This window comes from Xenopus tropicalis, chromosome 2, assembly GCF_000004195.4.
Source record: "Xenopus tropicalis strain Nigerian chromosome 2, UCB_Xtro_10.0, whole genome shotgun sequence".
Taxonomy (NCBI): Eukaryota; Metazoa; Chordata; class Amphibia; order Anura; family Pipidae; genus Xenopus; species Xenopus tropicalis.
The window spans coordinates 12,565,824-12,710,002 of record NC_030678.2 but is presented as its reverse complement, the minus strand read 5'-3'; the positions used below and the strand labels follow the sequence as shown (position 1 = coordinate 12,710,002).

Below are 144,179 nucleotides of genomic sequence, written 5' to 3'. Positions count from 1 at the left end.
AATAAGGGGTAATTATATCTTAGTTGGGATCAAGTACAGGTACTGTTTTATTATTACAGAGAAAAGGGAATCATTTAACCATGAAATAAACCCAATAGGGCTGTTCTGCCCCCAATAAGGGGTAATTATATCTTAGTTGGGATCAAGTACAGGTACTGTTTTATTATTACAGAGAAAAGGGAATCATTTAACCATGAAATAAACCCAATAGGGCTGTTCTGCCCCCAATAAGGGGTAATTATATCTTAGTTGGGATCAAGTACAGGTACTGTTTTATTATTACAGAGAAAAGGGAATCATTTAACCATTAAATAAACCCAATAGGGCTGTTCTGCCCCAATAAGGGGTAATTATATCTTAGTTGGGATCAAGTACAGGTACTGTTTTATTATTACAGAGAAAAGGGAATCATTTAACCATGAAATAAACCCAATAGGGCTGTTCTGCCCCCAATAAGGGGTAATTATATCTTAGTTGGGATCAAGTACAGGTACTGTTTTATTATTACAGAGAAAAGGGAATCATTTAACCATGAAATAAACCCAATAGGGCTGTTCTGCCCCCAATAAGGGGTAATTATATCTTAGTTGGGATCAAGTACAGGTACTGTTTTATTATTACAGAGAAAAAGCAAATCAGTTTTAAAATTCTGAACCATTTGATTAAAATGGAGTCTAAGGGAGACAGGCTTTCTGTAATTCGGAGCTTTCCGGATAACGGGTTTCCGGATAATGGATCCTATACCTGTACTGCAAGTCGCCCAGGGATCTCAGAGCCACAATAACTCACTGTGATTCAATGATGTGATATTTTTGCTATAATGCTAATGTTTACATTAATGCTCCCATGTAATCTCTATCCCACTCAGTGAATATAAGGCAAGAGCCAGCTCCTCTCTCCCTGGTCTCCTCTTAAATCTTAATTCTCCCAGCACCTCGCTCTGTGTGTATCTTTCCAGCAAGAGCAATTTGTAAGCCTTTTTATTTTATACCTTTCTAAATAAAGATTCTGAGCCAGAATAAACTTGGAGATTTAGATTTTTATAGTTACTGCTACGGTTAGAGGCCAAAACTGCACGAAATGCCAAGAAAAAAAAAAGAGAAAGCAGATTCTGTGACGGTACCACTGCAGGTACGGGCAGCCCCCATGATACTGCACTACAGCAAATACATAGAGCATACCCCCCAACTGTTCCGCTTTCCACGGGACAGTCCCGGTTTTTATAGCGCATCCCGCTGTCCCGGATAGTTTAATGAATGTCCCGCATTTCCGGGACATTCATTGAACTATCAAGCACAGCAGGATACGCTGGCTGTACCCGCGACGTCGGCTTTTTCTCCTGCTCTGCAACTTGTGCGGCGGTGAAAGGCCCTTTTATAAGGTTGCGCCCTGTGGTACGTGTGACGTCATACGCATGGGGCGCAACCTTATAAAAGGGCCTGTCGCTGCCGCATAAGGAGCAGAGCCGCAGAAAAAGAAGGAGCAGCTGTGTATGGCGGGGGTTACTGTGTAAGGGGGCGGGGGGCTACTGTGTACGGGGGGGCTACTATTTATGGGGCTACTGTCTGTGGGGGCGATTGGGGGCACTTACTATGGGGGCATTGTCTATGGGGGCTATTGGGGGCACTGTGTATGGGGGCTACTGTCTATGGGGTCAATTGGAGGCGCTTTCTATCGGGGGTACTGTCTATGGGGGCACTTTCTATGGGGGAACTGTGTATGGGGGGTACTGTCTATTGGGCCATTGGGGGCACTGTGTATGGGGGGGGCAAAACTGGTACATAGTTATAACTCACTTATAACTGACTGCCTTCTCTCTATATTTGTATTTTATATGTAGGAGTTGCTATATTGTTTTCCTTAGGTAGTACAGTATCAGGGTATAGTACATTTTGTGTCTGATCCCACCATTTCAACTATATAAAAGGAGTATTTTTTGGGAAAAAGGGTGTGTGGTAATTGGGGGCGTGGCCTGCGCGCAACAAATCTTTTTGTCGCTCTTTTAATTTTTAAAATGTTGGGAGGTATGATAGAGTACGACATTCCCACAGCAATGGGCTGATTGTAAAAAACAAACTTTTCATGTTATTGGCTGGGTGGTTTGATGTTGCTTCCACTAGCAGTGCCCAATGGCACATCCAACCAAGTGCATATTATATATATTATCCCCCATGAACTCCATTTTAAAAATGATTCCCTTTTCTCTGTAATAATAAAACAGTACCTGTACTTGATCCCAACTAAGATATAATTACCCCTTATTGGGGGCAGAACAGCCCTATTGGGTTTATTTAATGGTTAAATGATTCCCCTTTCTCTGTAATAATAAAACAGTACCTGTACTTGATCCCAACTAAGATATAATTACCCCTTATTGGGGGCAGAACAGCCCTATTGGGTTTATTTAATGGTTAAATGATTCCCCTTTCTCTGTAATAATAAAACAGTACCTGTACTTGATCCCAACTAAGATATAATTACCCCTTATTGGGGGCAGAACAGCCCTATTGGGTTTATTTAATGGTTAAATGATTCCCTTTTCTCTGTAATAATAAAACAGTACCTGTACTTGATCCCAACTAAGATATAATTACCCCTTATTGGGGCAGAACAGCCCTATTGGGTTTATTTCATGGTTAAATGATTCCCTTTTCTCTGTAATAATAAAACAGTACCTGTACTTGATCCCAACTAAGATATAATTACCCCTTATTGGGGGCAGAACAGCCCTATTGGGTTTATTTCATGGTTAAATGATTCCCTTTTCTCTGTAATAATAAAACAGTACCTGTACTTGATCCCAACTAAGATATAATTACCCCTTATTGGGGCAAAATAATCCTATTGTGTTATTGTCTAAATGTTTTCTTACAGCGGTGGATTTCTCACTGGGCCCAAGGCTGCCCTACGTTGGCCACCCCAGGATCGAACACAAGCGCATCCTTTTATCTCACATACGGAGCACTAGACCCCAGTGTTTGGATGTGAGCAAGGTTCAGGTGCGGCCGGGTGTTGCAACGCTTCTAAATTTGTGCCCCCTAAGGGCCAGGCCTTTGTAATCATGCCACAATCCGAGCCTGATTTCAGACTTAAGATTTGGAGATCCAAATTACAAAAAGATCCTTTATCTGGAAAACCCCAGGTCCTGAGCATTATGACATGACAGATATGGCCTAATGCATATATATCAAACACAAGGCCCGCGGGCCAAATCCCCCCTGGCTGTTTTATGTGGACCTTCGTGAGTGTGCCTGACCATCCAGCCTGATCAGTTTCCATTTTCCTCACATAGTAACTAAGACTAAGGGGTATATTTATCATACTGTGTAAAAAGTGGAGTGAAGCATTACCAGTAATGTTGCCCAAGGCATCCAATCAGTAATCAGATTTTAACAGTAGCAAAGCATCTGATTGGCTGCTATGAGCCACATCACCGGTAATGTCTTACTCCACTTTTTACACATTGTGATAAATATACCCCTTAGTATCTTACTTAGTATATTAATAAAACATTCGGGCCGCGACTTAGCCTGTGTTTTAGATTTCGGCCCTCTTATGTGACTGAGTGTGACACCCCTGGCCTAATGCATTTGGGGCACTAATGCTTAATACACATTAAGATTTGTCTCTCTCTAATGACTAATTTCAGTGTGATTCAACTAATCCATCAAATTATCGAATTCGGTTCAGCCAGGCACTTGGATTCGGCCAAATCCGAAACCTGCCGAAAAAGCCCAGATCTTGCCTAAATCCCCAACCGAATCCCGGATTTGATGCATCCCTACTTCCCACTACATGATGGATCCTTCACTTGGCCTACACTGTAGCGGGACAGGGGCAATTCAGGTTGATATGATAAACACAGGACCCTCCTTTTAAACCACACAAAGCTCTGCGTGACTTAATTTCTAGAACAAAATTCTCTTCTCTTGATAAGAAGTGAGCAAACCCCTTGAAGCCACGTAATCCTGGCTACTTAATCCTTTCCTAACAAATCCTTTCCAACAAACCCGCCCTTCTTTCAGTGCCTTGTTAATGATGTACTTGGTCAGTTTGGTTTGGGTTTATCGTTAATCATCACCATTACTATGGTTAAATATTAAACAGCTAAATTAAAGGCTACCAAAATAGCAGGTGGGGTGTAAGCAACACAATGCCCCTCTTTGTAATGCCTCCTTTACATTTTGGTCATCTTAAATAGACGTGTGGATTCCTTTGGGTGCTTTGGGTCACTTTCCTATTGTACATAACATCAAAATACAGCAGCATAAGAGCCCCTGGGGCCCCTAAGGGCCAAAAAGGTTGCACTCATGATCAACATCAAGGCTTTCTACTACAGGTATGGGATCCCTTATATGGAAAGACCATCTCCCATATACTCCATTATAAGCAAATAATTTAAATTTTTACAAATGATTTCAGTTTTCTCTGTAATAATAAAACAGTACCTGTACTTGATCCCAACTAAGATATAATTACCCCTTATTGGGGGCAGAACAGCCCTATTGGGTTTATTTCATGGTTAAATGATTCCCTTTTCTCTGTAATAATAAAACAGTACCTGTACTTGATCCCAACTAAGATATAATTACCCCTTATTGGGGGCAGAACAGCCCTATTGGGTTTATTTAATGGTTAAATGATTCCCTTTTCTCTGTAATAATAAAACAGAACCTGTACTTGATCCCAACTAAAATATAATTACCCCTTATTGGGGGCAGAACAGCCCTATTGGGTTTATTTAATGGTTAAATGATTCCCTTTTCTCTGTAATAATAAAACAGTTCCTGTACTTGATCCCAACTAAGATATAATTACCCCTTATTGGGGCAGAACAGCCCTATTGGGTTTATTTAATGGTTAAATGATTCCCTTTTCTCTGTAATAATAAAACAGTTCCTGTACTTGATCCCAACTAAGATATAATTACCCCTTATTGGGGGCAGAACAGCCCTATTGGGTTTATTTCATGGTTAAATGATTCCCTTTTCTCTGTAATAATAAAACAGTACCTGTACTTGATCCCAACTAAGATATAATTACCCCTTATTGGGGGCAGAACAGCCCTATTGGGTTTATTTAATGGTTAAATGATTCCCTTTTCTCTGTAATAATAAAACAGTACCTGTACTTGATCCCAACTAAGATATAATTACCCCTTATTGGGGCAGAACAGCCCTATTGGGTTTATTTCATGGTTAAATGATTCCCTTTTCTCTGTAATAATAAAACAGTACCTGTACTTGATCCCAACTAAGATATAATTACCCCTTATTGGGGGCAGAACAGCCCTATTGGGTTTATTTAATGGTTAAATGATTTTTGAGTAGACTTAAGGCATTCTACATAACAGGTCCCGTACCTGTATATCAATAGGAAAGGCTGGAAATCCTATCAGGCAAAGGCTACATTGGCTTGTGAATATTGTCTGTATGGGCCACAATCTGGATCTATTTTTTTTTTTTTCAGAATATATATCTACATATATTCATATAACTGTATCTGAACCCATGGCAAAGGGCGGTAGAATCAAATGCTCAGCACATCTACTGTCTATTTTATAGTGTTATTTCATTTTATACACAACCTTTAACGCTGGGGCCACATGGGTGAAGGTGCCAACAGTGGGTAGGCGACACCCATGATATCACTACGGATAATGATCCGAAGCCCTGACCATAGGGTGGCGCTGTAAGTCGACATACAGAAGTATCTGAGCAACCTGTGAGTGAATTTGCTATTGGTCTTTATTTTTTGTTATTTAGCTTTCTGTTTAGCAACTGTCCAGATTGGTATTTCAGCAGCTATCTGGTAGCTAGGGTTTTATTCACCCTAGCAACAGGCTGCGGTGTGAATTAGAGACTGGAATATGAATAGAAGAATAAGTAATAAAAAGTAACAATAACAATAAAACTGTAGCTTCTCAGAGCAACAGTTATTGGCTGCCGGGGTCAGTGACCCCCATTTGAAAGCTGGAAAGAGGCAGAAGAGTAAAGCAAATCATTTAAAAACTATATAAAAAAAGAAATAATGAAGACAAATTGCAAAGTTGATAGGAACATAACATCCTATAACACTAAAAGTTATCTTAAAGGTGAATGGCCGCTTTAATTACAGAGAGGTCAAAACAGCCCCCCCCCCCCAGCCCAATAAATAGTCAATGACAGCTTACAGCAGATCCTCAGGCATTTCCCATAATGCCCACCTTACATAAAGCCTGGAGTATTAAAGTCGTTTTGAATTAAGTTCCCCCCCATCTTCAGGGCAATTTTTCTAATTATATTTTATGTATATATAGAAATGATTTGATTGGCCCTTAATGAAGCCAAATAACTGTGTGCCTGCATCTGTGCCTGTGTGTGCCCGACTGGCATCCAGCAGCGCCGCGGGCCTCGCTCTCCAACGAGCCTATAACGATTTCTCTACAGTTATTGAATTACACAAAATGTTCTCATCCAGTCGGCGTAAAAGGAGTTGATGGACGAGGACAATAATGAAGGATAATGTCCCCCGACGTGAGATGTGGCGCGGAGTGATGCAACACAAGTGAGAGTGATGCAGTTGTACGTGCCGAATCCCCGGGCAGGCTCCATAAGCGTGACTAGTAAATGGATGGGCTAGTGAGCAGCATGTGTGCTCTGCATGAGCTCTATTGCTTCATGGATACTAAGGGCCAGGTATCCCACTGGCAGCGAGCTGGGGAGCTGGATCCTATCACATTAGCCCCTGTCAGGCACCTATCATGTGTGGCTTTATCAAACCCACAGTGCTGCGGCAGAGAATCCAGCTCTAATCCCACTTTGGTTCTGCTGTATCATTACACAAACTAAATGTCTCCTTTAAAATAGATCATCATAATCATCTTCTTATTGCTCCGCGGCAGCCATAATGCTGCATTAATCATACGCCCCAGGGGTATTTAAAGAATGCAGGAAAGACCCAGGTCTAAAACAGGGGTATGCAATGCTCAGCACTCCAGGTGTAGTATAACTACAAGCCTTTGCAGCCTTACATCAGATAAGGTTGGAATTGTGACCTGCTCTGGTTTAGTAACACTCAGCAACCAATAGGATATTTGCTTCCAAAAAAAATATCAGGAAATGTTATCTGCTGATTGGCTTCTATGGGTTACTAGACCTGAAAATACTTATAGGAAAACTATACCCCCAGAATGAATACGTAACCAACATTGGGGACCACGAATTGGGTTGCCCAGGGACCTGGGGTTTGCTGGATAAGGGATCTTTCCGTAATTTGTGTCTCCATATCTTAATTCTACAGAAAAAAACATTTAAACATCAATTAAACCCAACAGGATTGTTCTGCCCCCAATAAGGGGTAATTATATCTTAGTTGGGATCAAGTACAGGTACTGTTTTATTATTACAGAGAAAAGGGAATCATTTAACCATTAAATAAACCCAATAGGGCTGTTCTGCCCCCAATAAGGGGTAATTATATCTTAGTTGGGATCAAGTACAGGTACTGTTTTATTATTACAGAGAAAAGGGAATCATTTAACCATTAAATAAACCCAATAGGGCTGTTCTGCCCCCAATAAGGGGTAATTATATCTTAGTTGGGATCAAGTACAGGTACTGTTTTATTATTACAGAGAAAAGGGAATCATTTAACCATTAAATAAACCCAATAGGATTGTTCTGCCCCCAATAAGGGGTAATTATATCTTAGTTGGGATCAAGTACAGGTACTGTTTTATTATTACAGAGAAAAGGGAATAATTTAACCATGAAATAAACCCAATAGGGCTGTTCTGTCCCCAATAAGGGGTAATTATATCTTAGTTGGGATCAAGTACAGGTACTGTTTTATTATTACAGAGAAAAGGGAATCATTTAACCATTAAATAAACCCAATAGGATTGTTCTGCCCCCAATAAGGGGTAATTATATCTTAGTTGGGATCAGTTACTATTTTATTATTACAGAGAAAAATTTGAACTATTTGAACCCTACTGAGCCACAAATACAACCCACAGCGCCATCTAGTGTACGAGCCTGTACATTCTCTTAAGTTGAAGGTTTGCTTCTCCCTTTATTAACAGGATATATATTCATTTAAAAAATAAAATTTGTCGGTGAACGTTGTATAAAATACTTGAAAAAAGCTTTAGCTCCTGGATGTTGCTCTGTGCTGCAACCAAATACAATAGTATAAATCCAAAAAATGGGAAAAAAGCTTCAGCAGGTTTACTGCAAAACATTTATTGTGGGTAGTGGTAAGACGCACCCTACTTCATTTAGGAAGAGATGTAAATATATACTATGAAAGGTATAAAAATTCTGAGAGGGGTAATTATTTTGAAAAACATTTACTAACAATTAAAATGGGAATTAAATTATAGAAATATATCTAATCATTAAGATAACAATGTGGGGGCCGCGGTGGGGGTCCCTTGGGGGGGTGCGAGGACTATAAAGACACTCTGGACAAGAACTTTCTTTGGACTATCAAATGTGCTTCACGGTGGCTAGGGACTGGCACACCCTAGTAGCAGTGGCCACAACCTCTGGTTTCCGGGTCACTAATTGGGGTGGGGTCAAGGGTCTAATAATGGTGTATGTGATTGTTTTTGTTAACACTTACAATAAACCATTTTCCCTTTTGCGGTACTTACTGCTTCTGACCATTGTTTCCACACTATCTTTTGCTCGAAAATACAATGGATGTTCAGATATATCTATATACAGTCGAAGCTTGATCCTATGTCTGCATTGTTTCTTAGCTACCAGTCTAACCAGTAAAATACCAGCAAAGGCTGAGCCACCTCTGACCCACCCCAAAGCCCTCTCTCTGCTCCCCCAAACCCAGCCTACACAATTAAGGCAGTCCCCTTCCTGCCCAAGCCACTCCCCCAAAACATCACGGCTCCATACTGAAATGTCACAACTTCACCCCCTCTTCCCCGCCCCCCAGGTGACAGCCAGTAAGGGCTAAAGAATAAAGTGGCAACCCTATTCGAGGTCCCCAAGTGAAACCCTCATTTTACATCCGTGAATATTACATTCACAGAAAATTACAATTTCTGAATGTGTATATATATATATATACATTTCAATTGATAATGCGCACTCCTGTATTCTTTTAGTTCATTTATTGTTACATTATAAAGTTAAAAACATGATGTTTTTAACTTTATAATGTAACAATAAATGAACTAAAAGAATACAGGAGTGCGCATTATCAATTGAAATGAATACAAGTTACAACCAGATGCAGCACCCTGCAATCGAGGATGGAGTAAAAATGTTTCATGGGAGTGCGGACCGAATGGTATAATATATATATATATATATATACACATACACACATACTGTAAAAATGACCAGCAACACCGAGATCTCTTGTGAAAAAAATGTGTATTTTTAGAAACAGCATAAACAGCGGACGTTACACACACACACACACACATATATATATATATATATTTTTTTTTTTTTTTTTATACAAATCTCCAGTTTACATCACTGAATATTAATTTTTCCCAGAACTTACTCCATATTTCTGTGGTCTGATCGCCACCCCTGGGAGAACATAAAATTGTGGTTTGAAAATATATATATATGTGCCTGTATACATTTTTCCCTGGATTTGCCAAGCTCTATTACACCCTTGAACTATCTATTCCAATAGTGATATTTAATTTTTTTCTGAATAATTCATCATGAATTCATTTTTATTTACTGAGTTTTAACACTGGATCACCATTGGGGACTAACAATTTGGTAACTTTGGAAAAACCAGTACCAAACATGATTATGACCCCACTGGCACCTAGTCAGGGTGCTAGCAGGGTGCTGTTACATTTCATCCCCCCGTCACTCTTAGGGAGATTGGTACCTGCTGCGCGAGGAGGAGGATCTGGAAGTAATCTGGCGCTCAGTAAGCCTCATCATCACAGTGTTTATTGTAGGAAAGCTGCTGGGTCAAGAGCTAAGCCCTATGTGAGAGCAAATAGATCCACATATTGATACACCCACTGCATAAGAAAACAGGGAATTAATAGAAGAAAAACATATTCGGGCCTGAAGGGTGAAAAATGTATATTTGTTTTGCCTTTTCTCCCTGTGAATGAGCAATGCTGTTCCATAATATGTTTATCCAAGTGGCAGTTTGTGCAAAGCCCAGTGTTGGGCGGAACTGGCCTCTCATATATATGACACTGTTCACGTTGCAAATAAGCGATTCTACCATTTAAAATGTTATTCTTGAACCAACAAATGTATTTGTAGCTGTAATATTGGTGTGTAGGCGCCATCTCAGTGCCTTGTGCCTGAGTCTGAGCTTTCAGCCAGCGCTACACATTAGAACTGCTTTCAGCTAACCTATTGTTTCTCCTACTCCCATGTAACTGGAGGAGTCCCAAGCCAGACTTGGATTTCTTACTATTGAGTGCTATTCTGATACCTACTGGGAGCTATCTTGCTCCCTTCCCATTGTTCTGATGATCGGCTGCTGAGAGGGAGGAGGGGTATATCACTCCAACTTGCAGCACAGCAGTAAAGTGTGAATAAAGTTTATCAGAGCATAGGTCACATGGCTGTGGCACCCTGGGAAATGAACAATATGGGAATAAGGGAAAAACAGACTACAATGCAGGATTCTGCTGGAGAAGCTCTATTAACTGATGGGTTTTGAAAACATGTTTTCCCATGACAAGTACAGGTACTGTTTTATTATTACAGAGAAAAGGGAATAATTTAACCATTAAATAAACCCAATAGGGCTGTTCTGCCCCCAATAAGGGGTAATTATATCTTAGTTGGGATCAAGTACAGGTACTGTTTTATTATTACAGAGAAAAGGGAATAATTTAACCATTAAATAAACCCAATAGGGCTGTTCTGCCCCCAATAAGGGGTAATTATATCTTAGTTGGGATCAAGTACAGGTACTGTTTTATTATTACAGAGAAAAGGGAATCATTTAACCATTAAATAAACCCAATAGGGCTGTTCTGCCCCAATAAGGGGTAATTATATCTTAGTTGGGATCAAGTACAGGTACTGTTTTATTATTACAGAGAAAAAGGAAATCATTTTTAAAACTTAGAATTATTTGCTTATAATGGAGTCTATGGCAGATGGTCTTTCTGTAATCCTAAACTCTCTGGATAATATGTTTCTGCATAAGGGATTCCATACTTGTACTTGGGGTTGCCACCTGTCTGGCCAAACAATCTGTTTTTTCTCTGGGTTTAGACTGGCCCAACAGGGCTTAGCTTCCCAAAAGCAACCCAGGGCCTACTAAGCACGTGCAGTGCCACTGACACACAAAAGATCCAACTGATATGGACAAGTCTGAATCATGACTGTTATTGGGCTGCTGACCTTCTGGGCTGGTACAGTTCAATATATAAAATACAGCATTTCTAGCCAGATTCTGCTATAAACTAGTCAGGTGGCTCATCTGTCCGTTATACAGAATTCTATCCTCGTTTGGCAAATGGCTTCAAAGCCTTTTACAGACTTGTCTGTTCCAATGGCTCAATCTGAAGCAGCCGTGCCAGAATGTGAGGGAGTATCATTGGCATCTCTTTCATTTTTTTTTTTTCCGTGTTCTTATTACATTTATAAAAACAGACATCTGTATAAACACAATAAAAATGTGTTAATGAGAAATGTGAGTTTTTCTGACACCGGCCACAAAGGCCTCTGGTGATTCTCCCATTGCAGGTACAAAGCCCAGCAGAACCCGGCTATTCACAGTCTGGCACCCCATTATGGGGGGGTGGATAAAGGCTACGTTAGTTCACAATATGTAAAGCCTGTGTCCTTTCTTTATTAAATATCCAATATTATATACTGCTCCCACTGCAGAAATGGATGGATATCCAACATATTTCTACTGTATATGGAAACTCCTTATCCCTTTGAATTCCGCCTCCTCCAAAATCCATTTTAACCCCACCGGCTGTATGTTCAGTGCTAACACCAAGCTAGAGCAAGAGTCCAATAGGCTGGAGCAGATGGCACCTGTCAGAACATTTTATTGCCCCTAGCTCTGCATGAAGCGTACGGCAAGATGGCCAAAGAGGCTAAAGGATAAGTAAGCCTTTTATTTACCTATCTCCCTGCATGCAGATTTATTTTGTTTCGCTAATACAAGCAGCTGAACTGCAGCTCTTTTAGTTACTTCCTTGCCTAACATGAAGGTCCGCCTCCTTTTTCATTCTAATCACTCTTCTGTTCGACTACAAAGGCGTGCCTACTGGGCATGCTCACTGCCTCTGTTCCAATTAAAATCAATCAGGCATGTCCAGTAGGAACCTTTTTGAGGTCATCAAAGTTGGAGAGAGAAGGAAGTCTCAGAAAGCAAAAAGGGGCAGAGCTTCACGCTAGACAAGGAAGTCGGTAAAAGAGCTGCAGTTGAACTGGCTGTAAGAGAGAAACAAACTAAATCTGGATGTACGGAGAAAGGTATGTTATTATGGGGGCTGTACAGAGTCATTTAGAGAAAAATAAAAAAAAAATAAAATGAGGTTTCTGGCCACATCCACAAAACAGTTATGCCCAGTAATGCCTATACCACGCCCCCTTGCTCCACCACAGCCAAGGGAATAAAAACTGATGAGTATTTATGAAACTAGGAGAGTTGGCAGGTCTCCAGTACGGAGAAAGGGGCCATATTTAGGAAAATAGTGTCATGCTGTTTTTTAAGGGGCCGAGTCAATTTCTGAGATGTCAAACTCCAAGGACCAATATACAGAAGGTTTTTGCTCACGCCCCCAACATGGTCACACCCAGTTATGCTGACACCCCACCCCAAGCTCTGCCCTGGCCTTGGGCATACAAACAGATAACGTCCTATAAATCCGGGAGGGTTGACAGGTCTCCAACAGGCCTGGACCAGGAATCAAAGTAGGCCCTGGCATTCTCAGTAGACAGAGGCCCAAACAGCGCCCCCCCCAGCCCAATAAATAGTGACTGTCTATGGCATCTTACAGCAGCCCCTCTGGCATTTGCCAGAACCCACAGATTGCCAGTCTGGGCCTGGTCTCCAATAAGGAAAAATGGCTGGATTTGGTAAAATAGCATTATGGTTTTAAGTAATACACGCACAATTACAGAGACATCTGTAGGAGGGTTTTTGGCCGCATCCATGCCAGAGTCACACCCAGTTATGCCCATGGTGCACACCTTGCTCCACCCCTGCCAGGTGTATAAAAACACGTCAATCCCTAAAAATCCAGGTAGGGGGTCAGGTCCCTGCAATACTGATACACAAACAGTGTTGGACTGGGGTGCCAGGGGACCACCAGGGCTTCCGCCTTGGGGGACCCCAACTCACCATTCTATGGGTATCAGAAGTGAAGGCTGACCAAGTCATTCACTTGCCCTGATCCACCCCAGTCCAGAAAACCCAGAACAGCCAACCAGTGACTGGTCCTGTACAGTTGGGCCAACCAGTGACTGGTCCTGTACAGTTGGGCCAACCAGTGACTGGTCCTGTACAGTTGGGCCAACCAGTGCCTGGTTCTGTACAGTTGGGCCAACCAGTGCCTGGTCCTGTACAGTTAGGCCAACCAGTGTGGTCCTGTACAGTTGGGCCAACCAGTGACTGGTTCTGTACAGTTGGGCCAACCAGTGACTGGTCCCGTACAGTTGGGCCAACCAGTGACTGGTCCCGTACAGTTAGGCCAACCAGTGACTGGTCCCGTACAGTTAGGCCAACCAGTGCCTGGTCCCGTAAAGTTAGGCCAACCAGTGCCTGGTCCCGTACAGTTAGGACAACCAGTGACTGGTGCTGTACAGTTAGGCCAACCAGTGCCTGGTGCTGTACAGTTAGGCCAACCAGTGACTGGTCCCGTACAGTTAGGCCAACCAGTGACTGGTCCCGTACAGTTAGGCCAACCAGTGACTGGTCCCGTACAGTTAGGCCAACCAGTGCCTGGTCCCGTACAGTTAGGACAACCAGTGCCTGGTCCCGTACAGTTAGGACAACCAGTGACTGGTCCTGTACAGTTAGGCCAACCAGTGACTGGTCCTGTACAGTTAGGCCAACCAGTGACTGGTCCTGTACAGTTAGGCCAACCAGTGACTGGTCCTGTACAGTTAGGCCAACCAGTGACTGGTCCTGTACAGTTAGGCCAACCAGTGACTGGTCCTGTACAGTTAGGACAACCAGTGTCTGGTCCTGTACAGTTAGAACAATGAAAGCCAGCTTCTGATTGGTGCCTCTAGGTTTACTAGGCCCTGGGTCAGTGACACCCATCTGACAACCCATCTGGGCCAACCAGTGCCTGGTGCTGTACAGTTAGGCCAACCAGTGCCTGGTGCTGTACAGTTAGGCCAACCAGTGACTGGTCCTGTACAGTTAGGCCAACCAGTGACTGGTCCTGTACAGTTAGGACAACCAGTGACTGGTGCTGTACAGTTAGGCCAACCAGTGACTGGTCCTGTACAGTTAGGCCAACCAGTGACTGGTCCTGTACAGTTAGGCCAACCAGTGACTGGTCCTGTACAGTTAGGCCAACCAGTGACTGGTCCTGTACAGTTAGGACAACCAGTGTCTGGTCCTGTACAGTTAGAACAATGAAAGCCAGCTTCTGATTGGTGCCTCTAGATTTACTAGGCCCTGAGTCAGTGACACCCATCTTACAGCTGAAAAAAGGAATCCACCCCAGAACAGCCAATCAATGTCTAGCTTCGACTGTTCCTGTACAGTTAGGACAATGAAAGCCAGCTTCTGATTGGTGCCTCTAGGCCTTGGTTTTTCTGCAGCCAAACAAGCACACAAGGGGTTACAAGTTCCCATTCGCCTTTATTTTTTTTCCCTAGGAAAGTGTTCTAACCGTCTAGCCATCTGTTCGCAGGTTTAAGAGGAATTTCGTAGCCAATTCCTTTCCTCGCTAAGAACCTTTCACTTGCGGTATTAGGTTTAGCCTTTCCCCATCCTGTTCTACAGGTTCACTTTTCATGGGGAGCAGTTATGGGTCTCCTTAGGCCTTAACTCGCTTAACAATTATTTTATTTTACAACGTTCCTTGGTAGCCAGGAAAGGCCCCGTTACAAGGGGACTGGGAATCGCCAAAGTGGAAGAAAAACTTTCTCAGATGATTTGCTACACAATAAATTTCCTTGGTAGACTTTAAACTGGACAAACGTTAATCAAGGCTTTAATGGGCTCGGGGAAACCCTAACGGGGCCACGCTTTCCTGCCTGCGCGCTACAGAAGGGTAACAAATCACATGGCGTGGAAAAAAAGAGCGCGGCGCGGCGTTCTGTAAGGGATTGTGTCATTCTCAGGCGAATGTAAATCTCCCACATTTACTCAAACCGAAGTTTAAGGGTCTAATTTATATAAAAATAACCAAACACAATACAGATAAGACGTACGGAAATATTAGAAAAAGTGTTTATTTAATAAAATGCGAGTAAAACAGGGAGTTTGTGCTTCTGTTATACATAATGCTTGGGACATGGGGTTTTATGGATAAGGGGTCTTTCTGTAATTTGGATCTCCATACCTTAAGTCTACTAAATATTCATTTAAACATGAAATAAACCCAATAGGATTGTTCTGCCCCCAATAAGGGGTAATTATATCTTAGTTGGGATCAAGTACAGGTACTGTTTTATTATTACAGAGAAAAGGGAATCATTTAACCATGAAATAAACCCAATAGGGCTGTTCTGCCCCCAATAAGGGGTAATTATATCTTAGTTGGGATCAAGTACAGGTACTGTTTTATTATTACAGAGAAAAGGGAATCATTTAACCATGAAATAAACCCAATAGGGCTGTTCTGCCCCCAATAAGGGGTAATTATATCTTAGTTGGGATCAAGTACAGGTACTGTTTTATTATTACAGAGAAAAGGGAATCATTTAACCATTAAATAAACCCAATAGGGCTGTTCTGCCCCCAATAAGGGGTAATTATATCTTAGTTGGGATCAAGTACAGGTACTGTTTTATTATTACAGAGAAAAAGGGAATTAATATTGTTTGGTTATAATGGGAGATGGCCTTTCCGTAATTTGGAACGTTCTGGAAAATGGATCTCTACCTATACCATAGCCATTTCTTATTAGTTGTAATACAGTACAGCTATTAACACCAGATCCCCAAGGTACCCTCAAACATTGGGGGTCTAAACCCAAACCACAGACTGAGTGGCACTTTTGCAATTTGCATTCATTTTAGATTTTTAGCACCTTCAGAGATATTTGGATTTTTACCCCCATATGTAATAAAAGGCACTAAGTTTGCCCAGGAGCAGTAACCCATAGCAACCAATAAGATGTTTGCTTTTAAACAGGTGACCAGTAAATGCTACCTGCTGATTGGTTGCTATGGGTTATTGCCCCTGGGCAAACTTAGTGCATTTTATTACATAACCCCATAAGACTGCTAATAGTAGGCTTTTGGTTTAACTGAGGTTGGCAACACAAGGGTTAAATGAATTCGGGGCGCATCAGTCAGTTTGAGACGCTGCGAATATCTCAGAATTCACCATAAGGGGGAGCTCAACTTTACGTTAACTTTTAGCTTAATATTGGTCTTTTTTTTGGTATACTTTTTAAATTATTTGCCTTCTTCTGACTCTTTGCAGCTTTCAAATGGGGGTCACTGACCCCGGCAGCTAAAACCTATTGCTCTGTGAGGCTTCAGTTTTATTGTTACCTTTTCTTACTTACCCTTCTATTCAGACCCTCTCCTATTCATACTCCATTCTCTCATTAAAACCACAGTTTGGTTGCTAGGGTAATTTCAACCCTAGCAACTAAATAGGTGCTGATTCCAAACTGGAGAGTTGCTGAACACAAAGCTACATAATTCAAAAAACCACAAGTAATGAAAAAAATGAAGACCAAATGCAAACTGACCCAGGCTAGCACTCTTTAAAATTACCTTATACTTTGATGTAAAGTGATACTGATATGAAAAACTACTTTTCAAATTATTAATGTACATTAAAAGTTCCCTTTGGATTATGTTGGTAGTTTCTCACGGTTAGGGCTGCTTGTGTAAGTAATTGTTACTTGGAGTCCCTAAACCTGACTGTTTTGCCAACCTGACTGTCCCATCTCAGCCTGACAGTTACAGCTTCTAATGCTAACGGCCTACTGCTGCACAAATATGGCCGCCCCTCATAGAGGAACATGGGGGATCAGATAGGGAATGTAAACGCCTCAGGCAAATACTTTTATTAGGGCCTAGGGCCAAACAATCAAATTACATAAGTGGCGTTGCACCAAGAACTGCATCAATAAACTGATGCAGTCCTTGATCCGATGGAAAATCAAACCTGAAGGACCTGAATCGGCAACTAAAATCTGCCTGTGTATGGCCACCTTAACCCTTTATTTCTCTTTCAACAAGGCAGCCATTGCCCTGAGGTACGTATACACTAACCATTTCCTCTTCCTCTGAAAATAAGGAGTACCGTTCCCTGTATATACTATAACTGCAGGACACACAAACCCCTAATCCCTGAGGTACCCCACTTAGGAGTATTCTCTAAATATATATATATTATGCTGCCTTCCAACATATCATTTCTGAGTCCTAAAAAATGAGGCCTGTCTTAGTGAAACCTTTTAAAATGCTTTATGCAAACAGATATATTTATTATTTCTTCATTATCCATCCCAGTATGGTGGCGGCAAACAGTTCCCAGTTACCGTTGAATTGAGAATTGCCATGCTAAGATGTTCCAGAACCTTACTGGTTTGTAAAACTATCGTCAGGCAAATTTTTTTGAATTATTTAGAAGCGCTGGAAGCTGCTACAGGGCACCAGGAGATGGCAGTCTGATGGTTTGGTTCTAGGTATTTAGCATTCCAAGGCAGATCATTCCTTGTAAGGAGAGCAAACAAGTGACTAACGGAGATTTACACAAGGAATTCTGGGAACTAATCCTAAAGAGCTCCAAGAAAATTCTATTTACATGAGTTTACCCTATAGGCTAAAGCTCACACACTGGGTATAAAGCAGAAGCCAGGATAATAGCTGATCAGCTGATTCCCAACTACAGACCGGTTTCGCCTTTCTTGGGGTTCATCATAAATAGGATATTTTTTGCTTGAAACTCATTGGGATCCTTGTGTTTATTTGTATATGTATGAGGCAGTCTCATCAACCCTTTGGATTTATCTAAGAGAGATTTCTAATTGTCAGTTTGCCCTGCAGGGAGAGAGTCAAAACATTACAAAACCACCCTCCACGCATCTCTTGAAAATGCAAACTTCTGGCATTTTGACAGAATGTATAAATATCAGCTAACAATACTATCAACACAATAGAAACTTTGTCTCATTCCACAAAATCATGTGTAAATGTAACAATGAAATTCAATGCAGTGACAAGATGTAACTGCAACATAATTAAATAATCACTAGATATCACTGCAATATAATAAAATGACCACTAGATATCACTGCAATATAATAAAATGACCACTAAACATAACAGCAATATAATGAAATGACCACTAGATATCACTGCAATATAATAAAATGACCACTAAACATAACAGCAATATAATGAAATGACCACTAGATGTCACTGCAGTATAATGAAATGACCACTAGATGTCACTGCAATATAATATTATGACCACTTGTAGTTCCTGCAGTAGAAAGAACTAGTCACCAAAGTGACACACAGGCAACAGGAAGCCCAATATCATTTCATGAACTCAGAATAATAAGACGACAAAAATTCACCAAAAGAATAAATGGTCCATTACTGTCAACTGCCCCTCACGCGGCAAGCAGTATCAGGCAATGAGCCCTCAGCCTGAGCAGAAGTCATCGGCAGCAGCGCAGCCTTACCTGTTCAGCAGTGAGTAAATAAACAGGAGTGAGAGCTGGAGGTGAGGCCAAGTCACAATCCAGGCCAAGGCTGATGAGGATCTGGGTCAGGACGGCGTATCTCAGGGGGTTGCTTTTCTTAAGTGACTCAAAGGTCCCTGTGTCGTCCTCACTGACAGACTCTGGAGAGGCTTCAAGTTTTACCTGCAACAAATAATATTTAAAAGACACACTTATAGAGCTACTTACATGCAAGAAAAAGAAAATCATAAATTTATATACATATATTTACAAAGATAGAAAGCGTGCCTGTCCAGACTACACTATTTTTACATAGAGAAAAATCACCATTTTCTACATACCCTATCTGTCTGCATTGCCTTCAAGGTACTGGGAGTAATACCCTCTGCCAATGACAAACACTGATGACACAAAATGCAAATGCAGGGGCATAACTGTAGAACAAAGAACACCCCACAAATGCTGGGGGGGGGGGGGGGGGGGGGGAGGTCGATGAAGGTGTTCCTGAAGATTCTGGATCATTTTGTGCCCCTTTTGCACTGTGTTTGGACTTAAGTGTTGCATACTTTGGGCTGTGGTGATGAAGCCCTCGGGCTTCAAAATAATTCTAAAGTGAGCCTGGCATTATTAGAGGGGTAGCTGGTGATAAGTTTCCCTATGCCTATCTGTACAAGCAAAGCATTTCTTTGTAAAATAAAATGAATATTATATGGTTCACAGCACTCTTCTGAGCACTTTTGCAATGTACATTATTTTTTCATTCTAATTTTCAAGGTATTTTCACAGCCAATATATTTCGAAAATCACAGTGCCATGTGTTGTTCATTTAAGTTTGTGGGAAAGGGAACATCTTGTAATGTCTCTATGCTTTGAACTTACCAGAGTAAAGTCAGATGAGTTCCCTTAGGACTGGACTGGCAATCTGTGGATTCTGGCATATGCCAAAGGGGCTGCTGTAAGATGCCCAGACAATAGTGATGTGCGGGTTGAAAAAGATTCAACCCTAACCCGCTCTCTAGCTACCCACACTTGACCGAGCCGGCAGATCTGCGCCCATTTATATAACCATGCCCGTCCTGCCCTGTCTCTGACTTATGGAGAGGGCGGGGTGGGGCAGACGCACAACTATAAATAGACGCTGCCAGAGGCGGGAGAGAAACTTCAGAGCAACATCACAAGAGGTTCATTTTCTCACAATCGTATAATTTTCAGCCAACAGTAGCCAAAATGAACAGCAGGTGGCGCTGCATTCACATGAGATAAACACAAGAGCATTTATAAATACAAGGAAGAGAAAAGCAGTACCTGGCAAAGAACAGCTTCCCCGCCATTATCACCATAGGTCTGGTGAACCAGAATCAAGTCTTTGTCGTCGTTGTTTAAATACCCCCACCCTGACACTTGCGGTGATGCTTCACTAGAAAGTTCCGCAAATACTTTCCCGCTGGCCACCAAGTCCAAACTGACCGGGTCACAGTTGGGTCTCCCGAAAACCAGAGCCTGGACAGACCCCTGCAGTTGGCTTTTGCTCGTTACCGATACACTGCCGAAGGCGAAGGAGGAGGAGGAGGAAAGTCCCAAAATCTTTCCACCTTTGGACAAATAACTCAAGAACTGCTCTTCAATGTGATTTGAGACTGGATGGTCGGAGGCCACCACCAATAACAAGCAGTTATCTGTCCACGGAGCTTTCAGAACCTGATCATCAGGAAGAGGATAAATGACATACCTAGAGGAATCGAAACACTGTAGGAGAACAGACTTGATTTCTTGGAATTGGCCGCCGGTTTCAGGGCCGCAGTATATAAGGACGTTGGGTGGTTTCCCCGACACGTTAAGGCTGCCGTGGTTCTGTAATTCACTGCCTTCTAAGCTGCTGAAATCCTCGGGGAGGTCAGGAATGTTCTCTTCAGAGGCACAGCGCACGGACTCTATGGTGCGGTTCTCCAGTTCCAAGCACTCGTGGCAACTTGACAGATGGAGATGACGGTGGGCTTCCAGCTCCTCGCCTTTATCAGTGGCGGCACTGCTCTCAGCCGTTCCCATATTTTCCTGTCCAACTGAGGGAGCCAAATGCGGTTCAGTTCTGCTCTTAGAGGTTCTGAGATTTGTCTCCTCTGTTTCTTGGGCCTTCAGAGCCGACTCCTTTAGATATACAGCTACGGATACAAAACACAGAACTTCTGAAGCGTGTGCCCACCATAGGGGAATATTAGTACAGCACACATGCACCTCTGCAACATTTTATAGGGACACCGATACATTTGACTACACAAGGATCCAGTTTAATTGAGAACTCCACCCAAACACAACTTAAGCTTTTTGAAACATCATTTTAAGCAATTTTGCAATATACAATCTACAATATACGTGATTTTTAATGTTATAATATGGTTTGGATCAGTCTGGAATGTTTTAGTCCCTCCTCCCCTGCCAGGATTTCAAATGATGCAGAAAGAGAAGAACTGTTTTGCAGATGGATTTCAGCATATAAAATGCTATTTATTTGTAGTTTTTGAAGGAACAGATTAAAGTGATAGGGATATTAGGGGTTTCTGTGTTGTGTGGGGCTCTTTAACAAATTTTGGTTTTGAAGCCGGAGTTCCCCTTTAATGGGGATGACACTTTTTTTTCAGAATGCCTTTTATTTTAAAATTACTCTAAACAGAAAAACACACCTTTCTCCCTGCATGTAGATGTATGTTGCTTTTCTATTACAAGCAGCTGAACTGCAGCTCTTTTACTGACTTCCTTGTCTAGCTTGAAGCTCCACCCCCTTGAGCCCGCCTCTCTCCAACCATAAAGACTTCAAAAGGAGGTGCCTACTAGGCACTTGCTGCCTCTGCTCCAATAAAAATCAGTCAGGCATGCCCAATTGGCACCTCTTTGAGGTCTTTAAAGTTGGAGAGAGAAGGAGGTGGTGCTTCACACTAGACAAGGAAGTCAGTAAAAGAGCTGTAGTTGAACTGGCTGTTCAACTACAGAAACAAAATAAACCAGGATGCAGGGAGAAAGCTATGTAATTCTGGGGGCTGTACAGAGTCATTTTAGAAAGTTTTTTTTTGTTTAAAAGGCCATATCCTTGCAGCTAAAGGGTAACTAATTAGTAAGCTTTGTAAAAAAAAAACAAGTCAAGTGGTGCCTACTGGGCAGGCTTGCTGCCTCTGCTCCGATTCAAAACTCAAAATCAATCAGGTATGCCCGGTATGCACCTCTTTGAGGTCTTTAAAGTTGGAGAGAGAAGGAGGGCTCAGAAAGCAAAAGGGGGTGGGGCTTCACACTAGACAAGGAAGTCAGTAAAAGAGCTGTAGTTGAACCGGCTGTAATAGAGAAACAAAACAAACCAGGATGCAGGGAGAAAGCTATGTAATTCTGGGGGCTGTACAGAGTCATTTTAGCAATTTTTTTTGTTTAAAAGGCCATATCCTTGCAGCTAAAGGGTAACTAATTAGTAAGCTTTGCCGCTATGAAAAAAAACAAGTCAAGCAATTGATGTGTTTGGGGAGGTGAAAGATATGGGGAATAAGCAGCTTACATGTGATTTTATGGAGCGGTGACCCATTGTCCATCAGCAGTCTGTCTTCCATAAACGCTATGCCGAGCTCACTGAAGTCTTCTACACTGGCTTCCGCAAGCAGCTTGCAGGGATCTTCATGGTACCGAGCCAGAAGCAAACAGTATTCGGACAGCTTCTGAACCTGATGCAATGATGAAATGTAACACAGAATTAAAGGAATGTATTTAGGGTGCTGGGCACTCAAATTACACATTTTATATCGAACAACTAAAAAAAATGGACATTATTTAATAATCTAATTCTAAGCCACTTACCTATATTATAAATTTATTTCAAATATTTAATTACAGACTCTTTACATTCTCTGAACTGCTGAAGCAACTTTTGTTTCAAGGGTCAGAAGCAAAAGGACAGAAGGGACCAACAACTACTGCTTTACTGAAAGTTCGGTTATCTGGAAACCTGTTATCCAGAAAGCTCCAAATTATAGGAAGCCTATTTCCTATGCACTCAATTTTAATGATTCATTTAACCATTAAATAAACCCAATAGGGCTGTTCTGCCCCCAATAAGGGGTAATTATATCTTAGTTGGGATCAAGTACAGGTACTGTTTTATTATTACAGAGAAAAGGGAATCATTTAACCATTAAATAAACCCAATAGGGCTGTTCTGCCCCCAATAAGGGGTAATTATATCTTAGTTGGGATCAAGTACAGGTACTGTTTTATTATTACAGAGAAAAGGGAATCATTTAACCATTAAATAAACCCAATAGGGCTGTTCTGCCCCAATAAGGGGTAATTATATCTTAGTTGGGATCAAGTACAGGTACTGTTTTATTATTACAGAGAAAAGGGAATCATTTAACCATTAAATAAACCCAATAGGGCTGTTCTGCCCCCAATAAGGGGTAATTATATCTTAGTTGGGATCAAGTACAGGTACTGTTTTATTATTACAGAGAAAAGGGAATCATTTAACCATGAAATAAACCCAATAGGGCTGTTCTGCCCCAATAAGGGGTAATTATATCTTAGTTGGGATCAAGTACAGGTACTGTTTTATTATTACAGAGAAAAGGGAATCATTTAACCATTAAATAAACCCAATAGGGCTGTTCTGCCCCAATAAGGGGTAATTATATCTTAGTTGGGATCAAGTACAGGTACTGTTTTATTATTACAGAGAAAAGGGAATCATTTAACCATTAAATAAACCCAATAGGGCTGTTCTGTCCCCAATAAGGGGTAATTATATCTTAGTTGGGATCAAGTACAGGTACTGTTTTATCATTACAGAGAAAAGGGAATAATTTAACCATTAAATAAACCCAATAGGGCTGTTCTGCAACCTATAAGGGGTAATTATAGCTTAGTTGGGATCAAGTACGGGTACTGTTTTATTAATACAGAGAAAGGAAATCATTTTCAAAAATTGTAATTATTTGATTAAAATGGAGTCTATGGGAGATGGCCTTCCTGCTGTAGAGAGAGAGATGTTCTGAGACAATTTTAAGGTGGTCTTTACAGAAAGATAAGTAATGATAACAACAGTAAAATTGTAGCCTCACAAAGCAATAGGTTTTTGGTTGCCGGGTTCAGTGACCCCCATTTGAAAGCTGAAAAGAGTCAGAAGATGAAAGGAAGTAATTCAAAAACAATAACAAATATATAATAAAGCCCAATGGAAAAGTTGCTTAGAAATTGCCGTTTCATAACTCACTAAAAGGTGAACCGCCCCTTTAAAACCGCTCTGTGCCACAGTGTTGTCAAAGTACACAATAGAAGCCCCGAAACATCCTAATAGAGAGTTAGCAGTCATGCCAAACCATGTTTTATGATCAGTGCTGTTCTAGAACGGCAGCCAAAAATTTATATGGGTGACGGCTTTTCTTTAAAAAAAAAAAATTCTTCTTCTTGTTCCAACTTGTGCATTACCCCCAATATAGTTGCAGGTATTTTTAAGCCTAATATAATGGATGGGGGATCTGTTTCCCTAAGAGTGGCCCCTCTGTGTACCTTAAGCCCAGTGAAACATTGATTGCCACTCTGGCATACAGCGATTTAGACACTTCAGACAGGTTCCCGACGCCCCGGCCATTAATGCAATATAGATCAGCCCGTGTCAGTCAAATAATGTCCCCCAGATCAAGTTGCCCGAGTGGGACAGCCTTTTGGCTGCTAAGTGCATCCTCCGTGGCCATTAATGTCAGAACTTGAACTGCTGTACAAGCACAACAAGGCAGGGTAATGTGATCAAAGCGGCGGTGTGTAGCACTGGAGGCCCGAGACAAGGCCGGCTTCCCATTCACTCATGCTAAAAGTAAACAGGGACACTTTAATGCTCTTCCTGTGACTTGATGGGAAAACGAGCAGGTAGCCGCTGCCCGAGGATCAAAGCAGGGGAAGTCAGGCCTCACCCCAAACAAGTGGCTTTCCCACAACGGGCAGCAAAACCCATTGTTTCCTGGGAACATAAGCCCTGCTTTTGCTCAGACACATCGGCACAGACAGCGGCTGCTTTGTCCCACAAGTGCAATATACACAGGGCTGGTACCCCCAGGGCAGGGCAAGGAAGGCACACATACACCACAGGCACACTTTATTAGAAGGGCGGAGCCTCGCCTAATCACTGGGGATCATTAATTAGTAGGGCTCTCAACACAGAAAGTAAAGCAATACAGAGCACAACAAAAAGACGGACTTGCCCATTATTACTACCATCCTGCTGCTGGAAAGGCTCAAAAACTCTTTAGCACTAAGGAGTCTGTCCAGTAATTGGCAGTTTAGAAAAGCTACATTAAATAAATAATAATATTGTTTTGTTGATATACTGCAATTTCCAGTTTAATTGTTAGATTTTAATTTTAATTTAAAATATAATCAACATCCTTCTATTACAGCCTGATTTTAGCTGAACTGAACAATCCACTAAGTGCAAAACAATTTTCTGTTTAAAATCAAAATATTAGCTTAGCGAAATATAGTTGAGCTTTTACCTGGCAGTAACTTAGATATTATAAAATTAGTTATACACCCTTCTTACATATATATAAGAATATTATAAGTGACCTCAACACTCCATGCCCTGTTTTAAAGTAAACAGTATCCAGCACTACTACATCTAATATTAAATATAAAGTCAGAGTTGCACAGCATCCCTTACAGTACATGAGTGATACTCAGAGTTCCCTGTATAACTCAGCCTGCAGCCTTGTGCCTTTATATGGGCACAGAACCCCTCAGTGACTGCTAATATCCTTATCATTTACAGTAGGGGGTACATTATCCCTTATAATACATGAGTGATACTCAGAGTTCACTGTATAACTCAGCCTGCAGCCTTGTGCCTTTATATGGGCACAGAACCCCTCAGTGACTGCTAATATCCTTATCATTTACAGTAGGGGGTACATTATCCCTTATAATACATGAGTGATACTCAGAGTTCACTGTATAACTCAGCCTGCAGCCTTGTGCCTTTATATGGGCACAGAACCCCTCAGTGACTGCTAATATCCTTATCATTTACAGTAGGGGGTACATTATCCCTTATAATACATGAGTGATACTCAGAGTTCCCTGTATAACTCAGCCTGCAGCCTTGTGCCTTTATATGGGCACAGAACCCCTCAGTGACTGCTAATATCCTTATCATTTACAGTAGGGGGTACATTATCCCTTATAATACATGAGTGATACTCAGAGTTCCCTGTATAACTCAGCCTGCAGCCTTGTGCCTTTATATGGGCACAGAACCCCTCAGTGACTGCTAATATCCTCATAGCACCATATTTGTATTTAATAATGCCTGTGCAAGCTGCTGCACCGCTCGTGCTTGATCATACTACATACAACACATACATTTAGGAAGCCAGTATTGCAGGAGAGTCACCTGATGCTTGGCTCCACCAAAGGAAGATCAATCTCAGAAAATATTTAGGCAATACAAATTGTTATAAAGATCTAAGATGGCCTTTGCAGCAAAGGGCATTGCTCCTTCTCCGTGTTTGTATTGCAAACCTCCTGTTTGATGCATTGCGCTCCTTTTGCCGTTGTGGTGCGGTGGTTTACACAACAGCCCAGGTAAGAGATAGACAGAGCTCACCTTTTTGGAAGAGTTGGATGAGGCTGATAAGGTTTCACTTGGTAAAGAGACGCTCTCAGTGATAAAGGTAATCTGTCCTTTTCCCAGATCACTATCTCTAGGGGATTCAAGGAGGAGATTCCATTTGTTCAGATCTTCAAAGAGCTAAAATAAAGTGTGATATTGGGTGAGGGATGGGGTAGGCTCCAGCAATTAGCAGTCTGCAGGGTGTCAGTACATTCACATTAGAAGCCTTTAATGCAACACACACATTATATATATATAACATGGAATATGCCCAATTAGGCAGTGAAATGCAATGTTTCCATTCCATTAGTTTTGTATACATATATTTATACAGTATTATAAGTGCTGTGCATAGAGCATGCTGTTGGTTAGCTGCAGGATAATACTACCATAGAGAAACATTGGTTTCAGTAATCTTTCCTTCTCTAGCTTCCCTTACTTCTCTTCACCATGTTTTGATCCAGATCCAAATAGAATAGGGCAAGAGACTGCAGCACGTTGCCAAAGTCAGTTATTTTGTTAGATTTTTGTTAGATTTGTATTTTAGTGAGCTCTAATGCATGTGCTAGAAACCCCCCCCCAAAAAAAAATATAATGGATCTAATTATCAATTAAAATCTGACACCCAACTCTTGCAAGAAGACCCAATGAAGAGAAACACATGCTGACAGGGGGATAGTCAATATTGATATACACAGGAAATCTCTCATATGATCCAGTATGGAAGATGCCATTGTGTGCAGACCTAAAAAGCTGGGAGTGGGCTGTAAAATATTTTCTCAAAGGACAAGTAACATCTGTTAATTTGTTATAAAATACTCTAAACAAATGCAAGTGAGACCTTTCTGCTGCTGCCACAAGCGCCTTCCTTGTAATTCCAGGCTAAAATAAAGAACATTTTTCTGCCCTCTTTTTCCCCCATTATGCTCCTTACTCTTGGACTGGCACTGTCGGCCATTGTAGCACCCTAAGCACCTACCTAATGCCCATTACCTCCCACATTTCAGTTGTCTTTGTCATTTCAGGGCAACTGTAGCCCGAAAAAGCAATAGGTCAGGAATGATGTCACTTAGGGCTGAGTCAGCCCATTGGCGCTACAGGCCTATAACAATGAAGGCCTCTAAAAAAAAGTGCCCCATAGTCTGACAGCGTCCTGATCATAGTCGTCCTCTTTCTCATGTCGGTGGCACTGCACATGCTCAGTGTACTCAGGGCTGCAGAGGGACATGACTGAGTGTTGAGGGGTACACTAGGTTGTGTCACTGCTCAACAATGCCGAGGCCTCAGACTTCTGGGAAGAAAGGGTTCCTGCACCAATGAGGTGGCAGAGCACTGTCTTGGGTAAAATACACTGTATATTATTTCTATCCTAATTATTTATTTCATTAGTGCCATAATTTCCTTGTTTTTTTCTCTTTTTCCTATGAATTTTTCTTATGGGTGGCTGGCCACAAGCTCTTTATCACCTCTGAAAAGCGTTTTCAAATTTTTTATTGTAATATCATAGAGAAGAAAAAAAGTCCAGGGGTATAGCATAAAGTCTTTCTTTGGTGGTACATGGCAGTCCTTATGGCTTCTCATTTCCTGTAATCATAAATCTGTGCTATCACAGGTATACCCAGGTATTATTGGTAAATATTATAGCATCATTTTGGGGGGAACATTTTAAGCCCTGAATATCTAAAAAATATAAGTATTCTCACCATATCTATTCCTGGTATAAATAAATATAAACTGCAACCAGATATCTGCCTTTCTGTTGTGCATATATTTATTTATAATACACAAGAACCATGGTTCCCTATGGGAACCAACTGTAAATTAAATCATTATAAACGGTGCTTAGTGATGTCATCAGTTATAATCGGAGTGATGTCACATGACTCACTAAAACTTGTATATTATAATAAATAAAGTACACCCTGTTGTAAAATATGAGGATATTAGAAGTCACTTCAGAGTTCCATGACCTGTATAAAAGTGGCCTTGAGCCTTGTGCTCTTATATGGTCACAGAACTCTGAGGTGACTTATAATATCCCTATATTTTACAATAGGAGGTACTATATTCACTATATAATTGGTGCTTAGTTATGTAATTTCTGTCACTGAAACTTGTGTATTATAATAAATAAAGTACCCCCAGTTGCAAAATATGAGGATATTAGACGTCACCTTGGAGATACGGGACCTGTATAAAAGCACTCTGTCTTTGGCCTTGTATATGGTCATGGAACTCCTTGGTGACTTATAATATCCTTATATTTTTCAACTGGGGGTACTTTATTATAATACACAAGTTTCAGTGAGTCATGTGACAGAAATTACATAACTAAGCACCCATTATATAGTGAATAAAGTACCTCGTATTGTAAAATATAGGGATATTATAAGGCACCTCAGAGTTCCATGACAATATAAAAGCACAAGGGTCAAGGCCGAGTGCTTTTATACAGGTCATGGAACTACTGACTTATAATATCCTTATATTTTAATAAAGGGGCACTTTATTCACTATATAAATGTTGCAGCTGGCATAGATATACAGAGAATACTGCACCCCGTGGCCTTGCTGCAGTTTAACAGGAGAAGCGTAGCTACAGTATGTCATTTCTATTACAATACCTGGGAACCCTCAATGAGGAAGAGCTTTCTGCCCACTTTCAGAGAGAACTTATCTTCCTTTGGCTCTTGGGTTCCTCTAAGGCTCTTTCTCCCCTGCCGCTGAGTACAGAAAGTGAATGAGTTGGTCCTGTGCAGCCGATGCACACAGCTGCGGATCAGCACAGCATATGAGGATCTGAATCGCAGCCACAGATACATGTAGCAGAGGGTAATGAGCATGACGTTTGCTGGGGTGGAAGGGTGGCCGGCAGGGGTGGGCACCCCAGTCCCCTCCGTTCAGAGATCCGACACGGCCAAATGACCGATCATAGGCTCAGAGAGTCATAACCTGCTCTAGAAGAGACACAAGCACAACACAACTGTGATGGGTGAAATGGCAGGTGAAAAGCAAAGGCCTGATGGAGGGTTAGAACCCAGCACCCTGTATCTCTAATGATAGTATAGGTATTGGACCCCTTATCCGGAAACCCATTATCCAGAAAGTTCCGAATTACGGAAAGTCCATCTCCCATAGACTAGACCATTTTAATCAAATAATTCACATTTTTAAAAATGATTTCCTTTTTCTCTCTAATAAACAGTAGCTTTAACTTGGTCACAACTAAGATATAATCACCCCTTATTGGGGCAGAACAGCCCTATTGGGTTTATTTCATGGTTAAATGATTCCCTTTTCTCTGTAATAATAAAACAGTACCTGTACTTGATCCCAACTAAGATATAATTACCCCTTATTGGGGGCAGAACAGCCCTATTGGGTTTATTTAATGGTTAAATGATTCCCTTTTCTCTGTAATAATAAAACAGTACCTGTACTTGATCCCAACTAAGATATAATTACCCCTTATTGGGGGCAGAACAGCCCTATTGGGTTTATTTAATGGTTAAATGATTCCCTTTTCTCTGTAATAATAAAAAAGTACCTGTACTTGATCCCAACTAAAGGTCCCCATACACGGGCCGACTATAGCTGCCGATATGGGTCCCTTGGACCGATTCGGCAGCTAATCGGCCCGTGTATGGGGAGAGCAGAGCGGCCTGGCCGACCGATATCTGGCCTGAAATTGGCCAGATCTCGATCGGCCAGGTTAGAAAATCCGGTCGGATCGGGGACCACATCGGCTCGTTGATGCGGTCCCCGATCCGACTGCCCCATTGCCGCCCACATCGGATTATTTTTTTTTTACCCAAATGCTCCCCGATATCGGGGGAAGATCCGCTCACTTGGCGACATCGCTAAGCGAGTGGATCTGCTCGTGTATGGCCACCTTAAGATATAATTACCCCTTATTGGGGCAGAACAGCCCTATTGGGTTTATTTAATGGTTAAATGATTCCCTTTTCTCTGTAATAATAAAACAGTACCTGTACTTGATCCCAACTAAGATATAATTACCCCTTATTGGGGGCAGAACAGCCCTATTGGGTTTAATTACTGTTTAAATATTTTATTAGCAGACTTAAGGTAGGAGATTACCCCTTATCCGGAAAGCCCCAGGTCCCGTGCATTCTGGGTAACGGGTACCATACCTATATCAGAATCCTTGCACCAAACTAATATTGCTCAAATAAGCAACGGTAACTGAGGATTAGATTACAGATTAACAAGCAGACATTGCACACACACAAAATCCTCACTTATACGGTTACATGTCAGTTGCATTTCCAGTCAGTAGGATTAAAAAAAAAAGACACCGGTCAGTGCCAATCTCCCCTTTAGCAGGGCGACAATTCACTGTGATTATTTCATATATTCCATGACTGCAATAGGAGATCAGGTTTGGGAAACCAGGGGAAAATACATGGAAATTAGAGAGCTCCCTTCACCTCTTGTATCGGTTACTGATTGCTTTATATGTTACTCTGTATGTCCAATGTATGTAACCCACTTATTGTACAGCGCTGCGGGATATGTTGGCGCTTTATAAATAAATGTTATAATAATAATAATAATAATGTAGAGTGTAAGCTCTATGGGCAGGGCTCTCTTCACCTCCTGTATCGGTTACTGATTGCTTTATATGTTACTCTGTATGTCCCATGTATGGAACCCACTTATTGTACAGCGCTGCGGGATATGTTGGCGCTTTATAAATAAATGTTATAATAATAATAATAATAATGTAGAGTGTAAGCTCTATGGGCAGGGCTCCCTTCTCCTCCTGTATCGGTTACTGATTGCTTTATATGTTACTCTGTATATCCAATGTATGTAACCCACTTATTGTACAGCGCTGCGGGATATGTTGGCGCTTTATAAATAAATGTTATAATAATGATAATAATAGAAATGCATAGCTGCAAACCATGCCATGTTTTGCCCTTGCAGGGAGTTGCAATTCAGCAACAGCTGGAGGGTATCCATTGCACATCCCTTATCTATTTGTTTCACTCTATGGGGCCCCTTGATGGGGTGGTTCCATGCAAATGATTAGAGGTTCTATAAGCAATGTCCTGGGAATTAGCTGTAACTGTTTGCTATTCACTATAGAACCACCATAATTAAGACAGCTGCAAAGTCTGTCAGGGGATTCTGGGATTTGTAGTTAAGTAACAGGTTGGACAAGGTGTGTGTAGGGGGGGGCTGATAATCCCACCTTTAGGGGCGATACTCTGCAGAGGAGCAGCAGTAGGTCACTCACACGCTTCCCTGGCTGCAGGTGTGTAGGAAGGCTCCCAGGCCGGCAAGCAAAAGCAAAGCTGTAACTTCTGACAGATTCTTGCACATTTCCCCCGACACTGTCACATGGCGACAGTCAGCCAATCCCTGGAGCTGTCTGTAAGAGGCTGACACACTGAGGAAGCGTTGTGACGCCTGGTTTGATTGGTGCTTTTCAGGCAAGTTTGTCCATTGGCTAAGCGGCTCCAGTCCTGTTTCCGCCCACTAGAGCTGTGAGCCTGGTGCAGTGTGTGAATGAGTCTCTATAGTGTAGGTAGGACATGGGGAGGGTGCTGGGAGCTGTGTAAGTGCCTGAATGGCGTTTTGCTACAGCTTTATACACGACAACCATTCATGTGCTATAGTATATTGGTTGCAATGTCGCCTCCACAAAGTCTCAAATAAATTCAAAAAATCAAATAAAAGTCTGATAGGGCAACTCCAGGTGTGGGTTTGCCTAATGAAAGGCAATGTCATCCTACTTTCCACTGTTGTTCCTGCCATATTATTATTATCATTAACATTGATTTATAAAGTGCCAACATATCCCGCAGCGCTGTACAATAAGTGGGTTACATACATTGGACATACAGAGTAACATATAAAGCAATCAGTAACCGATACAAGAGGGGAAGAGAGCCCTGCCCAAAAGAGCTTACAATCTATTATTATTATTATTAACATTTATTTATAAAGCGCCAACATATCCCGCAGCGCTGTACAATAAGTGGGTTACATACATTGGACATACAGAGTAACATATAAAGCAATCAATAACCGATACAAGAGGTGAAGAGAGCCCTGCCCAAAAGAGCTTACAATCTATTATTATTATTATTATTATTATTAACATTTATTTATAAAGCGCCAACATATCCCGCAGCGCTGTACAATAAGTGGGTTACATACATTGGACATACAGAGTAACATATAAAGCAATCAATAACCGATACAGGAGGTGAAGGGAGCCCTGCCCAAAAGAGCTTATAATCTATTATTATTATTAACATTTATTTATAAAGCGCCAACATATCCCGCAGCGCTGTACAATAAGTGGGTTACATACATTGGACATACAGAGTAACATATAAAGCAATCAGTAACCGATACAAGAGGTGAAGAGAGCCCTGCCCAAAAGAGCTTACAATCTACAAGTATTATCACCGTTCATAAATGTAATTGCGCTTGAGCAGCCTCTGTCCCTTTTTGGTTCTGTCCCTTCAAACTATATAGCAGAAGTTTTCCTCCAGGTTTGTTATTCATTGTTTCAGGAGTCACAAGTGGGAGCGCAGAGAATATAAACAGCCAGGTAGACAGTGCTTTTAATAACAACATTTACACATAGGGGCACATTTACTAAACTCAGATTAAACATTAATGAGATAAATTCGTATTCTTTATAACTTAGAGAACATTTCGGAATGTATGCAAAAAGTTCATTAAAATTCCACAACTTTTTTGTGGTATTCGTTAAAAACCACAACAAAATCGTATTTTGCGTAAAAACTACGAACGTTTAGGAATTCTTTAAAGTTTTGGTTAAACTTTCCTACCTTTTCACCAGGTTTGATCTGTCCAGAACCATTGAGTCCTATGGAAGGCTTCCAAAGTAGAAAGGTTTTCGTGGCTTAACAAACTTTTCGGTACGAAAATATCATGACTTTCGGAACACAATTACGATATTTTCGTATGACCGATAAAAGCATTTTTGTGACATTTTAGAACTTCAGAAAGTATCATGGTTACTCCAAATTTTTACCATATCGCGTTTTAAGCCCCAAAAAGATTGGATTTTAGTATATGTGCCCCATATAGTTCACAGTGAAAATGAACAGTGAAAATGCGCAATACATGTTTATTGGGAAGTTGCTTAAAGTTACATTATAGGCAGCCTCTGGTGAATGGAATGGAGTCTATTCAGAGAGAAAACATACTAGCTAGGGGTAATTTTCATGAGAGCACCACTTCACCATGTTTACTCCATTTTCCAGTGATTCCTTGTCCAGGACCGGCACATATACAGTATAGGAAAGTAGGTTATTTTAGTGCAGTTCATATGACCAAGTCCCAGGATTCATGGAAACATATTGTAGTGTCCATGCACAGGAATCATTGGCAAATAAAGTAAATCTGGCCACTCACTGACAGATCCTCTTTGGTGAGGTCACCAAATAAATGGCTCTTTCCCTGATATGCCCACCTTGAGGTTGGCGATATTTGGCAGAACAACTGTAATGCAGGCCATCAGGGAGAGAAGCACATCAATCAACCAACATGCCCCCATATTTGGGCAGATAAGCTGCTGGCTTGGATTGAAAGGGCCCAATCGGCATTTAAACATGCACGTGTATGACCAACTTGAAGATGGCAGTATGGTGCTCTCAAAAAAAGTTCCCCGGTCAAATAGGTAGCCCTTCCCCAGTGAGTATCATTCATTTATGCTGGATTCAGTATTCAATCATATCCTACACGGTCTGTTCGGTCTGTAAACCCCTATTTTGCCTCATGAAGTCTACTTTAGCACTACCGAGAGAAGCTGATCTAGAACTGATATCAGCTGTGCATATTCCTGGTGTGCGGAAAAGACAATAGGTGGCATGACATGGTGACATGGTGGCCACCAAACCCACATTCCTATTCTGCCTTTATAAACAGGTATGGCCAAAGGGGCAGCTGGGGAGTTCACACACAGCAGGTGGCTCAGGAGCATGTGGGGGACCAATGCAGGGAATGTAGAATGGCTTTTGTTCTTTATGAAGCCACATGAGAGAGGATCCATTATACTGTAACTTGATGCTCTGATACGGGCATAACAAGGATCACGGGCATAGCTAGGATCATGGGCATATCAAGGATTATGGGCATAGCAAGGATCATGGGCAGAGCTAGGATCATGAGCAGAGCTAGGGTTATGGGCATAGCAAGTATCAATGCTATAGCTAAGATCTTGGGCATAGCAAGGATCATGGGCATAGCAAGGATCATGAGCATAGCAAGGATCATGGGCATAGCAAGGATCATGGGCATAGCAAGGATCATGAGCAGAGCTAGGGTTATGGGCATAGCAAGGATCATGGGCATAGCTAGGATCATGGGCATAGCAAGTATCATTGCCATAGCTAGGATTATGGGCATAGCAAGGATTATGGGCATAGCAAGGATTATGGGCATAGCAAGGATCATGGGCAGAGCTAGGATCATGAACAGAGCTAGGGTTATGGGCATAGCAAGTATCATTGCCATAGCTAAGATCTTGGGCATAGCAAGGATCATGGGCATAGCAAGGATCATGGGCATAGCAAGGATCATGGGCATAGCAAGGATCATGGGCATAGCAAGGATCATGAGCAGAGCTAGGGTTATGGACATAGCAAGGATCATAGACATAGCAAGGATCAGGGCAAGGCAGGAGCCATTTAAATACCACAAAATACCACTTCCTATGACCCATGGAGCGGTTTGTCGCCTGCGATAGATTTCTGCTATTGCAGGGCCACTAACCGCTCCGAAATGTCTTTCCCCTGGCAAAAATAGGAGTTGCCGGTGAAAAGTTCTTTGTATTGCTTACTACTATTGTTGCCGGTGGAAAGGCATTTCGGAGTGCTTAGTCACCCCACAATAGCAGAGAGCTATCACAGGCAACAAACTGCTCCGTGGGACATCAGCCTAAAAGCTCACATACTCCCGGTAACTGCAAGGTATAAATTTTTTTTTACCCCAATCCAAAATTGTGTCTATAGAATGCAGAGCCCAAGCCCTCGGGTTACATGAGGCAGGCAGAAAGATAGAATCCATATTGTCTGGGCATTGCTGAAGACACATTTCTACACTTATATAATCTACTGAGCATAATGAGCTTACTCTTCATTCAGGCAATGACAGAACAGAATCTCATCAGCACTGTCTGTTTATCAACCTTTTCACATGCTATGGCAGGAACCCTCGGCCTCAGTCCCACTTGTCAGAATCCTTATCTCCTCATAGGGAATTCTGTCTAGATAATGAGCTCAATCCTCACCCGCCCTCCAGAGCACTGATACTATTACTTAATCAGTCTGTCAGTGTTGCCTCCATCCCCACAAGCAGATATCAAACATTATGCTGGCTTTATTTGGCCGGAAATAAAATATAGATATCGGAAGCAAATGGAATGAAATGGAAATTAAACACAGAACAAATTCATAAAAAATTCCCTTTTCCAGTTCTTTTTTTTCCAAAAATATCCATATAATTTACAGTAGGTGGTACATTATCTGTTGCTATACATGAGTTCCCTGTATAACTCAGCCAGCAGCCTTGTGCCTTTATATGGGCACAGAACCCCTCAGTGTCTTCTAATATCCTTATCATTTACAGTAGGGGGTACATTATCCTTTATAATACATGAGTGATACTCAGAGTTCCCTGTATAACTCAGCCTGCAGCCTTGTGCCTTTATATGGGCACAGAACCCCTCAGTGTCTTCTAATATCCTTATCATTTACAGTAGGGGGTACATTATCCTTTATAATACATGAGTGATACTCAGAGTTCCCTGTATAACTCAGCCTGCAGCCTTGTGCCTTTATATGGGCACAGAACCCCTCAGTGACTTCTAATATCCTTATCATTTACAGTAGGGGGTACATTATCCTTTATAATACATGAGTGATACTCAGAGTTCCCTGTATAACTCAGCCTGCAGCCTTGTGCCTTTATATGGGCACAGAACCCCTCAGTAACTTCTAATATCCTTATCATTTACAGTAGGGGGTACATTATCCTTTATAATACATGAGTGATACTCAGAGTTCCCTGTATAACTCAGCCTGCAGCCTTGTGCCTTTATATGGGCACAGAACCCCTCAGTGACTGCTAATATCCTTATCATTTACAGTAGGGGGTACATTATCCCTTATAATACATGAGTGATACTCAGAGTTCCCTGTATAACTCAGCCTGCAGCCTTGTGCCTTTATATGGGCACAGAACCCCTCAGTGACTGCTAATATCCTTATCATTTACAGTAGGGGGTACATTATCCCTTATAATACATGAGTGATACTCAGAGTTCCCTGTATAACTCAGCCTGCAGTCTTGTGCCTTTATATGGGCACAGAACCCCTCAGTGACTGCTAATATCCTTATCATTTACAGTAGGGGGTACATTATCCCTTATAATACATGAGGGATACTCAGAGTTCCCTGTATAACTCAGCCTGCAGCCTTGTGCCTTTATATGGGCACAGAACCCCTCAGTGACTGCTAATATCCTTATCATTTACAGTAGGGGGTACATTATTCCGTATAATACATGAGTGATACTCATTTTCAGCCTGCAACCTTTTCAGTCATTTCAAATATCCTTATAATTTACAGTAGGGGGTACATTGTTGCCTTTTTTTTCTGTCCCTTCCATGCTTAAGCAACTATTAATGCCCTGCATCCCTTCACCCTATCCCCTGTAGCCCCCCTATTCTGTTCAGGGCCACTATATTTGTGATTCTCCCTTTCTCTCTTTGCAATTCTCTCATGGAAATTTCCTAATACTCATAATACATGCAGCTTGCAGCCCCTGGTGTACTCACTAAGGATCTATCAGAGCAGGGAAAGCGCAAAGTTGCCAGTCGGTACAAGCCCAAGCATGCAGCAGCAGAGGCCACGCACAGACAAATCCATAAGCTACAGTGAGAGAGAAACGCACAGTTGTGTTGGTGTTAGAACACACATTATTAGTTTTTCCCCTACAGATTTTGGGAGTCTGCCGGACTTATAGGAGATTATTTAGTGACAAACAGAAGGGGTTGCAGTTTCTCCATAGCAGGTTGGTTTCCCAGATAAACATGTGATGCAGATAACAGGATATTCTGCCTTGCACAACAGTACGAGAGGAAGCGGACATTCCCCCCCCCGAGTCCTTATTGGTGTTTATGGCAAAACAGCACATCCAGCCTTGATGTTTTGGGATCCTGGGAAAGTTCCGTGGGTGGCAGGAAGCCCTTCAGGCCTGCAGGTTATTAACTCCAGTCATTATGGGTGGGGCTGTCCCCAGTGGCACTTTGAGGGATAATTGCATTGATATAATTATTATTTAGGGCATCGGCACATACACGCAATACTTACTGAAGGTGATACCACGGCACTGAATCTCTGCCATCCGTCACTATTTAATCGAAAATTCTCCTACAAACATTGTATGATTTATAGACCACGGTTTCTTATCCTTTGTGATCCAACGCGTACGTTTCGTATGATTTGCGGACCGCATGGGCTCTGAATTATCCTGATCATTTTCACATCATGTCATTTATTCGATTGGACAGGTTAGAATATTTCGACTGGATAACAATATAATCTGAGTGAGTTTTTGATAGGTATATAGGTCTAAGCAGGTAAAGTAGATCATGAAGTTCATGATGGTCCGGGTGCTCATGCCCCAGACCCTCAGTATGGGGAGCCCAATAGGAACAAAAAAGATGAAATAGACAGACACTCTGGAACTCCAGAAAAAGTAGATGTAAAGCTCAGGTGTATAGTAAAATAAAAAAGGTTTTATTAACATATACACATAAATTCTATAAAGCCTTACGCGTTTTGTACCTAAAGGTCCCCATACACGGGCCGATTCTTGCTGCCGATATCGGTCCCTTTCCGATGGGACTGCCCACAGGTTAAAAAATCTAGTCGGATCGGGGACCGCATCGACTCGTTGATGACTTTTCCTATACCCATTGTTATAATTCGAATTAGCCTGGATTCTCCCGATATCGCCCACCCGTAGCATATACTAATTCGGATTCGGTTCGGTATTCAGCCGAATCCCTTACGATGGATTTGGGGATTTGGCTGACCCCAAAAAATTGGGTTTTGTGCATCCCTACCTATAATGGAAGTCACTTTCATACGATTGGTCTCTGCCAACTATTTCATGTCCAGAACATCCTCCGATATTTTTAGGGCTTTGTCCTACAATTTCAGTCTGAATGTGAGTTTTAGATCGTTACATCTAAACATACGACCGGTACTGAACGTTTGTTGGAAGAAGACTAAAATCTGAAAGTATGGCCAATCTTAAAAAAATCTGTATAAAAGTCAATGGGCAGTTGTCCTGGCAGGGGCCCCTAGGTTGGCAGCCCCCATGAGCCTAATACACCCCAGTCTATTGCTAAACACAGATGAAATCCTGCTTAGACCTGGCCAAATCCCATTATTTTATATGGAAAGATAAAGAACTACAATTCTGACAAAAAAGAGAACAACAATTAAGGTGGCCACACACGTGGCGATCTGCGATGGTCGCACAAAAGATCGTCAGATCCGCCACTAACCTTCAGGGCTGAAATGGCAGATAAGGAGGGAGAAACAATAGGATTTCTACCTCCTTCTGCCGATTCAGCCCTGAAGGCAGATCTTGCTCAGGCGCCTTCTATGGCGCCCGATCAAAATCTTTTGACCTGGCCGATCGGGGAGTCGACCGATATCAGCAGCTTCCTGCGATATAGGTCGCCTCGCCGACTTGCCATACACGCACCGAATATCGTACGAAACGAGGTTTCGTACATTATTATCGGTGCGTATATGGCCAGCTTTAGTCTTTTGCTAATTTTATTGAGGCGGGTGAATTATTATCAAAATAATGACATTTCAGTAACATTGTCCCAGTTGACCAAAATCCCCAATACTTTGCCTATTCCACTGTCCTTAGAATTGGGTTGGAACTTTAAAAATAGGCAGTTCAAAAAAATTTGGTAAAACAAAGGTTGGGATAGAAGATCCAAGTCCTTATGTGAGCTAATCACGTATCCTGCTGATTTCTGATAATAAGCCGATTGCGTGGTTCATTTTCAGGACTGAAATCTCGAGATTTTAGATTTATAATATATCAAATTTGAACCAATTAGAAGTTTTAGCCCAGATTGACTGGTATCGGTTAAATCAATGGGAATCACAAACTCAAATATTCAAGTTGGTGAATGGGTGGAGACTGCATAAAATGCTGGGAATTCAATTATCGTATTAAAATATAATTGTTTTGTTCTCATTCCAGAATAACCCTTTCAAGATCCTTCTTCTTTTTTGCTGATAGGGCTGCTTTTGTAAGTAATTGTTATTTGAATTCCTAAACCTGACTGTCCCTTCTCAGCCTGTCAGTTACAGCTTCTAATGCTAACGGCCTCCTGCTGCACAAATATGGCCGCCCCTCATAGAGGAACATGGGGAATCAGATAGGGAATGTAAAAGCATCAGGCAAATACTTTTATGGCAAAATTATAAATAGCATGTAATGACATTGTTATGATAGATGTAAAAAAGGTTACATTTCTGGTGTCAGTATCCCTTTAAGGTAAGTGCCAGTTGTACATCCCTGTTAAAGCAAGCTACCTCTTTTTTTTCGTAATGTGACAATTTTCCTCTGTCCTGTCCATTCTGCAGGGTACAGCTTTCCCCCATATACCCACGTACGGTAGGCAATATTGGGCTTATCCGATTGTTTGGCCGTAGGGGTTTTGGGGTGAGTGCTTATTTGTGCCCTGGGTACCCCTGAAACTATAGCAGGGTGACTGTTACCCCAATGTTTCTATATATCTGTAACCTTGTTATGGGCTAAGGGGGCCCAGCCTGAAGGCCAGTTAGGGGGGATTTGGGGTGAGTGCTTATTTGTGCCCTGGGTACCCCTGAAACTATAGCAGGGTGACTGTTACCCCAATGTTTCTATATATCTGTAACCTTGTTATGGGCTAAGGGGGCTCAGCCTGAAGGCCAGTTAGGGGGGATTTGGGGTGAGGGCTTATTTGTGCCCTGGGTACCCCTGGAACTATAGCAGGGTGACTGTTACCCCAATGTTTGTATATATCTGTAACCTTGTTATGGGCTAAGGGGGCCCAGCCTGAAGGCCAGTTAGGGGGGGATTTGGGGTGAGTGCTTATTTGTGCCCTGGGTACCCCTGGAACTATAGCGGGGTGACTGTTACCCCAATGTTTCTATATATCTGTAACTTTGTTATGGGCTAAGGGGGCCCAGCCTGAAGGCCAGTTAGGGGGGGATTTGGGGTGAGTGCTTATTTGTGCCCTGGGTACCCCTGGAACTATAGCGGGGTGACTGTTACCCCAATGTTTCTATATATCTGTAACCTTGTTATGGGCTAAGGGGGCCCAGCCTGAAGGCCAGTTAGGGGGGATTTGGGGTGAGTGCTTATTTGTGCCCTGGGTACCCCTGGAACTATAGCAGGGTGACTGTTACCCCAATGTTTCTATATATCTGTAACCTTGTTATGGGCTAAGGGGGCCCAGCCTGAAGGCCAGTTAGGGGGGATTTGGGGTGAGTGCTTATTTGTGCCCTGGGTACCCCTGGAACTATAGCGGGGTGACTGTTACCCCAATGTTTCTATATATCTGTAACCTTGTTATGGGCTAAGGGGGCCCAGACTGAAGGCCAGTTAGGGGGGGATTTGGGGTGAGTGCTTATTTGTGCCTGGGTACCCCTGGAACTATAGCTGGGTGACTGTTACCCCAATGTTTCTATATATCTGTAACCTTGTTATGAGCTAAGCAACTCCTATTGGTGCCTATGGAAAACCTTTTCAGAGCGGTTTGTTGCCCGCAATAGCAGAGATCTATTGTGGGCGACTGAACCGTTCAGTGGGTTCTTACCCTAAGGAGAGCAAATGGCAATAAGAATGATAGATTTTTTTACAGAAGGAAAAAAAAAACCTTCACCCTGCAGTCAAACACACAGCACCCAATGAGTGGATACAGTTGGTGGGATTAATACACTTTTGATGATTAGAGTAGGGTATTTGCATGCAACAAGGAGGGGCGCTCTGGCCTAATATTGCACCAGTGCAGGAAAATCATTTGTTCTTGGTACATTATATTACTTATGATTCCATTCAGACCCTCTCCTATTCATCCTCCAGCTTTTCATTCAAACCACTGCCTGTTACACAGTACATGCAAGGCATTGTGGGCTCTGGAGTCTTGCCTGGAGCACAGTTGGCTTCTGCTACATTGTTCCAAGAGCCAGAGAGAAGCAGTGCAGAGAATCAAAAAGAGACAGATGCGGCTTACAATAGCAACTACACTAACAAATGACAACTATATTCATTTCATGTATAGGATGCTTATAATTGTATTTCATTGCATAATTTCATTATTTGGCTGAGGTTTCCCTTTAATCTTAACATACAACAGCTGCTCCCTGGCTGGGCTGTTAGCATTATAGTGTTCCAGGCTTGTGTACGTGTGTGTTACTGTGTATGTGTGTAAGTGTGTGTGCTCAGGTGTGTGTCTGTAGAGCAGAGAGTCAGTGACACTTCCCAGTAGAGGGTCTGGCGTGGGTTCCCTGTCCCTCCCCCAGGAGGCCTCCTAGGCTGTAGGGGCGTGGCCTATTCAGACTGCCCCCTCCCTTTTACCTGGAGCCTTGTTTGCTCTTTGCAGAGAGTCCCTGAGATAAAGGTGCAGACTCTTGAATGAACTGGCAGTCACTACTCAGCAGCCACAGCTTCAGGGTCTGTCCCACACTCACCGCACAATGGACTCATCCCAGTATAGGCTAAAGGCAACACTAACCCAACTGTGTCTCTGCTCCAGAGGAGTCCGAAATGTTACTTCAGAGCATCCCGAGCAGCAGGACAGGTAAGTTCCTTGTTTACAAGCAGTAGGGCAGTTCAAATAAAAGAGACCTCAATGCTGCCCTGTTACTGGACTGCAACTCCCAGCATCCTCTGTTAGCCATTGATGTAAGCTATACAATCAGGACTATGATTGTGCCCGTCTCTATATAGCAAAAAGGCAGGAAGAACTGACAAGTTTCCTCGGGGAGATTTCACTGACAGCTTAATGTTGCCTTTAATCCAATGGCTCTGCAGCTAATGGAGAATATGTGCAGAGAATCTCGCTCCACAAGAGCTTGCAGTTCAGAGGTTGCATTTATTATGGTTGAACGTGATTATTGTGGTTGAACGTGATGGACGTATGTCTTTTTTCAACCAAACTTACTATGTTACTATGATATGGTCCGCTCTATAGATTTCATGGTTTGATTGTGGTAACTGTATTAATATGTATATAAAATGTACCCTTGTGGCTAGTACCGCTTTATACATGGCAACACTATGGTCTCCAAGGGCATCTCTTGCTAGCCATTGGCTGTCTCTACACTTGTACAGCGTTGCTGAATATGTTGGTGCTTTATAAATACATGTAAATAATAATAATAGTTCAGGTTGTGTGTTCCTAGCAGATACTGTACATCTCTAATGCAAGATGACATCACCGTGATGTAAGCTATTGCATCATCACTCTAGGGGGTTTCATGTGTGGTGAATAGGGAGTGGCGGATACATTTGTACATTGTGGCCCCTTAATCTTTTGAGAAAGAGAGTATGAATGCATTTTGGTTTCTGCCCCTAACTTGCTATATATTAGGAACAGGGATATCTTGCTGTTGTTGGACTATAACTGCTTCTGGGAGTTACATTGCCAGAAAGGGCAAAAGTTTTTGTTGGGGGGTCAAACACAAAGAGAGATTTTCTTTTGATCTTACCACTTCATGCCCATAAGTACAGTGACTTGGGCACAGGCTGCAGGGAATCCCATTGGTTTGTGCACAAGCGTTAGAGTGTGACAGGGAAAGGGCATAACTGAGAGGCTCATAGAAACGACAGTTAATATTTAACTTCTTTAGAAGCTGCACAGAAGAGCGTTTAGGGGAAATATTGACTTATTGGGATGTGGAGTGAGAAGAAGGTGTGTGAGGAAAGAGTCCTCTCGTGGGTTAAACTGAGTCATTGTGGCCCCCGGCACTTGGGGCTGTTTCACCAGGGAAACACTGTGTAACATGGGCCCTGTCGGCTTTTTGTTGTTGCTTTGATTTTTTTTTTTATTGTACACATAATGATCTAGAGCAGAGATTCCTAACCTGTGGGTTGGGTCCCCATTCTGATTCCTAACCTGTGGGTTGGGTCCCCATTCTGTTTATTGTGGCACCCCTTAATCCCCTTCTGCAGTAGGCAATAGATAATTCTACATTGAATCCTGGGTCCTGAGATAAAATCACAGCATGAATTTGGGTCCCATTTAAAGAAGGTTAAGCAATTGTGAAATAATGCTGCATTGTGGGTAAAGAAAACTATGCATGCCTATTTTGCACTTCATAAATGAGCCCCATGGCGCTTTGCCTGTGGCGTTTGGAGGGGGTCTGTGGTGATTTTGACCTGCATTCATGGCTTCAGTCAAAATCTAAGGCTCACAGCAGGACCGAAAATCAGAAAATGATTGCAAAATTCTACCATCTGGGAACTGTGGTTCCATAGTTGCACTTAGGGTAAACAGAGGTGCTCCCTTCAGATAGTGGGGTCCTCTAGAGCTGCACTAGGAGCTAAGAAGAGGTGTTGGGGGGTATCAGGTTAAGATGATAACTACAATAAAGCAAAATTGTACAGGTATGGGACCTGTTATCTATAAAACCCGTTATCCAGAAAGTTCCGAATTACGGAAAGGACATCTCCCATAGACTCCATTTTAAGGAAATAATTCACATTTTTAAGAAATATTTCCTTTTTTTTCTGTAATAATAAAACAGTACCTTGTACTTGATCCCAACTAAGATATAATTACCCCTTATTGGGGGCAGAACAGCCCTATTGGGTTTATTTCATGGTTAAATGATTCCCTTTTCTCTGTAATAATAAAACAGTACCTGTACTTGATCCCAACTAAGATATAATTACCCCTTATTGGGGGCAGAACAGCCCTATTGGTTTTATTTCATGGTTAAATGATTCCCTTTTCTCTGTAATAATAAAACATTACCTGTACTTGATCCCAACTAAGATATAATTACCCCTTATTGGGGGCAGAACAGCCCTATTGGGTTTATTTAATGGTTAAATGATTCCTTTTTCTCTGTAATAATAAAACAGTACTTGTACTTGATCCCAACTAAGATATAATTACCCCTTATTGGGGGCAGAACAGCCCTATTGGGTTTATTTAATGGTTAAATGATTCCCTTTTCTCTGTAATAATAAAACAGTACCTGTACTTTATCCCAACTAAGATATAATTACCCCTTATTGGGGGCAGAACAGCCCTATTGGGTTTATTTAATGGTTAAATGATTCCTTTTTCTCTGTAATAATAAAACAGTACTTGTACTTGATCCCAACTAAGATATAATTACCCCTTATTGGGGGCAGAACAGCCCTATTGGGTTTATTTAATGGTTAAATGATTCCCTTTTCTCTGTAATAATAAAACAGTACCTGTACTTGATCCCAACTAAGATATAATTACCCCTTATTGGGGGCAGAACAGCCCTATTGGGTTTATTTAATGGTTAAATGATTCCCTTTTCTCTGTAATAATAAAACAGTACCTGTACTTGATCCCAACTAAGATATAATTACCCCTTATTGGGGGCAGAACAATCCTATTGGGTTTATTTCATGTTTAAATGCTTAAGGTATGGAGATCCAAATTACAGAAAGACCCACTTATCTGGAAAACCCCAGGTCCAGAGCATTCTGGATAACATATCAACTACCTGTATTGGTAGGGCAAGGTGATGATAACAGGGCAAAAATAGAATAGTAGTAATAGTAATAATATCTAGAGTCCATTCCCAGTATGCACTGTGCTGCCTAACAGTTATAACTGGTGTAATTCTATCCAGGGGGGGGGGGGGCAAATGATCAGTCACTGCCATGTGTCATCCCATGGCCGGAGCTGTTGAGAGGCTAATAAGGCAGATAAAGGCTGCAAGTGATGATACATAGGATGATACATAGGAGACAGTGCCGCCAGGGTGCCCTCTACTCACTCTTTACACCTTCATCTTTTCAGCAGCCTTACTTTGTGGAGACCTTGGCTGCTCAGAGCTGGAGACAGGGAGCTAGACGGACAGCAGAGACGGGTAAGTTCCCCTTGGGTGCTGACAGCAAAAGAGACACCGGTCTGAGAGGCTCTTTATGCGACACAAGCAGCATCTTCTACACATAGGAAAGGGCAGATCACAATGGGGCATATATATATATATATATTCCATATATATTGCAGTAGCCTTTCTTTATATATATATATATATATATATTCTAGTAACTGGGAGATCTGTCCGGTCCCTTAGGGCTGTCTGGCTGAGGATTCTTCTGGCAAAGAGTATAATGAGCAGTTTTTGATAAGTCATGTAGTCCAAGGTGGTCTTTTTTAATTGAAGACCATTACACGTACATAGTTATATAGTGGCTGAGATTGATAAAAGACACACGTCCAACAAGTTCAGCCTTCTGCTGCCTCCGCTTAGTCTTAGAACAGGGATAAACATTTCTGGCTCCACAACACGAACCTTTCTTTCTTGGAATCCAGAGGGGGTGCCCCCCAGTGCTCAGCTATTTCTGTTTCTATGCCCTTGCCATTTTAAAGGGGTACTTCACCTAAAAATTAAGTAATCTAAGCAGCCTAGCTATTGGTCCTTTTTGCACTGTCACTGTTTGACCCCCAGAGGGCACTGTTTAGTTCTGGCTGTGATTTTATAACAGCAGAGAAAGTAGTTTGGCTACTGGCGGCCATACAGGTGCATTACTTCTGTGCCCACACATTTGGTTATAGCCCTTATCACCCAACTAATTCTGTTTATTATTTGATTGTTGCTCATTTAGCTGAACATGTTTTGTTTTGTTTTTCACAGTTGGGGCAGGCCAATGGGGATCACAGAAACACTGGTCCAAAGGGAGCACTGGGATTTCAGCACCCTGTACGGTGAGTGTTACTGGTGTTACTGGTGTTACTAGCACCCTCACAGGGAACAGCTTTCATTTACATCGCAATGAATATAAGTTATACATTGATTTGTATGAACAGAACATTCCTTCCCTGTAGCTGCCCTATTGTTTTCCTTAGACAAATATTAGGGTTTGTTGTGCGCACAGAACATTCTTTTTCTGTATATTTGTATTAATACCTATGAGTGGGAGGTGCCATATTAGTACAGTATGAGTATATAGCTTATTGTGTGCCTAAACCCTCCGTCTTTGTAGATGTACTATTTATACATTCAGGTAGGTTCTGCCATACTGATTAACTTAGAGATGACAGTATTATTTATAAATTATTGCATTTTCAGAACATTCCATTCAGTGTTGGACTGGGGTAGCTGGGGCCCACGTCAGGGGCCCCCCATCCTAGTCACAGACTCCTCAACATGCAGGAGTGCCTCCTCCTGTTATTAGGGGGTGAGGGTGGAGGGCCTACATTGTTGGAAGGGATCAGGTCTGTGTCGGCAGGGCCCACTGGTTTTTTTGCCGTTGTCCCACAAGCCCCGTCTGACCCTGATTCCATTGCTGTATACTGATATTTATACATAGAGGTGGGAGCTGCCATATCTATGAGTGTATATAGCTTATTCTGCAGGCAGAGCCTGTTATTTGTATTATACATATAGGTGACCAAACCTGCTCTGTATATTTGGATATATTCATATAACATATAGACATCACCATCTAGTGTGTTTGTTTACATTCTCTCCACTGCTGGTTCTGACTCCTAAAACAGACCTGGAGGAGAATTGACTTTTGCTACCAGGTTCGGACTGGGGGGTGCAGGGGCCCTGTGGGTGCCCCTGCCAGCCGCGTCCCCTAAACTTCCACTCCGCAGGGTCCACCACCCAACATCCTCCCCTGAGTGCACATAAATTTAACACGTCAGGGGAAGAACGGTCGGGCAGAGGGATCGCCGGCAAGGGTCGGGTCTGGGCCGCCAGGGCCCACCGGGATTTTTTCCGGTGTCCCGGCGGCCTAGTCCGACCCTGTTTCCTACATTGTTTCAGGAGTCTTATGCCCGGGTTTGCAGATTTTCCTATCTACAATAGATATTGTGACATTAATAGGGTTGCGACCTTCCCTTAATCTTTTTACTGGCCAGAGCAGGGGCAGGACTATGATGTACATGGGGTGGACATGACTTTGGCGGGCTGCATATAAGGGGCAGACTAGAACGGAAGCTGGGAGAGGGGATCTGGGGCTGATCGGAGGCGGGCCGGGGGTAGAGGACAAATTATTACAAATTTACTAGCAGCTACATTGCTGGTAAATTAGTAAATCCAGCCCCCAGCTAGGCCAGTACCATACCGGCCGGGGGGCAATCCTAGACATTAATGACTTTGAAACAAGATTAGCTTGTATTTTAGATTTAGGGTACCTGGACTCATTGAGCTTTTACAGTGCCCTGGATTCTAATGGATTTACTTTGCATCATGCAGGTTGTACATGCCCAAGTCTAAAACCAGTGAATATCTGCAACATATGGGCAAGAAAGTCTTAGCCAACTTCCCAGTCCAAGCCACCATTCACTTCTACAACGACGACTCTGACTCCGAAGAGGAAGAGGAGGACGACGAAATGGAATTTTATAACTACTACCAGAACTGCGCTGCCAACGGAGTGAATAGCTCAAGGGGAAGTGGCGACAATTATTCCGTTCCAGGTGGTCCCAAGAGGAATATCAGTAGCCACACGGGAAGTGCTTAGCATCGAAGGAGCACATCTATGAGACTTTTATTAAGGTTTTTATTACCATAAGCCGCCAATGACCGATATTCCAGAATATTCATATGCAAGGAGGGTGGTATTGCTGCTCAGGTTACATTGCACACAAGCCCAGCAGTGCCGGCACCATCATGAACACTGGACCACTGATTTCTCTTTCCTCTGGCCCTTTGGCTTTATACAAAGCATGATAGTTTGTATCAAAACTATGTGTCATTCCATTTGTAGGGATTCTGGGCCAGCTCATAAATATATTTTATTTAAAGCTCCATTGAACATTATAGGGTGGGGGGGTCTTTGTATGGAAAACAGATAAAAGGTGGCAGAGCAATAAAATGAAGGGTACTTTGTTACATGTACAAAAATGGTATATTAAGTTTGCCCTTTATGTATAAAGGGTGGCTATGGCAAGGCCTTAAATCCTTATTTCATAGACTGTTGTATATACAGAATGGTCTTACTTAATGCCTTTGCCGCAAATGATCATGTATCACCCCTAACTTGGCATTGGCCCTGTGTTGAACCCCCATCCAAGCTCCCCATTCATGTGGAATATTGACATTTAAACTTGCACGACTGTAATATGTTGTATATACTGTAAATATGTTTTTGTATAATGTTTCTGAATGTAAAGTGATTTATACTGACAGGCAATAAAATGATTGCACGAGACACGTACACTCTGATTTATGTAATAAAGACAATTGGGGCCCAATTTAAACACTTTATCTGAATGAATCTGGAGAGCTAGTGATTGGGAAAGTCTTTGTTTTTTAAGGAAAAACAATTGGAACTTTGGTCTGTGTAGCAGCACCTTTTAATCCAACTACCAATAAAGTGCATTTCATTGCTGCTATGGTGCAGCCTATTGGCCCAGACTAATTACAAATATTAAAGGGGTGGTTATACTGGTCTGGATTTTTTATTATTTGCTAAGTCGCTAAAGGAGCAAATATTTCCCCCAATGCCCACCTTGGGTGGCCGATATTGTGCTAATGAGATCATTTGGCCCTTGGGTTAATGAAGGGGATAGGAAAAGTCGTAGCGAGGGCCACATGAATAAGCCAATGCGGTGCCCAATTCAACGAAAAATCAAAGCTGTCCGATTGACATCTGCCCAATTTTCTGGGAGGCCTGTCAGAGGGACAAAAAAATATATAACCCCCCAAAAAATTAAATCCAAAGTAAGATGATAACTATATTATAAAGTATATTGGGATGGTAATGTAAAGCATACCAGTCACTCATAGAGGCTCGGGTGTATAAACCCTGAGCCTATCTCAATTATATTGAATCCCAAACCAATTGAAAGTCAGCAAATCAAATCAAACAAAATTCAAATGGCTCACCCGAGTTCAGGAGTGGTCCGGGTACTCAAGGCCCCAAACCCGTAGCTGAAAGGGAGATAACAAACTGTAGAAGGAACTTCAAGCACACCGGACGATGGAGTCTGCTAAAACACAATCTTTATTCTTCCATTTAAAATCAAGGTGCCTGACGCGTTTCGTGTGCACTTAATCATAGGAGATGATTGTCTGTTAGAGGGACAGATAAGCTGCCAAGTCGGTCTTATCTGTTGCATGGCTTTTTAGCAAGTGAGGAAAAACAGGGTTATGGGCATAGTTCTTAGTACAAGCTGACCCAGGGACTGGTCCCATTGGCAAATTGGAAAGGCTTCAGAAGGGTTTTTTGCCTTCCTCTGGACTAGCTATCAGTTGGACACACTCAATTATATAAAAAAGGTTCTTCTACAATGTAAAGTAACTACGCATTTGAAGCATTAATGGCCACAAATTGCAGCAAGTTGATAGTAGGGGATGTCACCTCCCCAGACTTCTCTCTGCCTGCACCCTGCTCTCTTCTCAGTGGTTCTCTCTCCCCTCTCTTGTTCTTTCCTTTTTTTGTCTCTTTCAGAAATAAAAGGTCTTGCTCTTTTGGCACCACGGGTGGCATAGACCTTACAGTTTAATTGGTGCTGCTATTGGTATTCAGTGGAGGCCTACAGAAACGGTTGTGGGGAAGTTTGGGTCAGAGGATTTATACAGTTGTGTGTACATTTTGGTGCAGGACCCTCTTTGAGGCCCAACTTTTGTTTCCCCCCGACCCTTCTTTGGCTCATGATAAGGTTACAGATATATGAATATAAGGTGCAACAGTCACCTTGTGCTATTACTTAGTATAAAGAAGAATTTAACATCCAATATTCTACTTGTCTGGTCTTCAAGCTGGGCCCCTCATTTAATTCTCTAAGCCCATTGGGAACTAAGAAACCTCTAAATTAGGATAACAGGGGACAGTATAGTGTATATTCCTTGTACAGCAGTTACTTTGGGCTTTTATCTTTTGGTTCTCTGATTGGATGACGTGCAGTGCTGGGGCTACTGTAAAGAGTCATCCATAATCCACATAATTAGCAGTATTTAGCAATGTTTAATATGTTTAATGCCCCCTAGGCCTTACACTGAAGTACAGAAGAATGTGTGTGTTTCCCTGTGTTTGTTTTTGTCCCATTCTGGGCTGTCGTGTTAGACCCGTGTGAACTGTCAGTAAGGTAACCCAATGACTGGGAGTAACCTCAGAGCCATCCATCATAGTGAGCAGGGGTCAGAGAGAGCACCTACAGTGAGTGGTTTAACCCCCCCCCAGCACAGTATAGATGAGTCCAACATATGATGTAGTGAGTTTACCTGCTCAGTAAAGGGAGCCACAACCCAATCTTACACTTTCCCCCATCACTTGGTAGACAGTTAATATGACATGCACCAAACATGATTGATACCCTTTCCAGCAGGGAAATATAATATTTTATCCATGCGGTGAGTGATATTCCGCTCTTCCGCTTTATCCCTGACCCAGGGAGGCCAAGTCACCCTCGCAAAGTGACTTCCCCGGATGTACTTCATTCTGGGATTTATAATGCACAATAGGTACTGGGCAAGCGGGTCCCACTCATCCTCAAACAGGAATATTAACTTTATACACATTTATACATATATATATATATATACATATAAAATTTGAAAAAGATGCAGCACACGGGTTATTTGCAAAAAAAGTGTATTAAAAAGGATCACATCACATATGTGATGTGATCCTTTTTAATACACTTTTTTTTGCAAATAACCCGTGTGCTGCATCTTTTTCAAATTTTGTATGGTGGAGGGACGTAGCGGCGTCCTGAAGTTGCGGAGCACCGGGGTTCGCATTATGGATGAGTGCGGTGACAGTATTATATAAGTATATATACATATAGGTATGGGACCTATTTTCCAGAATGCTTGGGACCTGGGGTTTTCCGGATAAGGGGTCTTTCAGTAATTTGGAACTTTATATTTTAAGACTAGTAAAAAATAATGTAAACATTAAATAAACCCAATAGGATTGTTTTGCTTCCAACAAAGATCAAGTATATTTAAGTTGGGATCAAGTACAGGTACTGTTTTATTATTACAGAGAAAAGGGAATCATTTAACCATTAAATAAACCCAATAGGGCTGTTCTGCCCCCAATAAGGGGTAATTATATCTTAGTTGGGATCAAGTACAGGTACTGTTTTATTATTACAGAGAAAAGGGAATCATTTAACCATTAAATAAACCCAATAGGGCTGTTCTGCCCCCAATAAGGGGTAATTATATCTTAGTTGGGATCAAGTACAGGTAGTTCTATTATTAGAGAGAAAAAGGAAATCATTTTTAAAAATGTGAATTATTTGATTATAATGGAGTCTATGGGAGATGACGTTCACGTAATTCGGAACTTTGTGGATAACGGGTTTCCGGATAACGGGACCCATACCTGTATATATATGGCCGTCCCATATTGTAGAATATATAATAGAGTATGGCTGTTAGGGTACCTCCAATCAGCTTCCATTCTGTGTCAGTGATGGGCCCTATCTCAGATACACGTCTGATTTGTTCCCCTCAAACAGAGCGAGAAATCACTTTGGGGTCAAAATGCCAGAAAAAAAAAATTGTTGGTGAAATAAATATTTTCCAAGTAGGAAAAAAGTGACCTATTTCCTACTTGAATGGTTTATAAATAATGCAAGTCATCCTGTATGGGCAAACAAAGGAAAAGACAAAGTAAAAGCTCTTTGGGTGTCGCCTAGAGGGACTCGGACACGGGTGAAATGCTAGCCAGGGTGGGCGCTGGGTGCTTAGTGTTCAGGAGCTGGAGGAACACAAGGGCCGGTGTGGATTTCACTCAGGTTATGAAATTCTTATTGCTCGCTCAGCCCGGAATGGAATGTATTCACAGGAAGCCAAGGGATGTCCCCCGGCCGCCATACATTGGCTCCAGACCGTACTGCTTGCACGGCCCATCGCAAGGTCATGGCTCTGCCAGTCAGAACAATGTGGGGCCTCTTAGCAAAATGGCTTCCTGTTAGCAAAGATGGCAGCTTGGACAAAAGAAATGTCATCTACGGATTGGTAGATATTTAGAGAGCTGGTATAATGGGGTGCGGGGAGGGAAGGAGAATTCTTTGGATAAATGGAGGCAAGTATGTTAATATCCACAGATCTGTCCTTACTGGGTGCAAAAATGGGTGGCAGAAGGGCACCTACAGGGACTGACACTTTTGTTTGTTGATATTTTTCATTTGGGACAATGTTCACTGTAAGAAGGGGATCATGGAGACGCACCCCAAACATATAAGGATCCCTGTCATTGGATAATAGCTGCAAGCAGACTCAGAAACCCCTAACAACCAATCAGATTGGCTATATATAGCAGACCCGTAAATGCTGCTTGCTGATTGGTGGCTGTAAGTTAAAAAAAAGTGACACGGCTGTCACACACTGCTCAGGGTGGGCAGGGGAAGTGAGACCCCTTTGTTGATATTGGGAGAGAGCTCATGTTGGAAAAACTGGAGAACACTCTTACCCCCCTCCCCCCCAAAAAATAATTGCTCCAAACTTGTTCTGAGCATGCCTGCACTTTTCCATTTCTAGTGGAGATGTTAGCAGTTTTAGACCCCTTATATCAGGCTGTGGGCCCAACAGGTCCAAGTGGCCATTACTGTCTATGCACTTTCGGTATATTAAGTATGATGTAGAGAGTAATATTATGAGACAGTTTGCAACTGGTCTTCATTTTTTTATTATTTGTAGTTTTTTTAATTATTTCCATTTTAGTTTAGCCGCTCTCCAGTTTTAGCACCTATCTGGTTGCTGGGGTCCAAATTACCTTAGCAACCAGGAAGTGGTTTGAATGAGAGACTGGTATTCAGTACAAAAATATGAACATTATAAGTTATGAAATGTAACAATAACTTCTGGCTGCCGAGACCCCTATTAGAAAGCTGCAAGACGACGGCAAAAAATTAAAAACCTTTAACAAATAAATAATGAAGACAAATTGAAAAGTTGCTTAGAACGAGCCATTCTGTAACGTACTAAAAGTTAACTCAAAGGTTAATTACTCCTTTAATGAAAAGCACCCAAAGTGAATACACATATACAAATGTATAGTGTCACTGTGTGTCTATAATTATTATTATAAACATTTATTTATAAAGCGCCAACATATCCCGCAGCGCTGTACAATAAGTGGGTTACATACATTGGACATACAGAGTAACATATAAAGCAATCAATAATCGATACAGGAAGGGAAGAGAGCCCTGCCCAAAAGAGCTTACAATCTATTTGACTATTATTATTATTAACATTTATTTATAAAGCGCCAACATATCCCGCAGCGCTGTACAATAAGTGGGTTACATACATTGGACATACAGAGTAACATATAAAGCAATCAGTAACCGATACAAGAGGGGAAGAGAGCCCTGCCCAAAAGAGCTTACAATCTACAAGGAGAAAGGGTTGAGACACAAGGGGGCTGATTTACTAATCCACGAATCCAAATCCCGAATGGGAAAAAATTGGATTGGAAACGAACATTTTGCGACTTTTTCGTATTTTTTGCGAATTTTTCGTCGCCGTCTCGATTTTTTCGTGAATTGCCACGACTTTTTTGTTGCTGTTACGACTTGCGCGAATTGTCGCGACTTTTTCGTATTGAGCGCTCGTAAACGGCGGGCAAACGGCTACGAAAAAGTCGCAACAATTCGCGCAAGTCGTAACGGCTACGAAAAAGTCGCAAAATACAAATCATTACGAAAAAAAACGCATTCGGACGCTTTCGATCCGTTCGTGGATTAGTAAATCGGCCCCAAGGTGTGATATGGCAGAAGGCTGGAATGGTTCCTAGGTGTCGTTTAGTTGAACTCAAGAATCAAAACCATCATTTCTCAGCTCCATTTATTATTTCCTCCCATAGTGCAATCATTTCATAGCGGTGGGAAGATATGCACTGTCCCCCTGGGCTATCATCATTCTGAGGTGGCTTCACTTGCCCTTTAGTTCTAATCTTGATGGTGTGGAGAGGCCAGTGATAAGGTGGGGTCAGGAGGTGAACATAAGGGCAAGTTTGGGAGTGGGACTAGTGAGCCGGGCTCTATGGGAGAGTGCTGGATATTTGATCTGACTTAGTTTACAGCAAGGTCCCAAGTGAATGATTACACAGCCGGGTCTCAGGAGGAGGAGCGTTGGTATCACCCCCAGTGTTTGATGGGAGGGGGGGTGCCCTTATTTATATATACAGCCCATAATAGTGAGGAGAGATGGATGTGCGCCAGTCGGCGGGCAGCAGGGGAAATTCAGCCATGGGGCAGCAGCTTTACGGATGAATAGAAGTAATGAAAGGAAGGCTGATAAGAAACAAATCAGACAACTTGGTGTCCATGAATGCTGGGCTGTAAAGCTGGCCATACACGCACCGATACTATCGTACGAAACCTCGTTTCATACGATATTCGGTGCGTGTACGGCAAGTCAGTGAGTCGACCGATATTGCAGGAAGCTGCTGATATCGGACGACTCGCCGATCGGCCAGGTTAGAAAATTTTGATCGGGCGCCATAGGCGCCTGACCAAAATCTGCCGTCAGGGCTGAATCGGCAGAAGGAGGTAGAAATCCTATTGTTTCTACCTCCTTATCTGCTGTTTCAGCCCTGACTGTGTGTGGCGGATCTGACGATGTTTCGTGCGACCGATGGTCGCACGAAACATCGTCAGATCGCCACGTGTATGGCCAGCTTTAGACCAAGATCAGTCCATGCAGGGTTACAGAATGAAAATGCCCATTACTGCCCCCTATTGATAGTATGGGCTTCTCTTGCTTCTGTAGACACACAGGTCAAGGCACCTAACTGGGTATATAGAGCAGGCAACTTGCTGACACCCTCTGGTTTAATCCAGTTTGGGTTCTAACCACTGTCCAACTGGGCTGACTGGGCCCATCCCCATTTTAAAGCATCCAGCCAACTCCCCGGCGATTTGGGTTCCTTTTGCGGTAACCGAAAACCAATCCCTTTCACCTCCAAACTCGGGTCTATGTATAATATATTAAAAAAATATATATATATGTTTGTGTGCGTGTGTGAACTTCCCCTTTAAAAAAACAAATCACCCACACAGACTGTTTAGAATGCAGCAGAAGAATGATCTCTCCTTCAGAGACTTCAAAATCAAAGTGGCCGTTCTCATAGGGAGTTTTTATTGGTCCAGTCTGTCTAAAAAGGGGAAACCCTAATGGCTGATTCATCACTGATAGGATCTGACTGTGACTTACAGATCTTTCATCTAAAGAGCAGCCAAGGGTCTTTGTGTGTTTTTCCCAGAGGTTTCACCCTTGCAAACTAGGAAGGTAATGGTCACATATTAAACAGGTAAAATATATATCATTATATGTGTAGGGCACTCCATTGCCCCAGTGCAGCAAGGCAGACACTTACAGTTTATTCAATGGGCCACTCAGAGGGCTTGATGGAGGAAAGTGTATTTATATCATCACAAGTCCTGCATTTTCCTTTGCAAGGAGTCTCCTAATTGCATTACTATATAGCCAAGCTTATTATATTGTCAGATTAAGGTTTATAAAGATGTGCAGCCCCTGCCAATTCTACAGTGTGGCAGTTGGGGGCAGGAAGGCCTGCAGGCTCATTAAGGGACATGACAGAGGTAACTGGGGACACATTTGTATGCAACTATCTTTGAAGAAATAATTATCAGCATGGCTATATGCAGAGCTGGGCCAAATGCAATGGGCAAGCCCCCAGCCGTCATCTGCTAGCCAACCCCACCTCTCTGCTCACTGATTCTGATGCGCAGAGCCATAGAGGTATGGTGGCCATACACGGGACGATTCGCTTGTTTGGTGAGGTCGCCAAGCGAGCGGATCTTCTCCCGATATGTGGGAGATATTAGGCTAATTTGATCTTACGGCCCTAGGGCCAGATTCCATCGGATAAGGGAACGCATCAATGAGCCGATGTGGGGGGCCGGCTGGGGGTTCTTCTGGTATTCTGGCAGGCCCATGGACACTGCCAGAACTAGGGGGAGGCAGAAAAGGCACGTGCCTAGGGTGCAACAGTAAGGGGCACTAGGTAGGTACCTCTTCTGCCTACACCTAGTCTGAGCTCTCTTGCCCCACCTGCACTTGTCACTGCATGTCCCACCCACTTATCAAAGCACATATGCGTGCACTGAGGGGATTGGGGCCCCCTAGGGTGCCCGCACCATTTGGCCTACCTCTGAGGGTGAGAATCTTTAGGACCCTGAAATTCCATTTTTTAATCTCTGAAAGGTAAGCATGGTTGGTGGCATTGGAAAGGCTGCTTCAGGGTGCAGAATCGTACCTGGCCAGGCCAGTCCCACCCAGTTATTAAACCCCTTTAGAATATCATGTACATATAAATCATAAACATTCTCGTTTGCTATGTAGCACAGTGTTGCTTTAATGGATTTTGAATAAAACCAAGTGTGTTGAAATACAAATAGCAGGCCTCATGTTTGTATATACAGTGCAAATGACAATACTATAACGAAAGGGATAAAAGGCACGGCAGCTTCTCTGATCATACAGGAAAAACTTAAAGGGAAAGTCCACCTTTATATTAGCATTCAGTATGGATCCATTCTGAGCAAATTTGTAACTAGTCTCTATTAGTTATTTGGTATAGCTTGTCACAGAGAAACCTATCTAGTTTGCCATCTCTGACCCCACCAACCAGAAAAAGAAATCAATTTGGAGGGTTCAATTGTATTTGGGGTGGCCACCTGGCCAGTAAAAAAAATGCTCAAAGTTTTAATAGGAAAAAAACATAAAAAATCTAGGAAAGCCAGCATTTGTTTTTCCAGAAAAGGCAACAACCCTAATTTTACTGCTCTTATTTTTAGATGTTTATCTTTCTTTTCTAGCTCTCTCCTATTGATCTTCCATCATACTGATTTTTAAACTGCTAATTGGTTGCTAAGATCATTGAGCACTAGCAACCAGATAGCAGCTGAAATTCCAAGCCTCAGTGTTGCAGAGCAAAAAATGGTTTGTATGGGTTTTCAAAATGACAAATATTAAATAATCACTAATTGCAAACTGTCTTAGAATTCCAATAAAAGTGAATTTCAAGGTAAACTGCTTTTTTTTTTATATAGCAAGTGAAGTGGCAGCACAGTATAAATGTGACTGGGAGCATAGACCTCTGCAGAATCTGCTGTTCCCACATCTCCAAGTCTGCGCATTTGCACCTCTAAATAAAACACTTGCACCCATTGGTTTATGGGGCCCAAGTAAAAAAATAAATAAATAAAACACAGTCCAGAAATATATAGCTACATGAATTATCATAAAGAATGGGGTTTTGTGGGTCCGAAGGATCTTCCGGCATCATCTCTCAGTGAGGAAGAACATTTTATTAACCTCGCTGATGGAAATGTCCCTCAGTGCTGGGATGGCATCCTCTTGGCACGCCTTCTCTTGCTGATTTTTGGCATAAGAGTCTGGAAATTGTGGTAAAAATTTACAAATTACAACACTCAGTGGCACTGAAAGAACAGGTACCGCTGATCATCTATTAGCTCTGAGCGGCACTGGGAGTTCTTGAGGTTGCCCATAACTGCAATAAACTGCACTAGGATATTGGCCAATCTAGTGGCTGCTTTCAGTCTGTATACCCAGCATGCATTGCAATCCTTGGGCTGACAATGTAGCACCAAGGGAGGTTATTTACAGAATATATATATATATATATATATACAGTGGTGTGAAAAACTATTTGCCCCCTTCCTGATTTCTTATTCTTTTGCATGTTTGTCACACAAAATGTTTCTGCTCATCAAAAACCGTTAACTATTAGTCAAAGATAACATAATTGAACACAAAATGCAGTTTTTAAATGAAGGTTCACGTTATTAAGGGAGAAAAAAAACTCCAAATCTACATGGCCCTGTGTGAAAAAGTGATTGCCCCCCTTGTTAAAAAATAACTTAACTGTGGTTTATCAATTTCAATTTTCAATTTCAATATCAATTTCTGTAGTCACCCCCAGGCCTGATTACTGCCACACCTGTTTCAATCAAGAAATCACTTAAATAGGAGCTACCTGACACAGAGAAGTAGACCAAAAGCACCTCAAAAGCTAGACATCATGCCAAGATCCAAAGAAATTCAGGAACAAATGAGAACAAAAGTAATTGAGATCTGTCAGTCTGGTAAAGGTTATAAAACCATTTCTAAAGCTTTGGGACTCCAGCGAACCACAGTGAGAGCCATTATCCACAAATGGCAAAAACATGGAACAGTGGTGAACCTTCCCAGGAGTGGCCGGCCGACCAAAATTACCCCAAGAGCGCAGAGACAACTCATCCGAGAGGCCACAAAAGACCCCAGGACAACATCTAAAGAACTGCAGGCCTCACTTGCCTCAATTAAGGTCAGTGTTCACGACTCCACCATAAGAAAGAGACTGGGCAAAAACGGCCTGCATGGCAGATTTCCAAGGCGCAAACCACTTTTAAGCAAAAAGAACATTATGGCTCGTCTCAATTTGCTAAAAAACATCTCAATGATTGCCAAGACTTTTGGGAAAATACCTTGTGGACCGACGAGACAAAAGTTGAACTTTTTGGAAGGTGCGTGTCCCGTTACATCTGGCGTAAAAGTAACACAGCATTTCAGAAAAAGAACATCATACCAACAGTAAAATATGGTGGTGGTAGTGTGATGGTCTGGGGTTGTTTTGCTGCTTCAGGACCTGGAAGGCGTGCTGTGATAGATGGAACCATGAATTCTACTGTCTACCAAAAAATCCTGAAGGAGAATGTCTGGCCATCTGTTCGTCAACTCAAGCTGAAGCGATCTTGGGTGCTGCAGCAGGACAATGACCCAAAACACACCAGCAAATCCACCTCTGAATGGCTGAAGAAAAACAAAATGAAGACTTTGGAGTGGCCTAGTCAAAGTCCTGACCTGAATCCTATTGAGATGTTGTGGCATGACCTTAAAAAGGCGGTTCATGCTAGAAAACCCTCAAATAAAGCTGAATTACAACAATTCTGCAAAGATGAGTGGGCCAAAATTCCTCCAGAGCGCTGTAAAATACTTGTTGCAAGTTATCGCAAACGCTTGATTGCAGTTATTGCTGCTAAGGGTGGCCCAACCAGTTATTAGGTTCAGGGGGCAATTACTTTTTCACACAGGGCCATGTAGGTTTGGATTTTTTTTCTCCCTAAATAATAAAAACCCTCATTTAAAAACTGCATTTTGTGTTTACTTGTGTTATCTTTGACTAATAGTTAAATGTGTTTGATGATCAGAAACATTTTGTGTGACAAACATGCAAAAGAATAAGAAATCAGGAAGGGGGCAAATAGTTTTTCACACCACTGTATATATATATATATATATATATATATATATATATACACACACACACACATATACACTAGATTCTATATACTGTAGCCAGAGTCCCACTTACCTGTTACAGTGTGTATGGAGTCTAGGGGAGCAGTGCTCATCATGTTTATACCAAACAGAAAGATATAGGCGATGCCGAACACAACGAGGAGGTAGACGGGCACTGCCACAGCCCAATATCTATAAACACAATTTGTAAAAGAAACTGAAATGCCAGACAACAAAGGCATTACTATCAGTCTGCAATTACTATACTGTAGGTAGGACTTTGTGGCTGCACACAATATGTATCCTGTTATCCTACTGACATACTGTGCCACATTTACTAACAAATATGCTCTAATTTGTGCAGAGTAACTGATCACAGATGTGCATTCATTCTTCTGTCTGCAGGAGTCTGATTAAAGCTAATTGTTTTACTGAAGGCTTTGGGTGCAATGGGGCTAATATACCTGACAGGGTTGGACTGGGCCGCCGGGACACCAGGAGCAGCCCAGACCCGACCCTTGCCAGCGCTCCCCTGGCCTACGGTGTTCCTCCCCTGATGCGTTAAACTTAGGCGCGTTTAGGGGAGGACGTTGGGCAGAGCCACTGTGGGTGGTTAGGGGGTGTAGTGGGGGCCCCTAGGGGATGCAGGGGATGCGGCTGGCAGGGCACCTCCAGTGCCCCTGGGTCGGCAGCCCCGGTGGGCCCTGCACCCCCCAGTCCGACCCTGATGCCCGATGTTAGTAAATGATCCCCTTCTGTGTATCTGGGGCTACAAAGACTTTTCAGACTGACACTATACCATGTAAACCTGCAGCCATCCTGCTTTGCCCAGAGAGAAAGGGAACACAGTGCATACAGTACAGCTATGTGTATAGTGCTTACATCAGTACTTACTTTTGGGGCCAGTACGTCAGTCCTAATGAGTGTAACCAAGACTCTGGGATGAAGCCCCACGTTAGGTACAGAACTGAAAGTACAAAACAGCAGCTCAGTCACAAATACCAGAAAGACCAATTAAATAAGTGCAGTAGGGTGCAAATGCCCAAAAGTAACTGTATCCTAGATTGTGACCAGTGTTTTGTGGCATAGCTGAGAGGTGGCTATTAGGTGCTGTGCAATAATAAACAGAGACTATGGGGCCCCCCAATGGTTTAGTTGGGTAGGCCAAAGGTTTGAGAAGTGCTGGCCCTGTTAGAGGACAGAAGTAAAGAAGTAGTGATGTGCGGGTCAGGGACCTGCAGGTTGGGTGGGCTTGGGCCGGCAGCCACACAACTTTCTTAAGCCCAACCTGACCTTACTTTGCCCGCTTACGCTTCCAAATGTCGCTATTTATTGATTTGTGCCTGTGTGCCCTGGGCCTTTTGTGATGACAGAGATGGTGGGTTGGCCAGGGCTACAAATTCCGAGGCTCGGCGGGTTACTGTCCAGTGCAGATCAACTTTTTGTCGACCCACACATCACTAGTAAAAAGGAGATAGAGGCTGTCAGGTTCTCTGGTGGCCCTGGGGAGCCCAGTCCAAAACTGAAAAGGGGAGCAAGGAGTAATGTGGGGAGCAGTATTGGCCACTACGGTCCCTTGCAATGAGAGGACTGAATGGACATGATATTTCTTTATTTAAGCTTTGATCCATATGAGTGATCCGGAGACAGGTGGTGACCAAAGCTTCAGGGGCACAATAAAACATGTTGTATGGAAGGAGCTTGTTCAGCAGAAGATGGCGGCCTGTACGTCTCACTAGCACAGAACCAACTGCTCCAATACACAATGATATGCAAGTGCTGATACTCACTGAAGCCAAACTGGGAACCCAAATACAGAACGAAGCCATAAATTGCCCTTTCAGGTAGCGGGGACGGGGAATTCTCCACCATTGTGATATCTGGAATAAAAAAGGGATAGCCAATTAGGCACTTTCCATTGCTCACAATAGAAGACTTTAGGAATGAGACCCACAGTTATAAACGTTGTTTAATGCCCAGAGAAAGGAGAAAATAATCACCATTAAAAAAACAATAAACTTCAGCCCCTTGAATATAATTTGGTTGTGCCTGATGCTCACTCGGGTGGAACTGTATCAACACAATGAGATTCCATGTGAGGTGCGACTGCTGATAGAGGGAGTCAGGGAAAGTTCATTGGGGTTAATGAGTAACTGGGCCAAGGCCCCGGGAGTGCGGCTCTGGTCACTGTAAGGTCATGGGCTGGCCAGGTGGCACCGAGGCTCAGAAAACTCTATGAACGTCACCCAAAAACTAGTGTTGCATAAAACAATATACATTCACTAACGTGCGATATAAGTTTTGTTTAGATGGAAATCTCTGAAAGCAGTTTATCCATTCTGTTCTCTCGTCTTGACTCCTGAAACAAAGTAGCAGAAGTCTGTTCTCCTCCGGGTCTGTTGGCTTCTGCTACACTGTTTCAGCAGTGATAACCGGCAGATTCTAAACAAAACACCAGGCTTCCCAAGTAGTAGACAATAATGGGCCCAAAATGGGGTAGTTCAGCCCTTGGGCCAACATTCTGGTCATGTAGTTGACCTAAAGTCCTCATTTAGATACCAACTGGGAAAGAGACAGGTTTGGGCAATAAACTATTCAAAAGGGGGCAATTTGGTAAAGAGTGGCCAAGTCTGGTGCCAATGTCTGCAGGGTATAAGCAGTTCATGTACCCAATGGTGAGCTTATCCGATAGGCTTTATCCCTTGGCAGAGGTACTGGTCTCATTCTGCCCAGTCCAACAAACAATACAGATCTCCTCTTCTGTGTGCACTGCCATGAATAGTGCAGCCCATGCCAGACACGAGTATAGGCGCCCATGGGTACAGGCTCCCGCTTGTATAGGCACCCGTGGGTAAAGGTGTCTGTGGGTATAGGCACCCGATTGTATAGGTGCCCGTGGGTAAAGGTGCCTGTGGGTATACGTGCCTGTGGGTACAGGCGCCCGTGGATATATGCACTTGTGGATATAGGCGCCCATGGGTATAGGTGCCCGTGGGTATATGCGCTTGTGGATATAGGCACCCATGGGTATAGGTGCCCGTGGGTATATGCGCTTGTGGATATAGGCGCCCGTGGGTATAGGTGCCCGTGGGTATATGCGCTTGTGGATATAGGCGCCCGTGGGTATAGGTGCCCGTGGGTATATGCGCTTGTGGATATAGGCGCCCGTGGGTATATGCGCTTGTGGATATAGGCACCCGTGGGTATAGGTGCCCGTGGGTATAAGCGCTTGTGGATATAGGCACCCGTGGGTATAGGTGCCCGTGGGTATATGCGCTTGTGGATATAGGCGCCCGTGGGTATGCCAGCTTACCGGGCCTGTATAATATACAATGTGAGGCCCCTGAACTCCAGCCAACCTTTACTCAGCACACAGCTCTCCTGTAGTGAAACCTGATCCACATAATATCTGACATGGGGGGGAGCCTGGGGGCAATGGGAAAATGAAGTGTTTGTTGCTATTTAGTGAGTGGAAGATCTGTAACTCAGCACCTCATGTAGGTGAGATCCCAAGCTGGGCTGCTCTCCTCTCCCGACCCCACCCTGAACTGTGGCTCACCCTTCCCCGCGCCCACTACTGACAGACGCCATACTGCCCTCACCACTTGCGCTCACTCACTCGGCTGGTTGCTAAGCACAACGCAAAGCAGAAACCCTGCCCGGCTCTAATAACGCATAATAAATTCATCAGTGTACATGTATGTATGTAGGGCTGCCATTGGGGGGCGGGCCTAGTGTTCTGCCGGCCCATTATAATATCTTTTAGAGGGGGGCGCATTGTGAAAGTTATATATAAAGTAACAATAAAAATTACACAATTTACGTAACTTCTGCATGTTACTAGAAACGTACTTAAAGGGGCTGTTCACAACTAAAATTAACTAGTCTGAGGAAGAGATTGATATTGGTCTTCATCTTTTATTTAGTTATTTCATTTTCAGTTCAGGAGCTTCTCCAATTTAAAATTTCAGCAGCTATTTTGTTGCTAGGGTCAAGTTATCTTAGCAACCAGGGAGTGGTTTAGATGAGAGACTGGAACATGAATAGTAGGGGGACTGAATAGAAACTAGGGAGGGGCCTTTAATTCTTAAGCTAATGGGATGGATGAGAGGACCCTAAGGAGTTTCATTGGCCACATTGATTCATTGATCCATTATCCCATGATCCCAACTAAGATATAATTACCCCTTATTGGGGGCAGAACAGCCCTATTGGGTTTATTTAATGGTTAAATGATTCCCTTTTCTCTGTAATAATAAAACAGTACCTGTACTTGATCCCAACTAAGATATAATTACCCCTTATTGGGGCAGAACAGCCCTATTGGGTTTATTTAATGGTTAAATGATTCCCTTTTCTCTGTAATAATAAAACAGTACCTGTACTTGATCCCAACTAAGATATAATTACCCCTTATTGGGGGCAGAACAGCCCTATTGGGTTTATTTAATGGTTAAATGATTCCCTTTTCTCTGTAATAATAAAACAGTACCTGTACTTGATCCCAACTAAGATATAATTACCCCTTATTGGGGCAGAACAGCCCTATTGGGTTTATTTAATGGTTAAATGATTCCCTTTTCTCTGTAATAATAAAACAGTACCTGTATTTGATCCCAACTAAGATATAATTACCCCTTATTGGGGGCAGAACAGCCCTATTGGGTTTATTTAATGGTTAAATGATTCCCTTTTCTCTGTAATAATAAAACAGTACCTGTACTTGATCCCAACTAAGATATAATTACCCCTTATTGGGGGCAGAACAGCCCTATTGGGTTTATTTAATGGTTAAATGATTCCCTTTTCTCTGTAATAATAAAACAGTACCTGTATTTGATCCCAACTAAGATATAATTACCCCTTATTGGGGGCAGAACAGCCCTATTGGGTTTATTTAATGGTTAAATGATTCCCTTTTCTCTGTAATAATAAAACAGTACCTGTACTTCATCCCAACTAAGATATAATTACCCCTTATTGGGGGCAGAACAGCCCTATTGGGTTTATTTAATGGTTAAATGATTCCCTTTTCTCTGTAATAATAAAACAGTACCTGTACTTCATCCCAACTAATATATATATATATATATATATATATATATATATAATACAAAAAGGTACCCCGCACTCACAGGACTTATAAGAAAATAAACAATTTTTATTGGTCAAAAAACTGTTTTTTGACCAATAAAAATTGTTTATTTTCTTATAAGTCCTGTGAGTGCGGGGTACCTTTTTGTATTATCTCTATTATAATTCTGCACCCAGGCATCCTTACTTCTGATACGTGAGTGCCTGATCCTCTTGGACTTCTATATATATATATAGACTGAAGGAGTCCCGATTAGAAAAAGGGGTCTGTTATATCAGTGAGACTTGAGAGGTCAGGGAAGGGGGCAGCACATCTGCCTGCTGCTCATTTTCCTCCATATTTCATAGTGACAGTAGCTGTAGGGGGAGAATATTATACGACCTATCGTCACTGCTCCACTCTATTTGCCTGATAGACTCACCTCCTCTATTTACAGAAGCTGCTGATAACATCACCCGAGTGCTGAGATACCTGCCAGTGGCCTCTATTACCTCTTCAACTTCCTTACTTTTACTTTTGGGGTTTAGCCAAGGTCAGGCTGGTGTAAAACAGGAGCAGTGAGTGCAACTAATGAACCGGAACCTGATATTCTGATATTAAACGAAGCTGGATCTATGCACATTAGACTGACAGCTGTACAGATTTGGAATGCTCTCCTTAACTTTTAGTATGATGTAAAGAGTGCTATCCTGAGACAATTTGCAATTAGTCTTCATTTTTTATTATTGGTAGTTTTTTTTTTTTTTTAAAGATTTCACTTTTTGTTCCACAGCTCTCCAGTTTGGAATTTCTGGTTGCTAGGGTCCAATATACCATAGTAACCAGCAAGTGGTTTGAGAGAGTGACTGATATATAAATAGTAGAGGGACTGAAAAAAAAAGATAAGTAATAAAAAGTAACAATAACAATAAAAATTGTAGCCTCAAAGAACAAGAGTTTTTTTGGCCGCCGGCGTCAGTGACCCCCATTTGAAATCTGGAAAGAGTCAGAAGAAGAAGGCAAATAATTCAAAAACTATAAAAAAAATAAAATAATGAAGACCAATTGAAAAGTTGCTAAAAATAAGGAAGGTCTGGCTGCCCTTTTAGTACATTGGTCATTGGATCCAATAGTCCAATAACCATTTTGACATTAGAAAGGATTTTCTTTTGCTCCTGAATCATTTTGAAGTCAGGAAGGATTTATTTTAAAAAAGGTTCCTTGTCAGTCATGTCTTTGTTCATCGACCTCAACTACTATACAAATGAAAAAATGTAATCACTGTAAATATTTTTATTTTACACCAAAGATTCTGCCCATATTTGGGGCCCTTTGTTTCTTAACTTTCCACAATAAAGATATAGGATCCATTATCTAGCTCCAAATTACAGGATGGCTCCATTTAATCAATTCTAATTAGTAAAAATGATTCCTTTTATCTCTGTAATAATAAAACAGTACCTGTACTTGATCCCAACTAAGATATAATTACCCCTTATTGGGGGCAGAATAATCCTGTTGGGTTTATTTAATGGTTAAATGATTCCCTTTTCTCTGTAATAATAAAACAGTACCTGTACTTGATCCCAACTAAGATATAATTACCCCTTATTGGGGCAGAACAGCCCTATTGGGTTTATTTAATGGTTAAATGATTCCCTTTTCTCTGTAATAATAAAACAGTACCTGTACTTGATCCCAACTAAGATATAATTACCCCTAAGGGCTCTGGTACACGGGGAGATTAGTCGCCCGCGGCAAAACTCCCTGCTCGCGGGCGACTAATCTCCCCGAGTTGCCTTCCCTCTGCCATCCCACCGGCGAACATGTAAGTCGCCGGCGGGATGGCAGACGCGGCAGCGCGATTTCGCGCAAATCGCCGAAAAAGACTCGCGAGGCTTTTTCGGCGATTTCCCGAAATCGCCCCGCCGCGTCTGCCATCCCGCCGGCGACTTACATGTTCGCCGGTGGGATGGCAGAGGGAAGGCAACTCGGGGAGATTAGTCGCCCGCGAGCAGGGAGTTTTGCCGCGGGCGACTAATCTCCCCGTGTACCAGAGCCCTTATTGGGGCAGAACAGCCCTATTGGGTTTATTTAATGGTTAAATGATTCCCTTTTCTCTGTAATAATAAAACAGTACCTGTACTTGATCCCAACTAACATATAATTACCCCTTATTGGGGCAGAACAGCCCTATTGGGTTTATTTAATGGTTAAATGATTCCCTTTTCTCTGTAATAATAAAGTACCTGTACTTGATCCCAACTAAGATATAATTACCCCTTATTGGGGCAGAACAGCCCTATTGGGTTTATTTAATGGTTAAATGATTCCCTTTTCTCTGTAATAATAAAGTACCTGTACTTGATCCCAACTAAGATATAATTACCCCTTATTGGGGCAGAACAGCCCTATTGGGTTTATTTAATGGTTAAATGATTCCCTTTTCTCTGTAATAATAAAACAGTACCTGTACTTGATCCCAACTAAGATATAATTACCCCTTATTGGGGGCAGAACAGCCCTATTGGGTTTATTTCATGGTTAAATGATTCCCTTTTCTCTGTAATAATAAAGTACCCGTACTTGATCCCAACTAAGATATAATTACCCCTTATTGGGGCAGAACAGCCCTATTGGGTTTATTTAATGGTTAAATGATTCTCTTTTCTCTGTAATAATAAAACAGTACCTGTACTTGATCCCAACTAAGATATAATTACCCCTTATTGGGGCAGAACAGCCCTATTGGGTTTATTTAATGGTTAAATGATTCTCTTTTCTCTGTAATAATAAAACAGTACCTGTACTTGATCCCAACTAAGATATAATTACCCCTTATTGGGGGCAGAACAGCCCTATTGGGTTTATTTAATGGTTAAATGATTCCCTTTTCTCTGTAATAAAAAAACAGTACCTGTACTTGATCCCAACTAAGATATAATCACCCCTTATTGGAGGCAGCAGTGTAACCCACTGAAGGGCCCAGCCCCATCACCTGCACCTCCACGCCCCAATCACACCACTATTTTAAAGGTAGGAGAGGGGCCAGGGAGAGAGGACTACAGTACAGCAGACAGTACAGTGATCCCCCTGTCACCCAGGCCCCTCCCCTGAGACCACAGGGTCTGCTGTATAGATAGTTAACCACTGTTTGAAGGCAAAACATTCCTATTGGGTCCAGAGCATTCTGGACAATTGGTCCTATACCTATATTTCTTTTTCTAAGGCACAAGCAGGTTTGGTAGATCTGCCACTAGGTGGTGCTATTTTGCTACTCTTTTGAAGCAGAGTGCATTATCAAATAGAAGCAGCATGTAAATTAGCTCTGGTTTCCCCTAAGCAGGCATATATGTCAAACACAAGGCCCAGGGGCCCCTTTTCTGTAGGAAAACATTGGGGGATCAGGCTGTAGGTGAGTTGGTTAAAGTAAAAGCAACTGGTAGAAAAATTAAAAGTGAAGTATCAGGGAGGGGTTGTACCTACCCATGTGTTAACTGTAACCATTGTAATGGTATTATATGTGGGGATAATGTAGTACATCCACATAATGGCTCCAAACTTTATATCAAAGGGACCTTTGATTGTACTAGTAAAAATGTGGTGTACTACATTAAGTGTCCCTGTGGATTAGGCTATGTAGGCCAGACGAGTCGTGCAATACGGGTGCGATTGAATGAGCATAAATCTACGATACGTAATTATAAACCTTCAGTCCCCATGGCTATGGAAAAGGGAAAAGGAAATGAATTGGTTAAAAAATTGGGAAAGGAGAAAAGAGAAAAAAGAGAAACGACATTAGCTAGACATTTCTTTGAATGTGGCCATCAAGTTTCGCAACTTAAGGTCCCCATACACGGTAAGATCCGCTCGCTTGGCGAGATCACCAAGCGAGCGGATCTTCCCCCGATATCCCCACCTACGGGTGGGCGATATCGGGGAGCTTGAAGTTAAAAAAAAAATAATCCGATCGTTTGGCCCTGGGGCCAAACGATCAGATTATGTAGGCGGCAATAGGGCAGTCGGTTCGGGGACCGCATCAACGAGCCGATGCGGTCCCCGATCCGACTGAATTTTGTAACCTGGCTGACCGATAGCTGGCCAATTTCAGGCCAGATATCGGTCGGCCAGCCTGCTCGTTTCTGCCCCTACACGGGCCAATAGGCTGCCGAATCGGTTCAAGGGACCTGTATCAGCAGCTACAATCTGCCCGTGTATGGGGACCTTTAGGTGGCAAATATTGGAACAGGTTAAAGGAAGGGAAGATTATGATATACAAACTGGATTTGGGCTTTAAAAACAAAGTATCCTAGAGGATTAAATGAAGAGTGCATCATGTCTTGCTTTTTATGAATTGTGCTGGTAGTATGTTCTAATGAATTATATATATATATACATTTTTCCCTGCAGATAATTTATTATACAGCTGAGGAAGTATGCAGAGCTGCAGTGACAGGGAATCATTTTTTGCTTCAGGGTGAGTCTAAATTTCGATCTGGAAAATTTTTTGCAATCTTTGGTAACAAACCTTAGGTTTTGTGGTTAAGGTTACATTGTATAGGTTACAAGGTTAAATGAGACTTTGTAACAACAATGAGGGCGAAGGACATAGAAAACTATGTAAGGGGATAATGTTTTTAAGCAAGGTCTATGGAACATGTTTTTATGGATTTTTATGTATCAATTTTTGCAGATTTAATTACATTGTTTGAATTATGACCTGTCTATGGAGGTTTCACTTATGGACACTGGATATTGGGAAGTATTGTGATTCATGTATAACACTGTCTATTAATGGTTCTTGTGAACTTTGTATTGCACATTTAGGTAAAGCTTTTAAAGTGTTTTAATGGTTAATATATTAATTATATAATTATATATGCTAATGATGTGACTATTTAATCATGTGCACTGGTGTGTCTGTATGCCTGATGAAGGGGTATGCCCCCGAAATGTTGCTTTTTGAATAAAAACACTGAGGAGCTTTGCCCCGCTTGCATTTTACTTGTTGTGCCGGCTAAAATAATGTTTACCATCCAGCCTGATTACCATTCTCCTCACATAGTAACTAAGACTAAGAGGTATATTTATCATGCTGTGTAAAAAGTGGAGTGAAGCATTACCAGTAATGTTGCCCAAGGCATCCAATCAGTAATCAGATTTCAGCAGTAGCAAAGCATGTGATTGGCTGCTATGAGCCACATCACCGGTAATGTCTTACTCCACTTTTTACACATTGTGATAAATATACCCCTTAGTATCTTACTAAGTATATTAATAAAAAATTCAGCCCGCGACTTAGCCTGTGTTTTAGATTTAAGCCCCCTTATGTGATTGCGTTTGACACCCCTGCCCTAAGGCAACAGAAGAAACAGCTAGATACATATTATATATTTTGAAAACAAAGGGTAATGTTAACAAAATATTTCAAGTTACTTGGACTCTTGTACACAAACTACTATTGAGAAGAAGATTATAAACATTCCCCCCACCCAAAAAACTCTGCCGGCTGAAATCCACATGAATCCGTATTCAGTAGGTTATATACAGTGAAAATATCAGGAACACACGGCTCTATTTGTATTCTGCCAGAAAATTAGCGGTTCCCACCGTGAGAGTTAAAATATTAATAAAATATGTGGCAAAAGGTAAAAGATATTTTGAGGCACTTTGATAATCCCTTTAGCCATAATTACCCAGATATGGCAGTTAGATCTCCACAGAAAATGGATAATGAGTATGTTAATCCTATATATGTTAATACCAGGTTTGGACTGGGGGGTGCCCCAGGGGCCCTGCAGTTGCCTCCGCTGGACCCCCGACCCCCCCCCCCCCCCACGGGCCCCCCTAACCCGACATCCTCCCCTGAGCGTGCATAAGTCAAGGGAGGAATGGTTGGCAGGAGGAGCGCCGACAAGGGTCGGGTCTGGGCCCACTGGGATTTTTCCCGGTGTCCCGGCGGCCCAGTCTCACCCTGGCGAATACAATCACTGCAGAAATGCATTTTAAGCACATTAACCCCAGACATGAAAGCAAGATCACTTTAGAATATGTGCTAATAATTATTATAAGAAGCCATAATGATCTGGGGGTAGGAGGATTCTGGGTGCAAATACATCAAAAAAGAACTGTTCTAGTATAGTCAAACACACTATAAATATATATTGGGTCGCACAAACAGGGCACAGGCATACAGTTATGCAATAAATGTGTAAGCAAAGTGACCAACATCTGTTTATATCCTTATTGTACCGCTGGTTCTGACTCCTGGAACAATGCAACAGAAGCCAGCGGAGTAACGAACCAGGAAACTTCTGCCACATTGTTTCAAGAGTCAGAACCTGAGAGCTGAAGAGGGGCAGACAGACGCTGCTTCCGGTTTCCAATTGCAAATAGCCTCAAAACCATTGGACTTTGTGCTGGTGAATCGAGGGGATAGGGGAAAGTTACTAATAACTATATTCTCTATCATTATGAGAACAAATGCGATTTTGGCGCAGTTTGTGTTTCAGTATTAAAGGGACAGGCGCCACTGGGAGTGCGAGAACCATTCCCGGGATGGGATTTTACAAAAATACGACTATGCAGTTGGTCAGCTTTAAAGTTCCGGAAGAAGCCCCTGGACAAACAGCCCTAACCCTCCTAGTCAGCTCCTAAGCAAGCACTTACCAAGACAGCGGGCTTCAACTTCCGCGTTGGAATTTATATCCTTCCTAGTGAGGCGTGAAACCCAGCCCTTCCGTGAAACGCAAACATTGCGTGCCAGGACTCGTTCCGCTTGTAAAGCGAGCCTCTATAGGTTAAAAGGAAGACCTTGCATTCCGATTGAATTACGTCACTTATATCCATGTGCACACAGTCCAATAGGAAGGCGCCGGGGCGGGGCATGGCGCGGCGTGCTTACGCAGGACGCAATAGCGGAGCGCCGGATGCCAGAGGCGTGGGGCTGAGTTTTGTAGTTTGTTTAGATTGCGGCGGCTGGATCGCGGGAGGAGCGGAGGGTTCGGTTCTACAAGGTAAAGCGGGAGTCGCCACTTGCAAATAAAGGCAGGGATGGGGTGGAGCTAAGCTGCAGGGGGGTGGGATTCTATGTGGCCCTAACATGTGGGTGCTATAAATGTATTGCCCCTTATAGCCTGCATAGGGCCGGTATACTGAGGCAGAGCCTGTGGGTTATAGTGAGACGGCTTAGGGACATGGGGGTTCCGGGGCGCTATTGCTACTTCCCCCTGAGTAGAAGCCGGATATGGGCAGGAGGCTTGCCTTGCTCCTTCAGCATCAGTGCCCCCTGGGATTGCGGCTGGTTGGTGTAGATACATAAGCTTTGTAATGAGTAACAAGTGTTTGATACTTTCCTGTATATACACCTGTGCTGCCCAGCCTGCAGCCCTCCAGCTCTTGTACAACTGCAACTCCCACAGTCCCACTGACACTATAAGGCCCTCCCTTCTCACCACTCAATACCCCTGTATTGTGCCCCCTAGAGGGGCCAGCTGCTCACTGTGCTCCTGCAGGCAAACTTGTAAGGGGATAGTGGGACTGTGCCATTCACTCTCTATCAGATGCTTTGTATGTGTGTATATGTGTGTGTATATGTTTGTATGTGTGTATATGTTTGTATGTATGTATTTGTGTATGTGTGTGTATGTGTGTATATGTTTGTATGTATGTATTTGTGTGTGTGTATGTATGTGTGTATATGTTTGTATGTATGTATGTGTGTGTGTATGTATGTGTGTATATGTTTGTATGTATGTATTTGTGTGTGTGTGTGTGTATATGTTTGTATGTATGTATTTGTGTGTGTGTATGTATGTGTGTATATGTTTGTATGTATGTATTTGTATGTGTGTATATGTTTGTATGTGTGTGTGTATATGTTTGTATGTGTGTGTGTATATGTTTGTATGTATGTATTTGTGTGTGTGTGTATGTATATATTTGTGTGTGTGTATGTATGTGTGTGTATGTTTGTATGTATGTGTGTATATGTTTGTATGTATGTATGTATGTATGTATTTGTATGTGTGTATATGTTTGTATTTGTGTGTGTATGTATGTGTGTATATGTTTGTATGTATTTATTTGTGTGTGTATGTATGTGTGTATATGTTTGTATGTATGTATTTGTATGTGTGTATATGTTTGTATGTATGTATAACTTTATTTATAAATTGCTACTTATGTACGCAGCGCTGTACAGTAGAATACATTAATAGAAACAGGGGGTTATTAAGATAATAATAGATAAGTACAAAGTATAACAGTAAATAGAAATAAATACAAGATAAATACAGTTGCAATAAGTTAAGAGTCAAAGATACAAGAGGATGGAGGTCCCTGCCCCGTAGAGCTTACAATCTATATGAGAGGGTAACTAACAGACACAAATAGGAAAATGCAGTATAAGTGCTGTAGGTGACAGTGACATTACAATATAAGTGCCAGTTCCCAGATCAGGTGCTGGGCGAGTGCTCCAATAAGGAGTCTTTAAGTTTGTTTTTAAAAAGACTGAGGGAGGATTCTCTCCGGAGGAAATCAGGGAGGGCATTCCCAATGTGAGGGGCAGCAAGGCTAGTAACTTCTAGTAGCAGCTACTTGTCACGGCTACTAAAACAGACAATGCTGATCATTTACTGATAACTGTGTGTATGTATGTAGATAGGGAGGCATTGCTAGCAGTAGTAGTGCGTGGCACACACACAATGATGAGCAAGTGGGCAGGGTAGGTTTTAGGAACATGATTCATTGCATTGTGTTTTTTGACAGCACACGCCTAAAAAGCATTCACAGAATGATACATTTTTCTACATGTTGTCTCTTTGGGTTGAATAACACAAGGCAAGTAGAACCGTATACATGAGGCAACATTATAACAAAAATTTATTGTATTTGGTACGATCTTTGTTGCAAGTTTGTGCTGTGACACAGACTATGCTGGCTACACAGTAATACAAAGCATCGGATCTGTAAGCATTCTGATGCAGTGAATGGCTGCTCTGTGAGCTTTCCATTGCCCTGATGCTGTTAGGCACTTGCTGATATGTCCTCAGGTTAAGTTAGGGTGAAGACACACTGAGCTACTTAGTAGCAGGTATTTGTCACGGCTACTAAACGCCAGAAAATCCCCTGCCATAGACAATAATGAGAATTGCCTTTGGTAAAATACACGTAGAGACAGTTATCAGTAAATGATCAGCATTGTCTGTTTTAGTAGCCGTGACAAGTAGCTGCTACTAGAAGTTAAGCATGGATGCAAAAGGGATTACAATGACTGTTTCCCCATCAAGGGGGGAACAATAAAGTTCAAGTGGTGGGCCTTAATTTAGATATATCTGAAATAATGGTGAATGTGTTGAATTTGCATAAGAGTAGAATTTGAATTAGAGTAGAATTCGACTCATTTAGGGGATGTTGGATTACACTGTTAATTACTTTTCTGTGTGCTTTTCTGTTTAAGGGACCCTTCAGCAATGGATGGGATCGGGTACACAGATATTGGCAATGGAAGCTCGCACGTTATTGCCACCTGTTTCCGAGTAAGTACTGTCTTATACTGTTTTTGGCTTCAGCGGTGCCTATCTTCATGCATTGGCAGCGCAATTGGCAGGGGCGGGCTGACCCAGCGCCCTACGCAACCCAGTCGGCCACCTCGCCCCTGCACCTGCGCTATCGGGGGGGGCTGCAATGCAAAGCGATAGTTCATTGCCCCCACCGCGTAATGACAAGTGGCGGGGGCAATGAAAACAGATCACAGACTAGGGGTAGGCAAGAAGAGAGGCTCCTGCCTGGTGCCCCCCAATCGTTGCGCCCTAGGCAGCTGCCTCTTCTGCCTACCCCTAGTTCCGGCCCTGACAATTGGGATATGTATATGAAATCATTTTTTTAATACACGCATATCATTTTTGAGTGCACAGTCCAAAAGAGATGGGTCAGCATTTTATTGGGTCTTTACTTAGCTCATAACAAGGTTACAGATATACTGGCCTTCAGGCTGGGCCCCCTTAGCTCATAACATGGTTACAGATATATAGAAACATTGGGGTAACAGTCACCCTGCTATAGTTCCAGGGGTACCCAGGGCACAAATAAGCACTCACCCCAAATCCCCCCCTAACTGGCCTTCAGGCTGGGCCCCCTTAGCTCATAACAAGGTTACAGTTATATAGAAACATTGGGGTAACAGTCACCCTGCTATAGTTGCAGGGGTACCCAGGGCACAAATAAGCACTCACCCCAAACCCCCCCCTAACTGGCCTTCAGGCTGGGCCCCCTTAGCCCATAACAAGGTTACAGATATATAGAAACATTGGGGTAACAGTCACCCTGCTATAGTTCCAGGGGTACCCAGGGCACAAATAAGCACTCACCCCAAATCTCCCCCTAACTGGCCTTCAGGCTGGGCCCTCTTAGCCCATAACAAGGTTACAGATATATAGAAACATTGGGGTAACAGTCACCCTGCTATAGTTCCAGGGGTACCCAGGGCACAAATAAGCACTCGCCCCAAATCCCCCCTAACTGGCCTTCAGGCTGGGCCCCCTTAGCCCATAACAAGGTTACAGATATATAGAAACATTGGGGTAACAGTCACCCTGCTATAGTTCCAGGGGTACCCAGGGCACAAATGAGCACAGGATTTCCAAGTGCACATTATGTGGGAATACTAAGTCACTGTACTGTTCTATTTTGTGCTTTTTGCATGTACATTTTAAATTATCCTTTTTTTTTGCCAGGGTCATGAATATCCTATGCAAAGACCACCTGTACCTGTTGGGGAGAAAGGTAATACTTAAAATTATTCTACTATAATGAATTATTTTTTGTGTAGGTTATGTTTCACCCTGTCAAGATATATCTCTTTACTTTTATTCGTATTTTGACCCATTCTTCTAGTCAGATGTGCTCCAGGTTGTTCATATGCCTGAGATTCTCAGCTGGATTCAGATCAGGGCTGTGGTTGGGTTGGTAGGGTAATTTGTTTCAGTGCTTTTCTATGCATATTTGCAATTTATATGAATCATTTTTGGTAGTTTCAGAGATATTTAACTTTTTATTAACTGCCAACAGAGCCACCGGCTGTTCAGTTCCTGTCACTATGCGGTCGGAAAGATAGGAGGAAGATAACAGAACAGTTCTGAAGTTGCTCTGCTCAGGATAGATCAGAAGCTCCTATCTCTTTCCTGAGCAGAGCAACATCAGAACAGTTATGTTTTCCTTCTGATCATATCTCTCTACTATATCTCTTTACAGTTCCTGTAACTGGCCAGCAGGTGGTACTGTTGTTACAGAATTCATTATATTGGCAGTTAATAAAAGGTTAAATAGCTCTGAAACAAAAAATATGTATTTCATATGTGTGCGGATAAATCATTTATGTGTTTTTCATGGATTACATAGTTCCTAGCTGAATGCAGGCAAATCTTTTACTAACAAGCTCACATAATGTACTTTCATTTTTTCAAATAATACATTGTGACTTAACTTTTTTTTAAATTTATTTTGTTTCTTGTCACACAGTCGATCCTGTTACATTCTGGCTCTCTCATCCATTAGACGTTATACATGAACACTGTGATTTAATTAAAGTCTATATTTTGTGGCCAGTCCTTAAGGCAGATGCATCTCCAGTGTACAAAGGACCATGGTGAGTAAGCAGAATGTCTGTTCTCCATAAAACCATACTGTTAATAATTCCCTTCTGTGGAACATAATCATGATCTCTTAACCCTTTAGATATCTTTCCAAATACAGATATGAACCTTACAAGCCTATAAATGCCAGGTTAAGATTGGAACGGCTTTTCAAATATTCAGATTATATCAGTTTTCCTCCAGTCCATTGGTTCCAGATAAAACAGTGTCTGAGAAAATTGGAAAAGATGGCCTTGCTGAAATGAACATGAGGTTTTGTTCACTATAACTTTGGTGAAACATTTATGTGCCATAACTTGTGCCGGCAACTTGGCTCCTTGGGCTGAAGTGGATCGTATACCTCTGGCACTTTCATAGTAAACATTAAGGAAATGACATTAAAAACATCTGATTTTATAGAGTCCATATAACTAAAACGTTTCCATTATTTAATGGAGCAATACTCTCAACCCACTGCTGAGATACTTAAAACATTTTTTCAATGAGTTACTAATTAATTTATCACTTATATTTGCTAAAAAATGGATCTTATCCTTCTTCCTCATAGGATGGTCCTAGGATGGCGTTTTTATTCTGTGTTTATAGTGGAGAACTTAACCTTTCAGTGGGCTCAAGATTTTTATGTGCTAAAGTTTGCTAATGAGTCTTTGTTCATTTATGTTTTGCAATATGCATTCATTTAGATATTAACAAAATTATCCACTTGTTTTAGTGAGTGCCTGTTGGGGGTTGTTTGTGCTTAAAGGACAAGGAAAGGGTAAGTCACTTGGGGGTGTCAAAATGTTAGGCACCCCCAAGTGACTTGAATCACTTACCTTGTACAGGGGCACCAGCCCGGGGTAAAAGGTAGGCAATTTAAGTCACATGGGGGTGCCTAACATTTTGGCACCCCCAAGTGACTTTGCCTTTCCTTCTCCTTGAAAAGATTTGTTGCACAATATCCTTTGGGTTCTTGCCCCCTATTCCAGCCCAGTTTTAGGAGTAGAAAAGCTAGAAAAGTGGGGGTGGCCAATTTAGACTTTTTCTGCACAGGAATGCATAAAATTATGTAAGTGCTTAGAAGCACCCCAAATCCAGGCAGGCGTTTTGAGTCTGTTCTGTCCCATGGTAATAACCATTGGTTTGGGCCCATAAGCTAAATGAAGCTATGAAAGATTATGGGATATGGCTGAAGAAAAATACACACACTGAACACATAATAGATCATCTTTAATCTTTCCTATGCCAAAGTACAGTTACACTATTTGCTGTAAATGTTTGGCAGCCCGAAACTGTAAAACCCTATGGTGCATGTCTGGACTAAGCTTAAAAATTGGCCCTGGTATTTCAGGTACACAGAGACCCAAACAACCCCCCACAGGCCCAATAAATAGTGACATCTTACAGCAGCCCCTCTGGCAACTGCCAGGATCTACAGATTGCCAGTCTGAGCCTGCTGGCACTTAAAGGTGAAGTACCGGGATACCCGTCAAGTTTTGGAAATGTTTACGATGCAGTGTAGCAGCTCCTTTTCTTACCCAATGTGTTTGTCTTATTGTCATAGAAGCCATGACAAATTTAAGAACTAAACATTTGATATCCCTGATTTAGGGTTGATCATGATGGTTCTGGCCTGTGTATTCAAGAACTAAACTTCGTTGAGATGTTAGAAGATCTCCTGGATGTAGTAAAGAAAGTGGCGGTAAGGAAATAGTTATATAACCTGTCCCTCTTCTTTGTCCTGAAAGGTCAAAGGTCACTTCCAAGGAGCAACAGAACAGGAGATTTTGCAATGTTCACTCAGAAAAGGAAATTTATTGATGCGGGGCACCAAGCATAGAATAGCAGTACAGCATTCATCAGCAAAAATCAGATCTAACAGTCCTGTTCTGTGTATTATATATGTATAATATATATGTATGTTGTTATTTGTAGGCCATAGATGTAATCTTAGTGAAGTTTGAATCCGAATGTAAGATGACCCAGTCAAATCAGATTCTCCGTTGTAGGCCAGATAGAGGCAGAATAGAAAGGCTAATAAAAACTTCAGGTATGGGACCTGTTATCCAGAATGCTCGGGGGGTTTCTGGAAAAGGGATCTTTCAGTAATTTGGATCTCCATAACTTAAATCTGCTAAAAATCATTTAAATATTGAATAAACCCAATAGGACTGTTCTGCCCCCAATAAGGGGTAATTATATCTTAGTTGGGATCAAGTACAGGTACTGTTTTATTATTACAGAGAAAAGGGAATCATTTAACCATTAAATAAACCCAATAGGGCTGTTCTGCCCCCAATAAGGGGTAATTATATCTTAGTTGGGATCAAGTACAGGTACTGTTTTATTATTACAGAGAAAAGGGAATCATTTAACCATTAAATAAACCCAATAGGGCTGTTCTGCCCCCAATAAGGGGTAATTATATCTTAGTTGGGATCAAGTACAGGTACTGTTTTATTATTACAGAGAAAAAGGAAATCATTTTAAAAAATTAGAATTATTTTCTTATAATGGAGTCTATGGGAGATGGCCTTTCCGTAATTAGGAACTTTCTGAATATGGGGTTTCCGGGTAAGGGATCCCACACCTGTACAATCATTTTAAAAGTTGCTTTGAACGGGTCTGTATATGTCTATCTATATCATTCTAAATGTCTATAACATCCCCTTTAATCTTTTTGCCTGAATATTATTTTCTAATTAGCGCTCCTCCCACCCTTTATTAATGGTACGTTGACCTGTTTGAGTTAATATTTACCAGTTCAGTAATGCTGGTGTATAATGTATTTTTTCATTTCAGCATGAGCGACGGTTTATAGAGGGCTTATTAAAGATTGCGAAGACAATGGAAATGGTGGGTTTCCTTTTCACTGTTTTGAAGTATAAATAATAGATAAACCACCCATGGTGCCATGTTATTGGACTGTAATAGATACTGTCTGTCACTGCTTATCACATGAGGGTTTCAGGCTGAAAATTTGTCTGTAGGAAGGACACACTTATTGTGAAGAAAAACTCTTCTTAAGGGTTAAGCTTTACACATTCAGGCTTGGATTATTACAGGGCAATTAAAAACTGTAAGAAACATTAATCATTAAATAGGGCTGCTTTGACAATGCCTTTATACAGCAGCCCTATACAGCTTACTACCTTGCTGTACTTCCTGTCTGTTTAGTGAATAAAGTGCTGCATCTGTTTAGTGCTGTGCAGTTGCACTGCTAATGCAGCTACTATTTTTTGGCTATGCTTTATGTGAAGCTCTTGTGTATATGCACCACTTTTATGGGGTTGAGTAATAAAAGGCAATGAGTTTGCCCAGGAGCAGTAACCCAGAGCAACCAGTTAGCAGGTAGCATTTACTGGTCACATGTTTAAAAGAAAACATCTTATTGGTTGCTGTGGGCTACTGCTCCTGGGCAAACTTAGTGCCTTTTATTACATATGAGGCATAGTCTGTAGCCAATGCCAGGAATAAAAAATGATCCTTTATATGATGTTGTTCCTTACATTGCAAAGATACTTTCGTAACCAGTTGATATTAAATCCTGTCTTGTGATATGTATGGTTTTTTCTATTTTAAGGTTCAGTTAAATTATCAGCATCTATCAGAAGCAATGAGCTGGCTGAGATCGACAGGGGAACTACAAATTTGCAAGAAACTGGAAGAACAAGATAATTTAAGCCTCTTTCCTCTGCAGATATTATTTATTGACTGTAAGTGGGATACCAATTTCTGGGGGCAAAAAAAAAAAAGAAACAATCTTGGGCACCCTGTAGTGTAGGTGATAGCAGGAATATCACTGATAACCCCAGTGACTTTAATCGCTTACCTTTTACCCCGGGCTAGTGCTTCTGTTAGAAAATTGCACCAGCCCGGGGTAACTGCAGCGAGTGTTTCCTCTTCCTTCTGTCTTCTGAATCCCGGGGCGGCTTTTTTGTTAAAGTTCGACTTGTCACTCTAGCGCAAAGAAGGAAGAAGCCCTAACATTTTGGAACCCCCCAGTGACTTAGCCTTTTCTTCTTCTTTAAATCCAGGTTGGTTAGCGGCCAGCTGGATAATGCTGGTGAACTTGCAGGTCAGCCAGTATTGCTTGCAAATGAGACAGTGATCTTGACTTGTAAGTGCGCCATTAGGGTCCAGGCAATTACTAGGCAATTCCCAGCTGGAACCCTTTCTTAGAGCTCCTTCCTTCCAGTTGCAAATCAACCACAAGAAGAATGTTACCCCCCGAGTTACTCATTGGTTTGGACTATGATCCTAAGTTGTACATACAGCAAAAAAGCTAGGGAGCTCAGCTTGACACAGAAAGGAGACATTTCATATTGGGCCTGTTTGAGCTGGGGGTCACTGTGTCTGTTCTGTTTTTCAGTTTTAACTGCATTTCTTTGATATCCTTTTTTTTTTTTTTTTCCTCTGCAGATGCACATTACATAAACAGTATGGCTGACCAGAGGTGCAGTTTATCCTTTATGTGGAAAAAAAAACATATTTGTGACTGCTGTGCTGTGGTAAGATTGCTGTTTGTGTTATTGTATTATACTTTGTGGTCAGTTTCTTCAGTCTGTGGAACACACAGCATAGCTAGAAGTGTGGGTCTGGATCCAGGTGAGCCAAGCTTGCCATCTGGGGAAAATGTAATCCTTGCTGTAAAGACATCTATGCCTGCAGGCAGATGCTCTGGGGAGAAAATCTGTCAGCAAATTGTCACAGTGAGTTTTGGAAAGTAATTGGCTATTCGGGTTCCCACATGCTTAGCTCTTCTATTGTAATAAGGGCAACGGTGTCATTTTTATTTGCGTTCATGTTGCTGGCACGTAAGGTAAATGATTTATCTGTTATTTTAATAATCTGTTTTCCTTTTAATCTGCAGGAGTCAGAAGGTATGAAGCAACGTGGTAATGAAGAGTTTTCTAAATCAAATTTTTGCTTGGCTGCTGATCTGTATTCTAAAGCCATAGAATATAGGTAAGATGTCAAAGCCTTAGGGCGAAGACACACAGAGCTACTAGTAGCAGCTACTTGTTGTGGCTACTAATAAAGACAATGCTGATTATTTACTGATAATTGTCTCTACGTGTGTTTTAGCAGAGGCAATTCTCAGTATTGTCTATAGCAGGGGATTTTCTGGCGTTTAGTAGCTGTGAAAAAGTAGCTGCTACTAGTAGCCCAGTGTGTCTTCACCCTTAAGCTTCTACCTCAGTTCACTCAGCTTCACATAATCAGGACTAGCAGTAAATGCACAGGGTTGGGGATATCAGCCTTAAGGGGTATATTTGTAGAGCACTGTAAAAATGTGCCACGGAAATAACACCAAACATCTCCATAATACTCAGTGTAGAGTCCTACATGTTATCACATGGTGTATTGGTCTAGCCAAATCACTGGCGATTGCCAAATGGAGGCAAGGTTATTGTAGCTTATCTCTGGGGCTGCAAGAAGGAGGCCAAGAGAGCTGGTTTCAGTAACCCGTGAAACATTTTTCAGCAGTACCATATGCCAAGGGTTTTATTGTATATATTACTACAGATTATTATTTGCATGTCACGGTTTTTCTTTAAAAAATTTTTAGCATGATCAATATATATAAAACATTTAAAGCTCTGATTTATATATATATTTTTAGCTGATAATATTGTGTTTTTTTTGTTTCTATTTCCACATTTGTACATTTGAAACGCAATTCTACATAAAACAGGATTCTCATTCTGATTTTTTTTTCCCCCCATAGTCCTGATAATCATCTTCTATTTGGCAACAGATCTCTCTGCTTCTTGCGTATGGGCGAATACATGTAAGTTCCTTCAGACTGCCATATATAAGTCTCTACCAGTCAGGGCCCTCCAGGGGCTGCTATTGAGCAGGTAAAAGGGGATCACATTACTAACGCACAAGAGCCAGATTTCTCTTTTAAAAATTAAAGTGGGACTGTTAAAGTTACCAGAGGCAGCTTATTGCCTCCCCTAATAAAGTGCCACCTGAGACAAGGTTCTTGCCATGTCTTCTTTGTAGCTGTTGTGGTATTTGTCACAACAACCAGTAAACCCTTAATATGACTGGAGATCCCCTTGTGTGCCAAAAAGATCTTAGGCCTAACTTAGCTATCCACGTAGTGGACCAAATCTTGACTCATGTGATGATTTGGCTCCCTGGGCCAATGACTTTGCATTGGGACCTTTGCTATAATGTCTTGCTAAACAGGCAGCAGAGCTATAGGTAAGAAAAGACTGTCCATTACTCAGAAGCAGTAGTCCAGTTGAGGTCCCTCCTCTGCTGTTTGAGGAGAGTCTGAAAAATAATTTACAATATAGGGTCAACTTTTAGCTCTGCCGTATTCCAAATTCAGGGTCATTTCACACTGAGGATGCTGGGAATTGTAGTATGGCTATATGGTATGAGTTGCACATTAGTGCCTTCAGTAAAGCCGGGCACAGCACTCATAATAATGTCAGTATCAGGGAGGCTTTTGATAAAGGTTTGGGGACGGCGGGAAGCAAGTTAAAGCAATTTATTAAACAGGTTGTTTTGCAGAGTAACATTTTTTTTTATTTTAATAGGAATGCTCTGTCTGATGGCAAGAAGGCTACAGTTCTCAAGCATAAATGGCCAAAGGTGCGTAAGCAGGGTGCAAAATAACTTGACCGCAGTGATGTTAAAATGTTCTGCCCAGTGGTTATGGTTTCTGTTTGCTTGCCCTACCCTTAATGAGCCACTAGCATACGGTCATTTATACAAGTATGGCTTCCATTATCTGAATTACGGCAAAACAATCTTGCATAGACTCCATTTGAATCAAATAATTCAAAATTTGGTACTTTTTAGCTTTTTCCCTGTTATAATAAAACAGTACCTCGTACTTGATCCCAGCTAAGATATACTTACCCCTTATTGGGGGCAGAACAGCCCTATTGGGTTTATTTCATGTTTAAATGATTCACTTTTCTCTGTAATAATAAAACAGTACCTGTACTTGATCCCAACTAAGATATAATTACCCCTTATTGGGGGCAGAACAGCCCTATTGGGTTTATTTAATGGTTAAATGATTCCCTTTTCTCTGTAATAATAAAACAGTACATGTACTTGATCCCAACTAAGATATAATTACCCCTTATTGGGGGCAGAACAGCCTTATTGGGTTTATTTCATGGTTAAATGATTCCCTTTTCTCTGTAATAATAAAACAGTACATGTACTTGATCCCAACTAAGATATAATTACCCCTTATTGGGGCAGAACAGCCCTATTGGGTTTATTTAATGGTTAAATGATTCCCTTTTCTCTGTAATAATAAAACAGTACCTGTACTTGATCCCAACTAAGATATAATTACCCCTTATTGGGGGCAGAACAATCCTATTGGGTTTATTTAATGGTTAAATGATACTGTTTTCTCTGTAATAATAAAACAGTACCTTGTACTTGATCCCAAATAAGATATAATTCTTATTGGTGGCAGAACAATCCTATTGGCTTAATTTAATGTTTAAATTATGTTTTAGTAGACACAAGTTATCAAAATTACAGAAATGCCCCTTATCCAGAAAACCCCAGGTTTTGCTAGCACTTTGGTGCTTTTTTTCATTGATAAAGTTTTATGCACAAATATATTGTAAGGCAACTTACTGGGGAAGAAAATCCTCTCCTTTGAAATGCCGCCAGGACTCTGAATTCTTTAAAAGACAGGCTTTAATACACCGGCGGGGAACAGATGTACAACAGTATGTACATAAGTATCCCAAACTTGGATAATTTCTGGCTTATTTATATATCCCCCCCCCACCACAAGTCCAGTATGTTAACCAATCCTTGTCCAGTGTTCTTGCCCGTATCAGTTAATTTCCTTTGACAAATGTTGGGTTTGTATGGTCTGTGGTGATAATATGCTCCAGACAAGATTTCATTACATGTTCTCGACAACACGTGAGGAGATGTTGATGGCTGATACGTTCCCCGAGCTGGTAGTCTTCTTGGAGATAAGTGACTCAGCAAAACTTTTAGCCACAAAAACTAACAAGTATGGCTAAATGAGACCTATAATTGAGACCTCTGTCCAAATCATATATATATACGCTGTGTATATCTATATATATTCGCACTGTACTTATTCCACTTTCCATTTTCTCTCCGTTTTCTGCCACTTCATTGTTTTATCCCTTTTATTTTGCCCTCCTTTTCTTTCCCCTTTTCAATTCTTATGATTTTATCCAGTTTAATGAAACACTGCCAGCTCCTCATTGGTGACACTTCAGAACAGTGCTTCTAGTAATGCCCAGGTCAGTCAGTGACCCGCCCAAACCCCACATTGCCCAATACTCAGGCCACATTTCATGTTTAAATGATTCCCTTTTCTCTGTAATAATAAAACAGTACCTGTACTTGATCCCAACTAAGATATAATTACCCCTTATTGGGGGCAGAACAGTCCTATTGGGGTTATTTAATGGTTAAATGATTCCCTTTTCTCTGTAATAATAAAACAGTACCTGTACTTGATCCCAACTAAGATATAATTACCCCTTATTGGGGGAAGAACAGTCCTATTGGGTTTATTTAATGGTTAAATGATTCCCTTTTCTCTGTAATAATAAAATAGTACCTGTACTTGATCCCAACTAAGATATAATTACCCCTTATTGGAGGCAGAACAGTTCTATTGGGTTTATTCAATATTTAAATGATTTTTAGCAGACTTACGTTATGGAGATCCGAATTACGGAAAGATCCCTTATCTGGAAAACCCCAGGAGCATTCTGGATAACAGGTCCCATACCTGTATGTGTCTGAATGGCTGATTTAGCTGTGTTTTCATGTGTAACCCTGACCGAATGTAGATCCATAACTGAGGGTTGAAGCAGTAAAGTGAGAAAAGCTGTGGTACAGAATTACATGTGGGCAGTACTTTGCAGGGAAATGGCTTGTGATGATTCTGAAGCAAAGGTCTCTGCTCCGTGTGTGTGTGTGGGTTACTGGCACAGATCCAAGTTTCATTTCACAATCCCCATTCCAAGCTGTAAGTTTGGAGGGAAAAAACAAAGCACCGGTGTTACACAGCCAAGTTCCCGCTCCTGAAAGAAACGACGCAAGGCAGCCCGGCTGTATTTCTCTATATGTATTTCTGTCACTGCTAACAACCAGGAAGTGGGGGACTTATTATGCCTCGGTTGTGTTCTGTCTGCTTGATTCTGTGGTAGAAGGATGAGTGGAACACTCTAATACATCCCTATTGTAAAGCCATTTTAGAAAGTGATATTGCTGAAAGTGGATTTCTGTATTAGTGACAGATCTGGGCACGTATTGGTAAGTATATTATAAGGAAGGTAATGTCCCTCCACCTTTCTTGTTTTCTCTCTGCGGTGTGTGCCTTTTCATTTAAATGAGAATGTTTTTTTAAAAAAAAGTATACTTATATTTGGTGACCAATAAAAAGCTGCGTAACACAATTTTCTCCCATTGAAATTAGAGATCATAATGTGTATCATTGGCAGTTTTTACAGGAAATTATATCCCATTTATAGTTATACATAACATAGTTTATTAAACTATACTGGCATAGAGTTTATAGAATATAATGCACCCAAACCCTTTTTACTTTTTGTGTATGTGTTTCTGTTCATATGAATGTCAACTGCCATACAGGATGCGTATATATATATTTATATATATATTTGTATATGTATTTATATATATATATATATATATATAATATATAATAATTTTTTTGCTTTACCTGTCTAAACTATTCATGTGTTTGATTTATTTACATTTTTTCTGAATGCCTGTTATATGTAGTAACACAAACATGCCCAGTGCTAGTTGGATAAGAGGATAGAGTTCCTTGCCCCCTGGAACTTACAATCTAAATGGGAGGGTAACTTACAGACACAAATAGGAGGATGATGGGTTACAGTAGTCTAGTGGGGATATAATGAGAGCATGCATGAGAATAATTCCAAATTCTTTCCTATAAGGTTACTCAATCATAATAAACTTCACTTATGCCATATAAATTATTTAATTCTTGTTTCCTTCAGTCTTTGAATTACACAACTACAGCAAGCAGGCAGGCACCATTTTGTTAGTAAGGAAAGCTTTGCATTCTGCCAAAATCTTGTTTATGTGCCAGAATGTGGGACCTGATACCCATGAACTGGTTACACAATTAGATGGGGGGAGGGAGGGGGAAAGTGAGGAGTGCAGAAGAGCTGAATGGAAAGTGAAACTAATTCTCTGCCCCTCCTCTTTGCCTAATCCATAGAAGTGGGGCAGGCAATATATGATTGACAGCTGGGATTTTTAAATGCCTTTATAATGGTTATGGATATACTACTGAAAAAAGGAATTTGGACTTTATGTTTCATTTGAACAGGACTTTTATTATACAGCTGGCCCATAGTGATTGTAACTTTCCTTCTGCTTTAAAGGAGAAGGAAAGGCCAAGTCACTTGGGGGTGCCAAAATGTTAGGCACCCCCAAGTGACTTTAATCGCTTATTTTTTACCCCAGGCTGGTGCCCCTGTTAGGGGTGCCAGCTATATAATAAAAGTCCTGTTCAAATTAAACATAAAATCCAAATTCCTTTTTTTAGTAGTATATCCATAACCATTATAAAGGCATTTAAAAATCCCAGCTGTCAGTCATATATTGCCTGCTCCGCCTGTTCCATTCAGCTCTTCTGCACTCCTCACTTTCCCCCTCCCTCCTTACATTTTACTCAATTTTTCTACTGTTTTTTAGCATGGTCATCCTTTTATATTTTCTGTGTATGTGGGCTAATGAATATGTACAGAGCAAAAAAATACACCTTTGCTTCAAAGGTTTAAATATCCTAGATAAACTAGATGTTCTTATAAGCAAATATTTTGTGTAATTAGCTGAATGCCTCTAGTACAATATAAAAAACAGTGACCCTTTCAGTTGCACCTTACCTGCTCTAGATAATCTTAGCGAGCTTGGATTGCTGAAAATCGCATTGTGGTTTTTTTTGTACGTTTGGTTATAGATAAACACAAGTCTTTCTTTTTAGGGTCACTACCGTTTCTGTGAAGCCCTGTTTCTTATGGGAGAGCGAGAGCGAGCGCTTGCTTCCAACGAGAAGGCTCAGCTGCTTTGCAAGGACAGCCCTGAAGGCATCAGAGACTTAATTCAGCAACAAACAAAGATCAAGAGAAAAATAGAGGAGATGAAAGGTAAACCTGGCCTTTTACTGTACACATGTGCACATTCCTCCAACATTCTATTCTAGTTCTGTTTTCCCTTCTGTAGTTTTACACTCAAGGAGTTTTATTTAGTAAAAGAGATATTAAACAATAACACATTAACAGTATATTTCCTGATTCAAAGGGTCAGTTGAGTGTGTTCATATAACAGCATTGAAGTTTACTTTCTGCAGAATATTAAAAAAAAAAAAAGCCTGAGAAGGATCAAACCTTCATTAGCATATGCTGATTATTAGGTTGCGGAAAGGTTATGTAGGGACCCCAAAGAATCGGGCCCCTTTAGGATGAGTTCCCCTTTTAGACAGGCACCATGAGGGTGGCCTTATGAGATTTGGACACCTAAAGGTGGTCCTGTGTGTTTATGTGCTAAAAGGGAGTTTCCCTGCAAGTTAACAACAACCACTAGATGGTGCTGTGCTAAAAGTATAAAAGGGCACGCAGACATGTTCTGTTAGGTCTTAGTCCTGGGACTGCCTCTGTAAGGAGGCTAGTGCTCTAGTACGGGAGGTACTGTAATAGGTACAGGCTAGAGAGAACGGGCAGAGATAACCCCAACAGGAGAGAGAGGGGTTAAGGCCCCCCCAGCATTCATGGCTGGAGTTCAGGACCTGTAGTGTGTAGTAAGAGGAGCCAAGTCAGCACCTGAGAGTATTCCCAGCGAAGGGGCTCTACGCGTGGACCTGGGTGAGTTCCTAGGTGGGATCATCCGACGGGAGTACCGGGGGTAGCCCAAAGAGAGAGTGTGACTTGAGCCGTCTGTGTGACATCCTCTGAATGTTCTGCCTGCATCAACAATAAAACAAGTTCATCTGGTTCACCATTTTAACCGGTGTCTTGGCTGTTCATATACTGAGGATCCTCAACTGCCTGTTAAGCAGCTCCCCCAAGGGAGGGGCAAGGTACCTGGAGTTGCTGGGAGTCCTGGTCCAAGGAGGACCCCATAGAGTTTACGCCATTCATTTATATCATACCGGTTCCCCATAAATAAGCGGGGGCTCAGGGCTCCTGTAGCGCCACACACAGGTGGTTGCGTGTTAAAAGTACCATAGTAGCTAAAATAGGGTTACAGTTACATATTCAACTTTGTGTTTATATGACATAAAGTCACGTGATTTTTAGGATTTGGATTTGGTTCGGCCAGGCGCAAGAATTCGGCTTATCTGCCCATGTATGGGCACGAACAACGGGCCTGCCCAACGGGCATCTGGCCTGAAATCGCCCAGATCTTGATCGGCCAGGTTTGATTTTTCCGTCTTAACTGAGGACCACATCGGCTCGTTGATGTGGTCCTCAAACTGACGGAGCCTACACCCGCTGTTCTAATTTAGTGGGGATATTGGGAGGAGATCCGCTCACTTGGCGACCTCACCAAGCAAGGGGATCTTACTGTGTATGGCCACCTTTAGGGTATTCTGGTTAAACATGTGATTAGCCCAGGGAATTGCATCTGCAGTGCATTTTTACTTGTTCAGACATTGACTGTATTTCTTCTATTTATAAATAATTTCAACATCCTTTATAACATGAAACGTTTGGGGAAAAAATTAGAGAAAAAAATAAACTTTCCTACTGTTTATATAGCCTCTGATGTGCTATATAAATAACTGGTTTCCTGTAACCTTTTTACTTTCCTATTTATTTTGGTGAAAGTTTTTCTTTTCTCTATAAATACACAGTTTCTGCTCCAATCAGAAGCTTCCCTTTGCTGGTTTATAAATAGAACCCTATCCGCTGTCCTTGTTTATTTTTAGGAGAATTTTGTACAAAATTGCCACACACTGAATGTGATAGTGGAAGCACGTAGGGAACCTGTTCTTTTAATACTCATGTATAATTTTGTTTGAATTCGTAGATGGAAAGCATCGGAGATCTACTAACAAAAAGTTTATCCGTGACAAAAAGTAGGTACCTAATTTTAAAAACTTCCCCAGCAGCCGATCAGCAGAACAATGGGAAGGGAGCAAGATAGCAGCTCCCAGTAGGTATCAGAATAGCACTCAATAGTAAGAAATCCAAGTCCGGCTTGGGACTCCTCCAGTTACATGGGAGTAGGAGAAACAATAGGTTAGCTGAAAGCAGTTCTAATGTGTAGCGCTGGCTGAAAGCTCAGACTCAGGCACAAGGCACTGAGATGACGCCTACACACCAATATTACAGCTACAAATACATTTGTTGGTTCAAGAATAAAAGGTTAAATGGCAGAGGGAATTATTTGCTGTGTAACAGTGTCATTTAGAAATAAAAAGTACCCCAAAAAAATCATGACCGTATACCTTTAACTGTCTTACAATAAATTGGGGGTCATTTATCAACACTTGGCAAACTTGGCCAGTAACCCATAACCACCAATCAAATTGCTGCATTGATTGTTCTACCTGCAGCTGGCTTAAAAAAGCCAATTACTGATTGATTGCTATGGTTTACTGACCACAGGCACATTTGCCCAGTGTTGATAAATAAGACCCAGTAATTATCACAAACTACTTGGTCACAATATATGCCTCTGTAGGAATGGAACTAGGGGCACTAATACTGGGGGTTCAGTTTACTATGCTGCATTTGCTTTCCCAAGCTTCTGCCTCACTTTGCTTCCTAAAGGAACTTGGTCTTGCTGCACTTTTTATTTATTACCAGAGTTATCTTTACACTGCTCTCCCACCCAGACAGTTCCACTTTGATCACTGTGACTCCTGTGTTCCCCTTTCACCATAAACAGCAAAGATTTCAGTGGAATAAAAACAACAACATTTATTGGCTCAAATCAAAAAAACATAACTCATAACAAAAGCATACTATACCAAAACATGACCAGGTGCATCCTAATCTCCTAACGCGTTTCGCACCATGTGGCGCTTCATCAGAGGCACTAACACTAAAGCTGCAGGTGTTTTCAAATACAAATATTGTACTTACTAGAAATGTAAAATGATAGAAGGAATAGTAGGCAGACAGTTTTTGTTCTTGACCTATAGGTTATAAATCACTGTTTTACAACATTATTGTTACTTGTTCTGTAATGGCAGCATATTATTTGGAGGTTCAGTTTCACAAAATGTTTTTGCATTACATTTATTGGGCTTGTGGGGGCGGTGAAGGTTTACATCTCCAAAAGTACGAAAAGCACTACTAATGTATACAAGTTATAATGACACCTTTTTATCAAAAACAGCAATCTGCCAGTATAACTGTAAGAAGTGTTGTGTAACACTTTGTATTTTATGTTTCTTTCTTGCAGGATTGCACCCTATTCGGGTCCCATGTCAGTCTTGAAGGAAAAAAAGAAAATACCATCTAGTAATAAAGAAGATATCCCCAATAAGGTAAGGTCCTATAGGGGGGAGAATGGCAATGGGCAATCTTGCCTATGGAGAATAGTTCAACTGACTTAACAACAAGACAGCTCTCATTTGTAAGCCCCCCAAAATTACTGTGTTAGGGTTTTACCGATTATTAGGACCCCGGGCTCTCTTGTTGGTACACTGTCACGTGATACGGATCCGGGAACTTGCACAGAGAGACACAGACAAGTAGTGAATCTCCTAACAAATCCAGCTTATTGATGGTTTTGCCACAGATTATATACATGTAGATAAAGATATTCCATTATGCTTACGTAACATGGGGTGGGCACATATGTTTTGCAGTTATTAGCAGAAAACAGAAATGCATTTAGAGTAGCTGCTGAAGCTTATTTTGGTTTATTAGCCTTGGGCATTTGCTGAGATTATCAAGGACAAACACAACTTGGACAGAGACAGGATAGTCAAGGTAATCATAACAACTGAAGTAGCACATACACAGACCTTCTTAGAATTGTGCATACATATGTTAACCCTTCATACTGGAACCACTTTTTTTTATTTTGCTGCGCTTTTTACACCTTACAGTAAGCAATGTTTATTAATGCTTTTGTCTAGGAATAAGGAAACTTTAAGAGCTTAGCAAAGATACAAGTAGGGAACCTGTTATCCAGAATGCTCTGGACCTGGAGGGGCCTTTTCCATAATTTGGATCTCTATACCTTTTGTCTATAGAAAAAAAAAAAATCTTTTAAACATGACTTACACCCCATAGGTATGATTTGCCTCCAAAAAGGGTTAACTGAAGCCTAGTTAGAATAAAATACTGTTTGATTATTGCTGAGGGAAGGGAAATCACTGTTAAAATTTTGAATTATTTGATCAAAATGTAGTCTATGGAAGATGGCTTCCCTGTAGTTTGGAGCTTTCTGGATAACGGGTTTACTGATAGCGAATCCTATGCCTGTATATAATGCAGTGAATTTCCTAATATCATCAGGAAATGTTAATGCCAACTTATTTAAGTACAGCGCTGCAGAATATCCATATTCAACATATAATCATATATGCAACATATAATAAAATTGTACTGAAGTCTGAGTATTGCACTAATTGCTATTGCCCCTACTGTTACTTTCTTAGTCATGATAAACGTGCTATCAAAAGCTCAGCTAAACAACTGGCAGTTTAATAGACATGAGATGGTGAGTGGATATTTACGCAATAGATTAACACATGAGAGTAGATAAACTGAGTTTAATACAGTGCATTATTAGGTCTATCATAATTACAAATATAGCTCTAGGAATGTACAGGCACTAAAACACCCTTACACCCTACTGGAAACAGCTAGAATGGCAACTAGTGCAGCACATCAATACTCCGGACCCTTGGCTAGGCCATATCTCATTTATCTAGGTTCTGGGAGGATCTAGAATATACCACACTTTGGCACTGTGTGCTGCATAAACCACATGCAATTAAAAACCAGGGCTTGCCCTGTAAAATTGTGTAATAAATAGCCTTGCAACTTGTCCTGGACTGTGTCAGTTGCCTAAGGCAGTGCTGCCAGGCAGGCATTTGGCAGGTTGGAATGGGGTATCTGCAGACTGGGGTTCCAGTAGGATGGTAAGCTATGCTATAAAAGCTTTGCCTGGGTTTCATACCTGAGCTACCTGATCAGAACTGGACAGCCCTAGTGAAATCAGCTCAGGTTTAATATAGCATTTATTATTTCCTTAAAGCACAAAGCATCTTATAACTCAATGTAAAAGTGATTTCATTCCAATGAGCCTTAGTCACACTGCTCCCTTTTGTGAGTTTGTAGGCATGTACCATTCCCTCCATTGTTGTGATTTTGTTTAATGCACAACTATAAAGAGAGGCGGGCTAATGTTGGCATCAGTTACTATATTATTAGCTTTCCCCAGAACAATATAGCCTCCTACTTGGCACCCTGACTGGGGCAGGTGGGGGTAGGGTTGGGTAGGAACATACCTGCAGTAGAGCTCTATAGAAACGGCTGACAACTGCACTGCAAGCACCATAAAAGAACATGGAAGCCCAACTTCTGTACTTACTATTCTACTGCATTCTGCTCTCGTTGGATTTATTTGTAAATATTAGACTAAGGAGGAAAAAGGTAGGTAGTTTTGTGCAGTTGAACTACATTTCCCAGCCTGCTCTGTGTGAAGCTAAAAGTTGTAGTTTATTAAAATGAGGAGAATCTCTGTGTTGCACATCCCCTGATCTCGAGTGTTTCCCTAAATTAGCAGCTTACAGGAGATGGAATACTGATTTGTATGGTTAAACAGACCTGAAATACTTTTTTTAGTTTGCTCATTTTTTTATTTGCTGCCTATTGAAGAAACCTATAATAATCTCTCAACACGATGGTTTCCATAACTGATGCCAGGGCAGGGTGCAAAGTGCAAAAAAATAGGTGTCGGCCACCATATATTTCCTTATGGAATGGAACACAAAATCCTGCTCCCCCCACTTTTAATTGTGCAAAAAAAAAAAAAAAAAATCAGTTTTTAGGTGGTACTTACCAACTGAGTTGACAGCTTATTGGCCCATGTGTGGAGCTCCTTCCGACTGCTTTGCCCTGCCTTCCATAAAGCCCTCCGAAATCTGTTAATCAGGTTAGCAAATCCTGTCATGAGTTGTTCCTCTTTACTTTTTGGCATGTAGTAAATAGTTTGTGTCCATACACAAAGGTCTTAGGAAAAAATGCCATTGTTTTTATTCTACTGCTACACTATTTCTGTTCAAAAGTATTAATGCTATTGGCACACACACAGCAGTTCTCTGGCAAGTTGTTTAGTTCAGTACTCCTACCCCAATGTGCAGCATTTACTGGCCAAAAGCCATAATGGTTAAGGTGTGACCGTGGCAGCTTTACTGTGTTACAGTTGTACAAATCTAGTTCTTTATTGTGGGGAACCGGCTGGATGAGGAAACAAATTTTTATAGTAATTACTATTTCTGCTTTGATACCTGAGTTGTAAGAATTGTCTCTGGGCCATAAGCAACATTATTCATAGTTACTGTTGGGAAAGCTGGGAGGAGTTTTGGTGTTTAACGGAGAGTAAAACCGGTACATTAACCATAGGGCATCTGTACAAGCCCCCCTTCCCTCAGCTATCCCCAGCCACACCACGCTGGGGATAGCACCCTGCTTTGGATTTGTACTGAAAAGGCTGGCCAGGGGGCTTGGCTGCCATTTCTGTGCGCTTGACTTACTTTCCTTGGCTCTCTGGTGGTCATTGCTCTGCAAGGACATATGTTCCCTACTTAATGTGTACGTGGTTCTAGAGCCAGGGAAAGGGGGTCAAGCCGGCCCTGCTGTGATAATTTGCCATTTTAGTGAAGGTTCCACGGTGCACAACCGTTTTGGTGTTTTTCCTTGGTGCAGTTGTGGAAAGACCAGTGCATAGGCCCTATAGTTAAGGTATGGGTTTTGGACTTTTTTGGCATTAAAGAAATTGCTCAGTGTAAAAAATGAAACTAGGTAACTAGATAGGCTGTGTAAAATAAAAAAAAAAATATTCAATATAGTTGGTTAGCCAAAAATGTAATCTATAAAGGGCTGGAGTGAGCAGATGTCTGATGTAATAGTCTAAACTTTCTCTCTGCAACTCTCTAACTTGTTAAATGTCAATAACTTATCAGTGACTTGAGCGAGGCCATATGGGACATTAGGCTAATGTCAGACCAGGTGTGTGGCATATATTTTCTGCAGGCTGAAAAACGCTTGCCGAAAATACCGCCTCCTACCTGTGCCTGCACCCGAATGAATGGTATAAGCCCGGTTGAAGGCACATGTAGCCAAAATACGCATAAAAACGCGAGACTTTGCATTCTCTCACTGACTAAGAGTTTAGAGAGTTGAAAGCAGGAAGGTAGTGTTCTGGCTATTATGTTCGACATCTGCCCACTCCAGCCATTATAGATTACATTTTTGCCAAACTGACTATATCAGAATTTTTTTTTTTTCCGCACATTGTCTCAGTTTACCCAGTTTTATTTTACACTGAACTATTCCTTTATGGGTTAACAAGCAATCTGAGAGCCCAGCACTGAAGGCTGCAAGGGAAAGTGATACTGAATGTTACAAAGGAAGTGGGAGAGATCGTTGGTAGGGAGTATGGCCTTGAAATTTTCTGCAAATACCTTATATGTTATCTTATTTGCCTCCAATATTGTGGATTTTTGTGGTTTCTTGTTAACCCTGTGCATGATGTGGAGTATATAAACTTGTTTCCTGCTGGGAGAGATCACTCTTGGCTTTCAGAGGGGCAACTCTTTATGTGCCTGAGTTCTGTGCCGGCCCTCATATTTTATCTGTTCAGCTGTTTGCAAATTTGGGTTCGGATTCAGTTGAGTATTCTGCCAAATTTGTTTTTTTTTGTTGCCTTTTTAGGTCTGTGTCACCTATGTTAGCGTTAGGGCAGGGGTACACGGGGAGATTAGTCGTGCCGCGACAAACCTCTGTTGTCGCGGGCGACTAATCTCCTTGCAATTCAATCCCACCGGCTAGAATGTAAACCGCTGGTGGGATGGCATGTCCCGAAGTCGCCTCTGAAGACAACTTTGGGTAACTGCAGGACATCGCATCGACGCGTATGCCATCCCACTGGCGATTTACATTCTAGCCGGTGGGATGGCATTGCGGGGAGATTAGTCGCCTGCAACAACGGAGATTTGTCACGGCGCGACTAATCTCCCCATGTACCCCTGCCCTTAACTCCTGTAATTGAATGTGTTTAGAATGTGTAAACATGAAATGGTAGGGTTACTTGCCTCCTTTATTGGAGTCCATATTTTTTTTGCTAAACTTTTCTTGCTTTTTTCCCCTAGGAAAGTGATGGGGCCACTTTAGAAAATAAGGACATTATTTCTGATAATGTAACTGGTAAGTGAATAACATTGTCTCTCTGCTAAGTATCCTGATCTGTTACACTTTAAAGGTGGCCATACACAGGCAGATTTTAGCTGCCAGTTCAGGTCCTTAAAGGAACAATAACACCAAAAAATGAAAGTGTATAAAAGTAACTAAAATATAATGTGCTGCTGCCCTGCACTGGTAAAAGTTGTGTGTTTACTTCAGAAAGTCTACTATAATTTATATATTAAGCTGCTGTGTAGCCATGGAGGCAGCCATTCAAAGGAGAAAAGGCACAGGCACATAGCAGATAACAGATAAAACACTATTGTATTCTACAGAACTTGTCTGTTATCTGCTATGTAACCTGTGCCTTTTCTCCTTTTTTCCAGCCTGAATGGCTGCCCCCGGGGCTACACAGCAGCTTATTATATAAATTATAGTAGTGTTACTGTAGCAAACACACCAGTTTTACCAGTGCAGGGCAACAGTGCATTATATTTTTATTACTTTAAAGCTCTTTCATTTTTTGGTGTTACTGTTCCTTTAAGACCAACTCAGCACCTTATCTGCCTGTGTATAGGCAGGTTACCCGACCGATATCTGGCTAAAAATTAAGGTGCCCATACACTATAACAGGTTACCCGACCGATATCTGACTAAAAATTAAGGTGCCCATACACTATAACAGGTTACCCGACCGATATCTGACTAAAAATTAAGGTGCCCATACACTATAAGATCCGCTCGCTTGGCGATGTTGCCAAGCGAGCGGATCTTCACCCAATATCCCCACCTACGGGTGGGCGATATCGGGTAGCAAGGGACTTAAAAAAAAAAATAATCCGATCGTTTGGCCCTGGGGCCAAACGATCGGATTACATTTGTGGTTATGGGGCAGTCGGTTCGGGGACCGCATCAACGAGCCGATGCGGTCCCCGATCCGACCGGATTTTCTAACCTGGCCGATCGAGATCTGGCCACTTTCAGGCCAGATATCGGTCGGCCAGGCCGCTCTGCTCTCCCCATACACGGGCCGATTAGCTGCTGAATCGGTCCAAGGGACTGATATCGGCAGCTATAGTCGGCCCGTGTATGGGGACCTTTAGTCAGATGTCAATCGGACAGACTTTATTTTTTGTTGGATCGGGCACTGCATTGGCTCATTGATACGGCTCTCGCTCAGAATTTTCCTATCCCACATGAGTGCAGTGCAATTGTTTGGCCCCAAGGTGGGCATATCGGGGAAAGATTTGCTTGTCTGGTGACTGTGCCAAACGAGCAAATCTTACCATGTATCTTTAGTATCTTCTCCATAGTCTTATGGTAATAGGCATATGTGTAGGCAGGAAAAGTGGGTTGGGCCACTAACAGCCAATCAGATTGCATCCATTGAATTTCATTGGTTTAAATATAAAATGCTGTTATTCTCACACTATTTATGCCAGGATCCCCAAACTTTGCAGTTTGTCACTGGGTGACTTCGACTCAAGGTTAGAAAAGGGGGGCACGCCCACCAACCACCAATCACAATTCACTTGACTTTTATTGGTTTAAATTTAAGATGCTGCCATTCTTTAACTATTAATCCCAGGGTCCCTAAACTTTGCAGAGTTAGTCACTGGGCAACTGCAGTTCCAGGTTAGAAAAAGTGGGTGGAACCACCAACCGCCAATCAGATGTCACTCGTTGACTTTCAGTGGGGAGATATAAATTGCTGCCATTCAGACACTATTAAAGTCAGGGTCCCCAAACCTCACGTTTTTTCAAACCAACATGAAGTTTGTTCTCAAACTTCCCTTTCTAGTTGTAGTTTTGCTACTTTTTATTGCTTACCTTTTTATTATTCAGGTTTCAGTTTGCTAGGGTACCTTGGACCATAGCAACCAGACAGCTGCAAAACAAAATGCTTAATACTTCCAAAGACCAATTGTAAATAAACTCAGATTATGACTGCTTGCATCATACTAAATATTAATTTAAAACATTTAGGCACCCCACAGTGACTCTAATCACTTATAGCTGTAAGGTTTTCCCATGTATGGCCATCTTTACAGATCAGAGGGATGAACATGACATTGGCATATGGTCCTCTTAAATGATTCTCTTTTTATTTCAGGGCAAAATCAGAAGAAGGGCAAATCAAAGGGGAAAGGGGGAGAATCTGAAAAATTAAGGTGAGTGTTAGAGCCTTTTATGCTCTACAGTAGCGATAAATACTTTAACAAATGGGGTGTTTTTAGAGCCTGCCAGTCTGTTAAATACTGTGGGCCCCAAAGAAAGGAGTTTGAAGGCCATTTCTTTCATGTTATTGATATGCTTTTCTTTGAAAACTTATATTCATATACACTTATATCCAAATACAAAAGGAAACTAGCTTAAAATGAGGGTACTGTGCCTTTAAATAATATTACATAAATTAAACTTATTTTAAAAAAACAAATGCATTCACAAAGAGATTTTTTTAACAGAAACATTTGCCTGTAAGCCTTCATATTCAGCAGTGTGTTTTGTCTAGATATATTTCCCTGTGTCGAGGGGGAATTCAGTTTCCGGGTACCACTTGAGCAGTTCATTTGACACCGACTCTAAGAGTCAGAACCTTAAACAAAGAAATCACAGTATAGATATGGGAGCGTTACATGGAGTACAGGAGGGAAAGGCAGGTACCAGTGGGAGAGTATAGAGATCCATATTCACAGCACAGAAAAACAAAAAACTGCTCTTACAAAGAACTTGCTATATGCAAAAACTAATTATATCTCATCGTATGTCTGAAGAATTACACACTGAAAGGGCAGATTCCCAAAAAGAATTTCCTCCCTGCTGGCAGAAACAGAAAGTGACCTTTCTTTTGCCCTTGCTTTAGCCATCTGCATGTACAGTTTGTCTGCATTGAGCTATGTATATATAATAACAATCTAGTTGAAGGCTGGGCCTAATGTAGCGCACAGATTCTGGAACCTTACTATAGCAGTCCAACTGAAAAGCAAGCATTCTGTTAGAGCAGCTGTTTGTGGTACACTGCTGGCAAATTAAAGTGTCCAATATGCAGGCCACAAAGAAATGCGCTTCTGTTGATTATTGCCAAAGAGGGGCATGGTCTGAGGGGATAGGGCAGGGTCTGTTTGTTTTAAATTGGAGCCCTGTTATGCTTAGTTGGCAGGGCCCACCGCCCAATGGGCTTGGAAGGGCAGTGGGCTAATTACCAGGTGAACTGAAAGAGTGGGCCCTGTTAGCTAAGGAGTATGGTGCTCCATGATTTCTGATAGCAGCCCTACCGCTATACATTGGGAAGGAATAGTTATATTTTTATACTTTTAGTGCATGCATGAGGATGTGTGTTTCTTCAAATTCATGCTACTGTCGGTGACATTCTTTATTGCATTTAACAAGCTTGTCTCTCGCTAAATGGTTGGGATTCCAGATATACACATGCCTGTGCCTCACAAACACACAAACAGGGTTGGTTACACTTTATCTTAGCCTTTGATCTGAGGCTAATGTACACTGCTCCCTGGGGAGGGCCAAGCCCAGACTGGCAAATGCAGAGGGGCTGCTGTAAGATGCCACAGACAGTCACTATTTACCAGACCAGTGGGGGGGCTGTTTGGGTCTTTGTGTACTTGAGATTTCAGGGCCTAGTTGGTATCCCAGTCTGGACCTGGGGAGGGAATTGTGTGTGATTTAAATAAATCATGCTAGTGTAATTCCCAATCCCATATATACATACCTTCAACTCTGCTGTTTTTCTAGGGTATCTAATGCAAAGTCTGATCCTAAGGAAAACCAGAAGGATGTATCATGTAATTATTCACAGGTAAGGAAATCCATGATTTGTTTTCTTTTAAAAAGAGACCCCACTGTGTCACACTGTGAAACACACACACAAGGAAAAAGCAAGTCTTTACTCAGAAAAGCTTTGGTGCCATTGTGTAAAATTATAGGCACATATAACGTTATTTTTATGCAACAGAAACCGGGAAGATATTTGCACTATCTTTAGGCCTGTGGCAATGTCAGGCAGGGGCCAAATGACTTGTGCTGTAGGCTTTATAAAAGAGTATTCAGACCCCAGTGGCCATGGATCCTATGGGAAATGCACTGTTTATTGCACTGCAGGATTTAGAGCCCTTAACTGGATATATACAGGCAAGTAAGCTTAGCAAGGCAGCAGCACCTACCTGATATTATTTCACTCATAGTCATTAATCTTATCTCCATGATTTTTTTTTTTTTTTTTTTTTTAAATGTTGAGACTAAATGACCTTCCCTCTGATCCACTGGATTCCAAGTTATGTGGAGCCCTTACCAATCAGGATAAGATTTTTGGGGAATAATTATTTAGTGCTGGGCTATAGGCGCATGACTGCATTGCACCCAAACACTTGTTGGCTCTCAAAGCGGCACCTAAACAAGAAAGTGCGCTTTAGTCTCAGGTCATAGTGAATTGCCACCATCATTTCAATTAACCATACCCTGTTGCATTTGCTTTTAGAAAATATCTATTAAGGTGGCCATACACGTTACAATAATTATCTTTCCTGTGACCATTGATTTGGGTACATCAAATAATTGGGCACCTTCACAGGCACCCAATACATGCACAGAATACTGTACAAAACCTTGTTTCATACAATAATATTGGTGTCTGTATGGAAACCTTTTTGTCTTCTTGGAGCCTGGAATAGCTATTGTGTCTGTGGTTATTTATCTAGATGGATCTATCAACTCTGCAAGACATGGTTAAGTCGTTAGTGCGCGATGGGTGTGAGGCGCTTGCAGACAGCCGGTGCCATAATGCACTAGGATATTTTTCTAAATTGTTGGATATCTTGGCTGCATCTGACCTCCAGGTAAGCAATTCTCATTTTACAGCCTCTTGGAAAATGCCCAATTGTTCAAGGCCCTCAGTATCACAGAAAGTTGAAGGGGCTACTAAACACACTAAAACAAATTGCCGAGATCTTTGCAGTTTACATGGTTTTTTTTTTTTTAAATGTAGTGTTCTTGATATTTGCAGTTTTATACAGTGAATATCATAAATTTGCAGCAGGAGTGCCGCCTACTGTTCTGTCCAACCGGCTGCCTGCAAGAAGGTTAATGATGCAGGACGTGTCTCCTGATACTTCTCAGCTGGTTTTTGTTTCTGCTAACCCAATGGTCCTTTAAATGGCACTCCATAGCCAAAAAGGGAAACTCTATAGCCAGCACAAAGAGGTGCCATGAATGCCAACATAGGTATTTTACCTTTAAAATATGGCCCTTAAGGGTGATGTGTCCCCAGTTTTGTGCAATTACCAGCAATACATGCTGTGATTGAAGGAAATGTAAAGGGGCGGGTAAGAGACGACTTCTTGCTACATGATGAAGAGCCCCATTTGTCAGGGCCCTTAGTGTAGTCACTAAATAGAATATTTAACAGTAGAATAATCGTCTAATTTCTTCCCAGTGCATGGAAGGGAGTACATTCTTCTATAAGCAAGATACAATTTTCTTCTTTGTTTAAAGGAACAGTAACACCAAAAAATGAATGTGTATAAAAATAATTAATATATTATGTACTGTTGGCCTGCACTGGTAAAAGTTGTGTGTTTGCTTCATAAACACTACTATAGTTATATAAATACCCTGCTGTGTAGCCATGGGGGCAGCCATTTAAATTGAAAAAAGGAGAAAAGGCACAGGTTACATAAGAAGATAACAGATAAACTGAGTAGAATACAATGAGAATCTATGCTACTTATCTGTTATCTGCTTAGTAACCTGTGCCTTTTCTCCTTTTTTCAATTTAAATGGCTGCCCCCATGGCTACACAGCAGGGTATTTATATAACTATAGTAGGGTTTATGAAGCAAACACCCCAGCTGTACCAGTGCAGGCCAACAGTACATAATATATTAATTATTTTTATACACATTCATTTTTTGGTGTTACTGTTCCTTTAATGTCTGTTCTTCCCATTACAGGAAATCATAGGTAAATAAAACATTCTCATTGTATTTTCTTTCAATCCCAACAGAGATTCTATCTATCTAATATAGACTATGTGGTGCTCCTCTACGGCTATGCTAATGCACTGCTTGGCACTGGGCAATGTGAGGTATGTGATATAAACTTGCTAGTTGGTATGATGTAGTTAAAGAAATACTGTCATGGGAAAACATGTTTGTTTTTTTTCAAAACTCATCAGTTAATAGAGCTTCTCCAGCAGAATCCTGCACTGTAATCTGTTTTTCCCATGGGGCTAGCCATATTCTTCATTTCCCAGGGTGCCTCAGCCATGTGGCCTCTGATAAACTTCAGTCACACTTTACTGCTGCGCTGCAAGTTGGAGTGATACCCCCCCCCCTCACCCCCAGCAGCCGATCAGCAGAACAATGGGAAGGGAGCAAGATAGCAGCTCTCAGTAGGTATCAGAATAGCACTCAATAGTAAGAAATCCAAGTCCGGCTTGGGACTCCTCCAGTTACATGGGAGTAGGAGAAACAATAGGTTAGCTGAAAGAAGTTCTAATGTGTAGCGCTGGCTCCTTCTGAAAGCTAAGACTCAGGCACACTTTACTGCTGCGCTGCAAGTTGGAGTGATACCCCCCCTCACCCCCAGCAGCCGATCAGCAGAACAATGGGAAGGGAGCAAGATAGCAGCTCTCAGTAGGTATCAGAATAGCACTCAATAGTAAGAAATCCAAGTCCGGCTTGGGACTCCTCCAGTTACATGGGAGTAGGAGAAACAATAGGTTAGCTGAAAGCAGTTCTAATGTGTAGCGCTGGCTGAAAGCTCAGACTCAGGCACAATGCACTGAGATGGCGCCTACACACCAATATTACAGCTACAAATACATTTGTTGGTTCAAGAATAAAGTGTAATTTAGAAATAAAAAGTATCCCATAAAAATCCTGACAGTATCCCTTTAAGCATTAGTGGTTACCAGCAGGTATCAGTGTGGCAGTAATGACCTTGCTCAGACATGCTATATACCTATATCAGGGCTCCTGTTTCTAAACTGCAACTCCCAGGATTTCTTTGTCTGCAAATATGGTGAGGCATGCTGGGGATTGTAGTTTTCTGCAGCGAGAGCAGGTCTTGTTATCTGCTACAGGTACTTCTTTGTTCCGGTTGAGAGTCTAACATCTCTGTGCAGGTGTGTGTGTGTGTGTGTGTGTGTGTGTGTGTGTGTTTGCTTTCAGTTTTTTCCTTCATTTGCAATAGCCTTGACTCCTGAATCTCATTTATTTGATTCCTTTATAGGAGCTGACCAAAGCTGAAGACCAGCTGAAGAAAATTATAACTCAGTTCACCAAAGAGAGGTTTAACTGCTTGGCTTTTTATGGCATCGGCAATGTATATTATAGGCAAAATAGGTAGGTTTTTTCCTGCTAACTTCCATATGATGTTATCTCAGAGGCTGATATGACATTTCTTCTCTTGCAGATCCAATATATTATTCTGTTTATCAATTTTCATTACATTTTTTTCTAAGTAAGAATTCTAGAGCTCAGCCTGATGAGATTTTGTTCTCATTTGATTTGAAATAATGGGCATATCATTGTTTGTTTGAATGGAAGTCCAGTTGCTTTACTTGGCTTCTTTTCTTTGTTTAAATATTATTAAATCTCCTCCTAAGAAAGGTGTAACACAATTAAGCTTAGCATTTAAATATGAAAAAGAATAATTAGGGATGTGTTAGTATCCGCATGGTTTTCTGCTAGCTTAAGGTGTACAGACCAATTGGTGTGGGCCAAGGAGGGACAGCATACAAGAGGCCATACACTCCTTTATCCCCTTCACTGCCTCCTGTTCTGACAGACATTTGCAGAAAAATTATATATATCTTGAACCAACTTATACCCTTAGTGCAGGAATATTGGTTGGGAACGGCAAACCTACATAGACTTACTTCATTTTGTTCTATAGTATTGGTATGTGTACAGCCAGCTTTAATTTAACTTTGTCTTATCTCACAGAATAACAAAATCGGTCATTAATGAGGTTAGTGTTAAACAGTAATGGCACTGCTGTATTTTGCTGCTTTCTGAATTATGGGTTTCTGGATAATAGAACCCATACCTGTATCATGAAGCCTATCATTAGTTCTTCTGACTTTTTAAACATCTTATTCAAACTGTCAGTGACATTCCTATGATTCTTGTGTGTTCCCACAGATTTTCTGATGCATTAAATCAGTACGTCAAATCACATACTATGGTAAAGCTCAAGATGATGCCAGGGATTCTAACGTGGCCGACTACACCTATAGTCCTTGAAGAGTCAAGGCCTGAAAAACTGCAGGTAAATTCCTTAATTTTATATATGGCAATATGTTTGTTTATTGAGCTGTTATGGATACATTGCTGTGTAATGGGGGCCATATACATTACAATTATGATCTTTCCCGCGACCATTGGTTGCAGGAAATCGTTCGTAAGAGCTGAATCATCAGATATGTAGGTAGGGACAATATAATTCTACCCCTATCTGATGATTCAGCATTAACCTACTGTGATCTTTTGGCGCCCAAACAAAATTTTCCACCATGACAAATCAATGAAGGTGCGTATATGGTGGGCTGATGAGGCCACAGATATCTAGAAAAGCCTTTGATATATTGCTCATCTCGTCAACTCAACATACACACACCGAATATTGTATGAAACCTTGTTTCATACGATAATATTGTTGCATGTATAGGCACCTTAAGGTGCAATCCTTTTCTTCATCTTTCCATTTATACATATTTGTGGCCACTGCTATATATGGCATTCTCTAAAGACAGCATAAGTACTGCATAATATGTAGAATATGTATTCAGCCTTTTGTTTTAAATTCAACATACCATTTTTTTTGTAATCTTTTTATTGAAAAATTATAATTTTTTTGTTTTTTACTACCTTCCCCTTAGTTAAACTCTGTCCCTGCTGCCAAAATGGCTGTGTTTTGTAATTCATGCTGGTCAGCTCATGTAACTATGGTCGGAGACATACAGTGAGAATAGTGATGAGCTGGAACCGACCAGCAGGTAGTGCTTATAATAATAAAAAATATAAAATATCTTAATATGTTAAATGGCTCTGAAACCAGAAATAAATGTGTGCATAGGATAAGCAGTATTTCGGGGTCTAACTGCTCTAATATGTACATTGTTGATCGTCAGCTGTAGGGAGAAACTGTTATTGCAAGCAAGAGAACAGACACCGACCAGTAGTCTTTGTCCTACCTGATTGGTGGGGAGACCTTTATTTATATTTGTATTTTACACAACATGTCAATGTTAAACTTGAGGTGCTTCTACTACTTAACCAATCAGATTGAAGCTTGTTTAATTATATTAGTATCATATGGTGGTTTGAGCTAAATTACAATAGCTGTTTCCCTAATTATCGTACCTACAAGAGTGCACCTTAAATCAATAGCTTGTTCAAATAAAATGTCTTTACGTAACCAAAATGTCATTTTATGTGGTCCTTCATAGATAAGCTCATATTGATTTTCTAGTTATACTTTTACCCTTTATTGTCACTAATATTTAAACTTTATTTGAGAGTTTATGTGCAAGTTAGATTAATATACGTATCCCCAGCTCCTATAACCTTATATCAGTTTTTGCCAAAATGATTTGATTCTCTTTATATATAATTAATGGTTTACTCCCTATAAAATCCCTACATCTAATTATTACAGTCAAGCTTATTTGTGACTTAAGTAAGGGATATCTTGACTCCAACCACCCTTCCACCCAAATATATCCAAAATGCTGCCGGGGCAGTTAGTCCCTTACCCCAGATTGAAAGGAACGTGTCATCAGAAGCATGATGAATGTCTTATTTATATTCCAGTCACTTTTAGAAAACCGTATAGAAGAATGCAAGTTTCCTCCAAAGCCAGATGCCATTTGTCGGTATAAGCAATGCCTTAGTTTGCCAAAACCGCAGATATATTTTACGGATCCTGATTTCAAGGTAAGCCCTGTCATTTTATATATTTAAAAGTAAAAATAAATTGGGAAGGGCGGCATGATAAAATTAATTTGGCTGCAAACTTGTTGTGTTTTTTTAAAACAAACAAACATGTTTTCCCATGAGACATTCCCTATAAGACATTAAATCAAAATCCATTCCTTGGCATTAAAAGAAAGCACCATGCGGTTGTTGCCCAAAAACATGATCTTGCAGGTTCCTGCTGATTTGGCACCAGAGATGAATTGAAATGCCAGACACTAAGACTAATGGCACAGCCCCATGTGTCATAAGCCTTAATGTCTGCTGATTCAACTTAACTCTTTCTTAGAATCTCTGTTGTTCTTTGTAATTCCTGTGTATTCTGTGTACAGCCCCACGTTATTGTGTGAGACTTTGTAATGCTGCTGCTGGCTTTGCCATTCATACAGAAGAGAAATCCAATGGCAACTCTCTCCTTGCAGGGTTTTATCCGTGTGATATGTTGCCTGTCATGTAAAGTGGAGTTCCATGTTTGCTGCTGGAAGAAGCTGAAGGCCAACAACTATTCCGATAAAGCTGACAGGGTAACAGCTTGTTCTTTTCAAGCATTTCCATCTATAAGGAAAAACTGCATCCCTAATATTCTTTCATTTTTGTTTTTCTTTCCTAATTTAGGATTTTCTAACTATCTCTTGTTTTACACCTGACTGTAAAGGCAAAATCTCTAATATAATTATTTATGACTCCACTGGACTTGTAAAACGTGAGGTAAGGCTCAAATCTTTGTTGATATTTGTGAAATGTAACACATCGTACTATGCATGTGATCTGGTCAAAGCCAAGTACAGGTGACAGAGCCAGCCAGGATAGGTATTTTGTATACAGGTATGGGACCTATTATCCAGAATAAGGGATCTTTCCGTACTTTGGATCTTCATGTCTTAAGTCTGCGTAAAAGCTTTTAAATATTGAATAAACCCAATAGGGTTTTTCTGCCCCCAATAAGCGGTAATTATATCTTAGTTGGGATCAAGTACAGTTACTGTTTTATTATTACAGAGAAAAGGGAATCATTTAACCATGAAATAAACCCAATAGGGCTGTTCTGCCCCCAATAAGGGGTAATTATATCTTAGTTGGGATCAAGTACAGGTACTGTTTTATTATTACAGAGAAAAGGGAATCATTTAACCATTAAATAAACCCAATAGGGCTGTTCTGCCCCCAATAAGGGGTAATTATATCTTAGTTGGGATCAAGTACAGGTACTGTTTTATTATTACAGAGAAAAGGGAATCATTTAACCATTAAATAAACCCAATAGGGCTGTTCTGCCCCCAATAAGGGGTAATTATATCTTAGTTGGGATCAAGTACAGGTACTGTTTTATTATTACAGGGAAAAAGTTAAATTTTTTTTAAAAATTAGAATTATTTGCTTATAATGGAGTCTATGGGGGATGGCCTTTCTGTCATTTGGAACTTTCTGGATAACTGGTTTCCAGATAAGGGATCCCATACCTGTACTATCCACCTCAGGCAGCAGTGCAGTCCCAGGGAAGGTATTTTCTATCATATCTGTAAGGCCTTAACTGGCAGCAATTTAGGAACAGGGAAGATATTTTAGCAAGGCAGCACCAAGTTGTAGCACTTGTGGCTGCTAAAATATCACATCTTTAGCCAATGATCTTCTCATTTGGCAATCTGGCAACAAAAAAAAAAAAAGGAAGAGCTGCTTACAAAAGTTACTGGGGTAGTACCTGAGCAGTAGCCAAAGGCAACCAGTCAAACATTTGTTTTCATTAATCCCTGCAGATGGCTCAAATAATAATCACTGATTGGCTTCTATGGGTTACTGCCCAGGTGCAAATTGGACCAGTGTTGGTAAATGTAACCCAGTGTCTTCGTTAGCCAATAAACCTGTCTCCAATAAACCTGCAATAATGAATTTGCTTCTCCTCTTCTAGTTTGCAGATAAGTCTGTTAAGAAGAAAGAACCACAAAGGCCAACAGTTAAGAATAAAGGAAGTAGGTAAGAACAAATTGTAGATAAAATCAGTAGGGGTGTGCGACACAATGGAAAACCAGCTCTTCATAGCCCCGGGTGAGTGCCTGGGTCAGATAATACGATTAGAAGTCAGCAGCACTCTGGTTAATTTGAAAGAGGTGGTTCACCTTTAAGGTAAGTTTAGTTTTAGTATGTTATAGAACTGCCTCTTTTAAGCAACTTTTCATTTGGTCTTCATTATTTATTTCTTATAGTTTTGTCTTTTTCTTCTAACTCTTTGTAGCTTTTAAATGGGGGTCACTGACCCCGGCAGCCAAAAACTATTGCTCTGTGAGGCTACAGTTTTATTGTTACTCTTTGTAAATTGTTTTTCTATTCAGGTCCTTTCCTATTCATTTACCATCCTTTCATTTATACTGTTCTATGGTCGCTAAGGTAATTTGGACTCTTTTAGCAACTGCTAAAACTCCAAACTGCAGATCTGCTGAACAAAATGTGAAATAACAAAAAAAACTACAAATAATAAAAATGAAGACCAACTGCAAATTGTTTCAGAATATTACTCTCTACATCATACTAAGAGTTAACTCAAAGGTGAACAACCCCTTAAAGTGCCAAAGGCATTGTTTCGACCTTCAATCCAGCCCTTTATCAAGTCTGGTAGGCTTGATAAAGGGCTGGATTGAAGCACGGAAGTTACATTTGGTACTTAAAGGAACAGTAACACCAAAAAATGAAAGAGCTTTAAAGTAATAAAAATATAATGCACTGTTGCCCTGCACTGGTAAAACTGGTGTGTTTGCTACAGTAACACTACTATAATTTATATAATAAGCTGCTGTGTAGCCATGGGGGCAGCCATTGAAGCTGGAAAAAAGGAGAAAAGGCACAGGTTACATTGCAGATAACAGATAAGTTCTGTAGAATACAATAGTGTTTTATCTGTTATCTGCTATGTGCCTGTGCCTTTTCTCCTTTGAATGGCTGCCCCCATGGCTACATAGCAGCTTATTTATATAAATTATAGTAGACATTCTGAAGTAAACACAGAACTTTTACCAGTGCAGGGCAGCAGCACATTATATTTTAGTTACTTTTATACACTTTCATTTTTTGGTGTTACTGTTCCTTTAAGCAGGAATAAAGGAGGCTTCCTACACACACCACTCTTAGGCTGGTGGCACAAGTCTCTCTTTAACCCTAGCAAACATTATTTCTTTGTAAAATAGCACTCGCCTGAATATAAATGCACCAATATGATAGGCCAGTGAACTAAGGTATTTTTTCCATTATTAGCAATAAGAAGTTAAAGATTAAGCCTGAGAGTAAAACACAAGCAAAGAAGACCTCACCTGAAGAGAACAGGAGCTTGATACACAATGAGAAATCACAGAAGCAGCAAGAAAATATCTCCTCTAACCAACGGAATAATATATGTGAGCTGGTTATGTGCTTGTTCTTCCTCCATTTTGTCCTTCTCTTGCACTCTTTCTATCTCTTTCTCCACCCCCTTCATCCTAGATCTTTATTTACTTATCCCCACCCCATTGTCACAATACTTTTGCCCTCCTGTCCTGGTCTCACAATCTCTTACATTCTATCATGCTCAGCTGTATTTCAACCCCCCACCCCATTCTGTCTTAAGGTGGCTATACACTTTAAGATTCGCCCATTTGGCGAGGCAGCAAAGCGAGCAGATCTTCTCCCGATATGCCCACCTATGGGTCCTAGGGCCAAACGATCAAATTCAAACGGTGGACATAGGTGCTGTCGGTTCGGGGACCGCAAAACGAGCCAATATGGTCCCTGATCCAATGGAGAAAAAAACCTGCCCGATCGAGATCTGCCAATTTTAGGTCAGATCAGGGAGGCCATTGTTGGTGCCCATACACGTGTAGATAAGCTGCTAATTCGGTCTAAAGGACCAATATCCGCAGCTGAAATCAGCCCGTGTATGGCCACCTTAATAACTCATCAGCCAACCCATTAAGCCTCATTCTTCTCTGCCCTCCTGCTGCCTTTTTTTTCCCTGGTCTCACACTCCTTCTGATCTTTCATTCTATCACCAACGGTTGTATTTCTTTCCTAACCCACCCATCTATCTCACTGTTTCCTTCATACTATTTTGTTCTCCCACCCATTCTATCTTATTCAACTGTCATCTTTTGTCACTGACTTTTTGCCTTACTCTTAATTCAGCTTCTTATTTCCACCAACACTTACTGTCGACTTAACTGTCACATTTGTCTCACACTCCCTTTTTCCCTCTCACCCGCTGTCACCCACCATTCAGTCTCCTTTTCCCTATAGCTGTATTCCCACATACACATTCTGTCTCTCTCCCTCCTTCCCCGCATTCCCTCCATTACATTGTGTCTCACTTTTTGGATTCTTCCATACTTCCCATTGTATTTCTCTCTTTCCTATCTGATTTACTGCCTAATTCTTTACCTTCTAACGTGCCTCACACTTCTGTCACCCAGCTGTCCTCTATTCCCTTACATTCTATCGCTTTCTCATTTGCCCAATTGCCTTACTTAACATTTAACATTCTGCCCCCACACTCTGCATTACTGCTACTCCATTTAATAATCATTTTATTGGCAGATCTCCTGAGCTAACCTGTCTTGTTTTGCCTTTCTTGCAGGTAATAACCGTTATAGTGTAGCACCTCATGATTTAATGATGACGCTTATATTGAATAAGGAGGAGGTTTTTAAAACAGGAGTGGAGAGCACCAAAGCATTGTGCAACTCATTAATCTCATGGAATGTTATAAGTCAGGAAGAACTTGATGGTTTTTCCTTTGAAACAACATGTAGATCGTCTTCTGATGAAATGGCAGTCCTGCTCGCTCATCTGTGCAGCTTAAATAATAGAGTAAAGACAAGAATATTCCTCTACCTGCTGGAAGATTATCCTTTAACTTTAGAACTGCCTGCATTTATAAAGATGATTAGAGATACGGGTGAGTTCACCTTTCTTCGCTGTCCCTTCTCTTCAGGAGTGTTTCACTTCAAAGTTATGGTTTTGGCACTTTGATAAATGTCCATTAAACATAAAAAGTAATTGTGAACGTAAGCCCAGAGCATGAGTATTGATATGTGTTGTTTAAAAGATAAGAAAATGTAAAATTATTGTGGAGTGTCCAACCAATTGGCAAACTACAATCCCTGTTGATTTTTTATTTCGTTGACTCTTAAATGCATTTTATTTATAGAGCAGGTAATGTATCTAATAAAACAATAGATATTTGTGTTTGCTATTGGTCTTCATTTTTTTTATTTATTTGTGGTTTTTTTTTTTAGTTATTTCACTTTTTGTTCAACAGCTCTCCAGTTTGGAGTTTCAGCAGCTATCTGGTTGCTAGGGTCCAAATTACCTTTCCAACCAGGGAGCGGTTTGAATGAGAGGCTGATATATGAGAAGGAAAGCCTGAATAGAAAGATTATAAAAAGTAACAATAAGACTGTAGCCTCACAGAGCAATAGATTTCTGGCTGCCGGGGTCAGTGACCCCCATTTGAAAGCTGCAAAGAGTTAAAAGAAGAAGGCAAATAATTAAAAAACCTATAAAAAATAAATAATGAAAACCAAAAAGGTGAACCACCCCTTTAACGGATAAGGAATCTTCCCATAATTTAGATCTCCATCATTTAAGCCTACTAGAAAACCATTTAAATATTAAATAACTTAAATGTGTATTTGTGATTTTGGTCGGATACAAGTCCTACAAAAAGTGCTGGATTCTGCATATCCCTACTCCTTATGCACACAGTGTCCTTTGTATTATTTGCCATTAAAATAATAATGGTCTCCCTGTCACTAGTGACTGAAATGTCTAAAATAACATTGTGTCTTGTTCAAGGTCATCGGGCAGCAAAGAAGTTCCAAGAGATAAACAGCAGCCTCCTGAAAGAGCTTAATTTCGAGTTGCTAGCCGGTCGGTGGAACGAAACCTACGGAAAACTTTTAAACTTCTTCATGTCTATATCTGTGGAAACAGCTGAGAAACTAAGTCAAGCAAATATCCAAATATTCCGCTGCTTCATATGGTTTCTAGACGACAATAGATATGTCCCCATGCCTGCCGGGCTGGATAAATATTTAGATAAATATTTTATAGATATGGGTAAGTCCTTTGTTTTTCTCCTTATGTGTTTGTAAGGGTTGCTAATAAATACTATTAACTCACGTCAGTCGGAGGGGGCACTGGATTAGGGTGGGCGGGGAACTTGCTAGATGATTGTCTCTTTGGCTCCTTTGCACCCAATTTCCCCACATCCCTGTTACTCCATTAAGCAGAAACAATAACCCATAAGAACCAATCACCAGGTAGCATTTACTTGTAAAGCAAGCATCCTATTGGTTTTTATGGGTTACTGCTCCTGGGCAAACTCAGTGCCTTTTAGGGTAAGGACACACAGAGCTACTAGTAGAAGCTACTTGTCACGGCTACTAAAATAGACAATGCTGATCATTTACTGATAATTGTCTCTACGTGTGTTTTAGCAGAGGCAATTCTCAGTATTGTCTAGGGCAGGGGATTTTCTGGCATTTAGTAGCTGTGAAAAAGTAGCTGCTACTAGTAGTTCTGTGTGTCTTCACCCTTATTATATACGGGGATAAGTGTCATGTAAGCTGATAGGTACATTATTTTTATTTTCAATATCCAATTAATGCACATAAGCATGTAATAGCAATCTAATCACAATTCTAAGCTGTGCAAAACACACTGAATAATATGTGTTGGTCTACTACAATACTAGCAAAACTGAAAAGGCTCCACCCAACTGTGGGCACTTCTTTTATAGATCCATATCTGTCAGTGTGGGTATGGGAAACTTTTTAGCTCAAAGAAGCAGAAGATATACGTCTTTGTGAATGATTTTTTAAAATAATGTAATCATTATTTAATTATCCATATCCATCGCTATAAGTAATTCTATTTCACTCTGCAAATTAAAATGAAAAGGTATTATTTTTGCTCTTTTATCTCTTGAGTCTCAAAGCAGAGGATTTGCAGGAATCAGTAGAGCTCTCATAGAGCCATTCAGCAGGATACAGATTAGTGACACTTTCACTGGGGCACAAACCAGGCTCTGACATAAGTTAGGCCCAAACTCTGGGTGTACCTATCCTCTCTTGGGGGCGAGGGGGTATCTCACAGTGGCTGCTCATAGCAAAGCATGTCTGTGCCTCTGTCTCACATCAATGACTTGTATTATAAAGCCTGATCGGTTATATATTGTCTTGATTGTCTTTCCAGATATACCATATTCCAAAAATGATGTGCTCGACTCTGTTAATAAAGACCCTATAGAAGCCCCTTGTTGCATCAATATACGAATGAAGTCAGATGAAGAGCAGCCTGTAAGTTATCCTAATGATACATTTAGCCATTATTGTATCCTTTTTGGTCTTAATGGAGATGCAAAGGTTCAATGAGTAGGGGGTTCCAAATGTTAGCCCCCCCCCCCATTGATTGAAATTACTTACCTGATACCCTGGGCCGGTGCTCCTAGGGCCGACACATGCGCAGTATTGTGAAAAAGGCAGCTTTTTTTGTTAGTTTGTCTTTTCACTCTACTGCGAAGTAAGAAACATGTACCCTGGGTAGGTGCAGTTTTCTACTAACCCAGGATCAGGTAAGTGATTTTAATCATTAGGACCCCCCCCCCCCCCACAGTAATTAAAATGTTCCTTCTTTTTAAGCTTTATTCATAATAATACTTTGAAGAACCACAGAGGCACAAGTAGTTTTTACATGCTAAAATAGAATGCGCTGGGACCGATATAGCGGCTGCCCCAGCAGAGGTGTCATGTACAGACAGACATGAGCACAGCGAGGGGTTATAATCACATGGTGCTTTGTTTGGGAAGGAATGATTTGTGCTCAAAACTTGTATATATGTAGACACATAGGTCATTTACCTGGTTTGTAAATTTTCAATGATATTTACTTTGCTTTTTATAATTTTTTGTATTTTTTTTTTTTTACTTTTTTCTTAGACTAAATGTATCAAGGTTAAGAACAAACACAAGAAAAAGAAGCAAAATCAGCCCAAGGTTTGAGTCTTTTAATTTGCCTAATTTTATTTAGTGTGTGTTCCCTCTGGTTTGTTTTGATGTGCTTAGGTATAGTTAGAGCTCACCCAGCCACTGTACCAGGGTTAGACTGGGCCGCTGGCCCAGACCCAGTCTGTGCGTGGCAATATACCGAGCCACCAGTCTCCATCCTGCCTCCCCCAACGCACTGACCGGAATTTTAATTTAGGCGCACTTGGGGGAGTTGGTCAGATGGGCGAGTTTGAAAGGCTTCTGTGGGGGCCATTGGGCGGTGCAGGGGCCCCCGAAACGCTTCAGGATTAATGTGAAATAAAGTTGCTTCTTTTTAACCATGGCCATTGGCTCTTGTAGAGCATGCTCATCTAGAGATACCCCCCCCAATGTACTAAAGAAAGATTCTCCTTGAATCTGAAAGACTTAGTAGCGTGTACTACCCTGTTGCTCAGTGATTTACACCCGCCAAGCAGCAGTACATGTAAATAAACCTTGAAAATTATAGGGGAATCTTTCTTCAGAACTTTGGAGAGATTATAGGAAAGTGTTAAGTGATCAGAGGAGTGAGAGGTGATTGTGAGACTGGGTTATAATAAAATGAGTTCGTTATGTGATGAGTGCAATTTTTGAGCTTTGTGGAAAAAGCCTGGTATCCCCTTCATCTAACAAAAACATAGCTGAATGTACAGTATATGCAACCCATTGACGTGGGCATAAACACAATTTACATAGCAGCATTAATGTCCTATGTAATTGAATTGAACATGTTTAATGTCAAAGGCCTTATGGGCACCTAGGGCACTGCCAGTTTTGCTCATGCCAGATACAAAGTATTCACAGTATATGGTGCCCTTCAATAGAGCTGCAGAATGCTGTATTAAAGAAATTTATGTGTGTCAAATAATTGCCTATGTTTTATTTTCAGACTTTGTATAAGGTTTCTGGTGCAGTAAGTACCAGGCCTCCAGAAGATGACATTTTTACAGAAGAAAATACTCTGTAAGTACTGAACGGGACCAACAAACCAACATCTGGCAACCCGCTGCCTGTGTGTGCCATACTCTGCCTGCCCTATGCTGCCTGTGTGTGCCATACTTTGCCTGCTCTACCCTGCCTGTGTGTGCCATACTCTGCCTGCCCTATGCTGCCTGTGTGTGCCATACTCTGCCTGCCCTATGCTGCCTGTGTGTGCCATACTCTGCCTGCCCTATGCTGCCTGTGTGTGCCATACTTTGCCTTCCCTACCCTGCCTGTGTGTGCCATACTCTGCCTACCCTACGCTGCCTGTGTGTGCCATACTCTGCCTGCCTTATGCTGCCTGTGTGTGCCAAACTCTGCCTGCCCTACCCTGCCTTTGTGTGTGCCATACTCTGCATGCCCAATGCTGCCTGTGTGTGCCATACTCAAGGGATAATGTACCCCTACTGTAATTTATATGGATATCAGAAGTTACTGAGGCGTTATCTTACCATATAAAGGCACGGTGGCCAAACTACAGTACAACAGACCTCATAGCTGTTTTTTTGGGGGGGGGGAAGGGGGGTGGAACTGGTTGCCACTGTAGAGTCACAAGGCTGCAAGATGTAATTGTTGTGCTAATTAAAAGGTTATATACGTATATACTGTCTGTTAATCATACCGGAGAGCTTTGCATGAAATACATTTTTCAGACCTCAAAGATCAATGTTTTTCCCCATACACAGAAGCCTGTTGGATCCTTATGAACCCTTTATAATCCCAGAATATTTGCGTCCTGATGTGGAAGAATTTGAAACCCTTTATGATCCCACTCCTGGCGGATACCGGTTACCATGGCAACCTGATAATGCCATGCAAGAAACCCTCTATGAGTAAGTATTCATAAAGGATGGTAAATAACCTCAATCTTGTACTATGTATGTATGTCATTGGTGTGGGATAGAACCCTGTAGAGCAGTGGTTCCCAACCAGTGGCTCCAGAGCAACATGTTCACCAATCCCTTGGCTGTTGCTCCCAGTGGCCTCAAGAAAGGGGCTTATTTTTGCATTTCTGGCTTGGGGGCAAGTTTTGGTTGCATTAAAACCAGATGTACTGCCAAACAGAGCCTCATGTAGGCTACCAGTCCACATAGGGGCCACCAAATAACCAATCACAACCCCCCCAGGTACATTTTTGTGTTGCTCCTCAACTCTTTACATTGGCCTACGGGTCAATAAGGTTGGCACCACCACCTTGCCCATTATTTCACAGCAAGGTGACTTGCATATATGAAAAACTTGCTAGAACCGCCATGGCTCTGAGAAAGTCTAGCACAGTGGTTCTCAACCTTCCTAATGCCTTGACCCTTTAATACGGTTCCTCATGTTGTGGTGACCCCAACCATAAAAATATTCCTAAGACCATCGGAAATATGTGTTTTCCGATGGTCTTAGGCGACCCCTGTGAAAGGGTCGTACGACCCCCAAAGTGGTCCCGACCCACAGCTTGAGAACCGCTGGTCTAGCACAACAAATAATTGCTCATGTGAAATCTCACCCTAACTGATGAGAATGGAAGTGGAAGAGCAAATAGACTTTCTGCCCATATTCTTTACTTATCAGCCTTCAGGCTAAGTGATCCACTGCTATTGCTACGCGCGTAGTTTGGGAACTGCTGCTTTATAAAGATACTAAGGCTGTTCCATCTTTGTGGAACATGGGAATTTGCTTAAAGTTGTTGTTTTTGGGATTCCATCCCCTTAAATGACTGTTGTTTAGGAATAAAAAGTGGCCCCATTCATCATCCAGATGTTATGTGGTTTGTGTTTAGAAAGGGCACTGTACTCCATTATAGGCAATGTGTCATCTCTGATTTCCGCCCCTTAGATATTTTTCTGAGATCCTGGAAGAGCATGGGCCTTTGGAACTGGATGATGACATTCTGATTGGGACATTTAAGGAGTTCCCAGAGGAGGCACACCAGCTGGTACAGGAGGCCGGCAGCCTAAAGGACTTCCTTCTGCAATCAACTAAGTTTGTCATGGTGGGAAAGCTCCTGGGACTGCGCCCTCACAAAGTTATATTGGAAGAAGCATCCGGAAAAGCCAAACTCAACCCAACCGCTAAAGAATTCCAGCCTTCATCTAATAATCCTTTTGATTCAATAATAAGCGAGACTTTGGAAATAAGTCCTGAATACAATCCACTTGAGCCATCCAATCCCTTTGTTTTACTGCCCAATCAAAGCCCAGTTTTTAATGGCAATTGTATAGTCCCTTGTCTTCCGCTGTATGGACTGAATCCTTTGCCTGTAGTTTCTGTAGGGCACCCATTTATACCTGGTCTCGGCATTGGAATGCAGCCTACGATAACAGTTAATAGTGCTGTTATGTGTAATTTAGGCGTGCCGCTTCCTAATAGAGCAAAGGAGCCAGAGCAGTCAAGTCCAATAATGCATAACACTTTGACTGGGAATTTGAATCCCAAAAATGACACTGCATCAGAGACCACCATGACCCAGACTGTTCCTTTAAGAAGAAATATTCACACCGGGGTAGTGTCAGTACAGGTAAGCCATGGAGGTGCTTGTTCATTCAATGTATTTATGCGGTAACATAAAGCCACTTTGAGCCCTTTTTGGGGGGTTGGTATGTAATTTAAGGTCAAGGGTAGAACAATACATTGCTTATTGAGGGGAACAGTTGTAGTAATAGTCCAGCAACATCTAGGGATCCTCAGCAGGGTCAGAACTAGGGGTTGGCAAAAGAGGCACGTGCCTAGGGGGCATTGCCCACCCCCTTTTCCCCCCATAGCCAGCTTTACTGGTGCTTGTCCCCCGGTATGAAGTTGGTATGTGCACTCCCATATGGGAGGTTGCCTAGGGAGCCCGACCGGCCAGGAGCAACTCTGATCCTCAGGTCAAGAAATAGAGCTGTATAGGAATTTTACCGTTAGGTCTGCATTAGATTAACTTTTGGCATAATGTAAACATTAGTATTCAAACACAATTTGCAGTGGTACTTATTTTATTTTTTGTTATTAAAACATTTTTTTGGGCAGCTGTCAGAAATGAATTTTAACAGCACTCTGGTTCCTATGCCCTATTTACCCTAATAACCAAACAGCAGCAGCTGGCAAGTCAGGGTGGAAAATATCACGTAGTGACAATACAAATATAAGAAATGAAAAAAATGCATATATAATAAACTGCACAATATATATATATATATATATATATATATATATATATATATATATATATATATATATATATAGCAAGAAAAAAGAGCTGCACTCACCAGGACTTGGCAAAAATATAATAAGTTTATTTAAGCAAAGAGATCTTGCTATATATATATATATATATATATTTTTTTTTTTTTTTTTTTTTTTTTGCTGACAGCATTTTCAGAAAGAAATAAAGAGGCAGAATAGGAAGGCTAATAATTGGAAAACCATGAAAATGAAGACCAACTGAAAAGCTGCTTAGAATAGTTCCTTTTATAAAAGTTCATTTAAAAATGTACTTTCTCTTTAAATTTTCTTCCATGTAAGTAATTTTAAAATATGGCATTTTCCAAAGATCTAACCTGCTGAATTTGTACTGGTACATCTCTATGAAGGGGCATATTAGGATTTATTTTACTTGTTTAGCTTCTCTGAAACATGTTTCCTTTCTTAATATGTAGGTAGACAGAGACTTATCTGAGCAAGAAGTAAATACTGAGCCTTATTATCCTTTTGAAGTGCAGCAGGTAAGTGTTTATTATATTTATAAAACACATTAATGAGATGTATGGTGTTCTACAGTGCGGGTACACAAACAGCTCAAGCTTGGGGGGGCATTGAGGGGTTCTGTGGGGCATGGGGATTGCATTGCACATATACCGGTGATGCTCAGAGCCCACAATCACAGACAAAAGGATACCAGGGTCAACACTAAGGGGTATATTTATCATGCTTTATGGCAACACCCAGTCTATAGAAAACAAAATTGATGATCTCTTCTGTAGATTATCTGTTGAGCAGGATATGTAGCTCTGCTCTGTCCTCTGTTTTTGTGAGACTTGGCTCACTCCACAGATTCATAATGAGGCTGTTACGCCACATGGATACCCTTTCTCCAGGCAAGATTGTGATGTTAAGTTATGTGGTAAATCATGTGGAGGTGGCAGTGCAATCTTAATTAATCAATTCTGCTGCACAGAAAGTCATGTGCACCCCATATATTGAATTTTTAGCAAATCAAATGCCGACCATTCTATTTGCAAATTACAGAAAGATCCCTTATCCGGAAAATTCCAGTTCCTGAGCATTCTGGATAACAGGTCCCATATCTGTACAAATAATTGTAGAACCACTTAAATGTGTAATTAATATACATTTAGGAGTTTCCATAGAATGACATTAGGCCAGATTGTGTATTTGTAGGTTTATATTTATTTGCTGTAAGGCGATGGATATAGGTGCCCAGACTTCTTGCTTATATGTTCTGTGTCTGATCCCAGGGAGATATCCTACGGATAGAGAAAGAGCATCTCGTTCTACAGGAGCAGCTAAAAGAAGCAACAGAGAAGTATGAGAATCTGCAGGGCCGCTACAAGGAGGAAATCGCTGGGTTGCATAAGCAAATTAGGGAAACGGCTGACAATAATAAGGTGATTGCTGAGTTACTTGGGATAATTGGTTTATAAGTTCTTTGCCTCCCTGTTTGTATGCCTCTTTACCTGCTTTAAATATTGTACCCCCCACCCCCCCCCCCCACACACTCCGCTTTATAAATTCATGTATCACCTTGTTTTGCATGCAGAAAACATTGAATTGGCCCCAAGAACTTGCCCCTCATTTTTTATTTGTTTTTGACTGCTTTCCCCTACTCTTTTGCCTCTCTTATGGCTTCTGGCAAAGGCAGGTCATTGCCCCCAGAAGCCAAAAAACTGTTGCTCTGTGAGGTTCATTGGTTTTGTTATTTTTTTTTTTTTTTTTTTTATTACTTACCCCTCCTATCCATCTTCCAGTCTCTCATTCAAACCACTGCCTGGTTGCTAGGAGGAATTGAACCCAAGCAAGTAGAAAGTTACTGAAATCCCAAACTGGGGATCTGCTTAAAGGAAAACTATACCCCCAGAATGAATACTTAACCAACAGTTTATATTATGTTAAGTGGCCTATTAAAGAATCTCCCCAAACTGGAATATATATATCAGTAAATATTGCCCTTTTACATTCTTTCCCTTGAGCCGCCATTTAGTGATGGGCTGTGTGCTCCCTCAGAGATCAGCTGACAGGAAGTGATGCAGCTCTAACTGTAACAGGAAGTAGTGTGGGAGTAAAAGGCAGAACTCTGCCCATTCATTGGCTGATGGGGCCTAGCATGTATGTGTGCCTTGGCTTGTTTGTGTGCACAGATGGGAAGAAAGCAGTGTGTGGGGTCGGGGACTAAATATCCCATGCCTGTTAATCAGGGTACATTGACTTTGCTAAACCCCTAGTTCTCTATTTATTCAGATTATAAAGAAAGAACTTGAAATGTTTAACCACGAGATGGATAACGACACCAAAAAATGGCAACTAGAGAAAAAAGAGTATCATGATAAGCTGAGAGTGGTAAAGAGCGGCATTAAGGCGGCAAATGAAACTGTCGATAAGTAAGTGCTATAGGTAACACCATTTCCCACCCTGAAACCTCTCACCTTTACTACATATCATCTTGTTTTAATGTGCTTACAAGAAAAGGAGGAGTAAAGGATTAAAAGGGATATATCCTTCTGTGCTGCAGACTGTGCATCCTACATGCCACATGTATTCATAAATGGCCAGCATAGCTCTGGTGTGTGTACAAATATATAATCCCCCGGCCAATGGATAAATGAAACACAAATATCATGATACAAATAGGAACCTTTTCTCTTAAGGAAATTGAGTAGGAGACATCATTAAGAAACAAAGAAGATGATTAAAATGTGTATGTTTAAAGGGTGTTCTGCAAATAAAATACCCTTTGTCCCATAGAGATCCACAGAGAGAAGAAAATGTCTCAGCGAATACTACTGACAGTTAATAAACTTCTGTTTTGTTCTATGCACAGGTATTCAAGGGAGATTGAAGAAAAGAAACAACAGTATGAAGCATACATAGAGACATTCGTACAGTCTGGGTAAATCTCACTGAATCATATTTATATTATATTTGTTCTGAAATAACAATCAAGTTGTGTTGCTTGGGCCACTCACCCCCCCGAAGCTATACTGGGGATAGAAGCACAGCGCTGATGGGTGAATAGGAGTAGGCCAGATGAGTTATATTCTCCCATTATAATCAGTTTTTTTATTGCTGTATCTGGGGTCAGGGACCCTAGCAACCACATAGCATTTTAATTTCTATGCATTTGCCTTTATTGGCTGGATTTTGTGCTTGGATAATACTGCGTCATCTTTTTTTTAGTTGTATTTTCTGCTTTTTTATTTTATTGCTTCATAGTACATGTTGGATTGCGTGTGAAACATTCTGTTTTTTATTTCCAGTTTTAATATTGAAAATGAAAAGGCAAAGTTGGAAAAGCATATTAAAAGCAACGAGGATAAGCTCCAGGAAAGCAAGAAGAGAGCTATGACTGCTGAGGTGAAAATCCTGTCCATCAGTCTCCCATCATTACTACTTTTGTTTTGTGAGCCTTATGTTAAGGTGGCCATACACGCCATACACGCAAGGTCGCCAAGCGAGCAGATCTTCTCCTGATATCCCCACCTACGGGTGGGTGATATCTGGCTAATTCTGTTATTTGGCCCTGGGGCCAAACGTTCAAATTATAACGGTAATGGGTGCAGTCGGTTCAGGGACCGCATCAACGAGCCGATGCGGTCCCCGATCCACCTAAATTTTTAAACCTGCCTGATCAATATCTGCCCGATTTCAGGCCAGATGTTGGTCGGGCAGGCCCATCGTTAGTGCCTCTACATGGGCCAAGTTGGTCTAAGGGACCAATATCGGCAGCTAGAATCAGCCTGTGTATGGCCACCTTTAGAGCCCCTTTTTTGGGGGGTGGGGGGTCTTGGATAAGGCTCCATCTCTCCCTTAAGGGAAGGAGTGTAGCATCTTGGGTGTCAAAAAGTTTATATAGCTCAAAGAAAAGTACCCAAGGGGGCCAGCTTGGTTGAAATATATAGGCCAGACCATTTGTTGTGTGGGTACAAGATTCCTAGAACTCTTGGCTGTGGGGAGAGGGGCCACCAAATCAGCTATAGCTAAACATGTACAGTCTGAACATAGGGACCAGCCCAATATTTTATAGGTATACCTCAAATGGGCATTAGGAAGGGTGATGTTGCTAAAAGATTGCCAGCGAGAGAAGTTAATTTGCTATGTCATCTGAAAACCACAGAGAATTATGGTGCTACGAATCATAAATGGGAATTACCGTGCTGTTTTTTAACAGGAGGTTTTTATCAGGTTTTAAATTTGGTCATCAGCCATCTATTGTTAATTTCTTCTGCTGTGTTACCACTATGCTGTATTTTTTGCCATTAGTGCATGTTTTTTTATACATAAGATTTGGTTTGGTATAGTAAGGGTTAATGTTTTTAGTGGGTGGCACCTGAGGGGGTATTTAACTTCCTGTGTGTAATAGAACCATTTGTTTTGAGAAAGTGGTGGATGGCTACGAAACACGAGGCATATGGTTCTGGGAAATGAGAATTATTTACTTATGTCCGTACTTTTAACCGGGTAAATAAAGTAATAACTTATTAATCCAGCAAGTTGCTCCATGTTACTCCCTGATATACAGATTTCTGTTAGAGCCCTATAGAAGGCCCTATAGAAGGCCAGGTACTGTAATAAATGGCAGTATTGGGAAGGTAGGTAAGTGTGAATGCAGGTATAAGGGGTGCAGGTCAGGCAGTCACTGGATTGGGCTGCACAATCGCTTCTCCGCCTTCCCTCTGCCCTCAGTTATGGCTTTATGGCAGGTTGGATAAAGCTCATAAAGCTGTTTGAGCAGAGAACGTGCAGAATAGAGTCCCACTCAACCTCTGACCCCAGGCGAGTCTCTCTTACAGAAGGCGTGTGTATAATGACTTTGTTTCTTTCTGGTCAAAGGTCCACTTCCTTGAGAACAAAAAACAGACTGATTTATTAAAGCTGAGGATTATGGCTGCAAAGGTGGAACACAGCGCCAACAAGTTAAAAGCCAATGGGTATGTGCCCCCCACTGAGTTTGCCAGTTCTTCTTTTGCTCACTTTGTTCTAATTCAACCATGAATGATTTCTATGGGATATCTTTGCTGGCTGGCATAGTGCAGCTGATGAAACATGACATTCAGCATTATACAGAGCTGATTTAGTCACTTCTATATGCTATCCCATAATATTTGTACTCATAATCATGCCAACATATGGCCACCCCCATCTTGTGAGTTTTGTTCCAAATCCTATGCTTTCCTAACAGTCTTTCCTTAACCTTTGCTCTCTTGTCCACAGCTCTGCCACACCTTTTGCACAAAAAAGCATAGCGGATTTATCCCCCTCTTATCTAAAATCTGAAAGTGAGAAAATAAAGGTAAGTATATCGCTAATTGTAGTGGCCTCATAGGCTAATGCCTGTCCCTTGTATCTGAATATACACTGCAGTTGCTGCATCCACTGCATTAGATGCTGTAGAAGATTATAGGAAGATTATGGGAATAATGCCATTAACTTTAAGTTTTGTGTTTTTTATTTATTACAAGGTGTCCATTGGCAGATTGTCCTGCAGATCTAGGGGTTACTTTCTGGAAGGGGCTTATGCCTGTTTCATTCATATACAGTTACACTGATCCACATCTGATTTATAAACACCCAAATACTTATGATTTAGTCTAGGCTTATTTTATATAACTGTATATTTCTGCTCAGATGAAGCCTACTAGATTTTTGCATTGTTTGGCCTAGCTACTTCCTGCTAGTGTATATAATAATTAATGAGTTTGCGCCGTTACTTGCAAATATTGGGTCACAGGTTAGTTTACTTAATTGTTTAATGCTACACCCCCATTCTTAGTACAATTAAAGGTTAAAATGATAGTTAGCAGCTGTAGCCTATTATGACTAATGATCATGCAAGCAGTCTGTTTACATGCCACTAGGGGGCAGTAACTGTAAGCCAAACATTTATAATACGTTTTGTCCTTTCTTTTAGTCCCAGTTTGATGAGAAGATTAAATTAGTGGAAAGTGGATATAAGTTGGCAAATATACAAGCAAACAATCTGGCAGCTCCATTCAATGCATCTGTAAGTATCCATATCTGTGTAATACAGTTCTGCCCACTCTTTCTATGGCATGTAATTATATGAATCCCATAGGTCTATCTGTCTATGTATATATTATATGTGTATATTATGTATATGTATCTATGGTAGAGAAAGGTTTTCAGTAATCAGTCATATACTGCCCAGTACTACGCTGTGTGTTCTCCCTTCCTTCTGCGAATGGGATGGATGAAAATCTGTAATAGGCTGTAGCACTAATGGAATCAATGTTTCAAGCCTGTGCGAAGCCAATATACAATTCGGCTATTGGATACAGAGAAGAACTGGTACCCAGGCCTCAAGGGATGGGCTGGAATGTGATAAGAGGTGCTGCTTATACACCTCCCTTGTGCTGAACCCCCCAGCCCACCCTAGGAATAATGGGGTATCACAGCAGATCAGCCTTGCACTTTGCTTCCTACACAGGTTCCTTTTGCTTTACGGATCTTTTTTCTATTCCAGGCTTTTCAAACACCTCTGCTGCCCCCTTCTCCCACCCCCAAGCTCCCTACAACCAAACCCAGCACCCCGCTGCCAGCTTCCAGTTCTGCACCTCCAGCTTCCCTCAAGTCCCCATTAAAGCCGACTCGCGAAACCAAGAAAAGCAAATCTAAAGATATTAATAAGGATCCGAAACCACCACCTCCTGCAATTAATCCAAAGGCCACGGCATTAGCAGGGAAGGGCCCGGGAGCACCCGTCATGGAGAAGAAAGGAAAGCCCAACTTAGAGGCACAACATCAGTCTCCCGGAAAGCCGACTGCGTTTGATAAGATTATTGAGGAGCTGCATGAGATTTTTCCTGACTACAAAAGGTAAATAGTTCAGTGTTAGCCTCTTCCACGCAAGAGTATAACGGTGCACAGTCCTGTGGCCCTAAACTATTTAATTTCTTCATTTAAGCAGGTTGTTTATAAGTTATTGAGAATAGAAAGATTTCTTCTTCATTCCTAAAGTGCTGTCTGGGCGGCTCATCTGCCAGCCTGCCTACTGCTGCCCCATTGCCTAGAAACATGGCATTGAGAATGAGAGCTTTTTATCAACCAACCCTTTACTTCCAACAGCTGCTGCATGTTTTCAGGCTCACAGATAAGGAGGAGTTAATTATATATGGAGGCCCTTTGTTTAGCACTGCTACCTTGCAGGTCTGGGATCCTGGCATCAATGCCAGCCGCGGCCCAATCTGAAAGGAGTTTGTATGTTCTTCCATTGCTTTTGTGGGTTTTCTCCGTGTACTGCGGTTTCCTCCCACACTTTAAATACAGGCAGGTTAAAGGAAAATTATACCCCCAGAATGATTACTTATCCAACAGTTTATATTATGTTTAGTGGCCTATTATAGAATCTCGCCAAACTGGAATATATATATATATCAGTAAATATTGTCCTTTTACATCCTTTCCCTTGAGCCGCCATTTAGTGATGGGCTGTGTGCTCCCTCAGAGATCAGCTGACAGGAAGTGATGCAGCTCTAACTGTAACAGGAAGTAGTGTGGGAGCAAAAGGCAGAACTCTGCCCATTCATTGGCTGATGGGGCCTAGCATGTATGTGTGCCTTGGCTTGTTTGTGTGCACTGTGAATCCTATGATCCCAGGGGGCGGCCCTTAATTCTTAAAATGGCAGTTTCCTATTTAGGATTACCCAATAGCACATACTACTAAAAAAGTATATTTTATGAAAATGGTTTATTTAGATGAAGCAGGGTTTTACATATGAGTTGTTTATGCAATATATTTTTATAGAGACCTACATTGTTTGGGGGTATAGTTTGCCTTAAATTGGCTCCTGATAAAATTTCCCCTAGCTTGTATGTGCAGGTGTGATAGTAATATTAGACTGAAAGCTATCTGGGGCAAAGAGGAAAGCAAATGATTTATAATGTTGGCACTTTATAATTAAAGAGTAATAATACAGGGGGATTAACTGTCCATTAAATTACTAAACTCCCTTCTTCTCCTCCCACAATAGCCCTGAAGAACCAAGTGTGTGGGGCCAAGTGTATAATGAAAGTGCCTTCAATGTTACTATTGCGCACTATTCAAAATATATATAAATGTTTTAATATAAACACTAAGTAGAATTTCATTTCAGTACGAGCGTTAACTTGATGCCCCTTACTAGTTGTACATGAATGAAAATTCTTACTATGAAACACATTGTATTATGATTGTGAATAAATCTGCATTTATATGTATGTGTGTGTTTGTATAGTGCGGAGCTTACCAACTTCATCAAGGAGCTGCGCAATAAGACTGGCGGAACACTGGCTGGCATGAAGCACGATGACATTGTTAGCAGGGTGACTGAGTATATACTGGACTCCCAGGATAAGGCCCCCCCACAGGCACCTTGGGTGAGTAGAAATTGCCCTTTTCATTTCCAAGGTCCAAGTCCTTCTTGCTTTTTCCCAGATTTCTGCCTGGTAACATGCAAAGTGGAAAGTGATTTAGTGTGGTCACGGAGGGGGCAACTAGTGGCCAGTACAGGGGCATGTGCAGTTAAAGGTAAACTCTGGGTTCTGAACCAAAATTTGTTAGAGCCCCACACAGAAACCCCTAATTTCCCTATCACTGTAATCTGTTCATTCAAAACATCTGAATAAATACCATTTTATATGCTGAAATCCAGCTGCAAAACAGTTCTTCTCTTTCTGCATCATTTGAAATCCTGGCAGGGGAGGAGGGACTAAACTTTGATGTTACAAACTTCCCCACAGCTTACAGACAGCATGCAGGAACTACATAACCCACAATGCATTGCACTGGGATGTTCCTTTCCTTATTGACATCACATGCGCTGCAGGGAATTGTGGGATTGGGAGGATGCAGGCTGAGGAAAGGCGGCTACAACAGTAGTCGCCTGCCCCTCAGCCTGCATCCTCCCAATCCCACAATTCCCTGCTGCACATTTTATTTGAGTCTCAAAGTAGCCAGATCAGCAGGGGAACAGGGGCGGGGCTTAGGGAACGGTTTCAAACCATATTATCATATTAACAATCATTAAAAGGCTGCATACTTTTTAATTGCTGTACATTTGCTTAAAATTATGTTTACTTTTCAAAAAGCTTAAGTTGTGTTTGGGTGGAATTTCCCTTTAACCTGGCAGTGGCAATGGGAGTAATTTCTCTTGTAAGGATAATTTTCCAAGTGATTGGCACTTTTCCACTAGAGTCTCTGGAAATGATTACCCCTTATTCTGTATATGTCCGGTCCGTTTGACTGCTGAGCTAAACCATCACTATGAATTCCTTCTTTCATTTTGAATGTGCTTTTATTTTTAGGTACAAGCAAGTGGCAATGTATATCCTTCAGCAGTGAAACCCCAGGCCCCATCGCCCCAGCCCAAACAGCCCTGGAGAGTGGTCACTGGTCCCTCCAAGAACAAGTGGCAGAAGTCTGATGATACAGAGGTACAGTGAGATCCTATATTTAGTCCTATTTTCTATATGTTATTAGGCTACTACAGATATTTGCTTGGGCCAAGGTTGCCCAAATCTGCCCAGTGGCTCCTACAAGCAATGCTGTTATGTGCACTTTGTGAATTCTAATAACTGCTAATTAATGGCTGTCATTTTACTTCTGCACAGTGCTATAATGATGAGCCGTGCATTATCTGCCATGATGAGCTGCAACAGTATCCGGTGCAGAAGCTGGACTGTGGGCACTGCTTCCATAGACACGTAAGTGATTGCTTCTTCTTCCATAAGGCTGACACACGGAGCTACTTGTAGCAGTTACTTGTCGTTGCTACTAAAATAGACAATGCTGATCATTTGCTGATAATTGTCTCTACATGTGTTTTAGCAGAGGCAATTCTCAGTATAGTCTATGGCAGGGGATTTTTTGGGGTTTAGTAGCCATGAAAAAATAACTTCTACTAGTAGCGCAGTGTGTTTTCACCTTATAATCAAGTACAGGGATAGGCATTTTGTGTTGAAAAGCAGATGCTGAGTGACCAGTGGTTGTTATGCTCAGCTGGGTGAAGCACAGTGCAGGCACTAGTATATAACATCCACAGCCGATTGGCAGTCAGTGAGAGATTCAGAAGGGAGGGAGAGACAGGCTCACTGTTAGCCAAACATGGCCAGGCCCCTAACCCACAGGCGTAGGGAGGGACAGCCCGGGCAAGCATTTCCCCACATGCATGGTTTCCTCTCAAACTGCGGTTTATGTACAGAGATAAATAACAGGATTTTTATCTTTTTATCCGTCACACAAGTAGCTTATACATCTGTTAAACACGAGCCCCCAATCTCATCTTCTTTAAACGCTGCCTTTACTTTTACAGTGCATAAAGACCTGGCTGAACACACAGAGCACCTGCCCGACCTGCAGAGATCACGCTCTCCTTCCTGAGGACTTCCCGGCCCTTTCTGGGCGCATAAGAACCACCTAGCACCCTCTCATTCTGCTTATTATTATTATACTTTGAGGTAGAATAGACATTTATCTTATATTCATTTTTGCATTTTCATATGTTGTGGTGGAACAGAAATGCAATAGCTTTAGCCTTACCATAGTTATGTATGAGTAAGCCGCACAGAGCTTGGGTGTAAGGATAGGGGCACACACAGGCATTTAGAAATAGTTTTGTCACCACTCAGAATGCCTCGGCTCCCTAACCAACTGCTGTTTGTGGGAATCAAGTGAAACGGCCAAGATGGGATCTGCTGGGTCTTTCCTAAGGCAGCCAGTACCCAGGGCCAATCCATTTAATATACAGTACAGGTTCTAGTATGTAAAAATGGCATATGGTATAACAAGTCAGGATAAAGAAATGCTTTGGGCTTCTGTACCAGCCCAAGGCCCCCACAGCCTTTTAGCAGGGAGGATCCGTGCCCCTGACAATGCCCCAGTAGCCCCCCATCTTCTTTCCTGCTGATTCCCTGCCCATACTCTGTGCTGCTGTCACTTACCTGAGCTTAGGGATCCACTTACACTATACTGTGTGTGTGTAATATATATATATATATATATAACTGTATATACTGTATATCTGCAATGATGGCTAAGTTTAGCTTCTCAACAGCAGCCTACTGAGCACGTGCAGTGCCACTGACACACAAAAGATGGCCTAACAAGATCCAAGATGGGGAGCTGCTGTGGACAACTTGTAAGGCCTGGGTCCTTATTGTTATAGGACTGCTGAACCTCTGGGCTGGTACAGTAGTTTCAGTATATAAAATAGAGAATTTCTAGATTCATTTTTATGTTTTATGTTCCTTTAATAGCCAACATAGTATATAGGAGTAGTCAATTTTTACTCATCTGCTGGATTTTTCTGCTCTGGCAGTGGAAGTTTCTAGCCGTGGGAATACACACAAGTGAAGCCAAACTAGCTGAAATAGAATAAGCACATACCCTGTTTAGTAATGGCCGGCTTGGCATTTGTTCCTTTGTGCTTTATCCGCTCCCTGAGAATTCTATATGGATTTTGTGTTCACAGCCTCATTGCACCCCCTGCCTTATGTTTTACAACTTAGTGGTGGGCACAACTTTCCTTTGTTGCTGTAGTGAATCCTGGGAGATGCTGTTTAGAGCTAATAGGGTACCCCCCTCTTAAAGTGATACTGACACTCAAAAAAACTACTCTTCAAAATATTAAAGTTCCCTATAGATCATGTTGATCATTTTTCACTGATAGGGCTGCTTGTGTAAGTAATTGTTACTTGGAGTCCCTAAACCTGACTGTTTTGCCAACCTCATAGAGGAACATGGGGATTATATAGATCAGGGATCCCCAACCAGTGGCTCGGGGGGAACATGTTGCTCCCCAACCCCTTGGATGTTGCTCTCAGTGCCCCCAAACCAGGGAGTTATTTTTGAATTCCTGACTTGGGGGCAAGTTTTGGTTGAATAAAAACAAGATTTCCTACCAAATAAAGCCCCTGTAAGCTGATAGGGTGCATAGAGGCCCCTAATAGCCAATCACAGCCCTTATTTGGCTTCTCCATGAACGTTTATGGTGCTTGTGTTGCTCCCCAAGTCTTTTTACATTTGACTGTGGCTCACGCGTAAGAAAGGTTGGGGACCTCTGATATAGGTAATGTAAAAGTATCAGGCAAATACTTTTAAGGCAAAATATAAAGTCAACGTTATGATATATTTAAAAAAAAAAAGTTTAATTTTTGGTGTCAGTATTTCTCTAAAGGGCCAATAATCCCAGAGTTTCACATATATCTATGAATAATATACTATTAACATGTATTAATATACTATTACACTTCATTAGTGCTAATAATATTACAATATACAGTTTGGTCATTTCCCTATTGGTCCTATGGAACTAAATTATATCCTTATAAATGGTGCTTAGTGATGTCATCAGTTGTAACCGGAGCTCAGTGATGTAATTTCTGTCACATGACTCACTAAAACGTGTATATTATAATAAATAAAGTGCCCCCTGTTGTAAAATATGAGGATATTAAAGTCACCTCGGATTTCCATGACCTGTCAACTCCTCGGGGGCTTATAATATCCCTATATGTTACAATAGGGGGTACTTTATTCACTATATATTATAAGAAACTCCTCGGGGGCTTATAATATCCCTATATGTTACAATAGGGGGTACTTTATTCACTATATATTATAAGAAACTCCTCGGGGGCTTATAATATCCCTATATGTTACAATAGGGGGTACTTTATTCACTATATATTATAAGGAACTCCTCGGGGGCTTATAATATCCCTATATGTTACAATAGGGGGTACTTTATTCACTATATATTATAAGGAACTCCTCGGGGGCTTATAATATCCCTATATGTTACAATAGGGGGTACTTTATTCACTATATATTATAAGGAACTCCTCGGGGGCTTATAATATCCCTATATGTTACAATAGGGGGTACTTTATTCACTATATATTATCAGGAACTCCTCGGGAACTTATAATATCCCTATATGTTACAATATGGGGTAATTTAGTCACAATATAATAAAACAATTTCCTGTTTGCAGTGGGGATAGAGGGACCTGTAGGAAATGGGTACTTCCTGGGGACTAAAGGCTTTAAAAAAAAATGCAGAAAGTGCTCCACTGAGCATGTTTTAGTAATATAAATTAGTAACGTTGTTGGCAAGAAAAATTTTATTTGTAATTGCTGCACCCACATATAAAATCCATTCTGCCACTTTAAATAGACACACTGCACCTTGTTTGCTTTGGAATTTTAATCCTGTTTTAGTTTTCTCCTGTTGAATGTTAAAATAAATGTGTATATAGGTCTGGGATTTCCACTGCATTTTATTCTTTCATTTAGCAATTACTGGGCCTCAGGCATCTGTTCCCTGCTTTGTTTTGTAGTAAAGGGAAACCTGTCATCATTTTGCTGTATGGCCTTATGTGTAATCATTTATTGTATTACTGCTTTATCATTGAATATTTCTGTTCTAAGGGGGCCCAGCCTGAAGGCCAGTTACGGGGGGATTTGGGGTGAATGCTTATTTGTGCCCTGGGTACCCCTGGAACTATAGCAGGGTGACTGTTACCCCAATGTTTCTATATATCTGTATCCTTGTTATGGGCTAAGGGGCCCAGCCTGAAGGCCAGTTAGGGGGGGGATTTGGGGTGAGTGCTTATTTGTGCCCTGGGTACCCCTGGAACTATAGCAGGGTGACTGTTACCCCAATGTTTCTATATATCTGTAACCTTGTTATGGGCTAAGGGGGCCCAGCCTGAAGGCCAGTTAGGGGGGGATTTGGGGTGAGTGCTTATTTGTGCCCTGGGTACCCCTGGAACTATAGCAGGGTGACTGTTACCCCAATGTTTCTATATATCTGTAACCTTGTTATGGGCTAAGGGGGCCCAGCCTGAAGGCCAGTTAGGGGGGGATTTGGGGTGAGTGCTTATTTGTGCCCTGGGTACCCCTGGAACTATAGCGGGGTGACTGTTACCCCAATGTTTCTATATATCTGTAACCTTGTTATGGGCTAAGGGGGCCCAGCCTGAAGGCCAGTTAGGGGGGGATTTGGGGTGAGTGCTTATTTGTGCCCTGGGTACCCCTGGAACTATAGCGGGGTGACTGTTACCCCAATGTTTCTATATATCTGTAACCTTGTTATGGGCTAAGGGGGCCCAGCCTGAAGGCCAGTTACGGGGGGATTTGGGGTGAGTGCTTATTTGTGCCCTGGGTACCCCTGGAACTATAGCGGGGTGACTGTTACCCCAATGTTTCTATATATCTGTAACCTTGTTATGGGCTAAGGGGGCCCAGCCTGAAGGCCAGTTAGGGGGGGGATTTGGGGTGAGTGCTTATTTGTGCCCTGGGGTACCCCTGGAACTATAGCAGGATTACCACAATGTTTTGCCATATAAAAACGCAAATATACTTGAGAATATTTTTAAGAACTACAAATAGTTGGTGTTTACTAAAGGACAAATCCACAAAAAATCAGCAGAAAAAAATCTGCAGGTAAAAGCTGGTGGGGTTCGATGGGAATTGTCTCGAACAACTTTATTTTCCAAATTTATTAAAACATTTGTGATTCTCTCCACTGTGCGACTCCAGGTTGCAAAGTACAAAGCATTCTCCTGTTTGTATGGCGGCTCCTGGTGTAATAAACTTTCTCTGCTGCCCTGAATGGCCTGTGGTTGTTATTGTAGCACGGCTGGGACACACATTCTGCGTTAGGGCAGCAGTCGTTCTTAGACTCCTCCTGAAGAATTTCCCTCCAACTAGGAGTGCTGGTTGGTTTCTGTAGTTGATGCCACATACGCTCACCTGTGCCGTAAGGAATAGACTAAAGGGCGTTTTGCCGTCTTCTCTCTTCTTGAGGAAGGCCAAAGCTATTGATGTGCTGTGCAACATGAATTCTAGTTTTTCTTGGCCCAAAATTCTTTGGATACTTCCAACTGCATTGGTGAAGCTGCAGAGTAACATAATATAGTGTTTTAGGTTGAGTTGATCCAGAAAATGGCAAACAAAAACCTTCTGAAGCCGCTTCATTTTGGAGGAAAAATGCCTAGTTGACTCCAAGAGGGCAATCTAGTCCCTGGATCAACTTTGTACATTTCAGTAGCCCTTTGTCACATTTGCTAAGAAGCCATCCAACCCCTTCTTGAAGCTATCTAATGTATAGTATCTACCAGTAACTGATTCCGGGAGAGAATTACACAACTTCACAGTATAAAACCCTATTCGGAATATTAAGATGGAACCTCCTTTCTTCTAATTGAAACGGGTGCCATTGTGTCTGCTGGAAGGACCAACTCATTAATAAAGCATTAGAGAGGTTATTATATAGTCCCCCTGTATATTTATATATAGTTCTCAAATCTCCCCTTAAGCCTCTTTACTCCAACATCACCTTGGGGGACACAGGAATAGTGGGAGGGGGGTTCTAGCTTCTACCACTAGGTGACAGGGCACCTATTAACAGAGCTATAATAAGGCAATGATTCATAGCCCAAGGCCTTTATTGCTTTCGCTGCCATTGGCCTTGAATGGAGTAGAACAAAAGGGAAATTATTTCTCAGAGGGAAATGAGTATGACATATTCTAATTGGAAAGATGGGTAAGTGGGAGGAGCCTACGGTGATCCTTCGCACAACTCCTTGGGGGACAGAGGAACAAAAAAGTACAGTTTGTACCACTAGGAGGCAGTACACTAGAGAAAAAGAACTCCTTTGATCTGTACCCCAGCTCCTCCTTTCCCAATAACTGACGGCAGCAGGCACCTCACTGACCTGAGTGAAGCACTAGTGAAAAATAAAACTCTAGATAACATTTTTAGACCATTTCTTTCCAAATAAGTGCAGTTTATTTACAATTCCATAACTTGGGGTTAACTGTAACAAGTCCATTGTTTTCCTGACTGTGTTGGTCCCATTTTAATGTTGTGGCTCGTTCCAGTCAGAATCTCTGTGAACCACAGCAACCAATCAGCAGTTAGCTTTTATCTGCCTGCTGCTGAAAGAATACTGGAAACAAATGTCAGCTTGGTTACTACACTGACATGTGACGGTTCCTGGAGGGAGGTCCTTCTCGACGGTCACCGTGGTTACACAGGAAAGTGCTCCGGTCGTTTAGCAAATTACATTCGACACAGGTTGAGAGGGAAGTTCTCTGTGATGAGATGATCATCGTGTAAGATCACCACAACATTGACTTCAAACTCTGAAATACAGAATTAAGCACATTAAAACAGCGCTTTTCTCCTCAAGTCTGGGGGCTGGGTGGGAATGGCTCAATAAGCGCAGCAATCATGGCTGCACTGGTGATTACCTACCTGAATAACAGCATTGTGCTGCCTTTTCACATTGATATAAACCAATACATGTGCCTTTCCCCCCTACACCCCAGAGACACAAATAAATCCTAAAACATCACTAATAATAATAATAATCCCTTACCTATTTTAAAATTGGTGGTTTCTAGCGTTGGGCAGGTAAACAGCCTGGGGAAGACCATGTAAATGGGAATTGGGAGCCCTCGGCACACGTCTCCTTCGGCTATCTGGATATTCTGAATCTCTGTGGCATCCCGAGCATAACCTTCCGCACAACCTGGGGTGGGGGGGTGGAAAAAATATAGTTGTTAAATGAAAAGGTCTGTGTGCAACATCCAGCCTACTGGGGTTTCTACTAAATGGAAAGCAGTGGATTTGCCTGTCAGGTGGGGGGCAGTGGGGTAACTATAGGGAAAGCAGAGCCCACGCTTGTGGTGAGTACAGGGTCTGCTTCCTCTATAGCTTTAGCTCCCCACCACTCTCCTACCTAACAGCTAGCAGGCAGGGAGTGATTGCATTGTTGGCTGGGCCATTCTGGGCGGTCTAGTTGGAGGTGGAGGTGGGGGGGGATTTTATCATCCCTGCAGTTGTACAAATACAGTAGCTGCCATAGTTATACGTTCCATGGAGTTCAGCAATGTACCTTCCACCAGGTAAATCTCTTCTGTTACAGTCTACGATTATCTGTTCAGGAAAAAATATGGCAACAATATACCTGGGCACCTGTTTGGCCAACACCTCATTCCCAAACCAGGGTATTGTTATCACCTCAGTTTAAATGTTGCTGCTATAACTGCCCCTAACTTTCTGGGAAGGTTCCACTAGATGTAGGAACACTGTCTGTGGGATTTGCTGAAATATAGCCACAAGAGCATTAGTGATGTTGGGGATCAGGCCTGGTTTGTAGTTAAGGTTCCAGCTCATCCCACAGGGGTTCTGTTGGGTTAAGCTCAGGCTCATTATATAACCTACAGCAACACTGTAGCAAGTTATTCAGATTCAGTTCCCACTGGTCAGTACTTCCTATTGGGATGCAATGCGCACGTACCGCAGGTTTCCACTCGGACTAACTGCAACTCGATGCTCTTAATGGCAACTTCGGACGTTTCCACCAGCAGCTCCCCAGTCAGCGGCTGAGTGATCATGCAGTTGGTGGAGTCCAGGTGACCTCGGATGAGGAATCTGGGTAGGGAGGCTCTCTGGGGCAGAACAGATTGAGAGCAAATCAGGACATCAGTGAAGGAGAACACACAGAGGAAAAACAGAAGGCAAAGTATCCGCCGTGCCTGTACCAATGAATTCAGGTAAAACAGAGTCAAGAGAGACTCCCTAGTCCGGGTATATTAATCAGCTCCATAGCCTCCACTGCTACTGTGGGCATTTAGGAAGAAGCGCAATTGCGCCAAGCACATTGTCCCCTCGTGTCTGCAGTGACCCTGGAATTCTTGGAAAAACACTGCATTGTGTGGGGAAAAAAGGCCATTGTGCTCAAAACTGCACTTGGCTCACTGCACTCGTGGGCCTACATGTGCCTTCTTGGTTCTAGTTCTTGTGCCGCCAAAGACACTATTTTTTCAGTTATGCCCGTCTGATGTATTCCTCGATTTCCACAGACATCCAACTCCCGTAGCCTTAATAGGCTGTACTACACCCTCTGGCAAGGGCTGCTGGGAGTATTCTGTAGACAGCTGGTGGCTCACAAATTGGACCCCATTCAAATGGGGATCCTTGTGACATTTATAACCTCGTAAGGCTGCACATCAGGCTGCCAGGGAGCCAAGACTCATGGAATAATTGGTACATTGCGTTTACCTTAAATTAGCCCTCGTGGCACAAGGCTGAATATGATGAACAGTTGGCACCTTGGGGAGGGGTGTCAGTTTTACATCTGCAAGCTATGCCAGCTGGAGTTTTGGGAACAGGCAAAATGGGCTTCTTGTGCCAGAAGGAGCCAGTCAAGTTTTGTTTCATGTGGTACAGGTGCCAAGCCCTTGCTACTAGGGTGCCCGGCCATGCCCCTGTGCTCTCTAGAACATTTCCTAAAGCATCCCTGTCAGTGGTCCCACAGCTCCAAGGATCCCCATAGATCATTTTTATTCCTCGTTTGTTGTATAGGACTATACAGCACTGCGGAACCTGCCGGCACCATATAATGAAATAATGACTACCCCAAATATGATGAAGATTTACATGTTCCCATTGAGCCACAGTTTAGTGACACCCCATTCAGTTTGTGGGAATCGCTGTGTTATTTGCCTTCCACACAGGACTCCCAAATGTGACCTGATGGACCTGGTGCACAACAAGAGCATATTAGGAAGAGCACTTGGGCCTATCAGGTAAGTAATGTGCACGTTTTACTTGGGGGGGTATCTGAAACTGTAACTGATTGCTGTTGTTGTAACTGCCACCTCAGCAAATACCTAATTTGTAGATAAAGACGTCTTTTCACATTTCAGCGCGGGTCAGGCACAGCTAAGCCTGAGATTGAGCCACAGTGGCAAGTTCTGGGGAAGCCAGTTGTGTACTCAGCCCCCGTGCCAAGTTCCCTACGTTACACCTGTTCTGTCCTCTGTAAGAACTTGGCAGGACCACGCTGTTCTACCAATAGGCCACAGGGCACGGCGTAACCTACGTCCCTTCATATTATCTCCTCGGAGCCTGTGTCTCTCCCAGAACCTGACTCATGAAATTCTGCTTTGGCTTACTATAGAGCTTCCAATCCCAAATCTCTCACTGGCAGTTGCACAGACTTGGGCGGCTTTTGGTCGGGGTGTGAATATAAAAGGTGTGTATATGTTAGATCCACATGTACCTCCTCAGCTGCTGAATAGAAACTCACCTCTTTAACATTCTGTAGAGTCTCTGGCGTAATAGTAAAGTCCACAGGGGTTGGCGGTAACTTGGCTTTCTGGGGCTAAAAACCAATATATAGAGACGTTAGTCAGTTTGCAGGGGCAAAGAACAGATCCAGCCAATCAGAGTGTCAGATTTCTTTAAGGGATCCCCGTAAGAGTATCCCTGGTTAAATGTATCCATATAGGCGCCTAAAGACTTACTGATAGGAGAGGGGGAAAGTTTCTGCCTTTTTTTGTACCTAAAGTCTTCTCTCTGGACCAGAAAAGTTCAGTCTCCCTATGACATACACTAAAAAGCATTATATTGGCCCAGTAGCAGTAACCCATAGCAACCAGTAAATTCTGCCTGCTAACTGGTTGCTATGGGTTACTGCTCCTGGGCAAACTTAGTGCCTTTTATTACATAACCCCATAAATCTCTGAGAGAGGGAGTAACTGGCCCAGATGCTTTTATGCAGAAACCATTTACCCACTGTCACCCTCAGGGTCCATGTTCATATACTACTAAAAACCAATGGGACATGTTATTTACCCAACTGCAGTCTACCGATGGGTGGACAGATAAAAGCATTTGAGTATGGGTGAGGGGCGGAGGTTCATTCAAGACCCCGCCCCCCACGTTCCCATTTTACCAAGCCCCCATCCCAGCACTTCTCTGCGTGAGAGTAGAACGGACTCCTGCAGCCTGCCTGTCAGACTGAATTTGTGCCTGGCTGGCCCGTATTGGGATTGCAGGTTTTGGAGTTATTAGTCTAATTTTGGATGGCTGATTGGGGAGACCCGTTGGATTAATTCAGCAGTCGCACAGATTTCTTACCAAGGAATGAATGATGAATTCACAAGACTTGGTCAGGTCCTTGGCCAGAAGGGAGCGCTTCATGTCACAGCGGAGGGTGTACTGGGGGGAGTCAAAAGCAGGACATATATAAGTATTGCTCACTCAGCCAATTACACTGTTGCCTGCCTTGTTTATTAGCTTTAGGTGCTAGAGCTCCCAGCATGCTGACACATTTTAGGTGAAGTTCCCCCCCCTTAACGCAAGTCCCTTACCTGTATGTTCACAAACACGCCATGGTAGGTTTCGTACAGCACCTTGTTCCCTTTCGCGTTCAGAGGGAATTCAAAGGGGATTTCAGTTTTGCCGCTGGGAAGTTTTCCAGGTTTGACCATTTCCATGGAGCTGCTAATGATCTGAATGGGCTGAAATGAAATGGAGACAAGAATAAAGTCACAGCCCTCGTGCCCCAAGTACAGGAACATAAAGGAAGTGGAACCTCCAGACAAATGACTATATTATTAGTGATTCACTTTCTGCCGATTCCCACCACCCGTCAGCTTGGCTTCTCCCCAGCAGCCCAAAGCCCACTGAGCATGTGCAGTGCCAATGACATTCCAAAGATGGCAAAACAACAGGGATCCCCAACCTATTATACCCATGAGCCACATTCAAGTGGAAAATGTGTTGGGGAGCAACACAAGCATGAAAAAGGTTCCTGGAAGTGACAGTTACAGCCAATTGGCTACTTAATAGCCCCAATGTGGACTGACTATTTGGCATTAGACTTGGTTTTTATGCAACCAAAACTTGCCTCCTTACCATAAATTCAAAAATGAGCCCCTGCTTTGAGGCCACTGGGAGCAACATCCAAGGGGTTGGGGAGCAACTTGTTGCCCCTGTGTCGCTGGTTGGGGAACCACTGCCTAACAAAATAGGGAGCTCCTGTGCTTAAGTTTGAAGGCCTGGCTCATAGGGCTGCTAAACCTCTGGACTGATATAGTACAGGTATGGGATCTTTTATCCAGAATGCTTGGGGTTTGCAAATAAGGTATCTTTGCGTTATTTGGATCTCCATATCTTAAGTCTGTTAAAAATACATTATTACAGGGAAAAAAAGGGAATCATTTAACCATGAAATAAACCCAATAGGGCTGTTCTGCCCCAATAAGGGGTAATTATATCTTAGTTGGGATCAAGTACAGGTACTGTTTTATTATTACAGAGAAAAGGGAATCATTTAACCATGAAATAAACCCAATAGGGCTGTTCTGCCCCCAATAAGGGGTAATTATATCTTAGTTGGGATCAAGTACAGGTACTGTTTTATTATTACAGAGAAAAGGGAATCATTTAACCATGAAATAAACCCAATAGGGCTGTTCTGCCCCCAATAAGGGGTAATTATATCTTAGTTGGGATCAAGTACAGGTACTGTTTTATTATTACAGAGAAAAGGGAATCATTTAACCATTAAATAAACCCAATAGGGCTGTTCTGCCCCAATAAGGGGTAATTATATCTTAGTTGGGATCAAGTACAGGTACTGTTTTATTATTACAGAGAAAAGGGAATCATTTAACCATTAAATAAACCCAATAGGGCTGTTCTGCCCCCAATAAGGGGTAATTATATCTTAGTTGGGATCAAGTACAGGTACTGTTTTATTATTACAGAGAAAAGGGAATCATTTAACCATTAAATAAACCCAATAGGGCTGTTCTGCCCCCAATAAGGGGTAATTATATCTTAGTTGGGATCAAGTACAGGTACTGTTTTATTATTACAGAGAAAAGGGAAATAATTTTGAAAAAAAAAATTGAATTATTTGCTTATAATGGAGTCTATGGGAGATGGCCATTCCGTAATTCGGAACTTTCTGAATAATGGGTTTCCGGATAACGGATCCCATACCTGTAATACAGTATTTATAGCCATATTCATGTTTAGGCTTTGGTTCTCCTTTGAAAGAAAATACACGGATGAGAAACCCTATTTGTAAGAATACAGTGCTTATCCCACTTACCTTAACAGAATTATAAAAGGCTTCAAAAACGCCAACACTTTTCGCACTTAGTTGCAAATTGACTGATCCCTCCATGGTGAGTGTAATTCCCTGGTGCTGGACTGTGTCCCTACTCATCACCACCACCACCCCAGATAAGATTTCCTATGGCAGAAGAACAAACAAGAAGTTTAAAAGCTTTATAAGTGTTAGTCTGTCCCTCTCAGAAGTCCGTTCTCTTCCAGGTCTTTTAATCAGCTGACTTGTGCTACATTGTTTCAGAAGTCAGAACCAGGACTGCGCAGAATATAAACAGCCAGACAGATACTATTGTAGAAATCCAAAAACTAGATAAAAAGCTTCAGCAGGTTTACTGCAAAACATTTATTGTGGGTAGTGGTAACACTGTTTTGCAGAAAACCTGCTGAAGCTTTTTTCCTATTTTTTGTATTTCTACAATTGTATTTGGTTGCAGCACAGAGCAACAACTAGGAGCTAAAGCTTCACCAATCATTTTTTATTTTAGCCAGACAGATACTGATTTTATTTGCAATGGTTTACTTGAATAAGCAAGTGCCAGAAAACAACGTCTGTGTTTAGTTTGGATAACAAAATAAAGTTTATTATTAACTCCATGTTTTCCATTTCCTGATGGGATGCAACGAATGTCTCACCAGCAGGTGGCAGCACAGGCAGTGGCAATAAGGGAATGCAGCCCACAGGTAAGTGTTGGGGGTGTCGGAAGGAGAGCAATGCTGTTGGGACACAGCTCTTTTGGGCAGGGCTCTCTTCACCTCTTGTATCGGTTATTGGTTGCTTTATATGTTACTCTGTATGTCCAATGTATGAAACCCACTTATTGTACAGCGCTGCGGGATATGTTGGCGCTTTATAAATAAATGTTAATAATAATAATGTAGATTGTAAGCTCTTTTGGGCAGGGCTCCCTTCCCCTCTTGTATCGGTTACTGATTGCTTTATATGTTACTCTGTATGTCCAATGTATGTAACCCACTTATTGTACAGCGCTGCGGGATATGTTGGCGCTTTATAAATAAATGTTAATAATAATAATAATGTAGATTGTAAGCTCTTTTGGGCAGGGCTCCCTTCCCCTCTTGTATCGGTTACTGATTGCTTTATATGTTACTCTGTATGTCCAATGTATGGAACCCACTTATTGTACAGCGCTGCGGGATATGTTGGCGATTTATAAAGAAATGTTAATAATAATAATATTGTAGAGTGTAAGCTCTTTTGGGCAGGGCTCTCTTCCCCTCCTGTATCGGTTATTGGTTGCTTTATATGTTACTCTGTATGGCCAATGTATGTAACCCACTTATTGTACAGCGCTGCGGGATATGTTGGCGCTTTATAAATAAATGTTAATGTAATGTAATAACAAAATAAAGTTTATTATTAACTCCATGTTTTCCATTTCCTGATGGGATGCAACGAATGCCTCACCAGCAGGTGGCAGCACAGGCAGTGGCAATAAGGGAATGCAGCCCACAGGTAAGTGTTGGGGGTGTCGGAAGGAGAGCAATGCTGTTGGGACACAGAAGAGAAAAACACAAAATGTCCCCCCCCGCGTGGCCTTCAGTGCACTCAGTCACATGACCCTGTGTATGGCCAGTTGGCCACCTTAATGCTCCAATGAATATAAATAATCCCATTTTAAATTACCTAAAACAAATAAAGAACATGACAAGGACCTTCCAAGTTGCCCAGTTAGCGCCCCACCTTGGCTCTTATTAGGCCACATTGTTAGCCACTGAGCTTCCCTGCAGTAGGGCCCTGGTTGCCCTGGGCTGGCACAGACCCCTCACACATAATGGGCAGCATTTCCAGCTTCATTTGTAGTTGAGCTTTATTTCCCCTTTAAAGTTGTGAGCACAGTTCACTTATAACTAAGCACTAAAGTGATTGGCTGCTACAGTTCAGCCAATAGAAAGGCCCAATCCAGGAGGCAGCAGGAGAACCTTGAGTTGCGCAGTGCTGCCCCAGTGTGTAAAACCCAATACCTCCCAATACCTCCCGGGCTGCCCTGCAGGCTGCAACTGACATATAAAGGGATTTATTTTTGCACAAAGGGGACTAAGGACCGCTTCCTAGCCCCGCCCCGCGTTGCTCTTACCCCATCCCGATAGACTTTATTGGCCCGCTTGATCTTGATATCCAGCACCGTCCCCATGTTGCTGCCTCCCAGCTGCAGGCCGCGGCGCCACAGAGGGATGGTCACATGACTGGAGCACATGACTCGCCCGAAACCACGTGACAGGAGAAAAAAAAAACACAGGCGCCGAAACAGAGCTTTCTTTCAACCAGCTTTATTGCGCGCCAATGTGGTAGTTAGTACCGAGCGGGAGGGGGGAGTTTGGGGTTCTCTCAGCTGACTTGGCTTGGCCCAGTGCCCAGGTTGCCCTAGCAACAGGGAAGGTTCTGACGTCAGGCTCATGACGCGCTACACATAGAAATGCGCGGGAGAAAGAGGCGCTCTCTCCCCCTTGGTACCTGCCTGACTCACTGCGGCCGCTTCGTGCGCAAACTGCCCCCACTGGCGTGTATTCCCCCACATCCCCCCACTCCCACGCCTGTGCGGCTACACGGGAGCCCACGGCTGCCTCACGCTCATATGGCTGTCTGTATATTCACTCTCACTGAGGGGGGAGAGCAGGCAGCTTATGTTATAGGGCTGTAGGGAGAGGCCAACTCACTCTCACTGAGGGGGGAGAGCAGGCAGCTTATGTTATAGGGCTGTAGGGAGAGGCCAACTCACTCTCACTGAGGGGGGAGAGCAGGCAGCTTATGTTATAGGGCTGTAGGGAGAGGCCAACTCACTCTCACTGAGGGGGGAGAGCAGGCAGCTTATGTTATAGGGCTGTAGGGAGAGGCCAACTCACTCTCACTGAGGGGAGAGAGCAGGCAGCTTATGTTATAGGGCTGTAGGGAGAGGCCAACTCACTCTCACTGAGGGGGGAGAGCAGGCAGCTTATGTGATAGGGCTGTAGGGAGAGGCCAACTCACTCTCACTGAGGGGGGAGAGCAGGCAGCTTATGTTATAGGGCTGTAGGGAGAGGCCAACTCACTCTCACTGAGGGGGGAGAGCAGGCAGCTTATGTTATAGGGCTGTAGGGAGAGGCCAACTCACTCTCACTGAGGGGGGAGAGCAGGCAGCTTATGTTATAGGGCTGTAGGGAGAGGCCAACTCACTCTCACTGAGGGGAGAGAGCAGGCAGCATATGTTATAGGGCTGTAGGGAGAGGCCAACTCACTCTCACTGAGGGGAGAGAGCAGGCAGCTTATGTTATAGGGCTGTAGGGAGAGGCCAACTCACTCTCACTGAGGGGAGAGAGCAGGCGCTTATGTTATAGGGCTGTAGGGAGAGGCCAACTCACTCTCACTGAGGGGGGAGAGCAGGCAGCTTATGTTATAGGGCTGTAGGGAGAGGCCAACTCACTCTCACTGAGGGGGGAGAGCAGGCAGCTTATGTTATAGGGCTGTAGGGAGAGGCCAACTCACTCTCACTGAGGGGAGAGAGCAGGCGCTTATGTTATAGGGCTGTAGGGAGAGGCCAACTCACTCTCACTGAGGGGAGAGAGCAGGCGCTTATGTTATAGGGCTGTAGGGAGAGGCCAACTCACTCTCACTGAGGGGGGAGAGCAGGCGCTTATGTTATAGGGCTGTAGGGAGAGGCCAACTCACTCTCACTGAGGGGGGAGAGCAGGCAGCTTATGTTATAGGGCTGTAGGGAGAGGCCAACTCACTCTCACTGAGGGGGGAGAGCAGGCAGCTTATGTTATAGGGCTGTAGGGAGAGGCCAACTCACTCTCACTGAGGGGAGAGAGCAGGCAGCTTATGTTATAGGGCTGTAGGGAGAGGCCAACTCACTCTCACTGAGGGGAGAGAGCAGGCAGCTTATGTTATAGGGCTGTAGGGAGAGGCCAAC

At 41.8% G+C, this 144,179-nt stretch overlaps 5 protein-coding genes across 12 annotated transcripts in view; 2 read left to right on the top strand and 3 right to left on the bottom strand.

The window, feature by feature from the left end:
* Positions 1 to 31,858, bottom strand: part of hlcs (holocarboxylase synthetase (biotin-(proprionyl-CoA-carboxylase (ATP-hydrolysing)) ligase)) — a 92,779-nt gene extending 60,921 nt beyond the window's left edge. For 3 of the 5 annotated variants that reach the window (XR_004221203.1, XR_004221204.1, XM_004912115.4), the window contains exons 1-6: positions 31,657 to 31,858; positions 29,060 to 29,392; positions 26,430 to 26,573; positions 22,338 to 22,500; positions 20,108 to 20,961; positions 18,803 to 18,985 (exon numbers count right to left, since the gene is read on the bottom strand). Coding sequence is in view for 3 of the 5 variants with exons in the window: in XM_004912115.4 (XP_004912172.1) it covers positions 18,803 to 18,985; positions 20,108 to 20,961; positions 22,338 to 22,500; positions 26,430 to 26,573; positions 29,060 to 29,278 (1,563 nt within the window). In the remaining 2 variants the exon portion in view is untranslated. The remainder of the gene's footprint in view (positions 1 to 18,802; positions 18,986 to 20,107; positions 20,962 to 22,337; positions 22,501 to 26,429; positions 26,574 to 29,059; positions 29,393 to 31,656) is intronic. The other 2 variants (XM_004912116.4, XM_004912117.4) reach the window with 2 other exon arrangements.
* Positions 31,859 to 42,132: 10,274 nt separating this feature from the next.
* ripply3 (ripply transcriptional repressor 3) lies at positions 42,133 to 48,909 on the top strand. 2 transcript variants are annotated; one of them, XM_012956495.3, is made up of 4 exons: positions 42,133 to 42,331; positions 45,545 to 45,611; positions 46,383 to 46,453; positions 47,952 to 48,909. In XM_012956495.3, the coding sequence occupies exons 1-4, from the start codon at positions 42,228 to 42,230 to the stop codon at positions 48,217 to 48,219; spliced, it is 510 nt and encodes a 169-aa protein (XP_012811949.1). In that variant the 5' UTR covers positions 42,133 to 42,227; the 3' UTR covers positions 48,220 to 48,909.
* An 8,108-nt stretch (positions 48,910 to 57,017) lies between these two features.
* On the bottom strand, positions 57,018 to 71,854 carry pigp (phosphatidylinositol glycan anchor biosynthesis class P). 2 transcript variants are annotated; one of them, XM_031895984.1, is made up of 5 exons: positions 61,991 to 62,012; positions 61,781 to 61,870; positions 60,885 to 60,957; positions 60,064 to 60,182; positions 57,018 to 58,084 (listed from the first exon to the last, which is right to left on the bottom strand). In XM_031895984.1, the coding sequence occupies exons 2-5, from the start codon at positions 61,860 to 61,862 to the stop codon at positions 57,972 to 57,974; spliced, it is 387 nt and encodes a 128-aa protein (XP_031751844.1). In that variant the 5' UTR covers positions 61,863 to 61,870; positions 61,991 to 62,012; the 3' UTR covers positions 57,018 to 57,971. The 2 variants fall into 2 exon arrangements, with proteins under 2 accessions (XP_031751844.1, NP_001016867.1); NM_001016867.2 differs by lacking the exon at positions 61,991 to 62,012 and adding an exon at positions 71,734 to 71,854 and having other exon boundaries at positions 57,023 to 58,084.
* Positions 71,855 to 71,942: 88 nt separating this feature from the next.
* On the top strand, positions 71,943 to 128,838 carry ttc3 (tetratricopeptide repeat domain 3). Of its 2 annotated transcripts, none has more exons than XM_031896550.1 (46): positions 71,943 to 72,080; positions 74,525 to 74,603; positions 75,801 to 75,849; positions 76,585 to 76,711; positions 78,309 to 78,399; positions 79,500 to 79,553; positions 80,281 to 80,413; positions 81,120 to 81,208; positions 81,571 to 81,665; positions 82,429 to 82,491; positions 83,255 to 83,309; positions 87,724 to 87,886; positions 89,769 to 89,817; positions 91,152 to 91,236; positions 96,079 to 96,133; positions 98,223 to 98,280; positions 99,860 to 99,923; positions 100,822 to 100,959; positions 102,126 to 102,206; positions 103,355 to 103,467; positions 104,269 to 104,395; positions 105,940 to 106,062; positions 106,524 to 106,625; positions 106,717 to 106,809; positions 108,008 to 108,072; positions 109,345 to 109,484; positions 110,696 to 111,016; positions 111,916 to 112,179; positions 113,317 to 113,420; positions 114,060 to 114,116; positions 115,036 to 115,109; positions 115,814 to 115,960; positions 116,955 to 117,636; positions 118,757 to 118,822; positions 119,576 to 119,725; positions 120,576 to 120,715; positions 121,156 to 121,224; positions 121,592 to 121,688; positions 123,165 to 123,262; positions 123,546 to 123,624; positions 124,243 to 124,335; positions 124,816 to 125,168; positions 126,566 to 126,707; positions 127,635 to 127,763; positions 127,941 to 128,033; positions 128,642 to 128,838. In XM_031896550.1, the coding sequence occupies exons 2-46, from the start codon at positions 74,538 to 74,540 to the stop codon at positions 128,747 to 128,749; spliced, it is 5,544 nt and encodes a 1,847-aa protein (XP_031752410.1). In that variant the 5' UTR covers positions 71,943 to 72,080; positions 74,525 to 74,537; the 3' UTR covers positions 128,750 to 128,838. The 2 variants fall into 2 exon arrangements, with proteins under 2 accessions (XP_031752410.1, XP_004912171.2); XM_004912114.4 differs by lacking the exon at positions 71,943 to 72,080 and adding an exon at positions 72,171 to 72,367.
* A 5,022-nt stretch (positions 128,839 to 133,860) lies between these two features.
* On the bottom strand, positions 133,861 to 142,537 carry vps26c (VPS26 endosomal protein sorting factor C). Its single transcript, XM_002941530.5, has 8 exons — positions 142,368 to 142,537; positions 140,252 to 140,395; positions 138,501 to 138,650; positions 138,268 to 138,348; positions 137,435 to 137,509; positions 135,641 to 135,791; positions 134,717 to 134,869; positions 133,861 to 134,480 (listed from the first exon to the last, which is right to left on the bottom strand). Exons 1-8 carry the CDS (start codon positions 142,485 to 142,487, stop codon positions 134,398 to 134,400), a joined length of 957 nt encoding a protein of 318 aa, XP_002941576.2. The 5' UTR covers positions 142,488 to 142,537; the 3' UTR covers positions 133,861 to 134,397.
* Between the last annotated feature and the right edge of the window lie 1,642 nt (positions 142,538 to 144,179).

Coding starts and splice junctions, on each gene's coding strand:
- ttc3 (XM_004912114.4), top strand. CDS start 72,261: ATGGGGGTTCCGGGGCGCTATTGCTACTTCCCCCTGAGTAGAAGCCGG. Junction 112,180..113,316: donor TAAATATTTTATAGATATGG/GTAAGTCCTTTG, acceptor TTGTCTTTCCAG/ATATACCATATTCCAAAAAT. Junction 121,225..121,591: donor GAGACATTCGTACAGTCTGG/GTAAATCTCACT, acceptor TTTTATTTCCAG/TTTTAATATTGAAAATGAAA.
- pigp (NM_001016867.2), bottom strand. CDS start 61,862: ATGGTGGAGAATTCCCCGTCCCCGCTACCTGAAAGGGCAATTTATGGC. Junction 60,958..61,780: donor GGGTTCCCAGTTTGGCTTCA/GTGAGTATCAGC, acceptor TTGTACTTTCAG/TTCTGTACCTAACGTGGGGC. Junction 58,085..60,063: donor CTCCATACACACTGTAACAG/GTAAGTGGGACT, acceptor CACAATTTCCAG/ACTCTTATGCCAAAAATCAG.
- ripply3 (XM_012956495.3), top strand. CDS start 42,228: ATGGACTCATCCCAGTATAGGCTAAAGGCAACACTAACCCAACTGTGT. Junction 42,332..45,544: donor CATCCCGAGCAGCAGGACAG/GTAAGTTCCTTG, acceptor TCTTTTCAGCAG/CCTTACTTTGTGGAGACCTT. Junction 46,454..47,951: donor GGATTTCAGCACCCTGTACG/GTGAGTGTTACT, acceptor TGCATCATGCAG/GTTGTACATGCCCAAGTCTA.
- vps26c (XM_002941530.5), bottom strand. CDS start 142,487: ATGTGCTCCAGTCATGTGACCATCCCTCTGTGGCGCCGCGGCCTGCAG. Junction 140,396..142,367: donor ATAAAGTCTATCGGGATGGG/GTAAGAGCAACG, acceptor CTTCTGCCATAG/GAAATCTTATCTGGGGTGGT. Junction 138,651..140,251: donor CCTTTTATAATTCTGTTAAG/GTAAGTGGGATA, acceptor ATTTCATTTCAG/CCCATTCAGATCATTAGCAG.